At 42.5% G+C, this 140,441-nt stretch overlaps 3 protein-coding genes across 7 annotated transcripts in view; 1 reads left to right on the top strand and 2 right to left on the bottom strand.

Moving 5' to 3' along the window:
• PKP2 (plakophilin 2) overlaps nucleotides 1–17,176 on the top strand; it is a 74,523-nt gene extending 57,347 nt beyond the window's left edge. For all 3 annotated transcript variants that reach the window (XM_056553769.1, XM_056553768.1, XM_056553767.1), the window contains 7 exons: nucleotides 6,703–6,820; nucleotides 6,965–7,126; nucleotides 7,708–7,881; nucleotides 13,420–13,573; nucleotides 13,747–13,936; nucleotides 14,180–14,267; nucleotides 14,757–17,176. In XM_056553769.1, the coding sequence (XP_056409744.1) occupies nucleotides 6,703–6,820; nucleotides 6,965–7,126; nucleotides 7,708–7,881; nucleotides 13,420–13,573; nucleotides 13,747–13,936; nucleotides 14,180–14,267; nucleotides 14,757–14,819 (949 nt within the window). In that variant the 3' untranslated portion in view covers nucleotides 14,820–17,176. The remainder of the gene's footprint in view (nucleotides 1–6,702; nucleotides 6,821–6,964; nucleotides 7,127–7,707; nucleotides 7,882–13,419; nucleotides 13,574–13,746; nucleotides 13,937–14,179; nucleotides 14,268–14,756) is intronic.
• A 33,642-nt stretch (nucleotides 17,177–50,818) lies between these two features.
• On the bottom strand, nucleotides 50,819–96,446 carry BMAL2 (basic helix-loop-helix ARNT like 2). The gene is made up of 16 exons (XM_056553770.1): nucleotides 96,293–96,446; nucleotides 72,727–72,874; nucleotides 66,869–66,907; nucleotides 65,964–66,121; nucleotides 65,118–65,197; nucleotides 61,957–62,049; nucleotides 59,836–59,953; nucleotides 58,922–59,065; nucleotides 55,932–56,172; nucleotides 55,686–55,792; nucleotides 54,646–54,796; nucleotides 54,384–54,442; nucleotides 54,199–54,307; nucleotides 52,750–52,837; nucleotides 51,937–52,039; nucleotides 50,819–51,143 (listed from the first exon to the last, which is right to left on the bottom strand). The coding sequence occupies exons 1-16, from the start codon at nucleotides 96,327–96,329 to the stop codon at nucleotides 51,034–51,036; spliced, it is 1,785 nt and encodes a 594-aa protein (XP_056409745.1). The 5' UTR covers nucleotides 96,330–96,446; the 3' UTR covers nucleotides 50,819–51,033.
• A 10,206-nt stretch (nucleotides 96,447–106,652) lies between these two features.
• STK38L (serine/threonine kinase 38 like) lies at nucleotides 106,653–139,614 on the bottom strand. Of its 3 annotated transcripts, XM_056553771.1 has the most exons (14): nucleotides 139,433–139,614; nucleotides 137,002–137,075; nucleotides 120,484–120,628; nucleotides 118,007–118,058; nucleotides 117,783–117,905; nucleotides 117,486–117,693; nucleotides 116,073–116,227; nucleotides 115,690–115,792; nucleotides 115,292–115,353; nucleotides 115,026–115,143; nucleotides 114,680–114,803; nucleotides 112,344–112,439; nucleotides 111,911–112,002; nucleotides 106,653–107,969 (listed from the first exon to the last, which is right to left on the bottom strand). In XM_056553771.1, exons 2-14 carry the CDS (start codon nucleotides 137,012–137,014, stop codon nucleotides 107,842–107,844), a joined length of 1,419 nt encoding a protein of 472 aa, XP_056409746.1. In that variant the 5' UTR covers nucleotides 137,015–137,075; nucleotides 139,433–139,614; the 3' UTR covers nucleotides 106,653–107,841. The 3 variants fall into 3 exon arrangements, with proteins under 3 accessions (XP_056409746.1, XP_056409748.1, XP_056409747.1); XM_056553773.1 differs by lacking the exon at nucleotides 137,002–137,075 and having other exon boundaries at nucleotides 139,460–139,607; XM_056553772.1 differs by lacking the exon at nucleotides 137,002–137,075 and having other exon boundaries at nucleotides 106,655–107,969; nucleotides 139,433–139,606.
• Nucleotides 139,615–140,441: the final 827 nt, after the last annotated feature.

Raw genomic sequence — 140,441 nt, 5'->3', positions numbered from 1 at the left:
GCGTGCATATTGACGTAATAACGATGCCAGAAAGCGAGGCCCGACCCTGGAGAAGATGCGGAAAGACGCCGGAGGATCCCGAAGTGGACCCGGAGTAGGGTGGATAGGTAAGTGAACCTGTCCGGGATGCTTAAACTGCTATCCGACAGCAGCTTAAGCATTTTGCGCTGTCGGATAGCAGTTAATGCGATTAGAGATGAGCGAACTTACAGTAAATTTGATTCGTCACGAACTTCTCGGCTCGGCAGTTGATGACTTATCCTGCATAAATTAGTTCAGCTTTCAGGTGCTCCGGTGGGCTGGAAAAGGTGGATACAGTCCTAGGAGACTCTTTCCTAGGACTGTATCCATCTTTTCCAGCCCACGGGAGCACCTGAAAGCTGAACTAATTTATGCAGGATAAGTCATCAACTGCCGAGCCGAGAAGTTTGTGACGAATCGAATTTACTGTAAGTTCGCGCATCTCTAAATGCGATGGTCCCAACATATAAAAGCATCGTATGTCGATTTGATCATATGTCGGGGCCATCGCATGTCGGGGGGTTACTGTAGTACAATTCTGTAAGTCTGACACAACACTCCACACTAGTAAAAAAAAAAAGCAAATGCTCTTAGAAAACCAGGACCATTGTGTTCATCCTGACGCACAACTTCATATCCAATACAAAATGCTACCCTAAAGAGTTAAACTGGGCTCCGCTACAACTCTGGGTTTTAGTCTTGTTTCTACAACCCCGAAACAATTTTTTCCCCCCTGGCTACACTTGTTCACTTTAACAAAATAATGATATGCCCTCGGTCTTTCAGAGCTGCACAATAAAGTTTTAATAATTCAAAAGGAGCAGAGTGCGTAGGTGTCATATCACTGAGAGTGCGCGGTGGGAGTTCTGGAGGACCCAGAATGTCAATATATTAAATAAACTGACTATTGATGTCAATATATTAAATAAACTGACTATTGATGTCAATATATTAAATAAACTGACTATTGATGTCAATATATTAAATAAACTGACTATTGATGTCAATATATTAAATAAACTGACTATTGATGTCAATATATTAAATAAACTGACTATTGATTTCAGAGAGAACTGTGTAATATTTATTTTCCCCTGTGGTGGCGCTGCAGGATTCTTCCACAGCTGATCACTAGAAGATGTAGTAGTAGATAAAACCTGCTGTCAGGTTGTCATTGGGGGAAAAATAACAAAATATTCAAAGAAAATCTCTCTGATCTCTTTGTATGTAGAAAGGCGGTGATGTGTATTTCCTCTGTCATTAAGACACCTCCACCCATAACCAGAATAATGTTTGTGGCTTTGCTGGGTGAGGGCACTAAAGTGTTACTCCATAATTACCGCATTAGATGTAGTAAAGATGGAGATTTATTATTACACTTTGATCTGCCAGAGGAATGTAAGAGGAAACCTGTGAGGTCACAGGGCGTCTGTTCACACTTCCCATAGAGGCTAACAGGTTAATAAGTGAGCAACACCTGCCTCCGAGCTTACATACAGAGGATGAGACATCTGTCTGTGCACTCCACCATGGTTATTTCCTATGTCCGTGATTGATTTCATAAGAAGAATATAGCTACAAGATAACTACTATAAAAATGTATCCTTTTATACAAGAATATAACTACTATAATACTGCCCCCTATATACAAGAATATAACTACTATAATACTGCTCCTATATACAAGAATATAACTACTATAATACTGCTCCTATATACAAGAATATAACTACTATAATACTGCTCCTATATACAAGAATATAACTACTATAATACTGCTCCTATATACAAGAATATAACTACTATAATACTGCCTCCTATATACAAGAATATAACTACTATAATACTGCCTCCTATATACAAGAATATAACTACTATAATACTGCCTCCTATATACAAGAATATAACTACTATAATACTGCCTCCTATATACAAAAATATAACTACTATAATACTGCTCCTATATACAAGAATATAACTACTATAATACTGCCTCCTCTATACAAGAATATAACTACTATAATACTGCTCCTATATACAAGAATATAACTACTATAATACTGCTCCTATATACAAGAATATAACTACTATAATACTGCCTCCTATATACAAGAATATAAATACTATAATACTGCCTCCTATATACAAAAATATAACTACTATAATACTGCTCCTATATACAAGAATATAACTACTATAATATTGCCCCTATATACAAGAATATAACTACTATAATTCTGTCCCCTATATACAAGAATATAACTACTATAATATTCCCCCTATATACAAGAATATAGCTACTATAATACTGCTCCTATATACAAAAATATAACTACTATAATGCTGCTCCTATATACAAGAATATAACTACTATAATACTGCTCCTATATACAAGAATATAACTACTATAATACTGCTCCTATATACAAGAATATAACTACTATAATACTGCTCCTAGATACAAGAATATAACTACTATAATACTGCTCCTATATACAAGAATATAACTACTATAATACTGCTCCTAGATACAAGAATATAACTACTATAATACTGCTCCATTATACATGAATATACCTACTATAATACTGCTCCTATATACAAGAATATAACTACTATAATACTGCTCCTATATACAAGAATATAACTACTATAATACTGCTCCTATATACAAGAATATAACTACTATAATACTGCTCCTATATACAAGAATATAACTACTATAATACTGCCTCCTATATACAAGTATATAGAGGGAAGTATTATAGTAGTTATATTCTTGTATATAGGAGGCAATATTATAGTAGATATATTCTTGTATATAGGAGGCAGTATTAGGGTACATTCACATGGGCGGATTACCTGCGAAATTTCCGCAGCATATTTACTGCAGAAAATCTGCAGCAGATTTAGCTATAATTGACTACAATAGGTATGAAGGAAAATCTGCAAATCTTCCTCTATAACAGATTTTCTGCTGACACATTGAAGTCAATGGTAGCAAAATCAGCTGTGGATTTTCCGCAGGTAGTCCACCCGTGTAAACATACCCTTATAGTAGCTATATTCTTGTATGTAGGAGGCAGTATTATAGTAGTTATATTCTTGTATATAGGGGGGCAGTATTATAGTAGTTATATTCTTGTATATAGGAGGCAGTATTATAGTAGTTATATTCTTGTATATAGGATCAGTATTATAGTAGTTATATACTTGTATATAGGAGCAGTATTATAGTAGTTATATTCATGTATATAGAAGCAGTATTATAGTAGTTATATTCTTGTATATAGGAGCAGTATAATAGTGGTTATATTGTATATAGGAGCAGTATTATAGTAGTTCTATACTTGTATATAGGAGCAGTATTATAGTAGTTATATTCATGTATATAGAAGCAGTATTATAGTAGTTATATTCGTGTATATAGATGCAGTATTATAGTAGTTATATTCTTGTATATAGGAGGCAGTATTATAGTAGTTATATTCTTGTATATAGGAGGCAGTATTATAGTAGTTATATTCGTGTATATAGGAGCAGTATTAAAGTAGTTGCATTCTTGTATATAGAGGCAGTATTATAGTAGTTATATTTTTGTATATAGGAGCAGTATTATAGTAGTTATATTCTTGTATATAGGAGGCAGTATTATAGTAGTTATATTCTTGTATATAGGAGCAGTATTATACAGTAGTTATATTCTTGTATATAGGGGGCAGTATTATAGTAGTTATATTCTTGTATATAGAAGCAGTATTATAGTAGATATGTTCTTGTATATTGGAGCAGTATTATAGTAGTTATATTCTTGTATATAGGAGCAGTATTATAGTAGTTATATTTTTGTATATAGGAGGCAGTATTATAGTAGTTATATTCTTGTATATAGGAGCAGTATTATAGTAGTTATATTCTTGTACATAGGAGGCAGTATTATAGTAGTTATATTCTTGTATATAGGAGCAGTATTATAGTAGTTATATTCTTGTATATAGGAGCAGTATTATAGTAGTTATATTCTTGTATATAGGAGCAGTATTATAGTAGTTATATTCTTGTATATAGGAGCAGTATTATAGTAGATATATTCTTGTATATAGGAGCAGTATTATAGTAGTTATATTCAAGAATATCTACTATAGCATGATGTGATGCTTCTTTAGCCTATTTTCAGGTTGTATGTTTGTTCTCAGGGTATGAGATGTCCTTTCAGTCTTCCCCCGTCCCAAATGATATTCTTCTCCCTACCTGTAAGGGTTTTGCAGTTTGCCTGCAGCAGGTTTCTCATTTCTTGTGGAACCTGAACCCTCTATGGCCCTGTCCATACTATGCTATTATTTCTCCTGAGAATGACAGAAATTCCTAAACACTAATGTGCCCAACAAAAAATTCCCTAATGGATGTGAACGCCATAAATACCATAGTGATAGGAGGGCACTGGTTGACCCTTACCAAAGGTCATGCGGGAGAATATCTATCTAATGGACGGAAATTATCTCTACTCCAGAGGAATCTGCAAGTTCCAGCAAGACAAAACCGGAAGATATGTACATCCATGATTGGAAGTGACTGTCATATAGCCACTTAGGTCTTGTCTGAAAGAGATACTTGACTTACAGGAAAACAAAAAATGTATCTGTTATATTGGAAAAACTTAAGATATTATCAATGTAGAGTACGAGAAGTGTGGTCAAACATTAAGGGTTATATCAGGCATAGATATTCAGTTCTTTCCCCATCATTATAAAGGAGTATAGGGGGCAGAGTAAAAAAACAAAAACAAAAAAAAGGTATGCCATGTGTATTGCTATACTCCCCTTGCTACTATAATACTGCTCCTGTATACAAGGATATAACTACTATAATACTGCCTCCTATATACAAGAATATAACTACTATAATACTGCTCCTATATACAAGAATATAACTACTATAATACTGCTCCTATATACAAGAATATAACTACTATAATACTGCTTCTATATACAAGAATATAACTACTATAATACTGCTCCTATATACAAGAATATAACTACTATAATACTGCTCCTATATACAAGAATATAACTACTATAATATTGCTCCTATATACAAGAATATAACTAATATAATACTGCCTCCTATATACAAGAATATAACTACTATAATACTACTCCTATATACAAGAATATAAGTACTATAATACTGCTCCTATATACAAGAATATAACTACTATAATACTGCTCCTATATACAAGAATATAACTACTATAATACTGCCTCCTATATACAAGAATATAACTACTATAATACTGCCTCCTATATACAAGAATATAACTACTATAATACTGCCTCCTATATACAAGAATATAACTACTATAATACTGCTCCTATATACAAGAATATAACTACTATAATACTACTCCTATATACAAGAATATAACTACTATAATACTACTCCTATATACAAGAATATAACTACTATAATACTGCTCCTATATACAAGAATATAACTTCTATAATACTGCTCCTATATACAAGAATATAACTACTATAATACTGCTCCTATATACAAGAATATATCTACTAAAATACTGCCCCCCTATATACAATAATATAACTACTATAATACTGCCCCCTATATACAAGAATGTAACTACTATAATACTGCTCCTATAAACAAGAATATAACTACTATAATACTGCCTCCTATATACAAGAATATAACTACTATAATACTGCCTCCTATATACAAGAATATAACTACTATAATACTGCTCCTATATACAAGAATATAACTACTATAATACTGCTCCTATATACAAGAATATAACTACTATAATACTGCTCCTATATACAAGAATATAAGTACGATAATACTGCCCCTATATACAAGAATATAACTACTATAATACTGCTCCAATATACAAGAACATATCTACTATAATACTGCTTCTATATACAAGAATATAACTACTATAATACTGCCCCCTATATACAAGAATATAACTACTGTATAATACTGCTCCTATATACAAGAATATAACTACTATAATACTGCCTCCTATATACAAGAATATAACTACTATAATACTGCTCCTATATACATGAATATAACTACTATAATACTGCTCCTATATACAAGAATATAACTACTATAATACTGCTCCTATATACAAAAATATAACTACTATAATACTGCCTCTATATACAAGAATGCAACTACTTTAATACTGCTCCTATATACACGAATATAACTACTATAATACTACTCCCTATATACAAAAATATAACTACTATAATACTACTCCCTATATACAAGAATATAACTACTATAATACTGCTCCTATATATAGGAATATAACTGCCTCCTATATACAAGAATATAACTACTAGAATACTGCACCTATGTACAAGAATATAACTACTATAATACTGCTCCTATATACAAGAATATAACTACTATAATACTGCTTCTATATACAAGAATATAACTACTATAATACTGCCCCTATATACAAGAATATAACTACTATAATACTGCCCCTATATACAAGAATATAACTACTATAATACTGTCTCCTATGTAGAAGAATATAACTACTATAATACTGCTTCCTATATACAAGAATATATCTACTATAATACTGTCTCCTATGTAGAAGAATATTTCTTATGTCTGATTCTTCCTCTATGACAGGAACATGAGCTCTGCAGGGCCGGAGGGCAGGAAGGCTTTGCGGGAATGTGATGGACTTATTGATTCCCTGGTACATTATATCAGTAGGACTGTAGCTGATCACAAGCCTGATGACAGGGTGAGTTATAGTCTATTGTGAATAAAGATGGATCTGTACATAGGATTATGGGATGGTTGGGTGACAGCCTCTCTCTTCACACAACTTTCCCAGATGTGGACACAGCAGCAGTATATATCATGTGGTTATATGATTCCGTTTCAGGCTACAGAGAACTGTGTGTGTATATTACATAACCTGTCGTACCAGCTAGAGTCAGAGGTGCCCAGCAGGTACAGCCACAACTTCCAGTCACAGAACCGGAACCTGACCCGCAACGATACAAACGCCGGCTGCTTCGGCTCACGTAGCAGGAAGCTCAAGGAGGTAGGAACCACACGTGCCATAGAAAATCTTTTTTATGTTTTTGTGTTTTGTTTTTTTATTGCTTCAATGCCCCTTAAAGAACAACTAAAGCCACTTTGCTGATAGCATTGATTGAAAAAAAAAAGTTATTTATTTTTATATAATATTTATTATGTATTTTTATTTTTAGTTACCATAATTTATTTTTTTATTTTATGTATGTATTGAATTTATTTATTATTACATTTAGTTTATTTATTCATGTATTTTGTATTTATTTGTACGGTACTTTTATTTATTTTTACTTCAATTTTTTTTTTTTTTTTTTTTTTTTTTTTAAATCTTCAGTTTTATATATACAGGTCCTGTGTGTCTCTATAGTTTCTGGTTACAAACAATAAAAGCTGTGTAGTCTGATCCTGCAGGCATATGTTACTGTACATCCCCGGCCTCCTCTTGTATAGACTACAGTTTGTTTGTTATCCTAAAGACACATTGATTTGCAGAGGAGCTGTGTACAGAATACGGTGAACTCCTTTAGATTGCTGAGAAATGACATTGTGCACTGCAGTGACTTAAGGTAACTTTCATTCTGCCCCCAGGACTGGAGAGACGTCCCTATTGCGGAGGAGAGCAGTAACCCCCGAGGGGTGGAGTGTTTGTGGAGTTCCAAACTGGTTCGACTCTACCTGTCGCTCATCGCAAAAAGCAGCCGGAATTACACCCAGGAGGCGTCACTGGGCTCCCTCCAGAACCTTACAGCTGGGAACGGGCCGGTACGTATCTAAGCATTCAGAAGGTGGCAAACCGGGTACTGCTTGGTCTCTGTATCTAAGCCAGTCATATGTTACATAGTTGAAAAAAGTTAAGCGTCCGTCACGTTCAACCTTTAACAATACGGTGTTGATCCAGAGGAAGGCAAAAAAATAAATAAAAAAATAAAAAATCTAATGCCAATTGCCCCATAGCGGGGAATAAAATTCTGTCCCAGCCCGATGGTAATCACAATAAGTCCCTAGATATTTGCGATACTAGCTGCTAAACTGTGTATCTAAGTCTATAATCTGTGACCATGGTATCAATGCCTAAAATGTGTGGTGATGTCTGCTGGACCATGTAGCTAATCTTATCATGAGTAATACTGTCTTCTAGCTGTGTATCTAAGCCTACTATGTGTGATACTGTCGAGATATATATCTAAGCCAGTGTTTCCCAATCAGGGTGCCTCCAGCTGTTGCAAAACTACAATTCCCAGCATCTATGGACAGCCAAAAATTGTCCCAGGATTCTGGGAGTTGTAGTTTTGCATTATCTGGAGGCCCCCTAGTTGTGAAACACTGATATAAGCCTATCAGACTTAGATACATGGGTTAGTAGGCTGCATTACAGACATCTCCGCAGACTGGATCATGCATGAAAGACATAGATACATAAGTCAGCAAGCTATATCACCTATATTGTGTGATACTGTCCCCTGAACCATGTATATAATCCTGTTGTGTGGTACTGTTTACTCTGCAATGTATCTAAGCCTATTATATGTGATGGGTTCGGATACACGACTCAGCAGACTATCACATACTATATATGGCTCACTTTTAAATACATGGTTCAGCGTCACATACCCATGTATATAAGCCTGTTATGTGTGATGTGGTCTGCCTAAGCCGGTCATGTGTGATACAGTCTACTGAACCATGTATCTAAGCCTCTCCTGTGTGATCTTTCCCAGGCCTGTACACTCTGCCCCTTTGCTGCTTGGTTATAAATCCTGATGTAGTCCTCCATGTTGACGGTGATGTAAATATTCTGCTGTCACCACACACAAACCACACAAAGGAGAGCAGCATAAATCAGGGAAGACAGTGGGAGCACCGCTTTTCACTAACTTTTTTTTTAACAAGGGTCAGAGGGCAAATGTGTAAATTATCTGTAGTGTATGAGGTAAAAGGCTCAGCTTAGGCTCTGTTCATATGTGTGCAGTGAAAAAGCTCCATAGTCATGGACCATGCTTGCTGGTATAACCTGGGTATACACTGTATATAACTATATATGTACAGCCGGTATAAGTTATATATCTCCTGTATATAGTGATATGGACCATGCTGGTATAACCTGGTATATACTGTATATAATATATATGTACAGCTGGTATAAGTTATATATCTCCTGTATATAGTGATATGGACCATGCTGGTATAACCTGGGTATATACTGTATATAATATATATGTACAGCTGGTATAAGTTATATATCTCCTGTATATAGTGATATGGACCATGCTGGTATAACCTGGTATATACTGTATATAATATATATGTACAGCTGGTATAAGTTATATATCTCCTGTATATAGTGATATGGACCATGCTGGTATAACCTGGTATATACTGTATATAATATATATGTACAGCTGGTATAAGTTATATATCTCCTGTATATAGTGATATGGACCATGCTGGTATAACCTGGGTATATACTGTATATAATATATATGTACAGCTGGTATAAGTTATATATCTCCTGTATATAGTGATATGGACCATGCTGGTATAACCTGGGTATATACTGTATATAATATATATGTACAGCTGGTATAAGTTATATATCTCCTGTATATAGTGATATGGACCATGCTGGTATAACCTGGGTATATACTGTATATAATATATATGTACAGCTGGTATAAGTTATATATCTCCTGTATATAGTGAGATGGACCATGCTGGTATAACCTGGGTATATACTGTATATAATTATATATGTACAGCTGGTATAAGTTATATATCTCCTGTATATAGTGAGATGGACCATGCTGGTATAACCTGGGTATATACTGTATATAATTATATATGTACAGCTGGTATAAGTTATATATCTCCTGTATATAGTGAGATGGACCATGCTGGTATAACCTGGGTATATACTGTATATAATATATATGTACAGCTGGTATAAGTTATATATCTCCTGTATATAGTGAGATGGACCATGCTGGTATAACCTGGGTATATACTGTATATAATTATATATGTACAGCTGGTATAAGTTATATATCTCCTGTATATAGTGAGATGGACCATGCTGGTATAACCTGGGTATATACTGTATATAATTATATATGTACAGCTGGTATAAGTTATATATCTCCTGTATATAGTGAGATGGACCATGCTGGTATAACCTGGGTATAGAATGTATATAATATATATGTACAGCTGGTATAACCTGGGCATATACTGTACAGTCATGGCCGTAAATGTTGGCACCCCTGACATTTTTCTAGAAAATGAAGTATTTCTCACAGGAAAGGATTACAGTAACACAGGTTTTGCTATACACATGTTTATTCCCTTTGTGTGTATTGGAACTAATTCAAAAAAGGAGGAAAAAAAGAAAATTGGACATAATGTCACCAAACTCCAAAAATGGGCTGAACAAAATTATTGGCGCCTTTTGCAATTGTGGAAAAATAAGACTGTTTTAAGCATGTGATGCTCCTTTAAACTCGCCTGGGGCAAGTAACAGGTGTGGGCAATATAACAATCACACCTGAAAGCAGATAAAAAGGAGAGAAGTTCACTTAGTCTTTGCATTGTGTGTCTGTGTGTGCCCCACTAAGCATGGGCAACAGAAAGAGGAGAAGAGAACTGTCTGAGGACTTGAGAACCAAAATTGTAGAAAAATATCAACAATCTCAAGGTTACAAGTCCATATGCAGAGATCTAGATTTGCATTTGGCCACAGTGGGCAAAATTATTAAGAAGTTTTCAACCCGTGGCACTGTAGCTGATCTCCCTGGGCGTGGACGGAAGAGAAAATTTGATGAAAGGGGTCAACGCAGGATAATCCGGATGGTGGATAAGCAGCCCCAAACAAGTTCCAAAGATATTCAAGCTGTCCTGCAGGCTCAGGGAGCATCAGTGTCAGCACAAATTATCTGTGGACATTTAAATGAAATGAAATGCTATGGCAGGAGACTCAGGAGGACCCCACTATGGAGGAGACCCAGGAGGACCCCACTATGGAGGAGACCCAGGAGGACCCCACTATGGAGGAGACCCAGGAGGACGCCACTGCTGACACAGAGACATAAAAAAGCAAGACTACATTTTACCAAAATTAACTTGAGTAACCAAAATCCTTCTGGGAAAACGTCTTGTGGACAGATGAGACCAAGATAGAGCTTTTTGGTAAAGCACATCATTCTACTGTTTACCGAAAACGACATGAGGCCTACAAAGAAAAGGACACAGTACCTACAGTGACATATGGTGGAGGTCAGTGATGTTTTGGGTTGTTTTGCTGCCTCTGGCACTGGGGGCCTTTAATGTGTACAAGACATCATGAAATCTGAGGATTACCAATGGATTTTGGGTCGCACTGTACAGCCCAGCGTCAGAAAGCTGGGTTTGTGTCCGAGATCTTGGGTCTTCCAGCAGGACAATGACCCCAAACATACATCAAAAAGCCCCCAGAAATGGATGACAACAAAGCGCTGGAGAGTCCAGATCTAAATCCCATTGATCACCTGTGGAGAGATCTTATAATTACTGTACAATTTGCTTTTTTTCCTCCCTTTTTTGGTTTAGTTCCAATTCACACAAAGGGAATAAACATGTGTATAGCAAAACCTGTGTTACTGCAATCCTTTCCTGTGAGAAATACTTCATTTTCTTGAAAAATTTCAGGTGAGCTAACATTTACGGCCATGACTGTATATAATTATATATGTACAGCTGGTATAAGTTATATATCTCTATATAGTGATATGGACCATTCTGGTATAAGTTATATATCTCCTGTATATAGTGATATGGACCATGCTGGTATAACCTGGTATATACTGTATATAATTATATATGTACAGCTGGTATAAGTTATATATCTCCTGTATATAGTGATATGGACCATGCTGGTATAACCTGGGTATATACTGTATATAATTATATATGTACAGCTGGTATAAGTTATATATATCTCTCTATAGTGATATGGACCATTCTGGTATAACCTGGGTATATACTGTGTGTGTATGTATGTATATATGTATAATACACACACCCACAGCTGATATAGCCTGGGTATATACTGTATACACAGTGTTGTAGCTTGCTGCACAGAGGTGTCACTTGTTTTTCTCCTTAAATGTTTTCCTTTGTGGGGGATGGTATTTACCCCCTGTCACTCTGGTCTTGACTAGTGTTGAGCGGCATAGCCCATATTCGAATTCGCGAATATTCGCGAATATATGGACGAATATTCGTCATATTCGCGAATATTCGCATATTCGTAATGTTCTCGTTTTATTTTCGCATATGCGAATATTCGCGTGTACGAAAATTAACATATGCGAAAATTTACATATACAAAAATTTACATAAGCTGAAATTCGCATATGCGAACATTATCATATGTAATTTTACGTATATGCGAAAATTCGCACGCTAGTCTCACACACTAGTATTAGAGCCTTCTTACACCACATAAGCTGAAAGCAGTGAGGGATGATCACTGTGATGTGTACTGTGGGAAAAAAAATAAAAATAAATACGAATATTCGTAATTACGAATATATAGCGCTATATTCGTGAATATTCGCAAATATGCGATATTCGCGAATAAAATTCGAATTGCAAATATTCGCGAGCAACACTAGTCTTGACCTAGGCAGCTGATATTTGGACATTGCTTTGTGCTACATACCAGGGCAATGTTTACACTGGGTGGTACCGTCTGGTACATGGAGTCCTCTGTTAGTAACAGTAGGAATGCAGCTGCTAAGAAGACAAAAATAAGTTGTAAAAAAAAAATAAAACCTAAAAATAAAAACCCTTCCATCTTATCAGCCCGCCAAAGCTATCTGCAGACACATACATAGGGCCCTCCCTGAAATATTTTAACTTCCGCCCATGAAAATATTAACCCCTCCCACAAGGGCAGTCAGGTCTTTGCTACACGTATCAGGAGTTGTCTTTTGGTGGTGTTCTTGCATTTAGTTCAGGTTATTTAATTGTTTGTGCCATCAGGCCAGAAATATCTAGGTCCAAATGGTCAATAATACAAGAAATATATGGTTTACCCTAAATGGATGTTGGCTGTACAACAGGCTCCTGCCACTCCTAGAGATCAATGCCCTCATGGACATCAGCCTTTCTGCCTAGTGATTGCCCATCTCAGCCTAAAAAATATTAGAGCAAATTTGTCAACCTTTGCCATAGTCTTGACCCATGTGATCTCACAACCCATCCTTAAATCAAGAGTTTTTGAGGTTCTTTATATTAATTTATTTATTTTGTTCATTTTCCGGACAGATTCCATTCTCTGTGGCTCAGACAATTGTCCGGAAGGAAAATGGCCTTCAACACATCCGAAACATGTTGTTTGGCAGTGACCCTGGGGTGAAGAGAACCGCTGTCTCCCTCCTGAGGAACCTCTCCCGCAATCCATCCCTACAAAATGAGATTGGTTAGTACCCTTGAAGAATCTCTAGCACCAGTTATCTTAGAAGAAGCGAAGAAATGAACAGTGAAAAACCAACCTACCCCATCCTTTTCCCCTTGATGAAGACCATGACTATCATTGTGGATTCTGATAATTGTCTGTGGTTTATGAGCATTTATCTGTTCTCTATTTTTCAGCCAAGGAACTAATGGGCGACTTGGTGAGAGCGCTGCCAGACTGTGTACCAGACTCCAACCTTGCGATCGAGACTTCTGCATCAATTTGCTACATACTCAACAACCTTATCTGCAATAGCTCTAACAATGCCAAGATACTGCTTCAAAATGGGGGCATCAGGAAACTAGTTGATATCAGCAACAGTGACAGGTGAGAAATGGAATGCAAGATTAGGGCCCTTTGTTTGGGTTAGGCTCACCAGCACCCATTTGATAGACTTTTATGATCTCACATATTCGCGAATAAAATTTGCATTGCAAATATTCGCGAGCAACACTAGAGACCACATCACTTCTTATGAAAAAAACATTTTGTAACCTCAAACCCCCTTAATCTAAGGGTCTCTGGTTTTGAAACTGAAACAACTATACTTCCTTTTGTGTGTTCCTTTAGCACTATGACCACGAAGACTGGAAAAGCAGCTTCCCTTGTGCTCTACAACTTGTGGTCTCACCAGGATCTTCACAGTAGTTACAAGAAGGTAAGACCAGACTGGGTTAGTACTAGTATCAGTACCTCCCCAACCCATCAGAATTTCTCAAAAGTTTATTTCTATCTAAAGCCATCTCGGGGTGTAATACCCTGACTCATATCTTCACCCACACACTATATATATATATATATATATATATATATTCCCAATTACAATTTGAAAATTTTTTCACAAACACAAAGTTCCTTTTGACGATGGCCCTTTAACGTGCCAACCTCATGAAAAATGAATTGCCCCAATGCCCCCTCTTGTCTGTGAGCCCATTTGGTCAGCAGAACAAAGAGCAGTCACATGACACACTCTCCTAAGGCCCTCTGTGCTTATAGGGGGCACAGCTAATAGGTCACTGTGCCTTCTAATTCAGTATTCTACAGATACCATTGTTTAGCAGTTCTGGCTCTGCAGTTTAGTCACAGCTGTTGGGGCATGCTGGGAGTAATGCTCATAACCATTCTTCTATTCTTTTTGACCCACCAGGCAATGTATAAGAAGACAGATTTTGTCAACCCCAAGACTGCAAAGGCTCACCATTCCCTGTAAGAATACACTTTCTCCTGGAGGATCCTGATGCTTATACAGGAGTCTTTTTTTGTACCCCCCATTAATGGACTAAAAAAAAGACACCGGACTGCATTACCCACAATCCTGCTTACTGCCTTAACTATGCATTTAATGAACTTCTTGGGTTGTTGCATTGGAGAGTTGGCTCAATTGACTTATTGGACTGGGAAGCTCAGGACTTTATTGGGATTTCCTATTTTACCCCATTTATTTTTGGAATTTTAAGACAACCAAAGGATTTTATTAGTAACCAAATATAACAACGTTAAGGATCTAACACTGATTTCAGCATTTGCTGCAGCCAAAGACCAGTCATTGGTTGGTTACATGTATACTGATGACTGGGCCCTAATGTTTTTAACCCCTTTTTAACACCCACCACCTTCCATGCCCCATCCACTATCTACTCAACTTTGATTCCACATCTACAAAAATCAACATTGTTGTACACTAGTCAACTCCTTACCATGATGTCCTATTAATATACAAGAAAATTCCTTATCTAGGATTCTAATAATCTGGCAAGGCATGATAAGCTTGGTTTTTAGACAACTGACAGGAAGAACCAAGTAGGGAACTGTTACTTCTGAAAAGTTATCCAGCCAAATGGAGCTTTTCTATGGCTGAATTGACTTTTATAGTTTATACGACCATGACAGTCCAGTGATTTATGGATATTGTAGGTGACCAAGATGGAACTCCAAATGGTGTCTTTTCAAAATGTTCCAAACTGAATTCTAGGTATTAAGTGTAAGAGAGACTTGCCATGAGGATGTTTATCCATAGAAAATGGATTGTGGAACCGGATTGAGAACCTTTTTATGATGCTGGTATCATCTGGGTTGTGTATCATCTCTGGATTTTAAGGATTTGTTGTCCAGAAAACAGAATGTGAGAAGAAAGTATTAAGAGAAGGACATTTTCCGTAGAAGGTTAACTCAGCACTTAACACTGGCTTGCCCACACAGACTTTTGTAACCCAAGTATGAATGGTGTTCACTTGTTTTATACTAAGGCTTTGACGTTTTTGCAAATTCACTTACTTTGTGCATATGTACCATAGGGTAGGACCTGGAGTTGCAACAGGACCAATGGGGGGAGCAAGGGTCTTTAACTCGGGTTGGATGGTGTGAACCAATTCAGCTCTGTTGTCAACAGAACAGGACATTGGATACTAGACTGAGGGTCACAACACCCTGTTCTTTTACATGGTACAGGAATCAGAGGTGAGGGCATGACCCATCAAAGGAGAATTGGCTCAATCTTGCTTTGATTCTTCATCTTAGTCATGTAGCTATATGTAATACTGAGGTTAGTCACTATCTGGCCCCAGAAGACAAGACAAGGCTCAATAAATTTTAGAGGACTTGTGTTCACTTAATTTCTAACTAGTAAATAATAGAAGGATACAGTAGAAAAAAAAGGAGTAGCAAATCGTCAAAAAGATCACCCTTCCAATATTTGTCTGTTAAATCAAGAGGCTTGTAGGAAAGAGGAGCATGATGGCCTATTGGGAGTGAGCTAGATCCACCCTGAGATGAGATATCACATTTTTATGGGGCTATTTGCAGCTGCCCCTATATTACATATCTTGTTGATGCCAATGGAATGATGGTCACCACTGTGTTATTGATCACAAATTGGGGTTGGAGCAGTGTGTAGTCCCGTCTGCCATTGCTACCACAGTCTTGGATGACCTTACCGCCACCCATAGTAGTCCATATGTTGTCAATCTTAAACGTTTTGCCCTTCTAGTGCAGTTTTCTCAGCACGTTTGCATCATTGTTTTGTTATCACCTTCCACTTGTGCCTGCAGTTTTGGAGGACCTCGCCCCACATAAGAGTCATAGCTGACGCCAGGCGAGCTTCATGCATTGCAGAGCCTACATAATATTATGCTGCTTGTATTTTGCTTCTGCTCTCATGCTCATCATCTATATATCATTGCTTTTTTGGGATCACTTTCCATTTACTGCCTTTGTCTTGGACGCCTTGCCACATCTTGTAGGAGCCACATCTGGTGGCAGACGAGCTTCGTACATTGTAGATCTCTGATGTTTTACACTTCTTGTGCAGTTTTCTCAGCATTAGTTTATGAATACTTTATTGTGATCACCTTTCATTGCTGCCTTCATGTTTGGACAACCTGCTCACCCCTCATAGATCCCACAGTTTGCACCAGGAGAGCTATGTATGTCATAGATTTAAAATGTTTTACACTTTTTTGTGATTTCTAGCAGTTTTTCTCAGCATCATTGTATCACTGCTTTATTGGCATCACCTGCTCCATCCAGACCTTTTACCAATATATAAAGAAGTGTAAAAACCAAAGCTGAGCCCCATGTGTGTTTTGTTTTTTTTTTCTCATTCAAATTTTTATTATTTTGAAAAAGTATGCAATATCGGGGTACAGGAAATACAACAAAAGCAGAAAAATATGTCCACATACAGATGTATTAAACAAATGGACTAGGGGCTTTTTAAAAATAACCTCTACCAGAAATATTTACCGTATATAGAGGTCTATGTTGCAGCTTTGTACATACTTGTAATAATGTTGCGTCATTTACTCCATTCACATCCAGAGCTGCTTTCAAAATTTAACACGGGACCCCTTAACATGGGCCGATCATTGGTGGAATGAGAGTTTCTAGGACTTTGTGTAAGTAATATCCAGTAATCATTTGTGAGGCCGGCGTCCACTGGATTGAGCCATGTAAAGTCTAATAAGCACCAATAAAAGAGATTGGTTCCTTTATGGTGCAGCCCTCGGCCTGTGCAAAAAGGCATTAACACACAACATTCAGCAGAAGTCTCAATGCAGCTCTGGATGTAACTGGAGAATAAAACACAGTATGACGCAAAGGTAAGTTAAAGGAGTACTCTGGTGGAAAACAATTTTATTTTTCATATCAACTGGTGCCAGAAAGTTATACAGATTTGTAAATTACTTCTATATAAAAATATTAATCCTTCCAGTACTTATCAGCTGTTGTATGCTCCAGAGGAAGTTGTGTAGTTCTTTCTAGTCTGACCAAAATACCCTCTGCTGATACCTCTGGTATGGGGATTTGCTCCTGCTCTGGACACTTCCTGACATAGACAAACATTTCCTGCTCTGGACAGTTCCTGGTATGGACAGAGGTGTCAGCAGAGAGCACTGTGGTCAGACTGGAAAGAACTACACAATTTCCTCTGTAGTATACAGAAGCTGCTAAGTATTAAAAGGATTAGGATTTTTTAAAAGAAGTAATTTACAAATCTGTATAACATTCTGGCACCAGTTGCTTTGAGATTTATTTATCCCCCCCCACCGGAGTACCCCTTTTAAGGGGTTATCCAGTGTTTTTTATGAAAAAATTAAAAAAATAGGGTGCTGGGGCAGAAAAAAAATAAATAAATAAAACATACTTGCCTATTTCTGGTTCCCCACATTTCCCAACAAGTTTCCGATCTTTTTTCTCCCTGCTTCTGAGAAGAGACCAAGACCGCAAACTCAGCCAATGACTGACAGGACACGAACAACCGTTCGTCTTGGAAGAAGACAACTGCAATCGCTTGTCTTAGAAGAAGAAAAAAAATATATATTTTTTTCAGTATTATGAATAATAATAATACATTTATTTTTTATGAAACACTGGATAACCTATTTTTAGAATTAACAAGCACCCGGGATTTTCTCCTAATCAAAGGTTATCCCATGTCCGCAGGATAGTGTATAAATAGTAGATCAGTGGTGTCAACTGCTAGGACTCCCACCAATCTCAAGAACTGAAGAAAAATGTCCTCTGAATGAATTGAGCGGCCAGTACTTTATTCGTTCTCTGTAGGGCTTCCGAACATTGCTAATTCTGCACTTCATAGAGAATGAATGGCGATCAGACTCCCACTAGTTATACATTATACTGTGGCGATGGGATAACTTATAACTTTATGAAAACACCCCTTAAAGGGGTACTCAGGTTCTTAGACATCTTATCCCCTATCCAAAGGATAGGGGATAAGATGCCTGATAGTGGGGTTCCCGCCGATGGGGACCCCCGTGATCGTGCACGCCGCACTCCGTTTATAATCTGTCCCTGGAGCGCGTTCGCTCCGGGTCTGATTACTGTCGATCACGGGGCCGGAGCGTTGTGACGTCAAGGCTCCGCCCCATGTGGGGATAAGATGTCTAAGCGCCGGAGTACCCCTTTAAATCATTCTAATCAAAAGACAAAGTTGCAGAACCTTTAATTTAATTGTGTAACCTACTCTAAGTTCTTTGCTTGCACAGTTGAAGTGAGAGGATTTATTTTTTATTTCATTTTTCATTTTTTTTCTATACTCCTTCAGATGTAATGCTGCTCACACAGCTGCAGTTGTTTGCAATGTATTTGTATAGGTAACTACTGACCAGAGAACAGGGCCAGTGTGGCAGTTATAATGTATCAGTGCAGACAAGCGAGACATTTTTTATATATATTTTTTTTAAATTAAAGACCCTATTGAACATTCTCTGTAAAGTTTTCAGAGGTCATTCCAAGTGGAGCCTGATTTATTTTGTGAATGATGGTGGATCCAGTGTTATCAGTACATCTGTCATTTGTCACGGTGGCAAGAACATAAATTCTTAGTTTAAACATTGAGGCTTTTTTTTTATTAATATATATTTTTTTTAATGGCACACCCCCTTTGTCATATGGAGTGAGATAAGGTACATCTGTTCACTTCTGTCTGCAACAAGTTACTTCCTTTTTAATTACAACCTGTGCACATTGTCCAGGGTGGTGTTAGCAGAGTGTGTGCCAAACATTACTTTTGTCTTTTTTTTAATTGAAATTATAAAATTTAGATAGTCCCCTCATTTATGCCGCTCAGTGGCACCAATTACAAGTCACTATTTCCCAGCAGTGCCCCATACACCTATATGGATATATGTGATTGGGCGGGTTCTGTGCTGTCACACAATCCATCCACCGCGCCCTCTGTTTGTTTAATACTGAAGCTTCTGCTACACAATAAGGTGAGGAGAGAAAGTGAACAATGGCGCAGCTGGATAAACTGCCAGCAACAAGCACCGAGACGTCCCAGGAATGTGCCAGACAAAAGAGGTTTTCACAAGTGACTCATTGTTAATTCTCCCTCACAATACCAGGTATCAGCGGATTCACCCAGCAAAAACACTTAACTCTAAAAGTACTGAGATCTATAGATATGGGAAAGGGACCATGTCAGTGATCATTTATATTCTGTAATGGGGTAAATAGTCACAGAATGAGGGGATCTGAGCAATTCACCATTGTGGTCACTGCCATTGTTCCTTTCCTTCAATAAGAACAGTCCTGCTAATCCATTCACATTAGTAATATCAGTAACAGGGGGTGGTTAGTACTACTTAGAAACTACTACTATACTAAGATCAATGGGGGAGAGTTTTCAAAACTTGTCCAGCGGAAAAGTTGCTGAGTTGCCCATAGCAACCAATCAGATCTCTTTCATATTTGATTAGACCTCTGCAGTGATCAGTGATCTGATTGGTTGCTATGGGCAACTCAGCAACTTTTCCTCTGGACAGGTTTTGATAAATCTCCCCCAATGTTAAATGAATTTAGGGTTAGAGTTTATAAAATATTTTATAGTTTGTTCAATCATAACATTTATTTAATTCCAGTTCAGTAAATCCCCTGTACGAACGTCATTATGACGTAGGGGGGGAGGGGGGGTTTGGTTCACACTAAAGAATTTCCAAACGAGATCTGCTTGAAAATTCCATTGCAGCAGCCTCTCCTTCTTTACAATGGAATTCTGCTGCACCGCACACACTACAGAATTTTCTCCGCAGAAAATTCTGCTGCAGAAATTAAAGGGGTATTCCAGGCAAAAACTTTTTTTTTTATATATATATATATATATCAACTGGCTCCGGAAAGTTAAACAGATTTGTAAATTACTTCTATTAAAAAATCTTAATCCTTCCAATAGATATTAGCTTCCAAAGTTGAGTTGCTGTTTTCTGTCTAATATCTATTGGAAGAATTAAGATTTTTTTAATAGAAGTAATTTACAAATCTGTTTAACTTTCTGGAGCCAGTTGATATATAAAAAAAAGTTTTGCCTGGAATACCCCTTCAAAATACCCGACACCGCCGAAGCTTTCTTCGTTCTTTCAGTTTAATCTCCCCAAATGTGTATTGCCATCAATGGTGACTGCGTGTCTGAGCGGTGCTAGTATTAAAGGAGTGGTGCAGTGAAATAGAACTTATCCCCTACGGCCGTCTGGGCATGCTGGGAGTTGTAGTTTTGAAACAGGTGGAGGCCCCCTGATTGGGGAGCACTGGATTTAGTTAAAGGAGTTCTGTAGTGAAATATAATTTATCCCCAATCCAAAGGATAGGGGATAAGTTATAGATCGAGGGGAATAGGACCGCTGGGACCCCCCTGATGTCCCGAAGCGGCCATTTCGAGGAAGGATAGGGGATAAAGATGTCTGATTGCGGGGGAGTCCCATCGCTGGGACGCCAGCGATCTCTGTGCAGCACCCGGCGTTGGTTTAGAATGCTGGGTGTGGGTGGCGGGGGTCATGCTGTCACGGTTACGCCCCCTCGTGCCGTCACATCACACCCCCTCAATGCAAGGTGTAGCGGCATTGAGAGGGCATGGAATATTGAGGGGGCGTGGCCATGACATCATGATCACGGCCGTCTGCTTCAAGTGTTCGGAACAAAATGTTCTGAATGTTGGGGCAGCAGAGTACCCCTTTTAACTAGTCCTGTCCCCCGTAGCTCCCAATCGGCTCTGTCCTGTCCCCCCCCCCCCCCCCCCATTCTCTTTTTTTTTCTTCCTTTACAGGACCTACCTGCTCAATCAATCACAGACAATATTGGTGTCCCACCCTGGTAAGTGATTGGCTGAAGCAGCAGGTCTGTCCACAGATGCAGGAAGATGGAAATGGAGAGAATGGAGGCTGTGGGAAGACTAGGGCTAAAAACGTATTAGATTATTTTTCTCCTTGAAGAATATCAATTTTACCAACATGCTGGTTTCTCCTTTAAAGGGGTACTCCACTGCACACATCTTATCCACTGACCAAAGGGGACCCTCGCAATCTCCGGGCCGGCAGCTGCAGCATCCAGAACATGGAAGCTTGCAGCTTCCACGTTCATGACACCACGCCGTGCCCCCATTCAGGTCTATGGGAGGAGGCGTGACAGCTAGTACAGAGCTATCATGCCTTTTCCCATAGACTTGAATGGAGGGGGCATGAAGGCCTGTATCGCCAATCATCGGGCACAGAGTGATGTTTGCTCTGTGACCCAAATGACAGCGGGACCCCCGCAATCTAACATCTTATCCCCTATCCTTTGGATAGGGGATAAGATGTGTGCGGCCGAGTACCCCCTTAAACTTTAGGGTAGGGTCGCAAGTGCCATATTTTGCTGCTGCATCTTTTTCTACCCATTGAAGTCAATAGATGACAAAATCAGCTGTAGAAAATACGCAGCAAAGTAAGGCACATGTGACCGTACCTTTTAAAATGTTGTTTAAAAAGAATTGAACTTTAGATAAGTTTCAAATAATGCTATTATTTATAGTGGTTTCTCCTTTTACCTCCCATATTCACAGCCGGGGGTGGATTGTACTTTCTCCTTAAATTGCTGACAGGGCTTGGGGCAAATAGTTGACAAGATGAAAACCCTGGAAACATAAAAGCGCTCATTCCTTCAGCAGCACTTAACCATAAACGTTGGCTTTAAAGATTTTATTAGCAACACTTAATGTAAAAAAAAGTGAGTGACTGGTGGTCACCCAATGTGGTCACCATTACAACATAAAGGGATATTCAGCTTTGGGCCATTTCTCCTTATTATAAGGGTACTGTACATAGGTTGGGCCCTCTAGGAAGTCCCTGTGAGAGATTTCATGTTAATTTTCCCCCAATATGTTGCACTTTCTTAACCAGCCCTTAAAATGTACTTTTCCAGTTTGCAAAAGCTAGGTTTAAATGAGTATATTAAGGCATTGTTTAGGTTTAATTAAAAAAATAAAAAAAAATCTGAAATAGCGCTTCTCTTGTCTATGAGCTGGGTGGTGCATTGTAGCTTCATTTATTTGCATAGAGAGAAACTGCAGTACCATACACACCCTACAGACAGTGGTGGCACTGTTTTTTGGAGAGAGAAAAATGATTTTTTTTTTTCTTCGTATCAGCTTTATTGATCATAACAATTAACAGGATTTTTGTTAGTTTCTTGGCTGGGGATTGTGTGTGTGTGTGTGTGAGGGGGGGGGGGGGGGTTACATGTCTTTTAACAAGGGGGATAACCCTTCCCATCTGTGGCCTCACATAGGAGACATTGACATTATTCTCTGAGCTGTGGAAACTTGTGAACCTGCGAGAGAAAATAAATAGTGTTTGGGCCGAAGGACTGGAGGAACCTGTTCCTTACAAAAGAGTCCTATACTCAGCAGGCAGTCCGCTAATACCAGATTACTGCCATCGCCAATATACACAGGATACCTGCCGAGGCTATGATTACATAGAGACCATTCCAAAACCCATAATAATACATTTAAAAGGTTGTAAACAATCATCACAATCCTGTCTGAGTGTATTCATTGTGCACTGACCCACCGTTACAATACACAGGGCGAATCAAAAAGAATGGCGCTAAACCACAGCCTCGGGATTCAGGACGTAACATGAATGTATTAACTTGAAAAGACATAGACAATTTTATTTATACTATACATATGTTCTCAGGGATTTCCATTGGTGACACGACAGATGTCTCGACGGAAATTCAGATTACATCTTCTTCAGGGGACGAAACCAGATGACCAAAGGGCCCTGCAAGTCAATGTAAAAGTCACAGCGATTGCGATTTGAAATGGACAACTTTGCTGACAGGCCGGTGTCCAGCGATATGGTGACGGTTGCCATGTGCCACTATGGAGTACATGGGGGACTCGGGTAAAGGGGTTCTGTACAATGAGTGGTTTAAAGTCAATGGTCCCTTCTTTTTTTGTGGAGGATTCTGCCACTGGCCATTGTTACCGGGACATGTTATAGGCTCATGCCACACGTAGGGGGAGATGTATCAAAACCCGTGTAGAGGAAGAATGGTGCAGTTGTCCATAGCAACCAATCAGATTTTCTTTCATTTTTCACTGATCTGATTGGTTGCTATGGACAACTCAGCAACTTCTCCTCTGGACAGGTTTTGATGAATCTTCACCTTAGACTACATTTGGCAGGCCTTCCTCTATCAGCAGACTGGTCACTTTAAATGGGCACACTCATTAATGCTAATTTTTGCTATTGCACTCCTTATCGCAAATAAAAAAGTTTTTTTTATGTACTTTGTTAAAAAAAAAAAAAAAGTGATGTTTTACTTGTGTTTAACCCCTTAAGGACTGAGCCCCCATAAAAACTGCACCCCTCAAAGTATTCAAAATGACATTCAGAAAATTTGTTAACCCTTTAGGTGTTTCACAGGGATAGCAGGAAAATGAAGGAGAAAATTTAAAATCTTCATTTTTTACACTCGCATGTTTTTGTAGAGCCATTTTTGAATTTTTAGAAGGGGTAAAAGGAGAGAAATGCCCCCAAAATTTGTAACCCCATTTCTCTCAAGTAAGGAAATGTGGTGACTTGGGATGAGCGGTGAACAGGGGTGTTGCAGGATGGTGTTGTTGGGTATACATTTAACCCTTAATTGTTGTGGCGCCAGGGTGAGGGCTTCCTCTGTATCTATATGTCCTACCGCCACCCGTCCCAAGAGCGATAGGGAGGAATAAAGGATTGTCCACAGCTGGAATTGTATTGAACTTGAAATAACTTTACTGCAGCTTTTATGCAGGATGCAATTAACAAACATCTTTACAAGAGAACCGGAATTTAGGCTCCTCACAGGTTGGCTGAAACCTTGCTTTATGCTGTTCCACTGAATTTAGGGTTATGTTTTAGGTTCAGTAGTACCGTAGGATTTTAGGATGGAGTTGGATTAACTTACGGTTTAGCATGCAGATTTGGTAGGCTTCAAGCCTAAGTTCTCTTGCAGAATTGTACGGAGTAGTGCTTTCTCTAGAGATGATCAGGAAACAAGGAAGAAAGCGATCATTCGCCCTTATATGTCAAGGGGCAGGTTCAAAGTTTATTGGTTCCCCAAACCTGTCAGTCCTATTACAAAGGATTATGGATGTAACACATGACCTAGTCACATGACCCGGAGGTCCTTAACCTCTAACACAACACACATATCACTGATCACGTGACCTAAGGTCCTGTACATTACTTACACTATATTATAACATATTAAATATATACAATTTTAAGAATACTAGGAGGCGACTAGGGGTTATCCCACCAGGAGAGCCCTATCAGCATGAGGAACTCTGACTATGGGGACTTATTACCAAAGGTATGGGACCGAGTCGAGTACCGGGACACCACATAAATACATCCACACATGAGATAAAGTGCTCCGTGGGTGCACTAGAGGGCTCAGAAGGGAAGGAGCAACTATGGGATTTTGGAAAGTGAATTTTGCTGAAATGGTTTTTGGGGGCCATGTCGCATTTAGGAAGCCCCTATGGTGCCAGAACAGCAAAAAAATAAACACATGGCATACTATTTTGGAAACTACACCCCTCAAGGAACATAAAAAGGGGTACAGTGAGCTTTAACACCCCATAGGTGTTTGACGACTTTTCGTTAAAGTCGGATGTGTAAATTAAAGATTTTTATTTATTTTTTTACTAAAATGCAGTTTTTCCCCCCAAATTACACATTTTTACAAGGGGTTATAGGAGAAAATGCCCCCCAAAATTTGTAACTCAATTTCTTCTGAGTATGGAAATACCCCATGTGTGGACATCAAGTGCTCTGCGGGCAAACTACAATGCTCAGAAGGGAAGGAGCCACATTTGGCTTTTGGAAAGCAAATTTTGCTGAAATGGTTTTTGGGGGGCATGTTGCATTTATGAAGCCACTATGGTGAGAGAACAGAAAAAAAAAAAAACATGGCATACTATTTTGGAAACGACACCCCTCGAGGAACGTAACAAGGGGTACAGTGAGCCTTAACACCCCGCAGGTGTTTGACGACGTTTCGGATGTGTTAATGAAAAAAAAAAAAATCACTAAAATGATGTTTTTTCCCCTAATTTTAAATTTTTACATGGGGTAATAGAAGAAATGGAGTTACAAATTTTGGGGGGTAATTTTCTCCTGAGTATGAGAATACCCCATGTGTGGACGCCAAGTGCTCTGCTGCCGCACTACGATGCTCAGAAGAGGAGGAGCGCCATTGGGCTTTTGGAGAGAGAATTTGTTTGGAATGGAAGTTGGGGGCCATGAGCATTTACAAAGCCCCCCCTGGTGCCAGAACAGTGGACCCCCCCCCACATGTGACCCCATTTTGGAAACTACACCCCTCACAGGATTTAAAAAGGGGTGCAGTGAGCATTTACACCCACTGGCATATGACAGATCTTTGGAACAGTGGGCTGTGCACATTTTTTCCATTTTCCCATCCAACTTTAACATAAATTCGTCAAACACTTGTGGGGTGTTGAGGCTTACTATACCCTTTATTATGTTCCGTGAGGGGTGTTGTTTCCAAAATGGGGTCACACGTGTTTTTTTTTTTTTTTTGCATTTGTCAGGACCACTGTAAAATCAGCCACCCCTGTTCAAATAACCAATTTTTTGGGCCTCAAATGTACATGGCGCGCTCTCACTCCTGAGCCTTGTTGTGCGCCCACAGAGCATTTTATGCCCACATATGGGGTATTTCCGTACTCCGGAGAAATTGCATTACAAATTTTGGGGGCTTTTTTTTTCCTTTTACCTCTTGTGAAAATAATAAGTATGGGGCAACACCAGCATGTTAGTGTAAGTTTTTTTTTACACTAACAGGCTGGTGTAGACCCCAACTTTTCCTTTTCAAAAGGGGTAGAAGGAGAAAAAGCCCCCCAAAATTTGTAAGTGAAATACTCCCGAGTATGAAAATACCCCATATGTGGCCCTAAACTATTTCCTTGAAATACGACAGGGCTCCGAAGTGAGAGAGCACCATGCGCATTTGTGTGGTATTCTACGCCAGTAATTCCCAAACAGGGTGCCTCCAGTTGTTGCTAAACTCCCAGCATGCCTGGACAGTCAGTGGCTGTCCGGAAATGCTGGGACTTGTTGTTTTGCAACAGCTGGATGCTCAATTTTGGAAACACTACCGTACGATAAGTGTTTCATTTTTATTGGTGGGGGACAGTGTAAGGGGGTGTATATGTAGTGTTTTACCCTTTATTATGTGTTAGTGTAGTGTTTTTAGGATACATTCACACTGCGGGGGTTTACGGTGAGTTTCCCGCTTGGAGTTTGAGCTGCAGCGGAATATTTGCCGCAGCTCAAACTTGAAGCAGGAAACTCACTGTAAACCGGCCAGCGTGAATGTACCCTATACATTCACAATGAGGGGGCAAACCTCCAGCTGTTGCAAAACTACAACTCCCAGCATGCACTGACACAGCTGGAAGCATACTGGCGTGGAAACCTTCAGTTAGGTTCTGTTGCCTAACTCTGTATTTTCCAACCAGTGTGCCTCCAGCTGTTGCAAAACTACAACTCCCAGCATGTACTGATCGCCGAAGGGCATGCTGAGAGATGTAGTTATACAACAGCTGGAAGTATGCAACTACAACTCCCAGCATGGCAAGACAGCATTTGCTATTCGTGCATGCTGGGAGTTGTAGATTGCAAGATTTAGAGGGCCACAGTTTCGAGACCACTGCACAGTGATCTCCAAACTTTAGCCCTCCAGCTGTTGCAAAACTACAAATCCCAGCATGCCCAAACAGCAAACAGTTGTCTGGCCATGCTGGGTGTTGTAGTTTTGCAACATCTGTAGGGCTACAGTTTAGAGACCACTGTATAGTGGACTCCAAACTGTAGCCCTCCAGATGTTGCTAGGCAACTCACCAACTTCCGTAGTCTGCACCAGGGAGAGAGCAGCACGTCATCGCTCCCCATTACGGCCGCCGCCGATGGTAAGTGACTTCGGCTGTCGGTCATAGGACAGTCCCCCCCCCCCCCTTTCTGCCCGGACCACTGTGGGTGGGCAGAACGGGGGAACAAAACTCTAACCCCCCCCGCCCCAAATATGCTATTAGTCGGTCGCTTCTGACCGACCAATAGCAGGGATAGGAGGGGTGGCACCCCTTCTACCTCACCCCTATCCTTTCAAGGGGATCGTGGGTGTCTGAATTGACCGTCTCAGGACCCACCTCGGTGATGTGCCGGGATGCCTGCTGAATTATTTCAACAGTCATCGCAGTCCGGTCCCCGACCGGCTAGCGGAGGGGACCAGAATTCCCATGGGCGTACCCATACGCCCTCAGCCCTTAAGGGGTTAAGAAAGCTGCCACTAGGTGTCTCCCTACTTGTCCAGAGCACAATCCCTCCCCCATCTCTTGCACAGACTTTGGACTCCTGCTGGCCTGGCAGAAGTCCATAATTAGGAAATAAAGTCTGGAGTACAACTCCATGGCAGAGCCGGAAATTGCCGAAGGCAGCGCTCCAGCTCTGCCATAGAGTTGTATTGAGGGAACGTGTAAGCCTCCGCTTCGTGCGGTGGTCAACACTCCCCCTTCCCGCAGGCTGTCGGGCCCCGTACAGGATACTGTAACATTTTTCACCACTGGATATCTCCTTTAACATTTCCATTTTGATGTTTGCCAATGGCGAATGAACTCTACAGGAACAATCGATAAGCAGTTCTGGAAACAATGATTCACCAATTTGTTCTGGGCTCCAGGATTACCAGATCTAACACCCTGTGACTTTTTTTCTGTAGGGGAAATATCAAGGACTTGGTACATCTGCCCCCTCGGCCTCAGGACCTGACCTACCTGAGACAACACATCCCTGATACAGTGGAATCCATATCTGAGGAGATGCTGGAGGCGTCTGCACAGAACTGGACTTTGGCCTAGACCAGTGTGTCTAGGCAACCAGCAGAATTATAAAAGCAGCTTTAGGTGTGACTAGAGTATAAAGTATTTACAAGAAAAGAAAACCTCTTCACCTCAGGCAGAAAAGGTGCAAACATTCATATTCATACAATCTCACACATTTCAGCAGATTGACTGACATAAAGGTCACAAGAACTGAAAAGTACTTGAAAGTTTTTCTCCGATAAGCCTTGGCAACGTTCCATGAAGTCTAAAAGCTGTGGGAGGAGCTAATGCCTTAGGGGTAGAACTAAAAGTAGCAGTGCTGGTGTAGATCTGATTATTATTATTATTTTTTTTTTCCCTAAGCTTGCAGTTTGATATCTTTAAAGAGGTACGCCAGTGGAAAACAAGTTTGACTTTCTGGCCCCAGTTGATTTGAAAAAAAAAAAAAAAAAAAACAGATTTGTAAATTACTTCTATTTAACAATCCTAATCCTTCCAGTACTTATCAGATGGTGTATGCTCCAGAGGGAGTTGTGTAGTTCTTTCCAGTCTAGACAGTTTCCAACTTGAACAGAGGTTTCAGCAGAGAGCACTGTGGTCAAAGTAGAAGTAAATTCCCATAGCAAACCTATCCTGCTCTGGACAGTTCCTGACATGGACAGAGGTGTCAGCAGAGAGCACTGTGGTCAGAATGGAAAGAACTACACAACTTTAGTTAGTCTGTAGTTTACATCAACTGATAAGTACTGGAAGGATTAAGATTTTTATGTTGAAGTAACTTACAAATCTGTATAACTTTCTGGGATCAGATAATTTGAAAAATAAAAAATAAAAAATAAATTCCTTTAAGTTTTCATTAAGTTCTTTGTAAGCGCACCCTAATCTTATATTAAAGTGTACCTGTTATTCTCTACATTGTATAAAAAGTTTTTGTTAACACCATTATATGTATATTTGTAATATACATTGGTTAAAAAAATGTGTATATTTTTGTCCCTGCAGCTATTTCCTGTGTGTCTCTATGAGGAGACCAAATACAGGAAGTGAGGGTGGACAAGCAGGGCTCTGTGCACTGAGAAAAAGCAGGACAGTGTTACTGAGCTCTATGTGGTGGCGTTGGGGAATAAAGCCTTGTGGGGTGTAGGGTAGTTAGGGTGTTGCTGTTAAGAATAATAAAGGGCGCTGTTAACCCTTGTCACTCGTGACGCCAGGGTGAGGGTTAAATGCTGTGTTCTTGATAGGCCTATTGCCACCCTTCCCAAGAGCAATAGGTGATGCAGAAATAAAGGATTGTCCACAACCGCTGTTAACTGAAAACTTGCAGGAACTTTTACTGAAGAATTTCTGTACATGCAGCAAAAGTAACAGTCCAGATAACAGAGTTTCTATGGATATAGCTGAGCAGTGATTGACAGTTGGTTGGGATCAGAAAAGCTCAATTTAGCTTCTTAGGGATTGTATAGCAGAGATCCATTGGGTTTTAGGGTGCGTTTAGGTCCAGTGATCTTGCGGTGAGTAGCGGGGAATTGCTCAGTATATCCGCTATGTTATAGGCCGAGGCCGCAAGGCTTTGGCCTAGTAAATTGTCTTGTAAGCTGCAGAGGTCCTAGCAGGGTCCCTTATATGGGCAGGGGCCGGCCGTTTTGGATTGGTCCATAACAACTGTCACTCACTGTTACATTGCATTGTGGGTGAACACATCACAGGAACCTCCAAAGGTCCTGTAGCAAAACCATAGAGTTCTAACCTAATCACGTGACCCGCAGGTCCTGCTACGCTGAACAGGTAGGCAATTAAATATATACAGATTTATACTTATATTTATAAGAACTTCTATACAGTCATGGACTAACTGAGGGGTGACAAGGGGATAACTATAGGAGAGGGACCCAGACGTTCCTAGGGACTCTGACTATGGCGACCTCTACAAAGAGATAAAAATAAAAATTTATATATCTATCTATATATCTATTTTTTCCCCCACAAATATTTTATTGTTTCTGGTTTTGCCGTAGATTTTTGGGTGAAATTATTAATGGTATTACAAAGTAAAAATTGTTGGCACAAAGATTTGAAAGTGTTTGGTGATTTTTCATTTTTCCACTTTTGCTTTTTCCTCCTCACCTTCTAAAAATCATAAGAACTGTGGTATGAGGGCTAATTTTTTGCGCCGTGATCTGTACTTTTTATTAATACCATATTTGCTTATACAAAACTTTTATTACATTTTTTATAAAAAAAATTTGGAATCAAATTTTATAAAAAAAAGCAGCTATTTTGGACTTTTTTTTTTTTTACATTCACGCCGTTCACTGTACGGGATCATTTACATTTTATTTTAATAGTACGGATATTTACGCACGCGGAGATACCAAATATGTATATAAAATAGTTTTTTTACACTTTTTGGGGGTAAAATAGGGAGAATGGGACAATTGACCTTTTTTTTACTTTTATTTTTACACTCTTATAGTCCCCATAAGGGACTATTTATAGCAACCATTCGATTGCTAATCCTGTTCAGTGCTATGTATAGGACACAGCACTGATCAGGGTTATCAGTGATCTTCTGCTCTGGTCTGCGGGAAGGCAGATCAGAGCAGAAGACTCCCGTAAGACAGTGGAGCCAGGTGAGCGGACTTCCGTCTGCCGTACAGGATGATCGGATCACCGCGGCAGCGCTGCGGGCGATCCGATCATCCTGTTAAGTGATCGCGATGCTGCAGATGCCGTGATCTGTATTGATCACGGCATCTGTGGGGTTAATGGCGGACATCCGCGGGATCGCGGGTGTCCGCCATTACCGGCGGGTTCCTGGCTGCGATCCACAGCCGGGACCTGCCGCGCATGATGCCGGCATCGCTCCGATGCCCGCGGTTATGCTCAGGACGTAAATGTACGTCCTGGTGCGTTAAGTACCACGTCACCAGGACGTACATTTATGTCCTGCGTCGTTAAGGGGTTAAAGGGGTACTCCTGTGGAAAACTTTTTTTTCTTAAATCAACTTCTGCCAGAAAGTTAAACAGATTTGTAAGTCACTTCTATTAAAAAATCTTAATCCTTCCAGTACTTTTTAGGGGCTGTATACTAAAGAGAAATCCAAAAAAAGAAATGCATTTCCTCTGATGTCATGACCACAGTGCTCTCTGCTGACCTCTGCTGTCCATTTTAGGAACTGTCCAGAGCAGCATATATTTGCTATGGGGATTTTCTCCTGCTCTGGACAGTTCCTAAAATGGACAGCAGAGGTCAGCAGAGAGCACTGTGGTCATGACATCAGAGGAAATGCATTTCTTTTTTGGATTTCTCTTTAGTATACAGCTGGAAGGATTAAGATTTTTTAATAGAAGTGATTTACAAATCTGTTTAACTTTCTGGCAGCAGTTGATTTAAGAAAAAAAAAAAAACATTTCCACGGGAGTACCCCTTTAAGGTGAAAATTAGCTGAATCCTTAAGGGGTTAAAGGCTGGAATGAAGACAATGAAGAACTTCTTAAAGATGGCATGCAGATCAGCGATGGATGTTGTCTTGAAGCTGGGATTAAGACAATATTGGACCTCATCTTGAAGCTGCCATGTTGTTACTTTCTACTTCACTTAGGGGGAGATTTATCAAAACCTGTGCAGAGGAAAAGTTGTCCAGTTGCCCATAGCAACCAATCAGATCGCTTCTTTCATTTTTCACAGGCCTTCATGAAAATGAAAGAAGCGAGCTGATTGGTTGCTATGGGCAACTGGGCAAGTTTTCCTCTGCACAGGTTTTGATAAATCTCCCCCTTAGAGATTTGGAGACTGCTGCCCTAAACAGGATGGTGGCCTCAGTCTCACCCCTGACTATCACGACATATGAGTGAAGGTCCTGTCATTCTCCTACATTAATCACATGCCTGTCTAGGGCGGTGGTGACTTATGAAGTTTCTTTATAGACAAATATACAGTATATGGCCGTCTGGTGACTCATTGCCACTAATTCAATACAGAATGCAGTTTTATGACATTTCTATCCTCTGTACATATATTATTATTATCAGGTATTAAAGTAACGCCGCTGGTGATTTGTTATGACTCGCAGTTCTTCAATATGACTTATCAGGTTTCGTCCTTTTAGACATTGCACCTCCACCTCCAGCAATCTACATGCCTTTTCCCCTCCACTTTCAGTACAGTGGTCCCTCAAGTTACGATATGAATCGGTTCCAGGACGACCATTGTATGTTGAAACCATTGTATGTTGAGACCATGACTCTATGGAAACCTGGTAATTGATTCTAAAGGCACCAAAATGTCATCCAAAATTAGGAAAAAGTGAGGATTAAAGAAAAATAAGTAGATAACTAATATAGATAAAGCAAATCCTTACATATAAAAGTAAGAAAGATCTGCTGGGAGCTGTAATCACTGTCTATGTCAGTGTTTCCCAAGCAGGAAGCCTCCAGCTGTTGCAAAACTACAACTCCCAGCATGCCCGGACAGCCAAAGGCTGTCCGGGCATGCTGAGAGTTGTAGTTTTGCTACAGCTGAGGGTACCCTGCTTGGGAAAACATTGGTCTATGTAGAGGACAAGAGCTTCTTCGGGGTCCTGTACAGTACACAAGGTGTCCCAAAATGTAACATGGAGTCGCCCTTACCTGGTGTCAAAAGGAGCAGGTAACCATGGGACAGGTAACATGTAATACCTCCCTGTACTGTAGGGGGCGCTACCACACACCAGTCAGTGCATACACTTCAGTAATATAGGTAAAGAGTACAGAACATGTAATACCTCCCTGTACTGTAGGGGGCGCTACCACACACCAGTCAGTGCATACACTTCAGTAATACAGGTAAAGAGTACAGAACATGTAATATCTCCCTGTACTGTAGGGGGCACTACCAGACACCAGTCAGTGCATACACTTCAGTAATACAGGTAAAGAGTACAGAACATGTAATACCTCCCTGTATTGTAGGGGGCGCTACCACACACCAGTCAGTGCATACACTTCAGTAATACAGGTAAAGAGTACAGAACATGTAATACCTCCCTGTACTGTAGGGGGCGCTACCACACACCAGTCAGTGCATACACTTCAGTAATACAGGGGTTTTACCAGTGAATGCCCATTCTGATAGGTCAGTTCTTCCGGCCATTGACACATTTCACAGATCTGGATTGTCCGTACATTGTGGGGGAGATTTCTCAAAACCTGTCCAGAGGAAAAGTTGCCCAGTTGCCCATAGCAACCAATCAGATTGCGTCTTTCATTTTTAACAAGGCCTCTGCAAACTGAAAGAAGCGATGTGATTGGTTGCTATGGGCAACTGGGCAACTGGGCAAGTTTTCCTCTGTACAGGTTTTGATAAATCCCCCCCTGCATGTTGAGTCTGGTTTCAACTTACAATGGTCCAGAAAAGACCATTGTATGTTGAAACTATTGTATGTTGAGGCCATTGTAAGTTGAGGGATCACTGTACTAAGATAGATTAAAGTCTCTCACTAAACTGATTACTCAGAGAGACACCGCATCGACTAAATGACTTTATTTTGCATGTGCTTTGGAAGGGTATGCAATGTCTGACTCGCTGTTATCAGCCATTCCAGGCTGGGGAGAGGCCGGCTGTAGGACAGATGAATGCAATCTATTACTTCTTATCAGCAATTGTAGGCTGGGCAGAGACTGATAACATAGAACAATAGATTCGAATCACGTCTCCTGTATGTAGTCCCTCCATACACAACACGGTCACTACTTTACATCACATGTCTGTAGTGCTGAGAACCTTCCGTGACATTTCCACTAATAGGACTGACAGGACTCTTCCTATAACGCTCTCTGGCCCTTTAAACCACTATAGCATTGTGTCTGGTAATGGCCGTCTATATTCCTGTTAGCACAAGCTGCAGCAGACATGTCCTCACCATAACTCGGTGGGTGTTCCTCTTCCTTTAGGGCAGGATGGCGGAAGAAAATCTGTAATCAGTCCTGGAAATGCCTACGGTCATAACATCCAAAGTATTTCGCTTGCTGCTCAGGAATCACCCAAAGATGATGATGGATGTGCTCATTTTATTTATCCCATAATGTATGCAAGCGAGTTGGATGACAATGACCCCATGAAGATTTTAGATTAAGCGTAGTATTCCCAGTGGTCTGTTCTGGAGCCCCTGGTAGTTTGTGCACTACAGGACATTGTGTACATTAAAGGGGTATTCCAGGCAAAAACTTTTTTATATATATCAACTGGCTCCGGAAAGTTTAAGATTTTTTAATAGAAGTAAATTACAAATCTGTTTATCCTTCCAATAGTTATTAGCTTCTGAAGTTTTCTGTCTAACTGCTCATTGATGATGTCACGTCCCAGGAGCTGTGCATGATGGGAGAATATCCCCATAGGAACTGCACAGCCCCCAGTGACGTGAGTCATCAGAGAGCAGTTAGACAGAAAACAACAACTCAACTTACATAGTTACATAGTTAGTATGGTTGAAAAAAGACATACGTCCATCAAGTTCAACCAGGGAATTGAAGGGAAGGGTGTAAAGGGATAAGGGGAAGGATGTAGTTTTATAATTCTTCATAAGCATTAATGTTATTTTGTTCCAGGAATGTATCTAACCCTGTTTTAAAGCTGTTAATTGTTCCTGCTGTGACCAGTTCCTGAGGTAGACTGCTCCATAAATTCACAGTCCTCACAGTAAAGAAGGCGTGTCGACCCTTGAGACTAAACTTTTTCTTCTTCAGACGGAGGGAGTGCCCCCTCGTCCTTTGGGGGGGTTTAACCTGGAACAGTTTTTCTCCATATTTTTTGTATGGGCCATTTATATACTTATATACATTTATCATATCCCCCCCCCCCCCCCCCTTAAACGTCTCTTCTCAAGACTAAACAATTGTAACTCCTTTAAAGGGGTATTCCGCCCCTAGACATCTTAGGGGATAAGATGTCAGATCGCCGCGGTCCCGAGTTCGCTCTGTGCGTAATGACGGGCGATACGGGGGACGGAGCAGCGTGACGTCATGGCGCCGCCCCTCGTGACATCACGGCCCGTCCCCTTAATGCAAGTCTATGGACTTGTATTGAAAGGGGCGGGCCGTGACATCACGAGGGGCGGAGCCGTGACATAACGATGCTCTGGCCCCTGTACCGCCCATCATTACGTGCAGAGCGAACTCGCTCTGTGCTGTAATGATAGCGCGGTGCCGCAGCAGGGATCCCAGGGGTCCCCAGCAGCGGGACTGCGGCGATCTGACATCTTATCCCCTATCCTTTGGATAGGGGATAAGATGTCTAGGGGCGGAATACCCCTTTAATCGCTCCTCATAGCTTAGATGTTCCATGCCCCATATTAGTTTAGTCGCGTGTCTCTGCACCCTTTCCAGCTCCACAGTGTCCCTTTTATGGACAGGTGACCAAAACTGAACAGCATATTCCAGGTGAGGCCGTACCAATGCTTTATAAAAGGGGAGTATTATGTCCCTGTCCCTTGAGTCCATGCCTCTTTTGATACATGACAATATCCTGCTGGCTTTGGAAGCAGCAGCCTGACATTGTGCTATTCTGTAGTCTGTGATCTACAAGTATACAAGTACTTCAGAAGCTAATAACTATTGGAAGGATTAAGATTTTTTAATCAAGGTAATTTTCAAATCTGCTTAACTTTCCAGAGCCAGTTGATATATATATATATATATATATATATATATATGTAAAAAAAAAAAAAGGTTTTGGCCTGGAATACCCCTTTAATGTGCAGATAGGTTACTTTATGGGTGTTTGCAGGTTGGCTGAAGGACTACCAGTAGGCGAGACAGGCCTCTTTATTAAAGCCATGTTAGCCAAGTAGTATAAAAACTCTATATTCAAAAGTGGCTGCACTGGGGTAGGAGACACTGAATGGGTGCACTTTTCTTTCACACTTTTGAGAACACTCACCTCTCTTTGACCAAGGGTTCTGGCAAGGCAAGTAGAGGAATATGTATGGTAACTTCTATGAAATTAGCCCACAGTGCAGTTCCCAAATCTCTACTAAAGGAATATAGGAAGGGGTTGGGGTTAGATACCTACCCATCAAGATCTTCACCCCCTGCAACCCTGACTCATTCTGAGGAGCCAACATCAAGTTGCAGCCTTTTGGCGGACACTAGAGTGGCAGCTCAGATAGAAGCTAGGCACAATATAGTCTTTTTTATATGCTTTGGCAAAGGGAACCATCAATCCCAACTGAGTTACAACACGACCCCATTTATTTACCGTAACTGTGACGCAGGCCCCGTCATGATCAAAATTGCCATATAGCTATAGCCTCAGCCTGACCTTTTGGCTAGCTTCAAATAGCAAATGTGGTAGCCTTGGGGTGTTGTGTAGATGGGGTGTTGCTGGGTTGGTATATGAGGGGTTAATTTAACCCTTGTGACTCGTGATGCCAGGGTGAGGGTTAATACGCTGAGTTAAATCTTCGGCCTATCGCCACCCTTCCCAGAAACGATAGGTGCGTGAATAAATAACTGAATGTCCACAGCAAAGATGAACTTGAACTTGCGTGAATCTTTACTGAGGTATTTGCGGTACATCCAATAACAGCAACAGTCTTATTAACAAAGTCTCTATTCAGCACGGCAGTGATTGACAGATGCTGAGGACCATTGAGTTATCCAGAAATTATTAGAATTAGGGTTTCTTGCAGAGATCCGCTGGATTTAGGGGAGTATTTAGGTCCAGTGATCTTGCGGAGTTAACAGGGATTGAAGTAACTCACAGTTTTTGAGAGATGGCGGCGGCCGCAGGGCTTAGGCCTAGCAAGTGCTGATGACAGCTGCGCAGATCCGTCCTCATCAGCAGCGCAGGAACAAGAGAGAGATTAATGGCCGCCGCTCCCTTATATGGGCAGGGCCGTTTTGGATTGGTCCAATGTCAGCTGTCACTCACCGTTACAATGCACGGTGGGTGATCACCTGACTACCTCCAAAGGTCCTTAACTAGAAAACCATAGAGTTCTGGAACGCATCACGTGACCCGCAGGTCCTGTGACACCACAACAAGGTAAGCATACATTATATGCATATATACACTTAGAATTTGAATAATTTTAACTACTAAAGGGGTGAGTAGGGGCTAACTATAGATGAGGACCCCACCGGTACCTAGGGACTCTGGCTTTGGCGACCTCACCACAAGGTAATGGATACAATCCGGTACCGGGAAACCACAGGAAATGTTTATACTGCTAGGTATTAGCCTTGGCATGCTAAGCATGGAACTTTTTTTTTTTTATGTCACTTTACACATTCTTTATCCCAGGACTTTGCATGAATCAGTATCTTTATGGGGGTGTCTATCCTTAAAGTGTACCCGTCAGATACAACAAATCTTTTTTTTTTATATATCACTCAGTACCTAATCCTGACCACGTACATCTAATTTTATGTGTCTTTCACCGTTATTTATTTTTTTATTACACTTTTAATTTGGCTCATTAGTCTGAATTCCTCTCATTGGGAGGGGGTGTGGCCTCACTGTGCAGGTCTCCGCCCCCTCCCTCAGTATGCTGTTTGCTCATATCTCCCCTAGCATTAGCAAAACTACAACTCCCAGCTTATCCTCACTGACAGTAGCGGAACACAAGCTGACAGTGGGAGGATTTTAACTCCAGGTGTGAGCCCTGCACTCACAGCTGTCAATCAAGGAAGTGTGTCCATGACATAGGTGATGACGCATGGACTAGGAATAGTGTGTGTCCAAGCAGGCAGGGGGGCAGTTGTTTGACTGGCTTTTTCCATATGAAATACAGAAAGTTTTCTAATGATAGCAATTGCAAAACCTATTGGTTATACATGCTTTACAACATATCAAAACTTTTTTTTGTATCTGACAGTGCCTATTTAAGTTCACAGGGGGCATCTCATCTAGACTTTTGAGCACTGGCGAGTAGTATCTTTATGGGGGTGTCTATCCTTAAGTACCTTGGGGGCATCTCATCTAGACTTTTGAGATCTGGCGAGTGAGTAGAGAGTGTGACGTTTTACAATAGCTGAATGGTAGCTGATGGTTTTCAGCTATTTAATGTGTTTTCAGCAAGTTGAATCAGGAAGTACGTTGGGGCAATCTGCTTTGGCAAATAGGACAGAAAGCTGGACCTAAAAAAAAATACAGTATTATGATGTACAATATCAGATCACATCCAAAAATTATCCATCGCTTCCCACTTGCTTTGTTTTGGAACCTTCTAGTGGACAGGACATAACTTGGCTTGGGGACCTCGGTTCCTCTTCTGAGTAAGTTAGGGGACAACATAGGGTCTATCTGTACGGCGGAATTCCTGCCTCAAATGAAAGCCCATAGACTTCTATGGGATTCCGCACTCCCATTCACACTTCTGAAATTCCGCAAGCGGAATTTCAGAAGTGTGAATGGGAGTGTGGAATCCCATAGAAGTCTATGGGCTTTCATTTGAGCCAGAAATGCTGCCGTGTGAATAGACCCTTATTCCCAAAATGCAGTCTAAAACTTTTATCACCTTTATAGCTCAGCCATCCGTACATTAACCATAGGACAAACACTGCAGTTTTCCAATGGACTTTCTAGAACATTCACAATCTTCCACTAGAATTGTATAATTCTACAAACCAGTATTTCTCCTCATGAAACCTTTCATCGTGATGATGAAATTGCACGCAAAGTCACCCAGACAACACCACCGCAGTCTACAGTGTTCATGCACACGGGGTAAAGTCTATTTCCTCAGTCTAATAATATTTAACAGAGAACAACTGGAAACTTGTCTGATATTAGTCTACATAGGGATATGATACTGTAGAAAAACAACTTTTGAAATAATAGAGAAATATATGTTATATATTAAACTATTAAGAATCTAGCATCAGACTACCAAGAAAGGTCTGACAAGATCTTAGATGACCATGAACAAAGATGAGCAAAAAGATCCAGTACTAACAACTGGTCATAGATTTTAGATAGCTCATTGGGTGACCACTGTCTTTACCGAACCCCATATACACACTGGACAAAGCCAAGAGTACATGTGGTCTGACTGAGGAGAAAGCCACTGCCAGACACCTCTGCCAGTGCTTCATCCCAGATAGGGCATTTGGCAACTTACATTCCTGACCCTTCTCTACCCCAATATCCTCTGTCCGGGACAGTCAAGAAGCCCTCTATACACATTAGATAAATGTCAAGGGGGAGATTTATCAAAACCTGTGTAGAGAGAGAGTGCGGTGCAGTTGCCCATAGCAACCAATCAGATTGCTTCTTTAAATTTTCACAGGCCTTTTAAAAAATGAAAGAACAGATCTGATTGGTTGCTATGGAAAACTGCACCGCTTCCTCTACACAGGTTTTGTTAAATCTCCCCCTATGGTTACAGACCTAGGTATAAAAAGATCACTGAATAACCCAAAGCTTAATAACTTGTCTTGGTCCTGTAATCCCCCCATACCATTATTATCTTTGTCGCCCTCCTTCGCACCCTCTCCAGTTCAGCCATGTCCTTCTTATATATAGATGGATGGAATTGTACACAATTGACAGGAGAACCAGACACTAAAGAATGTCTGCGGTAGCAACTCCAACCCAGGTCCGCCATCAGGGGGGTACAACCCATACACTTGTATGGGGCCGAAGCTTCAGGAGGCCCGGACGTCCCTGGACCTTTTTTTTTTTTTTTTTTTTTTAAATGGCTTGTCACCCCCCTGATGGCAGCCCTGCTTGTCAGTGAGTGACTGCGACTGTCACTCACTGACCGCTGGGTGCCCGCAAGGACTATGACCGGGCCTCATAGTCCTTGCGGGCCCGCACATTTATTTCTAGGGCGCGGGCCCCTTAAGAATTATGGCAGAGTCGGACAGGCCAAGGGCTGATTGGAGTAGAGAGGTCACGTGCCCCCCGCGGGCAAGCACGTCTACTCCAATCACCTGACCGGTCCCTGCTCAATCTCCTTCATGCTCCCCGTCCAGCACCAGGAGCAGCAGAAGCCTCACATGGTTTCTCCAATCCAGGCAGGGTAAGTTAACTTGCGCGGTGGTGGGATTGGTGTTATGGGAGTGATAAGGGGTGATGAGTGGTGCGGGGGGGGGGGGTGTGATGAGTGGTGCAGGGGGGGGGGGGCTGATGAGTGGTGCAGGGGGGTTATGGGGCTGATGAGAGGTGCAGGGGGGGTTATGGGGGTGATGAGAGGTGCAGGGGGGGTTATGGGGGTGATGAGTGGTGCAGGGGGGGGGTGATGAGTGGTGCAGGGGGGTTATGGGGCTGATGAGAGGTGCAGGGGTGGTTATGGGGGTGATGAGAGGTACAGGGGGGTTATGGGGGTGATGAGTGGTGCAGGGGGGTGATAAGAGGTGAAGCAGGATAATGGGGGTGATTAGAGGTGCAGGGGGTTATGGGGGGATGAAAGGTGCAGGGGGGTTATGGGGGTGATAAGAGGTGCAGGGGGGGTTATGGGGGTGATAAGAGGTGCAGGGGGGTTATGGGGGTATGAGAGGTGCATGGGGGTGATGAGAGGTGCAGGGGGGTTATGGGGGGATGAGAGGTGCAGGGGGGTTATGGGGGTGATGAGAGGTGCAGAGGGGGTTAGGGGGTGATGAGGAGAGGTTTGGCAGGGGGTTTATGGGAGTGATGAGGACACAGAGGATAAGAGGGGGTGTATATGTATATATGATGTGTATGCATGTGTGGCAGTATTATATTCAGGGTACAGTGTGTGGCAGTATTATATTCAGGGTACAGTGTGTGGCAGCATTATATTCAGTGTACAGTGTATGGCAGTATTATATTCAGGGTACAGTGTGTGGCAGTATTATATTCAGGGTACAGTGTGTGCCAGTATTATATTCAGGGTGTACAGTGTGTGGCAGTATTATATTCAGGGTACAGTGTGTGGCAGTATTATATTTAGTGGGTACAATGTATGGCAGCATTATATTCAGGGGTACAGTGTGTGGCAGTATTATATTCAGGTTACAGTGTGTGGCAGTATTATAGTCAGAGGGTACAGTGTATGGCAGTATTGTATTCAGGGGTACAGTGTGTGGCAGTATTATATTCAGGGTACAGTGTATAGCAGGATTACATCCAGGTTACAGTGTGTGGCAGGATTATATTTAGTGGGTACAGTGTGTGGCAGTATTATATTCAGGGTACAGTGTGTGGTAGTATTTTATTTAGGGTACAATGTGTGCCAGTATTCTATTCAGGGTACAGTGTATGGCAGTATTATATTCAGGGTACAGTGTGGGGAAGTATTATATTCAGGGTACAGTGTGTGGTAGTATTATATTCAGTGGATACAGTGTGTGGCAGTATTATATTCAGGGTACAGTGTGTGGTAGTATTCTATTCAGGGTACAGTGTGTGGCAGTATTGTATTCAGGGTACAGTGTGTGGTAGTATTCTATTCAGGGTACAGTGTGTGGCAGTATTATATTCAGGTTACACTTTCTGGCAGGGTTATAATGATTACTGTCTTCATGCAGAGGATGAGGATCTGCTGACAAAGGGAGGAGCCAATGATGTCTGGATGTCAGACTCCGCAGATGGAGCTGGAGGAAGACCTGATCTCTGGACCAGATGAAGAAGAAAAGATAACAGAGAAGATATCACTCAAGGCAGAAGACGTCACTCAGGTCACTGATATCATTGTGTATTCTCCTGACTGTCCCATCAGAGCTGTAGTCACTTCTGCAGTGATGATGGGTAAAACTGTGTCCAATCTGTGTCTCTCCAGCTGTTACAAAATGACAACTCCCATTGCCAGAGGCTCTCCAGACTTGATGGGAGTTTTAGCTTTCCAACAGCTGGAGAACCACTTCAACCAAGGTGATCGGTGGGTCAGGGGGAGGGGTAGGGAGCCCCGAGGTAATTTTTCTAGCTACACCACTGCGCATGGCCGCTGCACATTGATACAGCATTGGGGGCAACGGTTAACAGCAGAAAGGGGCGTACAACAACTATATAGTGGCAAATTGTGCCCGGCCCATATAGTTGTTGTAGGCCCCTCTTTGCTAATAGTTTTCCCCCCATATAGTTGTAGGCCTCTCTGAGAGGGGCCCAGGCCTACCACAACTATGGGGGCAACTATTAACAGAGGGCCCTACCACAACTATAGGTGCAACTATTAACAGAGGGGCCTACCCAAATTATATGGAACCTCCCATATAGTTTGGGTAGGCCCCTCTGTTAATAGTTGCTTCCATATAGTTTGGGTAGGCCCCTCTGTTAAAGGAGTAGTCTGGTGAAAAATAACTTATAGATTGCAAGGGGGTCCAAGCGTGATCTCCCCCGTGATCTCCTGCACAGGCCCCGGCGGTTTGCTGGAAGCTGACGTCTATACCCCGCAGGAAGCTGCGGCCGGCACACCCCCTCCATGTATCTCTACATGCAACGGGGGGGGGGGGGGGGGGGCAGGCCTTGAGCTGTGCGAGGGGCTCCGAAATTTCTGATGGCAGCCCTGCTCCAACCAATTGGTTGGAAGTGGAATTCACAGAATCAGGAGGGGAGTCCGGAACAGCACTCCATAAATGCATAGGGAAATAAGTAAAGAAAGTACCTGGCCGACTCAAAGAAGGGCATAAGGAGGGGAGAAAAGAAACTGAAATAGCAACTCCAGGGGCGTGAGTAGGAGAGGAGAGAGGGAAAGGGAGGGGAAAAGGAAAGGAGAGCAACCCAGAGAGTACAACCATCAGAGAGTGGAGGCAACTGTCAGGGAATCACAATTGCAATGAGGCCCTCCTACATAAAAGAGAACATTGCTAATTTTGTTTTTGATATGCTATGCATACAAGGCAATCAGGTGGCCGAGGGGGTTCTATTCTGAGACCCTGAGGGGACAGATTCCCGGTTGATCAGCCATTGCCGGCGACCACTCTGAGGGGACTGGTTAGGGCAGGATAGCTTGTTGGGCTGTTGAGGGGACCTAATGACATGGTGCTTGGGGGCACCAGAAGTCAGTTGAAGCCAATCAGGCAGAGGGATGGAAGGTCAGTCCAGGTCTCGTGAGAATCCCGGCAGATCCTCAGGAGAGAGCACAGTGAAGGTCCTCCCGTTTTTGCGGACTGAGAGGGCAAATGGGAACCCCCACCAATAGGGGAGGTCACGCTTCCGTAAGGTTTTGACGATGGGTTTGAGAGCAGCTCTCTGGGCCAAAGTGTGACATAATAATTCCGGGAACAGCTGGACTTGAACATCTCTGTAGAAAATGCACCTGCGGGCCCGCGCTGCGCAAATGAATTCTTTGACGGCATAAAAGTATACCCAGCATATCACATCTCTGGGGTGTTGATCATCAGGACTAGGAGGTCTATGGGCCCTGTGCGTCCTATCCAGTTCAATGTGAGCGTCAGGTGCACGTTCAAGAAGATTGCTGAAGATGGACAACAGGGCAGGGTACAGCTCATCCGTGCATACTGCTTCAGGTAACCCAGGCAGGTGAATATTGTTTTGTCTGTTATGGTTCTCGACATCGTCGAGATGCTGTTGCAAGGTGAAGAGCTGGTCACTATGCTGCCTCACCACATCTTGCAAAGCCTGAATAGAAGAAGAGGAGGATTCTTGTGCGGCCTCCACAGTGCAGTGGACAGTGCAGAAAAGTCCTGACAGAGTTGATCGAATTCTGCACTACCACTTGTTTAGTCAAAGAAGAAAGGTCATCTTTCGTGGGGAGTGAAGCCACCAATGAGCGTAGATCAGCCAGAGTAACAGGAGAATCAATAAGAGATGGTTGAGAGTGCTCCGGAGAGAGGGGGCAGCCCCGCCAGGGCCTGTTTAGTATGGGTAGCAACACGTCCAGAAGCAGAAACCCCAAAGATGGAAGGGGTACCCCTCAGGGTGGGTGGAGGCCCCTGGGATGGAGTATGAGGGGTCAGCTCCTCAGAGTGTTTCACCCCTGGTGTAGCATCAGGCATGGGTAGCAAATGGTCTATGGGGGGGCGGGGGGGAGGTGCAGAGAGAGACGGGAGGGGGAATCCCATAGGGAGCCCGAGGACCATGAGGGAGAGGCAGAAGTCCCTTGGTACCGTGGTGGCAGGGGACTGGGCATGGTGTAGAAAGGAGGAGGGGTGCACTGGAAGATGGAGGGCCACTCCTCAGGGGTCAATTCAGGAACAAGCTCCACAGCATGATTGCTGCCATGAACAGCCTCCAGGAGGGCTGAGGGGTGTGTGGGAGCAGTGGGGATGTCAGGAGATGAGGGTTGACAGGCCTGCCCGCTGTCTAGTGGAGAGGAGCACGAGTGAGCAGGGGCCTGGTCCCACCGGCCGGAGGGCTCTGCATGTGCGGGCATTACATCTTGGGGGCCAGTGGAGGTAAGCACTGTGCAGGAGGGGGGCGGGCCTCCCCACCAGGAGAAGTGCAGGCTGACTGTCCGGCACCACCATCTTGAGAGGCTCCTGTCAGCAGGGTCTTCACAGGGGACAGCCAAGCAGCAGAGGAGGCCGATCCCACCGGCTTGGAGGAGACAGGTGCTGGAGCCTGCGGAGGAGCCAAGACCAGAGGGGCAGTGGGCAAAGATGCAGGGCCCAGGGACATGTAGGAGCCGGTGGCCATATTGCCGGGAGGTAAAGATGTGCTCTGGCGGGTCTGGGAGTGCATAAAATAGGCTCCTACATCCTTCTGAGTAGAGGGGGGGGGGGGGGGGGGGGTTGAGGACCCCTTTCTTGTGCTTCCTTTAAGTTTTCCCCATATATTAGGCCAGGTGCAGCAATAATGGCGAGTGCAGGACCGGACGTCCAGCTACATGCGTCCTCACTCAGCCATGGCAAGCCATGCCCCCATTTCCCATTTCTTCACCAAAGTCTCCAGTATCCACAAGTCCCCTCTTCTCCTGTGTGATATTATATTATCCTGCTCTGTATTATTACCTTACAAAGTTTAGTATTGTTTTATTGAGCAATCTGTGTCTAAAACATCATTACTTAATATATTAATTATAAAAAAAAAAAAAAGTACTCAATACTGACCCCTGTGGTACCCTAGAAGTAATTGTGACGACCCCTGCAGTACTCCGCTGTGACCCTTCAGATATCTACACCTGTAGTATCCAGCCAAAAACTGTAATCCCACCCAATACAAACCTCTATGGTACCCCCTCTGCCCTTTACACAGCCCAAGAGTTATCGGATAATATTCTGGCTCCCTGCACCCATCACTAGGGGGAGCTCATTTTGTAAAGATTTATAAGGCTCCATCTATGACAGTGCAGAATCCATAGTACAACTGATGAAAACATTGATAGACCCAAGTATAAATCTGTTGGGTGATGTTTAAATCATTTCTGCTTCCTTATTCTTAACACACAGTAAAAACAAGAAAAATAAATAAATTGCAGTTCGAACATAGCCATAATGCGTTCAATGGGTGCCATATAAGCTTGTGTGCTCCCCCTAATGGTGAATGTCTGTCACTGCAGGGGGTTTGGAGCTCTGCCCCAGAGTAGGAAGGAGGATAAATCTGTCTGGATATTGCCGACTGGGCAGAAATTCAAGCACAATATTGAGGATTTGTTTAGATTCTTAAATCTTTCTCTAAGTCCATTTCTGTTTCCATCACAGACTCCTCCAGAAGCTTCTTGGCTTTTATGAAGAGAAAACATGATTAATCCTTGAGATTATTGATATAAAGCTTTTAGACAATTGTTACAGTAACGGTAAATGATGTCCGCCACGGCGTGTTCTCACCTGATCCACCATTAATAATCCGTCATCTTGATGAAGAATCTGTGTGACTGAATAATATGGTGTCTGTTCCTATTGTGCGGGGGGGGGGGGGGGGGGGGTCAAAGGTCAATCACTCGCTGACAGACAGAAGTTCTAAGTGAGTAAAACTCCCCGGGGCGAGAGAGAGCGGCGAAGAGGGGGACCGCGCCCAGTTCATCCCAGAGACAAGCGATGCCATACTGAGAAGCTAATGCGCTACTATAAAAAGACACGACTGGAGGTTCTGTTCACCATGTTAACCCTGTATGTAAAAGATAGGACATATTTCATTAAAGTGTACCTGTCAGATCCCACAAAAAACTAACAAAAACAAACTGTTATATGTTACTCAGTATCACATCCTAATCATGTACATGTAATTTTTATGTCTCCATTACCGATATTTCACTACAAATAGCATATTACAGCTGCTCAATGTAGTTTCCATCTTATCAAAGGGAGGGAGTGTCCCTCTCTTGCCTGCGCTGTGATGACTCCTTCCCCTTCCTCACTCTGCCGACTCACTGCTCTGGGGGGAGGGAGACTGGCAGTCCTGCTCTGTAACCTCTCTGGTTTTATGCTGCACACACACAAATGATCATTGGAGATTGCCTGTCCTCTACCAAAGACAATATGGTGAGTGTATACTTAACTTCCATCTTCCTATGTAATTCATGTGTTTCATTCTTTGCAGTCCTGCAATGCCGGGAAGTACAGTGTTTGGATAACTCTTTTTACAGGAGTGTTGCCTTCAGCTTTTGCAAAACTACACCTCACAGCATGCCCAGATATCCTTTGATTGTCCAGGCATGCTTGGAGTTTTAGTTTTGCAACAGCTGGAGGCACATCATTGTGTTCCTCCTACAGACTTGTCAATCATCCATCTCATGTCCATGACCCGTGGACACCCTCATGCTGCTGTGGGACGCATTAGTGTCCCAGGAGGTATGGGGACCCCTAGTGGTGGGATTTTCAAAGACTTTTTTCTTTAATAAAATGTGATTTTTTTTTTTTTAAAGAAATATATTATAAAAACTTTTGTTTTGCCAAGATGTACAACATTTAACCCCTTTAGGACACAGCCCATTTGGACTGAGCCCTTTTTCGCAATTCTGACCACCGTCGCTTTACGAATTAATAACTCGAAAACACTTACCAAATATTCTGATTCTGAGATAGTTTTTTCGTGACATATTCTACTTTATTTTGGTGGTAAATTTTCAGCGTTACTTGCATCCTTTTTTGGTGAAAAATCCCAAAATTTCATGAAAATTTAGCATTTTTCTAACTTTGTGAATAAAAGTAAAATGTATTGGGAATATCCATTTTCCTTACAAGTAGAGAGCTTCAAATACAATATATCTACTTTATGTTGGCATCATAAAATGGACATATTTTTGCTTTTTGAAAAATTAGAGGGCTTCAAAGTAGAGCAGCAATTTTCAAACATTTCATGAAAATTGCAAAATCTGAAGGGACAGATGTTACAGAACTACAACTCCCAGCATGCCTGGGCAGTCTAGGCATGCTGAGAGTTGTAGTTTGGCAACATCTGGAGGGCTACCGTTTGGGCACCACTGTAACAGTGGTCTCCAAACTGTGACCCTTCAGATGTTGCAAAACTACAACTCCCAGCATGCCCAGACAGCCTTTGGCTGTCTGGCCTTCCTAGTGGTTGCCACAGTAAAGATCACTTTACTTTCACTTTCACCCCCCCCCCCCCCCCCCCACTGTCGTTTCCCTACGTTAGCCAAGATCCAGCAGTCTCCAGCGACGATCGGGGGTCCCCAGGCATCTTCTCCCCACGTTCCCCTTGACATCCAGGGGTGGGCAGAACGGGAGGTTGCCATGGCAACCCACTGTGCTACCCTGTCATTGGTCAGAATAAGTTCTGACCAATAGCAGGGGATTGGAGGAGATCGCAGCACTGCGACCTCGCTCCTATCACTCAGGATGATCAGGGATTGTCGGAGCTGTCAGGGACAGCCCTATTTTCCGGGTGATCGAGTCACCAGAGACCCGATCAGCCCGGAATAGCAGAAAATTGCATGTCTGAATTGACATGCAATTTTTTGCCATCGCCGACATGGGGGGGGGGGGGGGGGTCGATGTGCCGGGATGCCTGCTGAATGATTTCAGCAGGCATTCCGGTCCGGTCCCCAACCAGCTAGCGACGAATTCCCACGGGCATATGCATACGCCCCCCGTCCTTAAGGACTCGGGATGCAGGGTGTATGCATACGCCCGGCATCCTTAAAAGGTTAAATGAGCCCTGTCAGATATAAAAATCAGATATAAAAATATTGACTGGGTAATGACCAATATGAACACTCCAAAAGAATATTAGCTTTCCGAGAGTCCTGAAAAGTCAATGCCCCCATTATGTAATTATATATCCACCTACTCCCATATCTGTCTCTGGGAAAGCTGGGTGGCAGCTAATATGGCTGCCATCCTATTCAATACCAATAGCAAATCTACAACACTACTGAAGTAATATTATGGAATTACCCAGGCAGACTGGCCGTGCAGGAGTCTAGGAAAGCTAAGAATCTGAATGCATCATCAGAACAGCAAATTATTCCATTACACTATGGTATTTAAGAATAATTTGAAGTGAATCATACACATGTTCGGGCGCCGTGCAGACTCTCCACAGACACAATGGCTTGTTTTGTAGTCTGGGACCCCCGACAACCAACTTTGTGCACACAAGACAAGGACGCTTTGTATACAGCTTAAGATTTCTCTCCAATCACCTGGAGCACAATACAGAAAACAGGAAAATCTGCAGCGCTGGTTATTACAAGAATACCGACAGGCAGCACCATCTGCTGGCAGAAGCAAATATTTTATCTTATGGTTTCCAAGAGAGTTTAGTTGTAGAGTCTAATTTCTTCAACATCTTTTAAACATACATGCGCCTCACCTCAATGGAGATCTGGGGGCAGAGTCACCACCTTGATCTCTGTCCAGAAATGAGGAACATGACAAAATGTCTGCAGTGTGGTCAGGGGCACTATCCTGTTGAAAGAGGCCACTGCCATAAATGGGAGGCACTTGGTCTGTACAATGGTCAGGTAGGTGGTACGTGTTACAGGACATTCACATGATAGCAGGGTACAAGGTCTCCAGCAGAACACTGTCCATCACTCTGCCCCCGCCCACTTGGTATTCTGGGGCCATCTCTTCCCCAAGTGACATACATGCAGCCGGACATCCACATGATGGAGAACGTCATCAGACCAGGTGTCTTCTTCCATTGCTCCATGTTCCAGTCTTTATACCCATTGTAGACACTTTTTGTGATGGACAGACATCAACATGGGCTCTGACCAGTCTGCAAGCCCCATAAACAGCAAGTTGCAATGCAGACTTCTTTCCGACTGCTTTTTATCATAGTCGCTGGGAACATTTTTAGTAATTTGTTGTAATATAGGATTGGATCAGACAGGCTAGCCTTCTCCCCCACATACACACATCAATGACCCTGTCCCCGGTTGTCCTTCTTGGAGCACATTTGGTAGGTACTAAGGGTTCACATCCCGATTTGTGCCTCCGGGGCACAGATACATAGGGACACTGTCAAAACAATATGCCAGTGTATCTATGCTCTGATAAGTAAGAGGCTCATTCATTTCAATGGCTCGAGCATAATTGGTTAGTAAAGTTCAGGTCATTTTTTAAGGGTATCAAAGGTTTGTCTTGGACTAAGCCTGGATGTTATTTTGACATTTTCCTGACATATCTGTGCCACTGAGCACAATTTGAGGTATGAACAAAGCATAAAAACGACATACTGGAAACCCGAAAAGCCTAGCCATTGTGGAGATGCTCTGACCAAGTGTCTGTGCATATCTAGTTGGCCCATCATAGTCACTTAGATCTTTTCGCTTGCTCATTTTTTTTTTTTTTTTTTTGCTTCCAATATCAATTTCAAGAAAAGCGATCTTGAAATTGACCTCTACATGCAGTTCTTTCCCCCTCATAGCTTGGTGTTTGCTCTGATATGTCAGCTGTGAGACCTTCTATAGACAGGGCTGTGTGTTCCCAAATCCTGTCCAATCAGATGAATTTACCTCAGGTGACTCCAACCAAGGTGCTAAAATATATTGGATAAAAAAAGTTTTCCCTAAGGCCACAACATTCTGTTACAAAAGTGAGAGTGACTTTCTGAATACATTGTACATCTCCCTCCCCAGCCCAACAGGAGTCATTGTCACCATATAATCAGTGATTACTTTAGCTGTGGTTTTATTGTCATGGCTGATCGGTGGACACATGACCCTTCTGGCTGTAATATGACATCCCCCCTTCATCTGACTCACACACAATAACACATTTTATACAAGTTAGGATTTGTTTATTAACAAGTATGAAAATCTTTCGGTCTGGTTGCGCTCTCTCCCATTGCCACGCAACCAGGAGTCAGGTAAGAAATGCTTCAATGTGCAGGTAACAAAAAAAAAAAATATATAAAAAAAAATTATATAATATATATTATATATTTCTGTGAGCCCTGTAGTTACAGTACATGTGGTTGTGCGTCTTCGTGCTGGCCATGGTCGTCCCGCTACATTGTCCAGTGTATGTCATGTAAATCTTCTCCCACACCGCCGTCCGCTTCTAGAAGGTTCATGAGGACGGCTTCATCATTCTCAAAATCAAAAGCCGAGCTGTCACCTAGGAGACCAAATACGACATGGTTAACAACATGATCCAGTAACTATAAAGCCCTTTCGGTCGCCCCGTTGTGTGTAGTGATGGACTATTTCATAACCACATATAAAAGCTTTTTCAGAAGTGGATATGGAGAATTGCCCAGTTTTTCTAGAATCCTTTATGGCAAAATCTGCCTTAAAGGGGTACTCCGGAGCCAAGACATCTCATCCCCTATCCAAAGGACATGGGGTAAGATGCCTGATCGCAAGGGTCCCACCGCTGCGGACCCCCGTGATCTTGCACGCAGCACCCAGTTATCAGTCCCTGGAGCGTGCTTGCTCCGGGTCTGATTACTGGCGGTCACGGGGACGGAGCATAGTGACGTCACAGCTCTGCCCCCCGTGTGATGTCACGTTCCGCCCCCTCAATGCAAGCCTATGGGAGGGGGCGTGACAACTGTCACGCCCCCTCCCATAGGCTTGCATTGAGGGGGCGGAACGTGACGTCACACAGGGGGAGCCGTGACATCACAATGCTCCATCCCTGTGATCGCCAGTAATCAGACCCGGAGCAAGCACGCTCCAGGGACTGATAACGGGGTGCTGCGTGCAAGATCACGGGGGTCCGCAGCGGTGGGACCCCTGCGATTAGGCATCTTACCCCATATCCTTTGGATAGGGGATAAGATGTCTTAGCGCCGGAGTACCCCTTTAACCTGCACATGTGACAGGTACTTTTGGAAATAGTCACTCAGTTATTGATAATATGGGGGTTGGGGAGGTCCGGTCAGTGGTAGCCGCAGGTTTATTCTTACTTAGCAAGTTGTCAGGAATCAAAGGCAAAAGGTCGCCCTGAGAGGATGCAGCCACTTTCTCAATTTCTGAGGGCGACAACAGAACCAACTCACTCTTTTGTACCTGGAGGAAGCCAAAACCACCAAAAATAATTATACAGAAATGACATCACAATAATGTTATCGATAAAATAAAAATAATTGTCAGTAATTCATTTAAACCACTATCCTGTGATCAATGTGGAAAAATGTCTTACAGTGCATTGTAGAGACATGTCTTTTAGTCAACAATCTCTCACAAAAGATGTACACTACCCAAAAGTAACCCCTGAGAGCCTTTTTATAGTGCAAGGGAGAGAACTCTTGTTGCAAGACCCAGTGTCTAATTAGACTTCACCTGTAATCACTTATATAGCTTCCTGAGACATAAATGACTGCATGCTGAGGTTTGCAGCAATCTGACATTTCTATTTGAGTGCATTATATTTTTTGTCAATGAAAGTACCAGGACAGTTTCAGATGAGTGTAATACGGCTCCTCTTCTGTGCCCCTAATCCAGCTGCAAGTCCCAGCCTGACCGTGTGTGTAATGCAGTGTTTCCCAACCAGGCTGCCTCCAGCTGTTGCAAAACTACAGTTGTAGTTTTGCAACAGCCTCCCACACCCTGGTTGGGAAACACTGGTCTACGGACCCAAAATGACAGCATCATTGGGATCTATGTTACTTTCATTTCAGGTTGTCAGACCCCCCCACCCCACCAAGTTGGGCTGGGACATTTGAACACCGAATCTGGCCTTACTACACAGAAATAAAATAAAAAAATAAAACACACACCTCACAGGGTGGCAGGTCCAGGGCTGGAGGAGACTTCTTCAGGAGTTCGTTGGGGCTCATATCCCTATTAAACGGTGGAGAATGTAACCTGCGGATGATAAGAGTACAAGGCTCTATTACAATGGGGCTAATAATATCAGATTCACAGGTAATTATTGAATTCGGCAAGTGCCATTGAGCAGAACTTCTGGGGCTTGATTCAGACATCATGCAATACCTCAGTTTAAATATAGGGGGAGTTGTTTCCTGGCTATAACTGTTCCTTGGCAAACAGTAACTGAACTCCCCACCACATGGCCTCCTAATCCTACGGCCATCTTTTCCTGGAGAATCCAGCCCATCCATCCATTATATATGCTTCCCACTGAATTCAGTAAGAGCTATGCAATACTCAATTTATCCTATAGTGGCGCTGCAGGAAAATTAAACACCTGTTATCCAGGATTATAGTTGGTGCTAAAATTGGCATAGAGAGTTTTTGTGATCTCATTTATGAATTTCATGTATGTAAACTTTGTTAAATCTTTTGCACTTTTTATATTTTTCTGTAATCTGGTGCAATCACTTGTGGTAATATGATTTGTCATTTGTAGCATGATGTGCAGCTCTGGGCCTACTTGTGCTTTTCTTTTTTTTTCCTGATCCCTCATACACATTTTTTGGTGTTAACAAAATAATTTCATTTTCTTAGAGGTATATGGACAGATTTAAAGTCTTTTCACTCCAAGATTGCGTAGAAACTATGGATCGATCGATATTGATTTTTTAGGGCCGATACCGATAATCTGTGGACTTTAAGGCCGATAGCATAATTTATACCGATATTCGGGTATAAGTTACTGGCTATTTCAGCACTACCGCCCCCCCCCCCCCCCCCACTTCTCTCCCCCTGCTGGTCCTCAGTCCAACCACCGCCCCGACCAGAGACCGCCGCCGCTGCCCCATTGCCTCCCCCATCCCCAGTTTTATAATTACCTGTTCCTGGGGCCCGGGGTCCGCGCTACTTCTGGCTCCAGCGGCATCCTGAGCTGTCACTGTGCGCACTGACGGTGACGTCGCGTTGAGGACGTCACTCATCATTGCGCAGCTCACAGCAGGAGCCAGAAGTAGTGCGGACCCTGGGCCCCGGGAACAGGTAATTATAAAACCGGGGATGGGGGGAGGCAATGGGGCAGCGGCGGTCTCTGGTCGGGGCAGTGCGGTGGGGGGTGCAGGGCATTATGGGATTATTAGCAAGGTGATTGCCGATACTGATAACGTCCAAAATCGTGAATATTGGCCAAACCAATAATAGGTCGATCCCTAGTAGAAACTAGGACCTACTAACCAGGAGTTACTTGTTGCATTACATATAATTTATGGTCTACTGGAAATTTTTGGTATGACCCTTGTAACAAGTAAGGATTGTGAAAAGTGGTCACCTATCGATGAACAGAAAATCTGTCGTACCTCTGCAGCTCTAGAATTTGCTTTGCGATCTCCCTGCCGATGTTTGCCGCTCCGAGCAGCGTCCCGCTGGACATCCCAAACACGTTGAGGAAAGAACGCTTGGAACCATCTACCGGGGACAAAAAACTCAGTAACACAAAGCTGCCTCATGTGACAGTGCAGGTGACATTTGTGTGGTCATTTACCTTCCGAAGAATGGGAACTACCTGGGAGCGACACTGTCTCCATCGATGAACCTTGACCTCTGTAGAAGAGAAGAATATACAATTGGGCCGATATGAAGAAGCTGATAGCATTATAGAAGAAAGTTATATAGAACTCCAGCAATCAAGTAACTTCATATTGTGGACACCCTGGTAAAATAAGATGGGGCTTGAGAGTTGCTGAATAGTAATGTGTGGGTAAATATCAGATTTTATTTAGCTCCCATAATGCACCAGCACTTACGACACCACGGTGTTGATTGACACAATGTATTCAAACTCTTTGGTCCACGGGTTTATGAAGCTGAACCACTGGCTTTGTAAAATGATGAAGGACCCATCTTTGGCTTTGAATTTGTACGGATCTGTCAGGATCTTCTCTTTGCTCTTCAAAACTAGTAATGAAAAAGAAATGGGAGAGATAAGTGAGGGAGGGGTCAAAGTGTGGGAACGGCAGAATGGGTGATGTTCCTTGTGGGTGGGACAGAATGGGTGATGTTCCTTGTGGGTGGGGCAGAATGGATGAGCGCCACATGGGTGGTGCAGAATGGGTGATGTTCCTTGTGGGTGGGGCAGAATGGGTGAGCTCCGCGTGGGCAGAATCAGGAAGCACTAGTGAAAAAAGGATGGGTGGGATTATATTGGGTGAGCTCAGCATGGAAAGGAACGGTGTAGTTAGGAGGAATTAGCATAGACTTTGACAAATGAATAGGGCCAGGGCGAAGAGAAGCAGGATTCATATAATGCATATAAATGAATGAATTTGTATTTAAATTAAAAAAAATATATATAAAAAAAAAAAATAAAATACTACACAAAAACCAAATACCTTAAACATAGCTAGTTGTTAAAGGAAAACTGTATTTAAACATTTTTAAATTCCCCTGTGCCTCGGCTGCAGAAACATAAAAAAAAAAAAAATAAATATAGAAATCCAAACTCTCCTTCCTACGTTCTCCCGTTGCGCAGATATCTGCATCCCGGTCCACCGGTGCTGGTCTTCTTCCTGCTTCTTGAGTTCGGTGACTCATACTGCACCCAGCGTATTGCCGGTGGCATCGATGCCCCACCTCAGCTGGTGATACATGACAGTTCGCTCAGCCTAAGGAGCCCCGGCAGCAGGGAGAAGACGGAGCCCAGGCTCGTTACATGACAGTGCACTCAGCCTATCACCAGCCGAGGCGGGGCATCAATGTTTAACCACACAGTTTAATAACCACACTGGCTCAATTAATAAACAATATGTATTAATTAAATTAATAAATAGAAAATAGGCCAATGAACCTTCTTTATGTTGCTCTGTGAGATGGCTGTGATCATCCGGGTGGAAGTATTCGTAGCAGGAAGTGCCGAGGAGCTCCTGTGGAAGATAACCTAAAATGGCTGTAGCGCTGGAAGAAGAGAATATTGTATTTTTTTTTATCATTAAAAACAACAATTAATGGATAATCTCATGGATGAAATATATTTGTAATGATTTGGTTTCTTTTTTATCGCACAAGATTTAACCAGTTTCATCATCCTTCTTACCGTTGATCTACATAAACAAATTTACCATCCATGGTATAACGGGTGACAAACTCTGTGGGTTTCACTTTAATGTCGGCCGTGCTCTGCGGCATGATGTACGGATGTAGCCGGCCAATGGCTACGAGGCAGCTAAAGCTGTACGATTCTTTGTCAGTCTCACAGTCCTCTTTAACCCCTACTTCACTGGAAAGGCAGGTCCTCAAATACCCTGTGCAGTGGATGGTGCAGTATCGCCGGTGTTCTGTGCAAGTAAGAATATATACATTTTTGTCACAATATTCCTGTCTACCTCTAGAGGAGGTGTCTGATCATGTGAGACCCCCTGGTGGCAGACAATGGTAGTGCATGCAATAGATACAGGGTGGAAGGCCCACATTGTCTGCTCCTAGAGATACATGATCAACACAGTAAAAATTTATACCTGAAAACAATTCACCTCCACCCATTGACCAGCTACAATTTGTGTCTTTTTTTCCTTGGCATAACTTTCTATTTTTCTATCAACTGTGCAAGGGATTTTAATTTGCAAGGCTTCTCAGCCTGCTCCATACTCACTCCTGAACATTATGACATTCATGTATATCAAATGTCAAGAGGGTGTTAACCCCTCAGTCACAACACATACATTTTATCTCACCAAGTTAGAATTCTTAGAATCAGAGGTAGAAAATAATAAAAATGCAAAAATAGGAATTTCCTTGGTCACTATTGTTATTCTATCCAAAACAATGGGTACAAACCGAAATGAAGTGGAAATCCTTTCAACCCCTTAAAGGGGTACTCCGCCCCTAGACATCTTATCCCCTATCCAAAGGATAGGGGATAAGATGTCAGTACGCCACGGTCCCGCTGCGGCACCGTGCTCTCATTACAGCACAGAGCGAGATCGCTCTGCACGTAATGACGATCAATACAGGGGCCGGCGCATCGTTACGTCACGGCTCCGCCCTCGGGATGTCACGGCCCGCCCCTTTCAATACAAGTCTGTGGGAGGGGGCGTGGCGGTCGTCACGCCCCCTGCCATAGACTTGCATTAAGGGGATGGGCCGTGATGTCACAAGGGACGGAGCCATGACATCACGCGGCTCCGTCCCCTGTATCGCCCGTCATTACGCACAGAGCGAACTCGCTCTGTCCTGTAATGAGAGTTCGGTGCCGCAGCGGGGATCCCGGGGCTCCCCAGCAGCGGGACTGCGGCTTACTGACATCTTATCCCCTATCCTTTGGATAGGGGATAAGATGTCTAGGGGCGGAGTACCCCTTTAAGGACCAAGCCCATTTTGGCCTTAGGGACGAGGATAATTTTCATTTTTTGCACTTTCGTTTTTTTTCCTCCTCCCCTCATAAAAATCATAACACTTTAAATTTTACACCTACAGGCCACTATGAGGGCTTGTTTTTTTGTGTCACCGATTGTTATAAAATAAGTGATGTCATTACAAAGTACACTCTGCAGTGAAACAAAAAAATATATATTTGTGGGTAACATTAAAAAACAAAACACCATTTTGTAACTTTTGGGGGCTTCCGATTCTACGCAGTGCACTGTTCGGTAAAAATTACACTTATCTTTATCCTGTAGGTTCATACGGTTACAAGGATACCCAATGTATGAAGGTTTTATTTTATTTTACTACTTAAAAAAATGTATTAATAAATAAAAAATTATAACTACATGCACCAAAATTGGTATGTTTAAAATTGCCATCTTCTGACCCCTATAGTTTTTTTTATTTTTTTTTTTCTGTGTACTGGCTATATGAGGGCTCATATTTTGTGCTTTGATCTGTAGTTTTATCGGTATCACATTTTTGTTTTCATGAGACTTTTTGATCGCTTTTTATTAACTTTTTTTTATGGTATATGAAGTGACCATAAATGCACAATTTTGGACTTTGTGTACATGTATAAATATCCCAATCAAACGTGCGGTTTCACTAAACTTATATTTTAATAGTTCAGACATTTACGCACACAGCAATACCACATCTGATTTTTATTTTTTTAAATGGAAAAGGGTTACACTTAATAGTGAATTAACCCCTTCCTAATAACTTTTTTTTAAACACTTTTTTTTTTAGTCCCCATAGGGCTATAAAATGTAATCCTTTGAGATCTCTCCATGATCTATTCATACCCAGGACTGTGTCTATAACAAGGGGGCGTCCTCTACGTCTAGAGGAAAGAAGGTTTCTACACCAGCACAGACGAGGATTCTTTACTGTAAGAGCAGTAAGACTGGAATTCTCTCCCGGTGGAGGTGGTCATAGTGAACTCTATAAAAGAATTCTAAAAGGGGCCTGGATGTATTTTTGGAGAATAATGACATTACAGGTTATGTATACTAGATTTATAGGGACAGAACGTTGATCCAGGGATTTATTCTGATGCCATATTTGGAGTCAGGAAGGAATTTTTACCTCTAGTATGAGGGTTTTTTGCCTTCCTCTGGATCAACTAAACTCAGTAGGGACTTATTAGGGTTATAGATTGAACTTGATGGACTCTGTTTTTTTTCAACCTTATGGTTACTATGATTGCATACACTGTTCAATGCTGAGCTTTGGCTCAGCAGTGATCAGTATTATCGGTGCTGTGCTGCCCCAGCCTTCAGAGCCTGGCTGAAGCATCAGAGCACCGACTGGGTGGCAAGGAGGCAGGTAAGGGCCCTCCTGCCATCCTCTCAGCTGATTGGGACATCGCAGTTTCACCGCAATGGTCCCGATCAGCTCCGCTGAGCTGCCATGATAGTTTTACTTTAGATGCTGTGATTACAGTTGATCACAGCATCTAAAACTAAAGGGTTAACGTTGGGCATTGTCCGAGTAGCAGTCAGGACCAATCGGGTATGGAGCGTGCTAAGATCGTGAGCATGCTTCAAACCCCAGTAACGGGAACAGGTTGTACAGGTACGCCCTGCATCCTGAACAGGTTAAGCATTGAGCGGCCTCTTAGATTTACACCCTCAGTTGTAGGATAGAGTTAATCACCTTTTTTCTTTGGGCCGGATAAGAAGTCGTTGCCCTCCTTGCTCGATGCTCGGCCCACCTTCATCCGGCAGAAGAAAGAGCGTCTGGAGCCCCAATGCAGGCGTGAATGGCCGGTCTGGAAGTGAGTGTGCACCTGCAATCCAGCTTTCCAAACAGTATAAGAAGACTGTGTCAGACTTCATCTGGATTATAAGAAATACGTTAGATTTAAAACAGTAAGAAAGCGAAGAGAAAGATGGCGACCAAGTTCTTATAGGCAGACAACGGAAAGAATACATGGGATATTTCCCAGTTAAGTATAAAAGCAAGAGGATCATCACCAGGGAAGAGGAAGGAAAGCTGGATAACAAAAGTGACCTATAATATGAGCTGTTATAGCCCTAATATTGGTTATCAATCAAATACAGATAAAACTAAGAAATAAAAGATTCAGATTTTTTTTTACTACTTGACTAGTTCTGCAGCTTTCTAATACTCATGTTTCAATTCTTCACCATCTCTACGATCCCTCCCTGCAGTTGGTGAATAAAGACATTTATGTTTTTATTTGAAAGCGAGAAAGTCCTCCTGACTGAGGGTATGACCCAGCGGAGGGTGTGCAACAATGTATTAGGGCAGGCACCTCTGAGAACGGTGAAGAAGATAAAACAAGATTAGAAAAAAAAGGAACGTTTCACCATAAAATGATTAAAACCAATGTGGAAGAGGAGGACCAGTCTTAGTCTGAGTGAAAGCCCCCAAAACTATAATGTTCTTAAAACCAGCTGCTTTTTGGTGACATCCTCCATAGATACCAATGTTGAGAGATTGTCCAGTAGCCAGGTTCTCACTGGATAATCCATTGTGACATAATAAAGAGACCACTGCAAAAGGTGAAAGATAGAAGAACAGGGATTAGAGGACTTCGGTCTTACTTTTGGCATCAATGAGCTTCTCCCTTGGTGTGATGTCAGGGGAAGAAAGCTGCTCTTTGACTTTGGCAACATCTTTGGGATGGAGATAATCGAACAGACTCTGTCCTATAAGATCAGCCTGTAAGAGGAAACAGGAGGCAGATAAACAACCTGCATCACTGCAGCCATTCTAATACTACAACTGCCAGGTATATAGACTCGATGTATTCTTCTTTATTATACAGATTGTATGATACCCCAGAGCTGTACTCACTATTCTGCTGGGGAGGTCACTGTGTACATACATTACATTACTTATTGTGTACTGATCCTGAGTTATATCCTGTATAATACCCCAGAGCTGTACTCACTATTCTGCTGGTGAGGTCACTGTGTACATACATTACATTACTTATCCTGTACTGATCCTGAGTTATATCCTGTATTATACTCCAGAGCTGTACTCACTATTCTGCTGGTGAGGTCACTGTGTACATACATTACATTACTTATCCTGTACTGATCCTAAGTTATATCCTGTATTATACTCCAGAGCTGTACTCACTATTCTGCTGGTGAGGTCAGTATACATACATTACTTATCCTGTACTGATCCAGAGTAATATCCTCTATTTGACCCCATCAGCAGAATAGTGAGTACAGCTCTGGCGTATAATACAGAATATAACTCAGGATCAGTACAGGATAAGTAATGTAATGTATGTACACAGTGACCTCCCCAGCAGAATAGTGAGTACAGCTCTGGAGTATAATACAGGATATAACTCAGGATCAGTACAGGATAAGTAATGTAATGTATGTACACAGTGACCTCACCAGCAGAATAGTGAGTACAGCTCTGGAGTATAATACAGGATATAACTCAGGATCAGTACAGGATAAGTAATGTAATGTATGTACACAGTGACCTCACCAGCAGAATAGTGAGTACAGCTCTGGAGTATAATACAGGATATAACTCAGGATCAGTACAGGATAAGTAATGTAATGTATGTACACAGTGACCTCACCAGCAGAATAGTGAGTACAGCTCTGGAGTATAATACAGGATATAACTCAGGATCAGTACAGGATAAGTAATGTAATGTATGTACACAGTGATCTCACCAGCAGAATAGTGAGTACAGCTCTGGAGTATAATACAGGATATAACTGTGTATATACATTACATTACTTATCCTGTACTGATCCTGAGTTATATTCTGTATTATACGCCAGAGCTGTACTCACTATTCTGCTGATGGGGTCAAATAGAGGATATAACTCTGGATCAGTACAGGATAAGTAATGTATGTACACAGTGACCTCACCACCAGAATAGTGAGTACAGCTCTGGAGTATAATACAGGATATAACTCAGGATCAGTACAGGATAAGTAATGTAATGTATATACACAGAGACCTCACCAGCAGAATAGTGAGTACAGCTCCGGAGTATAATACAGGATATAACTCAGGATCAGTACAGGATAAGTAATGTAATGTATGTACACAGTGACATCACCAGCAGAATAGTGAGTACAGCTCTGGAGTATTATACAGGATATAACTCAGGATCAGTACAGGATAAGTAATGTAATGTATGTACACAGTGACATCACCAGCAGAATAGTGAGTACAGCTCTGGAGTATAATACAGGATATAACTCAGGATCAGTATAGGATAAGTAATGTATGTGCACAGTGACCCCACCAGCAGAATAGTGAGTACAGCTCTGGAGTATTATACAGGATATAACTCAGGATCAGTAATCTATGTACACAGTAACCACCAGTTCCATATCCTGTATTATACTCCAGAGCTGCACTTATTCTTGGGGAGTAAGAACAGTGTCACAATGTGAACTTCTAAGAGATATTTAACATGTCCTCTGGCAGCTTTTACCTTTCATCTCCCCTAATTTCTTTCTATTTGATTAAGTATTTTCCATGTTCCTCTGCAAAGAACAATGCCCCAACAAGAGCCTACAGGGTTTCCCACACAAAGCTGCAGGGGAGACAAGTAAAGTAGGCCAGCTATGCTTCTAGGTTATAGTTTTTTTGAAGAGCTGAATTGGTGCAGAGATTCTATAGGGGAAGAAATGGGTCATGGAAAGGCTTGGAGGACATTGTGTATTGTACCTGGTTGTATTTCAGGGTCTTTGAGACAGATTCAGACACAAACAGGATCTTCCCTCTGTCACAGCCGACCACAAATAGAAATCCATCCGCTGCCTGTAAAACAAAGTAAGAGGCTGTCCGGAGGGCTGAATGAGTAAAAACGCCCCCTTCCTTGTCTGGTGCCGACTACAAGATACTGGGCTGTCCTTCTCCATCACCTTCAAAAGCTAAATTTACATTCCCTGTGGTGTCCTGTTACCAAAGAGCAGTGCATTATGGGGGTTCAGACAGGTACATACAATGCAACAAACAAGTGAGTGATCCAGCTCACCTTCCCTGATGTACGGTGCTTGGACCGGTGCCCGGCAAGGCATCCAATATTGAAGAAAGAAGGTACGGAGGGTCCAGCACTTCGTTGCAAACAGCTTTATTGTAGATGCATCCCACCATAAAAACGACAGACAGCCAGACATGTTTCGAGCGCAAGTGCTCTTCCTCGGGGACCGAGGAAGAGTGCTTGTGCTCGAAACATGTCTGACTGACTATTGAAGATACATCACACCATAAAAACGACAGTCAGTCAGACATGTTTTGAGCGCAAGCGCTCTTCCTCGGTCCCCGAGGAAGAGCGCTTGCGCTCGAAACATGTCTGACTGACTGTTTTTATGGTGTGATGCATCTGCAATAAAGCTGCTTGCAACGAAGTGCTGGACCCTGCATACCTTCTTTTTTCAGGTACATGCAATGCATTTGGAAAGTTATTCAATCCTTCAACTTCTTTCTTATTTTGTTTTGTTGAGGCCCTGTCCACAATCATTCTGCACTCAATACCCCATAATGGAAACATGAAAACAAAATGTTAGAAGTGTTTTGAAAAAAATATTAAAATTAGAAAAACTAAAATTTGGCATGGACCCTGTACTATGTACGACACATGATATTTAGCTCTGGCTCCTCCCATTTCTCTTGATCATCCATGAGATGTGTTTCCACCTTGGTCTTCGTCACATGGGGTAAATTCAGGTGATTGGACAGTATTTGGAAAGACACAGCCCTTTCTATATAAGGTCTCACAGCTGACAATGTATGTCAGAGCAAACACCAAGACATGAGGTGGGGGAAACAACTGTCTGTAGAGCTCAGAGACAGGATTGTGGGGAGGAACAGATTCTGCTGCACTGAAAGATCCCAAGAACTCAGTGGTCTCCGTAATTCTCAAATGGAGGAAGGAACAACCAGATCTCTTCCTAGAGGTGCCGCCCACCAAATTAAGGAATTGGGGGACTGGATGAATCATTATTCTTTATTCTAATGAAACAAAACAAAAAAACAGGCACTGCCCATCACCTGCCCAATACCATCCCTACAGTGAAGTATGGTGGGGGCAGCATCATGCTGTGGGCACAGGGAGACTGATCAGGGTTGAAGGAAAGCTGAATGGACCAACACACAAGAGATATTCTCAATGAAAACCTGATCCAAAGAGCTCTCTATACCTCGGACTGGGGTGAAGGTTCACCCTCCAACAGGACAATGGGGGAGATGTATAAAAAGGTGTGCAGAGGAGAGGAAAAGTTTCTGAATTGCCATAGCAACCAATCAGATTACTTCTTTCATTATTAACAAGGCCTCTGCAAAATGAAAGCAGCGATCTGATTGGTTGCTATGGGCAACTCAGCAACTTTTCCTCTGCACACATTTTGATAAACCTCCATTTTCCCTAAGCAGACGGCCAAGACAACACAGGAGCGGCTTAGGGAAACTTCTGTAAATGTGCTTGAGTGCCCCAGCCAGAGCCCGAACCCAATGGAACATCTCTGGAGGGACTAGGGCTGGGTGGTATACCGGTTCATACCGAATACTAAAGTGTATTGTGCTGCATGATATGAATTTTAACCCATACCGCAATACTGTTTTGGCCCCTCCCCCTCGGGAATCAATAAATTATCAGCCCAGCGTTTGGCTGTCCCCACATCGGGGAACTACTCACATGTCACCCGCGAGCGCTGTTCTATACCCCCCCCCCCCCTCGATTAATTATCAGCCCAGCGCTGTCCCCATCGGGGTAAATATGTGTCACCAGCAAGCGCTGCCCTCCTCTTCCTCCTGTTTGTTGTGGCCACCGGCGCTGACACTATACCACTGGTCTTCAACCTGAGGACCTCCAGATGTTGCAAAACTACAACTCTCAGCCGTTGGCTGTCCGGGCATGCTGGGAGTTGTAGTTTTGCAACATCTGGAGGTCCGCAGGTTGAAGACCACTGCTCTATATTGTGCGGTATCCCTATGCCCGGGCTGCAAAACACAAACAAAATAAACTTGAACTCACCTACCGTTGGTCCGGTACCGGTCTTACTTGCTTCTTGGGGACGGGAGCGTCGTACAGCCGTCAGCCTATCACCGGCCGCAGCGATGTTCCACCTTGGTCGGTGAAAGGGTGAGCCCACTGTCATGTAAGAAGTCAGCCAGAGCTCCTTACATGACAGTGGGCTCAGCCTATCACCGGGCGAGGTGGAACATCGCTGCTGCCGGTGATAGGCTGACGGCTGTCCGAAGTTCCTGCCCCCAGCGTAAGGCCGACGTAGGAACATTCGTTCGTTTATTTTGTTTACCCTTTTCAGCCCGGGCATAGGGATACCGCACAGTATAGAGTGTGGGGGGGGGGGGATGGGGCGGGGAGGAGGAGGAAATACTGTTATATACCGTGGAACCGCCAAAAGTTACAAAAATACTGTGATACACACATTTGGTCATACTGCCCAGCTCTAGGAGGGACCTGAAAATGGATTCAACCGACTGTCCTCATCCAACCTGAGAGTGAAGAGGATCTGCAGAGAAGAATGGCAGAAATACCCAAATCCAGGTGTGTAAACCTTGAGGCCTCATCCCCAAGAAGACTGGGGGGGTAGAATGACTGCCAAAGGGGCTTCAACCAAGTCCTGAGTAAAGGGTATGAATACTTCTATCACTGTGAGATAACAGTATGTCCACCACCCCAGGATGCACTGTGGCTAAGGATTCATTCACATCTCAGGAGGCATCACTACCACCTAAGGAGCCAAATGGCAGAGTTTCCACCACCATCACACTTAGGGCCCTATAACAGGGCCCCTGTCCACCACCCACCCTCAGGGGCTCCAAACAACAAATCAAAAACATTCCAATAACAATGAGTCACAAACCTTTAGAATTAACCTCTTCAGCTCATCCTGCCGCAAGAACGAAGGCTTGTAGCTCTCCTCTGCAAATGAGGTGCCGGAACCTGAAAAGACAGGAGTCCAAAACTCTCAAGGCAAACCCTATGATTTAACATCGCTGCTTTCCAAGATTCCAGCTACATGGCTGCAGGGGGCGCTATTGTATTTGTGTTTTTGAAAAACTCTTGGTAAGGAACAGTAATACAAGTAACTAAAGTAATAGCATCCAGTGCCATTGGACTTTTTCATGTTCATTGCAAACTGTATCTGTACATCACCAGGAATAGCCGTGGTTAACCATAAGTAACCGAATATGGTTATAAGTCATTACATCATGCTAAAGCTTACAATTCCCACCACTCATAACTATATAATTCCTCCCATTAGGTCATCAGGATTAAAATACAAAACAAATTAACTGTGGTTAAGGGGAGAGGAAATGGGGATATCATCCAGCCACAGGAACCAAAAGCTGATACAACAGAATACGACTTCTATTAAAATAAAAAAGTTGACCTATTCCCTTAAAATTGTAATATATATATTTATATAATAATAATTTCGCCAATAATTTTGTCCAGACCATTTTTTGGAGTTTGGTGACATTATGTCCACTTTGCTTTTTTTATTTTTTCCTCCTTTTTGGTTTAGTTCCAATACACACAAAGGGAATAAACATGTGTGTATATATATTATATATATATATATATATTATATATATATATATATATATATATATATATATCTCTCTAAGGGTGTCTGTTTTTGGGTTACCGGGTGCAGTATTCACATACAGAGGTCATTGCCATGGCTCAGGCAGGACTCACATACCCTTCAGTGACTTCAGGTGCTGGACGGCCATCTTTAGCACTGTAAGCTTGTCCAGCTTGCGGGGTAAAGGGTCACACTGAGGAATCATGGCAGAAAGTTCCTCAATCAAGGTGTTCATTTTATCCCGCCGTCTCTTTTCCGTCTCGCTGTGAGCCTGTCTGCAAGGGACAGATAAAAAAGGAGATTTAACCCACCAGCAACTGAGATACACACAAACTATGGAAGAAAAAAGGTAAATAGAAAGAAGAAGAGATTGGACAGAATGGAAAATAAAAGAAAAGGATTGAGGAAAGTATGGAGGAGAAGAGAAAGGAGGGGGGGGGGGAAGGAGGACAAATTAATAAGAGGAAGAGAAGGAAGAAGGAAAAATGAAATGGATGGAAAGTAAGCAAGAGATCTCAAAAGTAAATGAGTGAGGAAAAGAAAGGAAGGAGGGGAAATGTGGATGAAAAGCAAAGAAGAGATCAGAAGAAAAAAAAAAAAAAAAAAAGAAAGTAAATATTAAAGAAAGGTTTTAAAGAAAATGAAAAAAAAAAAGGAACGGACGGAAAGGTGTAGGGAAAGAAGAAACCTTAAAGCGAGGCAAAGGAAGAAAAGGCAGGTAATGAAAAAAAAAAAGACTGGAAACAGGAAAAAATAATTGAGAAGCACAAAAGTAAAGCATTCTGTAAAGAGAAGGTGGAAAAAAAGAGAAGTAAGAGGAGGAGAGAGAGAGGGAGAGAAGGGCAGGAGGAAGGACGGATGAAATACAAACAATGCAAGAGATAAAGGTGAAGAAAGGAAAGAAACATACAATGTAATGAACAGAATGAAGGGGAAAAAGGATATTAAATTAAGGAAGAGAAGGAAACGGGAAGCATAAATGAAAGGTAAAGTGGGGGAGCAGCTAGTGCAGATTTTCTTACTTGCTTTGGGTATCACTGCCCTCATTTCCATCAGGGGTTCTACAGGAAACATGAGATAAAAAAAAGAAGACTGATCAAAAAGGACAGATCATATTTTATATATTTAAAAGGTCTGAAGAACTTCTTCACCTAAACACTAAGGGGGAGATTTATCAAAACCTGTGCAAAGGAACAAGTGTTGATAAATCTTCCCCCAACTCTCCAATGGGTTTCTACTACCCAGATAAACTGCAATAATAGTAATAGGGATCACAATATAGACTTCTTATGGTAAAGCCCATGACCGAATCTTCAAGCCTGATCATATGGCCATCAGGGTGTTTCTGTTGTACTACAATACCCATCAGCTCTTCCACTGTTACTATACACAACATCATTCATTGACCTTATTAATATCTGTATTATGCCTTTGGATGTGCTCAACACTTAAAGGGTGCGTATAAATTTGCAGCCTTTTTTGGAGGTAGATTACGCCTAAAGAATGGACAAAACGATTCGGAATATCTGACGCTTAAATTCCGTAGTGTGCACTGTCCAGTGTAATCCCATTTCTAGCAATGTAATTCTGCTGCACCAGAATTTCGAAGCGGAATTTTGAAACGGAATGCCGCTCGGAAATTCCATAGTGTGAACCTAGCCTTACTATTCACTCTGCTCCTTTAGTCTAACCAATAGGCAGTAGAAGAGCAAATAGGAGAGTAACAACTGTGGAATCAGACAACACAGGATTTGTTTGTAGTCTGGAGAAACATTGGTCTGCATAGGAGCTGTATACACAATACGGTAGGAGAGTTTTAATTAGGATCATTCACTAAAGTGCCTTATTACATTTTTTTTAAGATGCATTGGAGCAGTTAAAAAATAGAAATGTTGCAATAAAAATAAATTATAATAATACTAATATTATTAATAAATGAGATTATATATGTGGAATTCCTATCACCTGACCCCCAGGACATGCAGTTCCAGGCGTCGGGCAGGTGAATTTTTCCGGCCCTTAGCCAGGCTTCGGGCAAGCAGGGCCGGATCCGACAAGCACAGCGGGCCTCAGCAGTCTGTATGGAGCGGGCTCCAGACTCCTGCCCACTCCGTACTCTGCAGCCCCTGGCTGATTTCAGTAGCCGGGGGTCGCGGCTAATCGCCAACATGTGGCGATCGCCGCAGCTGGCTATTAATCCTTTAGATCGCCGCTGTCAAAGCTGACAGTGGCTATCTAAAGGGACATGCTTCCTGGTGGGCTAGTGCGGTGGATGAACAGGTAGCCGGAGGGCTTACCTCTGTTCCCTGGTGTCTGTGGATCTGTTATTGATAGAGCCTGGCTGGACTAGGCTCTATCAATGGATCGCAGAGCACACAGATCAATGGAGTTCAATAGGACTCTATTGATCTGTATGAGAAATCCAGTGATTCCTCCTTAACCTGTTGGGGACGAAGGGTGTATGCATATCTATCAGCAGGCATCCCGTGCAAATGCCCAGGGGGGGGTCATTAGATCCCCCCATGTCGGCGATCGACGCAAATCGCAAGTGAATTCACACTTGCGATTTGCGCCGATTCCGGGTCATTATGGGTCTATGGTGACCCGGTATATAAGGGGGATTGCGGTTGTCTAAGACACCCACGATCCCCCTGAAGCGATAGGAGTGAGGTGGCAGGGGGGCCTCCCCTCCTATCCCTGCTATTGGTGGTCTAGACGCGACCACCAATAGCAGATCGGGGGCGGGGGCTTTACTTTCGTTCTCCCCGTCCTGCCCACCTACAATAGGCGGGGCAGAACGGGGAAAACGAAGAGGACCGGGCGCCGACGTCCACTTACCCCTCCGGAGGCTGCGGGCGACGGGGATCGGCGGGCGGCGGGCGGCAGAAGAGGACGGCTCCCTGGATGCGACGGAAGCCGGTAAGTAGTTGCCTAGCAACATCTAGAGGGCTACAGTCTGAGACCACTACAGTGGTCTCTAGACTGTAGCCCTCCAGATGTTGCAAAACTACAACTCCCAGCATACCCAGACAGCAGTTTTCTGTGTGGCATGCTGAGATTTGTAGTTTTGCAACAGCTGGAGGTCTACAACTTAGAGACCACTGCACAGTGATCTCTATACTGCCCTCTAGATCTTGCAAAACTACAACTCCTAGCATGCCCACACAGCTGTTTGCTGTCTGGGCATGCTGGGAGTTGTAGTTTTGCAACATCTGGAGGTCGACAGTTTGGAGATCACTGTTCAGTGGTCTCTAAATTGTACCACTCCAGATGTTGCAAAACTGCAAATCGCAGCATGACCAAACAGCAAACAGCTGTCTCGGCATGCTGGGAGTTGTAGTTGCGTACCTCCAGCTGTTGCATAACTACATCTCCCAGCATGCACGGTCTGTCAGTACATGCTGGGAGTTGTAGTTTTGAAACAGCTGGAGGTTTGCCCCCCCCCCCCCCCCATGTGAACGTACAGGGTACATTCACATAGGCGGGTTTACAGTAAGTTTCGCTGCAGCGCAAATTCCTAGTGGGAAACTCACCATAACCCACCAGTGTGAATGTACCCTAAAAACACTACACTACCACATAATAAAGAGTAAAACACTACATATACACCCCTTTACACTGTCCCCCCCCCCCCCCCCCCCCCCCCCCAATAAAAATGAAAAACGTATTGTACGGCAGTGTTTCCAAAACGGAGCCTCCAGCTGTTGCAAAACAACAACTCCACGCATTTCTGGACAGCCACTGACTGTCCAGGCATGCTGGGAGTTTAGCAACAGCTGGAGGCACCCTGTTTGGGAATCACTGGCGTAGAATACCCCTATGTCCACCCCCATGAAATCCCTAATTTAGTCCTCAAATGCGTATGGCGCTCTCTCACTTCGGAGCCCTGTCGTATTTCAAGGAAACAGTTTAGGGCCACATATGGGGTATCTCCGTACTCGGGAGAAATTACACTACAAATTTTGTGGGGCTTTTTCTCCTTTTACCCCTTATGAAAAGGAAAAGTTGGGGTCTACACCAGCCTGTTAGTGTAAAAAACATGCTGGTGTTGCCCTTTACTTTATTTTCCCAAGAGGTAAAAGGAAAAAAAAGACCCCCAAAATTTCTAACACAATTTCTCCTGAGTACGGAGATACCCCATATGATACCCCCTATGTGGGGGGGCGTAAAATGCTCTGTGAGTGTACAACAAGGCTCAGGAGTGAGCGCACTATGTACATTTGAGACCTAAATTGGTGATTTGCACAGGGGTGGCCGATTTTACAGCGGTTCTGACATAAACCCCAAAAAATACCCACATGTGACCCCAATTTGGAAACTACACCCCTCACGTAATGTAATAAGGGGTACAGTGAGCATTTACGCCACACAGATGTCTGACAGATTTTTGGAACAGTGGTCCGTGAAAATGAAATTTTGTTTTTTGTTCGCACAGCCCACTGTTCCAAAGATCTGTCAAACACCAGTAGGGTGTAAATGCTCACTGCACCCCTTATTAAATTCTGTAAGGGATGTAGTTTCTAAAATGTGGTCAAATGTGGGGGGGTCCACTGTTCTGGCACCATGGCGGGGCTTTGTAAATGCACATGGCCCCCGACTTCCATTCCAAACAAATTATCTCTCTAAAACTTCAATGGCGCTCCTTCTCTTCTGAGCATTGTAGTTCGCTCGCAGTGCACTTGACGTCCAAACATGGGGTATTTCCATACTCAGAAGAAATGGGGTTACAAATTTTGGGGGGCATTTTCTCCTATTACCCCTTGTAAAAAAGTAAAATTTGGGGAAAAAACAGCATTTTAGTGAAACTTTTTTTTTTCATTTACACATCCAACTTTAACAAAAAGTTGTCAAACACCTGTGGGGTGTTAAGGCTCAAAGTACCCCTTGTTACGTTCCTTGAGGGGTGTCGTTTCCATAATAGTGTGTGATGTGGGGGCGGGGGTTGCTGTCCTGGCACCATAGGGGCTTCCTAAATGGGACATGCCCCCCCAAAAACCATTTCAGAAAAACTCACTCTCCAAAATCCGATTGTTGCTCCCTCCCTTCTGAGCCCTCTACTCCGCCCGCCGAACACTTGACATACACATATGAGGTATTTTCTTACTCGAGAGAAATTGGGTTACAAATTTTGAGTGGATTTTTTTTTCCTTTTACCCCTTGTAAAAATTCAAAAACTGGGTCTACAAGAACATGCGAGTGTAAAAAAATGAAGATTTTGAATTTTCTCCTTCACTTTGCTGCTATTCCTGTGAAACACCTAAAGGGTTAATACACTTACTGAATGTCATTTTGAATACTTTGATGGGTGCAGTTTTTATAATGGGGTCATTTATGGGGTATTTCTAACCAGAAGACCCTTCAAATCCACTTCAAACCTGAACTGGTCCCTGAAAAATTCCAATTTATAACATTTAGCAAAAAAGTGGAAAATTGCTGCTGAACTTTGAAGCCCTCTGGTGTCTTCCAAAAGTAAAAACACGTCAATTTTATGATGGAAACATAAAGTAGACATATTGTATATGTGAATCAAAATATTATTTATTTGGAATGTCTATTTTCCTTACAAGCAGAGAGCTTCAAAGTTAGAAAAATGCTAAATTTTCTAATTTTACATAACATTTTTGAATTTTTTCACCAAGAAATGATGCAAGTATCGACAAAAATTTACCACTAACATAAAGTAGAATATGTCACGAAAAAACAATCTCGGAATCAAATTTATAAGTAAAAGCATCCCAGAGTTATTAATGCTTAAAGTGACAGTGGTCAGATTTGCAAAAAATACTCCCGTCCTTGGGGTCATAATGGGCTCAGTCCCCAAGGGGTTAAAGTCTAATAAAGTGTAAAAAAAAAAAGTTATAATAAAAGTTTAAAAGACACACATTTACCCCTTCCATGTTAAAAGTTCAAATCACCCCCATTTCCTATATAAAAACATGTAAACATAATACTAAACAAATATTTAGTAACGCTGCGTGCATAATTGTATGAACTATTAAAATATAACATTATGTATCCCATACGGTAAATGAGGTAAATGTAAAAGAAATACCAAACCACAGAATTGCAATTTTTATAATATCCCAGAAAAAAAAAAAAAGGGATTAAAAAGTCACATCAATAGCAAAATGGTGCCAATACAAAAAACAGATTTACTGCGGCAAAAATTAGCCCTAATACAGTCAAGCCTGGTATGCGGAAAAAAAAAAAATAAGCTGCACGGGTCAAAATCCGGCAATTTTTTTTTTTTTTTAAAGTTATGATTTTTTTAAAAAAAAATTTAATTCGTAAAACATGACGGAAACTAGACAAATCTGGTATGTGTGGATGGTTTCGGTTATTTCACCATTTATACCCAACATATAAAAATGCCACAGCCAGAGGTTTTACAAAAGACAAAAACAATAATTCAGGTTTCTTGCAAACATTGGTCACATCTGGTTTAAATATGCATCAAATGTTTCCTAGTTTGGGTGAATTGTTTTGCAGAGCAGAATCTCACTAGAATGACTTGGCTCCAAATGTGAATATTTTTATAGCCCATTGTAGACAACTTTATTCTTCGGAATGTGTTTTTAAAGTGTCCTCCGTCTACACAGGAAACAAAAGCTGCAAGATCTAGACCAGATGCAACTCGAAACGCGACAACCGCTGCCCCGAGCATGAATTCCGGGCAGACTAGTGGTCACAGGACCATGATCTCTGATGGCTCGTGCCTTCTTGCGACATAAAACATCCGTTAAAATGAATGGGACATCCACTGTATGGCCCAGAAAAAAGGAGGAAGGGGAGTCTTGGATGAGGGACCCCCTTAACTGCAGCCATAATCAAACATGACAAACTGGCTTTACCAGTGTCTTAGAAGGGAAGAAGGACTTACGATTTATCAGATTCACTTAGTTTCCTTTTCCGAGTATATTCCACCATGCGGGAAGAAAAGGAACCGGAAGAATTACTTCCAGAGCCAGGTTTAGGACCCAGGATGCTTGAGACGACTAGGCCAAGACTTGGTTCCATTATCAGGGTATCTATGAAAAAAAAAAGACAAAAAACATTATAGACTCAATAGATGCCATAAAACCCATTAATCATACTGTGAAGGTCTTCGCTCATTCTATGGGGTCAGGTAGCACGTTGTTTCTACTCCAAGACAAGGTCCACACTACAATTGTGCCTTCTAACGTGTACATAGGGAACCTATCATAATGGGATGCTGACATATACAAGCATGGACAAGCATGGGACCATTGACTTCAATAGCCCAAAAGTCGTCAGGTGGTAACTACGTTCTGGTTATTATAGGAGTGTAATCACACACTGTGGGATACGGAAAACAATTACTACCTAACTGGGTTCAATATATGATGGATATTCCTCAAGTGTTTTCCGTATCCCACAGTGTGTGATTACATTGTAGCTTGAAGGGGAGAGGTGGAACGCCCTAGTAGGACTATACACTTAACTGTGTGAACTTGGGCAGGCTTAATTAACTGTTGATACAAGTGTATATTATGAGTGTTTAAGTGTTTTGTCTCAGATTTAAAAGTCAGCAATCTGTGCCACTGAGTGCGAGAACATATACACTTGGGAAATTACCTGATCGTGGTCGGTAACTGACTGCATTTGCCCAATTGAAGATTCAATGGGGCCCATGCTTATCTGTCTTGAAAGGTACAATTGTGGTGTGAACATGAGCTAATACAAAAGTCATCAATATTTTTGACCAGAGTCACAAGACAGCCCCTATTTTAATAGAATATTTGGGTGTATAGGGAGATGTATTAGTAGTAAAAAGAGGGAAGTGCTCATGGGTGTATAGGGAGAGGTCTTAGGCGTAGAGGGAGGTGCTCATGCCACGGCACAGAACACTGGTGAGACCTCAGTTGGAGTCTTGTGCGCAGTACTGGAAACCGTATCTCCAGAAGGATATATACATATTTTGGAGAGAGTTCAGAGATGATACAAAACTAGTACATGGATTGCAGGATAAAACTTACCAGGAAAGGTTAAAGGACCTTAATATGTATATAAGAAAGAAGAGACAGAGGAAGATGATACTTTAATATACACTGCTCAAAAACATAAAGGGAACACTTAAACAACACAATGTAACTCCAATCAATGACACTTCTGTGAAATCACACTGTCCACTCAGGAAGAACACTGATTGACAATCAATTTCACATGCTAGTGTGCAAATGGAACAGACAACAGGTGGAAATTATGGGCAATTGGCAATGCATCCCAAATAAAGGAGTGGTTCTGCAGGTGGTGACCACAGACCACTTCTCAGTTCCTATGCTTCCGGGCTGATGTTTTGGTCACTTTTGAATGCTGACGGTGCTTTCACTCTAGTGGTAGCATGAGACGGAGTCTACAACCCACACAAGTGGCTCAGGTAGTGCAGCTCATCCAGGATGGCACATCAATGCGAGCTGTGGCAAGAAGGTTTGCTGTGTCTGTCAGCGTAGTGTCCAAAGCATGGAGGCGCTACCAGGAGACAGGCCAGTACATCAGGAGACGTGGAGGAGGCCGTAGGAGGGCAACAACCCAGCAGCAGGACCGCTACCTCTGCCTTTGTGCAAGGAGGAGCACTGCCAGAGCCCTGCAAAATTACCTCCAGCAGTCCACAAACGTGTATGTGTCCACTCAATGAGGGTGGTATGAGGGCCCAACATCCACAGGTGGGGGTTGTGGTTACAGCCCAACACCGTGCAGGAAGTTTGGCATTTGCCAGAGAACACCAAGATTGGCAAATTCACCACTGGCCCCCTGTGCTCTTCACAGATGAAAGCAGGTTCACACTGAGCACATGTCACAGACATGACAGAATCTGGAGATGCCGTGGAGAATGTTCTGTTGCCTGCAACATCTTCCAGCATGACCGGTTTGGCGGTGGGTCAGTAATGGTGTTGGGAGGTATTTCTTTGGGGGGCCGCACAGCCCTCCATGTCCTTGCCAGAGGTAGCCTGACTGCCATTAGGTACCGAGAGGAGATCTTCAGAACCCTTGTGAGACCTAATGCTGGTGTGGTTGGCCCTGGGTTCCTCCTAATGCAAGACAATGCAAGACAATATCTCAGGAGACCATCCACCACCTCATCAGGATCATGCCCAGGTGTTGTAGGGAGGTCATACGGGCACGTGGAGGCCACACACTACTGAGCCTCATTGGGACTTGTTTTAAGGACATTACATAAAGTTGGATCAGCCTGTACTGTGGTTTTCCACTGTGATTTTGAGTGTGACTCCATATCCAGACCTCCATGGGTTGATAAATTTGATTTCCAGTGATAATTTTTGTGTGATTTTGTTGTCAGCGCATTCAACTATGTAAAGACGAAAGTATTTCATACAATTAGTTCATTCATTCACATCTAGGATGTGTTATCTTAGTGTTACCTTTATGTTTTTAAAGCAGTGTATATAAAGGGAATCAACATGGTAAAGGAGGGGAGGAGACATATAGGAGAAAAACTACCACAAGAGGATATAGAGGGAGATTTATTAAGACCTGTAAAGAGGAAAATATGACCAGATTGCTTCTTTTATTTTCACAGGTCTTGATATATTTCCCCCATAGTGTTATATTAGTGGGGGAGGTGCCTGCAGTAATATCAGAAAGTATTACTTTACTGAGAGAGTAGTGGATGCATGAAATAGCCTTCCTGCAGAAGTAGTAGCTGCCAATACAGTGAAGAAGTTTAAGTATGCATGGGATAAGCATAAGGCTATCCTTCATATAAGATAGAGATAGGCATAAGACTATCTTTCATATAAGAAAGGGCCAGGGACTATTGATATAATTCAGAATATTGGGCAGACTAGATGAGTTTAATAGTTCTTATCTGCTGATAAATTCTATGTAATAATGTCATGATCATTGCCAAGGCTCTGGCTTCTCTAACCCCCCCCCCCCCCCCCCCAAGATCAGCTGTGATCGCTCGATAAAAGAGGTGAGTGGACACACATTTTCCCTACAGTGGCCCCTACTGGGGAAGTGCAGTACTACAGGGCAGATATTCCAAACAAGAGAGACATGAAAGCAATGCAAAATTTCAGCCAGTCCATGAGGACAAGAGTTGTAAAAGAGAAGAGGGAATTTAGACCTTGTTACAAGGATGACTTGCGACAAAATTGCAGGGGGGGGGTTGAGGACATGAAAGATTTTACCACAAGATGCCACGTAGCCCAGGGCTGCATAGTATTGTACTGGAATTTCCAGTAGATGTCAGAGCTGAAATGATACTGTGCCTACTCCAACTCCAATTCCATATGATCTTGGTGTGAACTGTCCTCAAAAGACCTCATTGTTTCACAGCCGCTTCAGGACAACATGTAATTTATGGTGGCACCGTGATATGACAGGCAGCATGTTATCTCATTCGGAGAGTGGTGGAGCTGGTTTATAATAAACATTAAAAATGTATTTATATGGGGGGGGAAAACTGGGGACGTATAACAGATTGGGGGGGGGGGTGAAACCCCAATTATATAAATGTCTGCCCCTAATAATGTGCTGGAGCTTCTACCTATCATTCCTAGAGCCCTAAACGACAAACACTCCCTATTATGCACAGATATGGGAATCATGGCCTGGAAAAGTTGGATAACAATCTACAAGGCAGTGTTTCCCATGTAGGGGGCCTCCAGCTGTTGCAAAACTACAACTCCCAGAACCTTGGTTGGGGGAACACTGCTTTAAAGGCATATTATATATATATATATATATTATATATTATATTAATATATATATATATATATATATATATATTTTCACCCGTTACTGGACTATGGCATAGCAGAGCTGTAAATCCCACTAGACCCACCCAACGAGAGTATATATGTGTGTGTATATATATGTATTCACCCTACTATACACTAGACCCACCCAACGAGAGTATATATGTGTGTGTATATATATATGTATATATACATGCACACAATATATATTACACACACACACAAACCATATTATATTTTATTTACTTGCCAAATTTGCTGTCAACCAGTTTACATATAATATATATATCTATATATTTTGTATTTTTTTTACATGAGCAAGTGTCAACATCACGAGGCACTACAGGTGAATCAGAGCTCACATGGAGCGCCCTCCAATTCTTCATGACCTGACAGACTATCATTACAGGAGGAAGCAAAGCTTTGTGGGAAGATTAAAGGGGTACTACACTGGAAAACATTTTTTTAATCAACTGGTGGCAGAAAGTTAAACATATTTGTAAATTGCTTTTTTTTTTCATTTTTAAATCTTAATCTTCCAGTACTTCGCTGCTGTATGCTCCACAGGAAGTGCTTTTCTTTTTTAAATTTTCCTTTCTGTCTGACCACAGTGCTCTCTGCTGACACCTCTGCCCATGTCAGGAACTGTCCAGAGCAGGAGAGATTTGCTATGGGGATTTGCTCCTACTCTGGACAGTTCATAAAATGGACAGAGAGCACTGTGGTCAGACAAAGAATTCAAGAAGAAAAGAACCTCCTGTGGAGCATACAGCAGCTGATAAGTACTAGAAGGATTAATAATTTTTAATAGAAGTAATTTAAAAATCTGTTTAACTTTCTGGCATCAGTTGATTTAAAAAATAATGTTTTCCAGTGGTGTACCCCTTTAAAGCATTCTTAGAAATGCAATCTGACCTGACACTACCAGCCCCAGCGCAGAACATAATACACTAAAGCTAATAGATAAGAGGCCTCCCTGCCGCGCTCCTGGTTACATAAAGCTTATAATGTGCCGCCATACAACTAAAGCTCAGCACAGGCGCTGAAAATGTGGCACTTCACTGGGAAATATTTTTTAAATCAACTGGTGCCAGAAAGTTAAAGATTTGTAAATTACTTCTTTAAAAAAAATCTTTAAAAAAAAAAAAAATCTTAATCCTTCCAGTACTTATCTGCTGTATGTTTCAGAAGAAGTTGTTTTTTTCTTGCATTTCCTTTCTGCCTCACCGCAGTGCTCTCTGCTGACACCCCTGTCCATGTCAGGAACTGTCCAGAGTAGGAGAAAATCCCCATAGCAAACCTCTCCTGCTCTGGACAGTTCCTGATATGGACAGAGGTGTCAGCAGAGAGCACTGTGGTCAGACAGAAAGGAAATTCAAAAAAGAAAAATAACTTCCTGTGGAGCATACAGCAGCTAAGTACTGGAAGGATAAAAAAATTTTAATGAAAGTAATTTACAAATCTGTTTAACTTTCTGCCACCAGTTGATAAAAAAAAAAAAAAAAAAAATAATGAAAATTTTTTTTTCCAGTGGAGTACCCCTTTAACTATATGCTATGAAGAAGAGAACTTAAAAAGGAGGAGCCTGTCGGGGGGAGTTGGGGGAGGGGTCATCTGATATTTTAACTCCTGCCTGAGCAAAGTGCAACAAAAAGTACCACAAAAAGTGTGGCAACCTTAGGATGGCAGATAAAATGTCACCCTCCCCATGCAGGTCTTTTCTAATGGCAGAATTAGACAGTAGGGTCTAATGCCGCCATATATTATTGTGTGCGAATATGCAGCATTATTATTATTAGACAGAGGCTGGCGGTATTGTGTGGGAGAAGTGGTGGCATTATTTAGACAGTCAATGTAGGTATAGAGTGGGAAATATGCAACATTATTTAGACAGTATTTGCCGTACTGGCAAATATATGGCACTTTATTTAAACAGTCAATGGAGTTATTTTGTGGGAAAGATGTAGCAGCATTAGTCAGTGGTGCCATTTAATTTTTAAATAATCTTAGGTGTCCCCCACAATACCACTGTTTATTGTTTCAAATAAATACAAATAAACACACACACACACACACATATATATGTGTGTGTATGTGTGTTTATTTGTATTTTAAGCCCCACCCATTTTATTATTCTCTACCCATTTTATGCATCGGTCTGGCTTGCAAATTATGCCCAGTCCCCTTTTATTTACAGCTTACAATTTATATTCAGGTAGTAAATTTATAGACAGATTTTATTTGGAAGCCTTATAGTGGAATTAGTTTATTATATATGAAATGGGAATTAGGGAGCTCCACCATGACTATTTCTCAGGGCCTTGGAAACAGTTATATAGTTCATAAGGTTGAAATGTGTCCATCAAATTCAACATATATGCTTACTGTGTGGATCCAGAGGAAGGCAAAATAAATACATACCGTAAATAAATAGATAAATAAAAACTCTTATAAGGCTGATGACAATTGCCCCATACAAGGGGGTGGTCTGACCAGTACTGTACACAGTATTCCATGTGTGGTCTGACCAGTACTGTACACAGTATTTCATGGGAGGTCTGGCCAGTACTGTACACAGCATTCTATGGGTGGTCTGGCCAGTACTGTGCACAGCATTCCATGGGTGGTCTGGCCAGTACTGTGCACAGCATTCCATGGGTGGTCTGACCATTAATGTGCACAGTATTCCATGTGAGGTCTGACCAGTACTGTGCACAGTATTCCATGTGAGGTCTGACCAGTAATGTGCACAGTATTCCATGTGTGGTCTGACCAGTATTCCGTGTGAGGTCTGACCAGTACTGTGCACAGTATTCCATGTGAGGTCTGACCCGTACTGTGCACAGTATTCCATGTGAGGTCTGGCCAGTATTGTGCACAGCATTCCATGGGTGGTCTGGCCAGTACTGTGCACAGCATTCCATGGGTGGTCTGGCCAGTACTGTGCACAGCATTCCATGGGTGGTCTGACCATTACTGTGCACAGCATTCCATGGGTGGTCTGACCATTACTGTGCACAGCATTCCATGGGTGGTCTGACCATTACTGTGCACAGTATTCCATGTGTGGTCTGACCAGTATTCCATGTGAGGTCTGACCAGTACTGTGCACAGTATTCCATGTGAGGTCTGGCCAGTACTGTGCACAGTATTCCATGTGAGGTCTGGCCAGTACTGTGCACAGTATTCCATGTGAGGTCTGACCAGTACTGTGCACAGTATTCCATGTGAGGTCTGACCAGTACTGTGCACAGTATTCCATGTGAGGTCTGACCAGTACTGTGCACAGTATTCCATGTGAGGTCTGACCAGTACTGTGCACAGTATTCCATGTGAGGTCTGACCAGTACTGTGCACAGTATTCCATGTGAGGTCTGACCAGTACTGTGCACAGTATTCCATGTGAGGTCTGACCAGTACTGTGCACAGTATTCCATGTGAGGTCTGACCAGTACTGTGCACAGTATTCCATGTGAGGTCTGACCAGTACTGTGCACAGTATTCCATGTATGGTCTGACCAGTACTATACACTGAACAGAACATTTCACAGCTTAAGAAAGTTTCACAGTCCGGACCTGGCTATATATCCCAGTAACATCTATATTTGTGCCTAGAAGTAGCAATACATTTGAGAAACTGAGTGTGGCTCTTGTTTCCTCGTGTCAGTCAGGGAAGCAGCTTGCAGTAGCAGAAAGCTTCCCCTTATCTCTCTATTTGCAAACCAATCATATCTGTCCCAAATGAAGACAAATCTACCTACTGTGCTGTAAACACCATCTACATCAAGATGGCAACTTTACCAATGACTTTGAGGCCATGGATGAATTCCTCTTTATGTCGCGGGACCTGTGAACACGAGATATTAGCTGTGTACAGACACGTGCTTTAGACATATGCTTCTATTTCCTATGCACGGGGAGGATAATAATAACACTATCATTTCACAAGGTTTTAATCTCATGATAATTATACAGCAGGGAATTCTGGAAAGTCCACCCCGCCAATGCCACATTGATTGAGATGACGCAGGTTCAGGCAGCCAGGAGCTAGAAGGTTTAAAAAAAAAAAAATAAGCAATAAAATTGTCCTCCCAGTGCCAGGCCGGCAGGAACGCTGAAAAAAAAGGCAATTCTTAAAATACTCCATCCTTTCGGCCGTTACAGGTTAAATCACGTGTAGATCTGGCAAGACCCAGTAACCTAAATACTTATAAATACCCAGACAGACGGCCGGCTGCATCCATTTAAAGGAGCTAGAGCAGGGATTAGTGGAAGGATCAGAGGAAACTTATAACCTGAGCTCTTGCGGAAATCAGAAATCTAATAGAAAAAAAAAATAAAAATACACGAGCGATGACCGTGCTGACAGCGGGGACCTGAAATGACAGGAAGGCAGCTGGAGCCACTACACCCATTAAACACCCCACCACTGACCCGAGACCCCAAAGTGTGATCTATGGAGCACTATGGTTCTGTATAGGTTCTATGTACTGCTACATGATGTTCTGTACATATAATGTATGAGCTCTGTGTATTCCTATGTGATGTATAGTTCATGTAGCATATAAGTTCTGTGCACTGTTGTACAGGTCCTGTATTAGTTATGAATACTTTGATATAGAGTTCTGTACAATAAGACCATATGTGTTCCATGTACTTCTATATGTTGTGTGCAGGTACTGAATGAGACTATTAGCAACATGGACATGTACAGTGTGGTTCCATGTTCTTCCCTATGATGTTCTGTACAGGGCATTAGTTCTATCCACCTTAAAATATGGTGTTCTGTATAGGTACCACATGAGTTCAATGTACATGTACAATATAGATTCCATATACTTCTCTATGATGTTCTGTTACCATACAGTCATGGCCGTAAATGTTGGCACCCCTGAAATTTTTCAAGAAAATTAAGTATTTCTCACAGGAAAGGATTGCAGTAACACATGTTTATTTCCTGTGAGTGTATTGGAACAAAAAAAAAAAAAAAAAAAAAAAAAGCAAATTGGATGTAATGTCAAACCAAACTCCAAAAATGGGCTGGACACAATTATTGGCACCTTTAACTTAAAGGGGTATTCCAGAAAAAAAAAAAAAAAAAAAAAAAAAAATTATATATATATATCTCAACTGGCTCCGGAAAGTTAAACAGATTTGTAAATTACTTCTATAAAAAAAATCTTAATCCTTTCAGTACTTATGAGCTTCTGAAGTTAAGGTTGTTCTTTTCTGTCTAAATCCTCTCTGATGACACCAGTCTCGGGAAACGCCCAGTTTAGAAGAGGTTTGCTATGGGGATTTTGTAAGGGGGCCAATAATTTAGTCCAATCCATTTTTGGAGTTTTTTTCCTTTTTTTTGGTTTAGTTCCAATACACACAAAGGGGATAAACATGTGAGAAATACTTAATTTTCTTGAAAAAAATTCAGGGGTGCCAACATTTACAGCCATGACTTTATATTTTAATTTTTTAAATAATAAATATTATATATATATATATTAATTTTTTTTTTTTTTTTTTTTTTTCCTCCCTTTACTACATTTTACATATAGATCCTTCTCAGCATATATAGCAGAGAAGGATCTCAGCTGGGAACGACCCCATGGCAGAGCAGTCCCAGTGCTCCCCTACCTAGTTGCAGGCTCTGGAAGATTTATCAAAAACTGCAGAGGAAAAGTTGCCCATAGCAACCAATCAGGTCGCTTCGTTCATCTTTCAAAAGGCCTTGTCAAAAATGAAAGTAGTGATCTGATTGGTTGCTATGGGCAAATGGTCAACTTTTACTCTGCGCAGGTTTTGATAAATCTTCCCCCATGTGCCCCCAGAGCCTGAGGCTACCTTAGAGCAGTTTTTCCCAACTAGTGTGCCTCCAGGGGTTACAAAACTAGAACTCTCAGCTGTATGCTGGGAATTGTAACAACACCCGGATGCACTGCGATTTGGGGAAAAAAATAAAAAATCTTCAAAGCTACAACTTTTTTTTCTTCTCCTTTTCTGTGCGGGCCAATTTTGCTTTTTAATGGTGCCCTTCATTGTACATATATGGAGAAATATCCACACTTGTCATTTTTGTACAGATTTTGTGAGTTCTCTGTGTAGTAAAAAATAGACATGTTAACTTTGCTCTGAAGTCAGTACAATTACAGTGATACCAAATTTAGAGATGGTTTTGTTTTATAATCTCAACTTACAATGGCCTCAACATGCAATGGTCTTTTCTGGACCATTGTAACTTGAAACCAGACTCAACATACAATGCTATGGAATCTGCGAAACATGTCAATTGGCTGGAAGAACCGAGCAATCAGAATGGACATTTTCACTGGTAAAACCCCTGTATTCCTGAAGTGTATGCACTGACTGGTGTCTGGTAGCGTCCCTTACAGTACAGGGTGGTATTACATGTTCTGTACTCTTTACCGGTGCCAGGGTTAGCTGCTCATTTGGACGTCAGGTGAGGGCGACTCCATTTTCAAATTTTTTTTTTGTGAGCACATTGCGTGTTCTGTACAGGACCCTGAAGAAGCTCCCGTCCCTCCTGTCCTCTACATAGACCAGTGTTTCCCAAAGAGGGTGCCTCCAGCTGTTGCTAAACTACAACTCCCAGCATGCCCGGACAGCCAAAGGCTGTCCGGGCATGCTGGGAGTTGTAGTTTTGCAACAGCTGGAGGCACCCTCTTTGGGAAACACTGACATAGACAGTGATTTACAGCTCCCAGCAGATCTTTCTTACTTTTATATGTAAGGAATTGCTTTATCTATATTAGTTATCTACTTTTTTTATTTTTTTTTATTCTCACTTTTTTCCTATTTTTGGATGACATTGTGGAGGCTTCAGAACCAATTAGCAGGTTTCCATAGAGTTCTGGTCTCAACATACGATGGTTTCAACTTACAATGGTCGCCCTGGAACAAATTAATATTGTAACTTGAGGGACCACTGTATGTATGCATGTATGTGTTAGTTAGTAAGGGATTATATCTCAGTAAACAAACCAAATATTTAGTTTTAGCAGTTTGGATGATGATGATGATAATAATAATGATGATAATAATAATGATAATAATAATGATAATAATGATGATAATAATGATGATAATAATGATGATAATAATGATGATAATAATGATGATAATAATGATATTATTATTATTAATATTATCATCATCATCATCAATAATAATAATAATAATAATAATAATAATAATAATAATAATAATAATAATAATAATGATGATGAAATACATAGTATTACTCGGAAATATGTTCTCTCAATAGACAGCAATGCATTTCCGTGCAGAATCTGCGTAAACAATTAGCCTGTTCACTGCTTCTGCAGACACCAAAATTGAGATTTCCGCCGTGTGCACAGTGAAGACAAATTACATTGAATCAATAGAACTCTGCTGCAGCACTGAATATTTTGTGTGTATTTATTAGCTTCCAATAACGCGTTTTGGAGGGTATCTCCTCCTTCATCAGATACCCTCCGAAACACGTTATTAGAAGCTAATAAATACAGTGCCTCTTGGCACTTTTTCTTCTACACCTTTGTGCTGTATACTTTGGTCGTGAGCAGCGCCTCCATAGGGTCCATCTTTTCTCTGTTTTCCTGTCTACATGCTTATGGGAGAAGACTTTATCCTCTCCCATCTGGACCTTGGGCTTCCAGCTTGCCACCACCTTTCCCCTGAGTAACCCTAAGGGGTTGATATGCCTTTTTTCTTCGCTTTCTGGTGAGCGACCACTCTATTGAGTCTATGTCATTATAGTCCTGCCTTGGACTTTTTTTGGTGCTAAGGGTAATACACGAGGCGCTGTCCTTTGTCTCCCTGTTTTTTTTTTTTTCTCCCTCTGCATATACAGTGATCCCTCAAGTTACAATATTAATTGGTTCCGGGACAACCATTGTATGTTGAAACCATTGTATGTTGAAACCATTGAAACTCTATGGAAACCTGATAATTGGTTCTGAAGCCACCAAAAGGTCATCCAGAAATAGGAAAAAGTGAGAATTAAAGAAAAATAAGTAGATAACTAATACAGATAAAGCAAATCCTTACATATAAAAGTAATAAAGATCTGCTGGAAGCTGTAATCACTGTCTATGTCAGTGTTTCCCAAGCAGGGAGCCTCCAGCTGTTGCAAAACTACAACTCCCAGCATGCCCGGACAGCCTTCGGCTGTCCGGGCATGCTGGGAGTTGTTTTGCAACAGCTGGAGGCACCCTGCTTGGGAAACACTGGTCTATGAAGAGGACAGGAGCTTCTTCGGGGTTCTGTACAGTATACAGTGTCCTAAAAAAGTAACGTGGAGTCGACCCAACCTGGTGTCCAAAGGAGCAGGTAACCCTGGTACAGGTAAAGAGTACAGAACATGTAATACCTCCCTGTACTGTAGGGGGCGCTACCAGACATCAGTCAGTGCATACGCTTCAGTAATACAGGTGTTTAACCAGTAAATTGCCCATTCTGATTGGTCAGTTCCTCCAGTTGTGACACATTTCACAGATCTGGACTGTCCGTAATATTGTATGTGGAGTCTGGTTTCAAGTTACAATGGTCCAGAAAAGATAATTGTATGTTGAAACTAGAGATGAGCGAACTTACAGTAATTTCGATTCGTCACGAACTTCTCCGCTCGGCAGTTGTTGACTTTTCCTGCATAAATTAGTTCAGATTTCCGGTGCTCCGGTGGGCTGGAAAAGGTGGATACAGTCCTAGGAGACTCTTTCCTAGGACTGTATCCACCTTTTCCAGCCCACCGGAGCACCTGAAGGCTGAACTAATTTACGCAGGAAAAGTCATCAACTGCCGAGCCGAGAAGTTTGTGACGAATCAAATTTACTGTAAGTTCGCTCATCTCTAGTTGAAACTATTGCATGTTGAGGCCATTGTAAGTTGAGGGATCACTGTAGTACTTTACTTACACAGCGATAAGCGCTCTAGCCTCCGCTTCCCGTTGGCTCTGCGCCACTACGTAAACATTAAGTATAACAAATAATACATTAAAAACCATGATCAGCGTCATCTATGCTCGCTTTGTTAAATGGCAGAGGCAGCAGGGGCCTGGGCACTGTCAGGAAATCAGGCAGAAGAGAATAATTAATAATAATAATAATAATAATAATAATAATAATAATAATAATAATAATAATAATAATAATAATAGTTATTTTTTTCTTCTATAGGCACTGAACCCCTTTAAAAAAAAAAAAAAAAAAAAAAAAAAAACATTAATTCTCTTTCTCCGGACAAACTCTTCCATCAGCGTATTTATTTCTTTTTATATTTATTATTTTTCAAAAGGGAGAAACATTTGTCGATAACAATAAACCGCAACTTCTAGCAGCAAATGTCGAACACTCCAAGACAATCGATAAAACACAAAACCCATCCTTGTGAGGGCCACACCCTGACCTACTTCTCCCTCCACGTGAGGAAATATTAATTCAGCCCGAGAAGACGACATTACATGTTTTGTTTCCCTGACATGCCCGTGGTTCCTTGTCGTTGCTGGCAGCGTTACAATGGAGCAATGTTACCTGCATAATATTGTTTGCTGAAACAAGGAAAAAAGTCACTCCTTGGCGAGAGGAGGTCAGGAGACAAATATTGTAGAGATGTAATCCAGACATAGAACAAGGGGATGTGAACGATTAGAAGAAGAAAAAAAAAAAAAAAAGTGTGTCATCTTTCCGAAACACCGCCACACCTGTCCACAGGCTGCATGTGGTATTGCAGATGAGAGTCATTCACTTTAAATGTAGCTGCAGTACCAGACAACTCAGACAGTTGTGGCCCTGCGTCTGGAAGATAGTAGTCACATTACTTTTCAAATTTTTGGACAATGCCTTTAAGAAAGTCAGGAAGAATAGAGTAAAATTGCCATTTACTGTTCATGAATCAGGCAGCTCTGGATGAACAGAAAACCCAAAGAGGAGACAGGGAGGATTTATATGCTAGGGAGCCTGCAGAAACCTGAAAGAAAACTAGAAGAGATAGTAGGACCGGCACTGCTTAAATCTGTATATGTAAGATCTCTGTGTGATGGGTAGAGGTTGCAACTTGAGCTGCGGAGGTGCTCTGACTAAGCACAGTAATCGATAAAGTACACAGAACAAAAGTAGTCGGCAACTCACCGCTTCTTCTCAATCTTCTTTATTGCAGAAAATACTCACATAAACACAGATAGTGGAGAGGGACACAAGTGTGGTGGGGGGGGGGGGTTATGTGGAAGGCGACAGCAGCCGTTGTTTCTCACAAATTACGTGCTTTGTCTGGCCTTCCACATACACCCCCCCCCCCCCCATTCGTGTCCCTCTCCACCATCTGTGTTTATGTGAGTATTTTCTGCAATAAAGATTGAGAAGAAGCGGTGAGTTGCCGACTACTTTTGTTCTTTGTATTAGAAACCTGAAAGACCCCAATATAAAACCTGTCATGGCTGCCACTGGTGGCTTTCTAGATACTCTTCCCCTTTAAGGATTTGCTCATCACCTGGATCTGCAGAGGGTGACTAGTGATGGCGTACAATGGTGTACAATGGCGTACAATGGCGTACAATGCTCTTCACACATCCCCAAGGGGAAAGTAAAGATGAAACAGCAGGTCTGTGAGTGACGACTCCATGATTCATCTGGTTAGTCCCGACACTGACTGATCACGTCACTATTCCTGCAGGATCAGCAACCATCCTGTACCAGCAACTGATGAAGACCCAGAGGTATCTCCCATATCACCCATTACTGAGCCCCCAAGAGATCAGAAGCACCAGCACTGCAGAGTATTTCAGGAGAAGAGGGGTGCCCACCTAGTGGACATGGAGAGGGATCCCTCAGTCTGTCCCCTCAGAAATACCCATAGCACCCAATCATATTCCCCAATTAATTTCTTAAAGGCCTTTTTAAGAAGCAATCTGATTGGCTGCTATGAGCAACTGCTCCACTCCTCCTCTACACAGGTTTTGATAAATCTCTCCCTTAAACTACAGGCTCCCACAGGAGCAGCACACCCCTCCCGGAAATACTCCGTCCACTATATAACCCTATGGATATGGAGGGGGGAAGATTTATCAAAACCTGTGCAGAGGAAAAGTTGCCCAGTTGCCCATAGCAACCAATCAGATCACTGCTTTCATTTTTAACAAGGCCTCTGCAAATGAAAGTAGTGATCTGATTGGTTGCTATGGGCAACTCAGCAACTTTTCCTCTGCACTGGTATTGATAAATCCCCCCCATGATCTCCAGAAGATCAGCACATTTATCTTCTGAAACACTCTGTGCTGCTGAGGTCCTCTGCTAACTTCCTTATTAAAGGGGTACTCCACCGAAAAACACCTTATCCCCTATCCAAAAAGGACAGGGGATAAGATGTCTGATTGCGGGGTCCGTGATGGATGACTGGCGACTACAGCTGCCACGCCCCCTCCATTCATGTCTATGGGAGGAGGCGTGATGGCTACGGAGTAGCCGTCACGCCCCCTCCCATAGACATGAATGGAGGGGGGCGTGGCGTGACATCACGAACACTGAAGCTCCAAGCTTCCATGTTCCGGACACCGCCGCTGCCGGCCCGGACATCAGGGGCAGGACCCCCGCAATCAGACATCTTATCCAAAGGATAGGGGATAAGATATATTTTGACGGAGTTCCCCTTTAAACTCTCAGTTTACGACTTTCCCTAAGCTCAGCAAACTTTTTTTTTTTTTTTTTTTAAATACTCTGCACTGCTGAGGGACCCCTCTCCTCTTTCTATCCTTCCGAAAGTCAGCATACTCCCCTCCTGAATTACTCTGTGCTGCTGGGAGATCCTGCGCCTTTATTTAAGTAGCTCTTATCCTCGGACCTCCAAGGACGGGGAGAAGCACACTCCTTTCCGGAAATACTTTGTGCTGATGCATACTGGGCTCCTTCCCCTATATACCTCTCCTTCCCCTATATACCTCTTAGCCTATAATTTTTCCCTACAATTTTATTATGAATAGAATCCCAGACTGAAAGAAGCATCTCCCGACACGAAACGGCTGTAGCCCCTGTCGTCACAATCCTCCTGTCCTGCTATGCGTAGAATAAGGCAGAAGCTATAGGTGAGTGCCACGACTTTCCCCCTTCTATCAACTCCGGCACTACAGTGAAGACTGACAACTCAATTGTATTCACACCTCTGGGGCAAAATGAGGACAGAAGAGCTTTGTACCCTTCAGCATGGCGTGGCGCACCTACTTCTACAGCTGGCACACACTACATGCTTACAGCCATGAAACTTATTAACCGTTTCATTACACAAGTGCAGCAGGAAAGGCCGATTTCTGGAAATTCCAGGAAAGGCCGATTTCTGCTTGCAGTCAGTGAATGGGAACAGTCTTTATATCTAATCCAATTATGTCTGACAGTCCAGTCTATATACCAATCTACATGCTGGCTGTCAGGGCACAATGGGAGTTGGAATAGCCATCAAGCCGCAGGTTGGGGGAAGGTTGGTCTATACCAGTGGTCTGCAAAATGTGGACCTCCAGATGTCGGTGTGTGAAAACACTACAACTCTCAGAATGCCTGGACAAACTATGCTGCGGCTCTCTAGCTGTTGCAAAACTACAACTCCCAGCATGCTCAGACAGCCTTTGGCTGTCTGGGCATGCTGGGAGTTGTAGTTTTGCAACACCTGGGAATCCACAGGTCTATACAATCCACTGGCCCAATACTTTTTGCTACAATTGTATCCAGTCTATCCAATCCTGGAACCTGGACTCCAGACTGATACATTGTAGTGCTGGGCGGTATACCGTTTCATACCGAATACCGAAATTTTTGTGCTGCACGATATTCGTTTTTCCGCAATACCGGTTGGGCCCCTCCCCCTCAGGAATGAATTATCAACCCAGCGCTGCGCTGTCCCAACATCGGGGAACTAATATGCGACCCCCGTCTGTCCGGACCTGCTTTCTGGGGATGGGAACGTCGGACAGCCGTCAGCCTATCACCGGCCGCAGCAATGTTCCGCCGGCCGGCTTCTTACATGACAGGGGGCTCAACCCATCACCGGCCGAGGCGGAACATTGCTGCGACCGGTGATAGGCTGACGGCTCTCCGACGTTCCCGTCCCCCAGGAAGAGTGTGAGGCCTATGTAGGAAGGTGCGTTAAAGTTTATTTTGTTTATCTTTTGCATAGGGATACAGCGTACAGTATAGAGTTCCAGCGCCGGCGGCTCGCAACAAACAGGAGGACGAGGAGGGCAGCGCTTGCGGGTGACACGTGAGTAGTAGTCCGATGGGGACAGTGCAGCACTGGGCTGATAATTGGGGGGGGGGGGGGGATGAGAAGCAGAACTGTGCTCGCGGGTCACATTTTTTTTTTTTTTTTGGGGGGGGGGGGGGGGAAGAGGAGAAATATCGTTCTATACTGTGGAACCACCATAAGTTACAAAAATACCGTCATACACATATTTGGTCATACCGCCCAGCTCGAATACATTGTAACAAACACTACAAGGACCTGAGAGAGATCTGCACGGCTGATGTGTTTACATCACAAAGGTTACATTGTAACTATGCGAAATCTGTGCCAAAACAAATGATCAACACACGTTTCCCCAATATGGTAGTGGAATAGAATTACAGAACTGCGGTAAATAAAGACACCAACACAGAGTGAGGTAGAATGATCGAGAACAAGGGCAATGGAATCCTTAGGGCTCATGCACACGTCGAAATATCCATCCGGCATGCGCCAATTGGATGGACAGGTACCTTTGTTTTTCAACTGTGTAACCATATCAGTCGGAGCTAGGACCGCACGTCTGCACCGTCCCCATGTCCGAGAGGATTGCGCTTTCAGAGGACTCCAAAAATTTTAATTTCTGCAGCCACATTTTCCACTGGATTCCACTTGGAAATTCTGTTGTGTGATTGGGCCCTTATCCTAAAATTTTAAGTTATCCAGTTATCCTCTATAGCTCATCACAGGGGCGGGGGGAGGGGGGCATCGCCTGATAGACTGTCCAGTTTACAGTAATGGCGGCCGTGTGCAGCAGTCACCCAGCCTCTCTTCACTTCACACGTGAGGGATTTACATAACTAGCATCAACGTGATCAGCGCGGCGCCCAATAACCAGTTAATCCGGAAAACCTGCATAAATATATATGACGGCTTCATTAATTATTGCTTCATCGGTTTCCTGATGATCATGTGACTCACGTGCTCCATAGTTATATACACACACCGCAGACATTCCTCAGGAGGGTCACCCTGATATACCTGGTCACCCCGTCAAAGATCTAATGGATTTGGAGCGTGTCAGGTGTGATCTTCAATGTATTAGGCTGTGTTCACATCAGAGTGGAGCGTCCACTGCAGATTCCATCACATACGATGGCGCCAATTTTTCTGCTAAAATGGTTAAAACTTTTGTGTCTGTCATGTAATGAATCCTGCACTTTGTTTCCAGTTTCCTCTTCTGTCACAGAATGGAAAGTCGTAGCTTGCTGTCAGTGAACAAGAACACTCTATTCAGGGACAGTAAACCAGGACATGGCTAGCTGATAAGTGATACAAATGGATCCAGTCTAGACAATGCTCTGTGAGCTAAGGCCTCATTCACACTGTAGTCTGGCTCTGTTAAGTGGAGCTCCATCGGCAGTTCCGTCAAGTTTAGCAGAGAAAAAAAAAAAAAAAAATCTCCACAAAATTTCTGTAAAATTACCAAATCAAAACAGGTCCCATGTAAGTGAATGGGGGGCTTCAGGAACTAGCAGAAGCCGTTTGCATCCAACCTGTTTCAGGGTCCAGTCTGCTCAAGAAAAAAAAAAAAAAAAAAAAAGCTGATCGGACCCTTAAAGGGGTACATCTTGACAGCTGCCACGCCCCTTCCCATAGGCTTGCATTGAGGGGGTGGAGCGTGACATCACACAGGGGTGGGGCCGTGATGTCACTATGCTCCGGCCCCGTGATCGCCAGTAATCAGACCCGGAGTGAACATGCTCCGGGGATTGCTGGCAACGGGGTGCTGCGTGAAAGATCATGGGGGGTCCCCAGCGGCGTGTCCCCCGCAATCAAGCATCTTATCCCCTATCCTTTGGATAGGGGATACCGTATATACTCGAGTATAAGCCGACCCGAGAATAAGCCGAGACCCCTAATTTCAACCCAAAATCCCAGGAAAAGTTATTGACTCGAGTATAAGCCTAGGGTGGGAAATACCTCATCCCCCCCTGTCATCATCCAGACCCGTCATTAACATCCTCATCATCATCCCCTTGTCATCATCCCACACATCCCCCCTTCATCATCCCTTTATCATCCCACACATCCCCCCTTCATCATCCCCTTATCATCCCACCCCCCCCCCTTCATCATCCCCTTATCATCCCACACATCCCCCCTTCATCATCCCCTTATCATCCCACACATCCCCCCTTCATCATCCCCTTATCATCCCACACATCCCCCCTTCATCATCCCCTTATCATCCCACACATCCCCCCTTCATCATCCCCTTGTAATCATCCCACACCCCCCCTTCATCATCCCCACCCCCCTTCATCATCCCCACACCCCCCCTTCATCATCCTCTTCTCATCATTCGCCCTCAGTGGTCTTCAACCTGCGGACCTCCAGAGGTTTCAAAACTACAACTCCCAGCAAGCCCGGGCAGCCATCGGCTGTCCGGGCTTGCTGGGAGTTGTAGTTTTGAAACCTCCGGAGGTCCGCAGGTTGAAGACCACTGCGGCCTTCAACATCATCCAGCCCCCTCTCACCCCCTTTAGTTCTGAGTACTCACCTCCGCTCGGCGCTGGTCCGGTCCTGCAGGGCTGTCCGGAGAGGAGGTGGTCCGGTGAGGAGGTGGTCCGGGCTGCTATCTTCACCGGGGGCGCCTCTTCTCCGCGCTTCCGGCCCGGAATAGAGGCGTTGCCTTGACAACGACGCAGAAGTACGTTGGCAATGAACGCACCTCTGCGTCGTTGTCACGGCAACGTGACTATTCTGAGGCCGGGCCCGAAGCGCTTAGAAGAGGCCTCCCCGGTGAAGATAGCAGCCCGGAACCACTATCCCACCGGACGACCTCCTCACCGTACAGTCCTGCAGGACCGGACCAGCGCCGAGCGGAGGTGAGTACTCAGAACTAAAGGGGGTGAGAGGGGCTGGATGATGTTGAAGGCCGCAGTGGTCTTCAACCTGCGGACCTCCGGAGGTTTCAAAACTTCAACTCCCAGCAAGCCCGGACAGCCGATGGCTGCCCGGGCTTGCTGGGAGATGTAGTTTTGAAACCTCTGGAGGTCCGCAGGTTGAAGACCACTGCGGGTGGGGGAGTTCACTCGAGTATAAGCCGAGGGGGGTGTTTTCAGCACGAAAAATCGTGCTGAAAAACTCGGCTTATACTCGAGTATATACGGTAACATGTCTTAGCACCAGAGTACCCCTTTAACAGGTTGGGTGCAAATGGCAATGTGAACCGAGCCTAAACCCCAGACTGATACATTGTACATAGCTAGTCCTGGGAAAGTCATTAAGAATGCCATTTCTTAAAAGAGGTAGTCCAGTGGATTTTTTTATTTATTTTTTTTTAAACTGGTGCCAGAAAGTTAAACAGATTTGTAAATTACTTCTATAAAAAAAAAAAAATATAATAATAATAATAATAATAATAATAATAATAAATAAATCTTTATCCTTCCAGTACTTATTAGAAGCTGTATGTGACAGAGGAAATTATTTGCTTTTTGAATTTCTCTTTTTTGTCTTGTCCACAGTGCTCTCTGCTGACATCTATGTCCGTGTCAGGAACTGTCCAGAGCAGCATAGGTTTGCTATGGGGATTTTCTCCTGCTCTGGACAGTTCCTGATATGGGCATCAGGTGTCAGCAGAGAGCACTGTGGACAAGACACAAAATAAATTCTAAAAGAAAAATAATTTCCTCTGTAGCATACAGCTGCTAAAAAGTACTGTAAGGATAAAGATTTTTTTAATATTTAATAATATACAAATCTGTTTAAGTTTCTGGCACCAGTTGATTTATAAAAATATATATGATATATATTAAATGTGAGTAGCCGTATTAGTCCAGTGATGCAGATGCAAATAAAAAATAAAAAAAAAAATTCAGTATCTTGTAATATCTATTTTATTGGACTAACAGAATTTTGTAGAGAAAAGCTTTCGGGATTCCTCCCTTTATCAAGATTTGCTTTGGACGTGATAAAGGGATGAATCCTAAAAGCTTGTCTCTACAAAATTATGTTAGTCCAATAAAAAAGGTATTACAAGATACTACAACATTTCGATTCGTCACAAACTTCTCGGCTCAGCAGTTGATGACTTATCCTGCATAAATTAGTTCAGCTTTCAGGTGTTCCGGTGGGTTGGAAAAGGCGGAAAGGTGGACACAGTCCTAGGAAAGAGTCTCATTTATGCAGGATAAGTCATCAACTGCCGAGAAGTTCGTGACAAATCAAATTTACTGTAAGTTCGCTCATCTCAATATATATATATATATATATATATATATATATATATATATATATATATATATATATATATATATATATATATATATATATATATATATATATTCCCCCAGGAGTACCTCTTTAATGAAAAGAACACTGGTTTAAGATTAGCCAAATCCATTAAGAGGTGCAAGTCTCTTCATAAATGTAACATCTATCACTATCTGTGCACCAGAAGTAAAAAAAAAAAAAATATATATATATATATATATATATATATATATATATGCAATAAATAAATAAATCCTACCTAATTCAGTATAAATTGCAATACCACACTGATTTGTTTTTCTAAAATCTTACTTTTTATACCTGTGTACACTACACATTCCCATCCACAATCCGTTGCTAATATCACCCAAACATAATTATTTAACCCTCCTCTATTGTAGAATGTGGAAAAATACATAAAATTAAATATCTAATATGGAATTATATAAAAAAAAAAAAAAAATGACAGTACAATGTAATTTCATGTGTTCTATACAGTCCCTGCATATTATTCACTTCTATTCTATAATCAATAGCTCTCACAATAAGATAAATAACATTAATTAAAAGCTATAAATTTGCGCCACTTTGATATCACCCAAATAGTGTTTTGTTTTTGATGATTTTGATAGGTTTATCGACCCAATGTATAGATTAAATACTCTCCTATATATACAAGGGAATAGTAATAGAATACAATAGAGTCCTATATAAAAGAATATGTAACACTGATCCATACCGGAAAATGTTCCACAGTCAGCGGCAAAACTACAACTCTCAACATGCCCAGACAGTCAAGAGTTGTAGTTTGGCCACAGTTTAGGAGTCCAGGTTGGGGATCAATACATTATATTATGCATCATAGCAAACGCGGCCAATGTAGCGGAGCTCAATATGGAAAGATCACAGAAAAGATATCAGCGGGAGATGTAGCAGAGCTCAATATGTTGTGTTACTATTTGTTTCCTTATACCCCAGGAGGCTTTCCTGTAGAACAGCGGTCTTCAAACTGTGGCCCTCCAGATGTTGCAAAACTACAATTCCCAGCATGAATGGACAGGCGTTGGCTGTCCGGGCATGCTGGGAATTGTAGTTTAGCAACATCTGGAGGGCTACAGTTTGAAGACCACTGCTGTAGAACTGTGCAAAACCACAAATAAACACATTGGTAAATGTAGCAGAGCTCAAATGTCATTTATTTGTATTGTTTTCCAGCATTCCTATAGAAAGACCACAGCCAAGACGTCACCGGGCGATGTAGCAGAGCTCAATATGCCACATACCTCTAGAAAACACTGAACTAGAACATTATAAACAGTGTGCCCCCAGCTGTTGTAAAACTACAACTCCCAGCATGCCTGGAAAGCCAACTCCAAATGCTGGGAGTTGTGTTTTTTTTTTTTTTTTTTTTTTTTGGGAGACACCCTGTTTGAAGGGGGGGGGGGGGGGGGAATCAAAAAGTCCCTGTTCTGGGTTTTCCTGCAGAATTGTGCAAAACTGAGATGTAGCAGAGCTGAGTGAAGTCACTTTGTCCTATCTAGGGGGGGGGGGGGGAGATGTAGCAGAGCTGAGTGAAGTCACTTTGTCTTATCTAGTGGGGGGGGGGGGATGTAGCAGAGCTGAGTGAAGTCACTTTGTCCTATCTAGTGGGGGGGGATGTAGCAGAGCTGAGTGAAGTCACTTTGTCCTATCTAGTGGGGGGGGGGGATGTAGCAGAGCTGAGTGAAGTCACTTTGTCCTATCTAGTGGGGGGGGGGGATGTAGCAGAGCTGAGTGAAGTCACTTTGTCCTATCTAGTGGGGGGGGGATGTAGCAGAGCTGAGTGAAGTCACTTTGTCCTATCTAGTGGGGGGGGGGATGTAGCAGAGCTGAGTGAAGTCACTTTGTCCTATCTAGTGGGGGGGGGATGTAGCAGAGCTGAGTGAAGTCACTTTGTCCTATCTAGTGGTGGGATGTAGCAGAGCTGAGTGAAGTCACTTTGTAGTAATAATATGCGACATTCTTTATTAATAAATGTAGTTTGGGTCATATTTGTCCCATTTTCTATGCGATTATAAAGTTACTTCAGTGATCCGCCTACACTATAGACTGACATCTTAGTACACTCTAGTACAGAGCTGTAGACTTCACTATAACTACAGAAATCCTATAGGAAATACTAGAGAAGGGAATGAAGGAGCGCAGGACGTGTAACCCCGTCAGACTTACCCGGCAGCTCCTCCCCGTCCCCCCCGGCAGCGGACATGATGATCCCGGGCAGCCAGCATCTAGGATCCCGCACTCCTGCTGGCCGGAGCCGGCTCCGACTGTAGAGCCCAATCACAGACCACGCCCTTTCCTGTCAACTGCGCCCCGCCCATAATACCACGTAGGCATCTCATTGGTCGAAGTAAATAACGCGAGAGTTGTAAGGGGCGGGGCCTTGGGTCTCCTAGGTAACGGCGATGCTTAGTAATGAGAGCGGACAGCGGAGAGTCTGCGGAGCGAAAGGTGCTGCTATTCACGGTAAACACGTGACTAAGAGGGCTCAGCCAATCAGAAGACAGCTAGAGGGAAACATTTCCCATAACAACTAATCAGACTGTTGTTTTCGCTTTTTCTAAAGGCCTCACACAAAAGAGCTGACATCTGGTTGCTATGGGCAACTCCTTCATTAGTTATGGTAAAAGGGGTGAAAAAAGGGCAGGGTATAGCTAGCTGATCAGTCCGACTGCTGGGACCCCCAGAGCTGAAAACAAACACTAGTTTTGGGTCAAGTCCCCAGGTATGAAGTTGCCAGGAATTATAAACAGACAATATACAATATAGAATTTAGAATATTTATAAATTGTATAAAAAATAAATAAGACAAGCAAAATAGTGCATTATTTTCATAGACATTTCAGAACTGTATACATCTAATTTTAAAGGGGTTGTCTTATTTATTTATTTTTTTTATACTCCCTTAGAATTCTCCCCAAGACTAATGGACATGCTTACCAAGGATCTGTGCTTGTGTTGGTGGTAAATGGCCGTGTCCTGTGTCCCCATCACACTGCTGGCTTGTTTGTGTGAACTAGTTATTTTCTGTTTCTGTGTCCTCCTTCCAACTACAATCCCCAGGATCCCTTGTTTCTAGGTGGGAAGTTACTTATCTCCCTCCCACACATAAATCACCCCACCCATTGCAGCACAGCTAGGCTCCCTTTCATGCTCTGTGTTATGCATCAAAACTACACCCTGTGGTGAATGATCTTCCACCCAGCAATCGCTTAACCCATTAAAGCACAGACAGGCTCTCTTTTAACACCTGACTAATGATGCATTGTCTCGGGACCCACAGCAACCTGGGAAAAGCCAACTGAGAGACAATAGTCATTTTGTATGCTGCTAAAATGAACATCCGGGGCAAAGACCACAAAAGAATTTTGAGAACAGCCATAAAACACAGGTACAGACACTAAATTATGGATTACGCTAATTTTACTGCCCCTGTAGCACAGTTAAATATATTAAAAAAAAAAAAAAAAAAAAAAACAGGGAACTACACTTATCCCCCTGCAAGCTCCACAACGGGGCCTGGCTACCCAAATCTGCCCTGGTAGATGCGGGAAGTGACGGCACACTCAGCCAATTACCGGCTGTAACTCCCACACATTTCCAAGAGTGGGGGCCACTCTGTACCGTGGACAGGTGAGCAGCTGCATCCCTTTCCAGATATTGCAGGGGGTCCAATCGCTGGGGATCCCCGCAATCTGTGAATAAGTGTAATTCCCCGGACTACTCCTTTAATGTACCCTGCTGTCGCGCCAAGATCAGGGTTTGGCTTTAACCTTCAACTAACCTGAGGAAGGCATCTCAATGTAGCTCAGTCTAAGGGCAGTTTCACACCACATAAATTCAAAATTCTGGGTGGATTCTGCTTGCAGCAGTCTCATCTGGAATCCATGTGCACATGAAGCACCTTCCCATTCACTACAGCACAGTGCTGGGACGTGGCTGATTCCTCTGGAAGGTGGAACATGTTCAAATAATCAGTGTTGAAGGGCATAGGCCATATTCGAATTTGCAATATTTTGCGAATATATGGACGAATATTCGTCATATATTTGCTAAATTTGTATATTCGTAATATTTGCGGTTTATTTTCGCATATGCAAAAATTAGCATATGCAAATTTCCACATATGCGAAAATTCGCATGCCAGTCTCACACAGTAGTATTAGAGCCTTCTATACACCACACAAGCTGGAAGCAGAGAGGGATGATCACTGTGATGTGTACTGTGGAAAAAAAAAATTACAATATTCATAATTACAAATATATAGCGCTATATTCGCGAATATGCGATATTCACAAACAAAATTTGCATTGCGAATATTCGCGAGCAACACTACAAATAATGGAAAATCTGCTGTAGAACTTCTGAAGTGTTAACTAAGCAGCAGAATCCCATTAAAATTAACATCTGCCAAGAGAGAAATAGAACAAGGTCCTTTTATACTAGGGCCCATATGGAGGCCTCTGATCAGGCTAACTGCTCCTCGTAATCTGCATAGTAGAACCACATTACCGTAAGTAAGAACCCCTAGGAGCTATCAACCGTGATCAGATTTACCTTTACAAGATGGAAAAACCCTTTTTAAAGCACAGAAACTTTGTGAGTCCTAGTACAGGGCTGGAAGGGATGGAGCACGACCCAGCGGTTTATAGAATGCCAAGAAGAGAATCCTTGTAGGTAACAGAGTACATGGGACCTTGTTCTGGCCATAGATAAGGTCCCATTGATTGGACATTCTCTCACAATCAGCATAGACGGGATGCTTCATGGCTTTACTTGCTCTACTGTTTGACATAAAAAAAAAAAAAAATGGTTGCTGCCTGTAGTCACCTTTATTTTTTTCATTTCTGGAGCTGATTCCCCTGCAGGAAGCGTCAACAACAGATCAGAGGATGTTTCAGGATACGTCACCTTATGAATCATCAGGGTAATTGCAGCTCAGGCAACATTTTCCAGGAAGAGAAATGAGTGATTTAATGGTTGGATCCTGAGAAGGGCGCTTGTGTGAGGTCACTGGATACAAACTCACGTGAATCCGGATGACATCATACATCACAATAAATCAATGAGATCTGCAATCACCATCACGACACTCCCCCCATATACAACTCTCTCCTCACATAAGTGAACACGCCATGGCCTCCATGGAAGATCAGGGCTCTTCTATTGTGAAATATTCAGGTACCTTTCTAAGTGAAAGACAGGAGAGTCATCCAAAAACAAGGCAGACATCAGGCTGAGGGTCAATCATGAATCTTATAAGGAACAATACTAAAGGGAACAACTGCCCGGACAAGCTATGAACCTCATTCAACAGGAATAGGACGCCAGGACTGATGCCATCTTTGGACACTGTTGATGTAGAAACCTGATGCCATGTAGGAGAGTCATGGCCCAATCCAGGGTCATAGTGAAGAATTTAGGTGGGAGCGGAGAACAGCTCAAACCAGTGATACAGGTGATTGGAGATTTTCTAGATTTTTGTGGTCATTGAGGTAAAAAAAATCCAGATCCAGAAGGTGAAGTTGGATGAGAAAACTCCTAAACTGTAGAAATGTACCAATCTTGGATACATTTCCGATCCCTTCGGGTGCGAAGGACAATATAAGATGAGATCAGTTCTGGATCACCTGATTATAATAGTTTGAAAATTTGGGGCCAGATTAGAACTGCAAACATTATCCACATTCATACAAAGACCCTGATAATAGATGTTGAAGCTCAGAAAACTCTTGTTTCTAAGAGACACTTCTGTAGCTTGGTGTACCGAGAATATTCTCACAACCATAGCAAACCAGAGTGAACTTACTGGCATTGGGTCAATAGATCTTTAGATAAACTCAGAATCCAAATAAAATACAATATATAGAGGCATCCCTGAATAGGTCATTTATGAATTGCTGAAAGTCTGCAGCATCACTCTTGGCATATATCCCGAGAAAGCAGTCTCCTATTCATCTCCTTCCTTAATTTATATCAGATCAAACTTGGACCCCTTTAAAGGGGTTGTATGGGGAGCAAAAAAAGGTCCTGTCTGTTCTGCTCCTCGTGCTCCACTTTCGCTCCCTGGTAGTCTCGGAAGAAGAGAAGGAGAAAAGTATTTACCCCAATTATCGTGTGCAGTCGAAACTGCACTCACACACAATGCCCAATAGCTGCATGATATCGATACAACATCATGCAGTTATTAGACATGGCATGTGGATGTGGTTGCCATACAGGAACAAATACTTCTGGGACAACCAGGAAAAACAAGTGGAACACTGTGAAGCAGAACAAACAGGACTTTATTCGGTCCCTGGACAACCCTTTTAATGCAGACAACTTTGTTATCAGCATGAGTGGACACCAATTTTTCACATTGATCTTATACAGTTCACAGAAGGCAATGCAAGTCCTGATATAACTGTCCCTTCTTGGTCAATAAGATGCTAAGATGAAGCCTCTTTTCAATAATATATATATATATATATATATTATAGCATAATATAATGAAGGGAAGTTCACCTCGGTCTCTGGTCGAGAGCCAGGATATACTCTACCCTGAGTGCAAAACTGTATCCACAATGCACAGGCTGAGCAAGTCTACCTACCCTCAACTAGACCTGGAAGCTTTCTATTGGGCACAAAAATTGTGGGATGATCTCTATTTTACGGAGATAAGGCCATGTAACCTAATTGGGTGGGCTCTCCCAGTACAGTGGTTGGGATCAAGCAAGGATACCAACGGATATGCTCTTTCTTGAGGTTGTCTCCCCTGAAGACACAATCTAATTGTTAGTGAAATTAGGTCAACAAGGCTGCAAGATCACAACTGGTTAATTCACCCTTCATGTGGCCATACAGTACTTCATAGAAAGCCACCATCAATGCCATATTGTTTAACACCAGTTCTTATGTCATTGGGCAGAACTTGATAGCTTAAAACGTACCTCTAGTAGAGTTGCCCACAACCCCAAACTGTACAGATTGTGTGCCAAAGCAATACTGAAGGTACACCTTAATGACTGACCTTTGAAGTGTCTTGTTTTAGGTTGAGAAGCCAAATAAGTAAATTCAGAAAATAGATCAGGGGAAAGAGTATCTGGTCACCTTACTCCCAAGGAGATTGGGGTTTCTCTTGTGAGAGGTGGTATTGGCTACCTAAAGTCAATTAAAGTAAAACTGATGTGGATGAGTGTGAAGTCTACAGTACACTAGTGATCCCTCAACAGACCTTGTGATTTTCATCAAATTGTGGAGATGTTGGGCGATAAAGGATGTGGAAGTCTCTGGTTGCGTGGTCACAATGGAAGCAGTAGTTGGCGCCACAGATGGTTGCATGGTTTTTCAGATGACTGGAGGTTCCCTGGAGAACATGGCCAGGACCCCGGCTGCACCACTAGTTTAGTCCGGTTGTAGAAGCGCTTATGGCATCCATAATCTGTTTATAGTTACCAGGATGTAGAGAAGTGATCTCTTGGTCTTTACACTTTACCCCTGTAAGAAGTTATGGACTTTTCTGAAGGAAAATCACTAGAATAATCATAGTTTGGTGACAGTAGCGCTAACACTGTAGTATAATCAGGAATGGAACCAATGGTCAAAGCCAGGAGTATTCCAAAAGTTGCCAAATGACGACATAAAAGGCAATGCAAAATCCAAGGTCAGTCAGAATCAGAAAGGAGAAAAAGGACAGGGTATGAATCCGAATATACAAGCCACTGCAGGGCAGGGAAATCCCCCTCTATAAGAGACCACTAGGCTTGTCATTATGTTCGGGGGCTGGTTACCTGATGCTGTTGAGCAGCCAGCAGAAATGCAAGTGCAGCTTGGATATAATACAGATTAAGTAATGTAATGTATGTACACACTGACCTCACCAGCAGAATAGTGAGTACAGCTCTGGAGTATAATACAGGATATAACTCAGGATCAGTAATGTAATGTATGTACACAGTGATCTCACCAGCAGAATAGTGAGTACAGCTCTGGAGTGTAATACAGGATATAACTCATGACCAGTACAGGATAAGTAATGTAATGTATGTACACAGTGACCCCACCAGCAGAATAGAGAGTACAGCTCTGGAGTATAATACAGGATATAACTCAGGATCAGTACAGGATAAGTAATGTATGTACACAGTGACCTCACCAGCAGAATAGTGAGTACAGCTCTGGAGTATTATACAGGATATAACTCAGGATCAGTACAGGATAAGTAATGTAATGTATGTACACAGTGATCTCCCCAGCAGAATAGTGAGTACAGCTCTGGAGTATAATACAGGATATAACTCAGGATCAGTACAGGATAAGTAATGTAATGTACACAGTGACCCCACCTGCAGAATAGTGAGTACAGCTCTGGAGTATAATACAGGATATAACTCAGGATCAGTACAGGATAAGTAATGTATGTACACAGTGACCTCACCAGCAGAATAGTTGATTCCACTTAACTTCACAATAATTCTTTTTTTCACCACTGGTGTAGGTTGCTGCTGGTAATGTTAGGTGGGTACTTACATTGTTGGGAGGCAACAGGCAATGTTAATGGGGCACAAGTTTAGGCTGGCAATAATGAGGTGAGGAGTGAAGAAGGTCGGCAAGTTATGGGGAAACTAGATGCCTTGCAAATTGTTAGAACTGCACTAGGTATCTGGAAAATGGGCACAAGTCCTTCTATTCCAGTCACAATGATTCTGTAACCAACTATATTTCTCTTCCTCTGGCCTCCACCGTCTGTTACAGCTATTACATGCTGATGCCAGGCAGTGGGTTGATGCGTGCCTGGGCAAAGCATTAGGGTTTGGTTTTAACATCTTAATGCCAAATATCTCCCTACCATATATGTAACAGTGTCTCCAGCGGAGGATAGAGGAGACTCCACCTGCAGAATACAGCAATAGGGCATGATCTCGTGACTGGCACCATGACTGGCAAACATGAGCTATACATATAAAATCCTATCCAGGCAGCCTGAGGTCATGTAGGCAGAGGTGAGCATGGACAATGATGGCTGGTAACTTATAGATTACAAGGCATTTCATCTAGACACAGGTAGCAGTGCCAAAAGTGCATGAGAACTTTATTGCCATACTAGGTGACTGATTAATAGAACATGGCATGTGCCCAGTGTTATACCATTCACATTAGTCATTAAGAAAGCGTAAGAATAAGTAATTGTACCTCCTCAAGAGGAAAAAGGAGAAAAAAAAATCCTAAATACCTGGTTAAGAAAATGGTCACTACCAGTGCGCCCTCTAGTGGAGGAAACATATTTTTCCCTAAACTGCAAACAGCATGTATGTAAAGCTTGTGAAGATTGATTCACTTAATATCATGACACAAGGTCAACAGAGATCTAGCTTAGAGGAAAAATAGTTTTATTAGTATCAGCTTAGTTTATTGCATGAAGACTTATATATCAAACAGTTAAAATGTTTTTTTTATATGGTTAAACTGGATGCCCGCTGACTGGGTATATAGTAACACACGTCTAGCAGAGTGTGCAAAATGCAATTTTAGAGGTCAATGTCATATTTGCCATAGAGACCGGGTACACAGATACTATAAAGTCAGTGGTGAGAACAGGGGCATAGATAAGGGTGATAGATTATGTACATAAAATCTTCCCCTTGGCCCCTCACTCATTCCCTGGCTCATCCACATGGCTTTCCTCTCGCTGCCTGTATAGTCTGACATTAATTCTGTTATCTGATGGTGAAAGAAGATTACATGATGGGAGTTCACTTATCACCAGCATATGGCGGATAGCATTAAACACACTAGTCCATTAGGAGCAAATAGATGTGTATGGAAGTGTGGGAATGTGTGTCTGTATATTTTCCACAGTATGGTTACATGTTTGAATGTATGTGCCGCACTGTCTACACATGAGAATGTATGTGCCGCACTGTCTACACATGAGAATGTATGTGCCGCACTGTCTACACATGAGAATGTATGTGCCACAGTATTTATTAGGGCTGCAACATTTAGTGAAAATCATTGATAATGGAAATTATCAACTATTTCAATTATTGATTAATTCAATGTTGGGCGACAAGGCCTAGTAGCATAGTATACCTACTATTGTTACTACTTTCTTTGCCTTTTAGCCCCTCAGTCTTCCCCCACATGTCCCCTCACCCTCCGGTGCCTTTTTAAAGTACTACTGTTAGTAAGAAAATAAAAATAAATATTTAAATAAAAAAATGCTTAAAATCAGTGTAGTAATGTGCCCTAAGGCCTGTGTGCATAATATACATGTGTTAATATGTAAAATAATTTTTAATCTATGTATTACTGTGATGAGTCTTTCTGAATTTCTCTCAGGCTGGGGGAGTTTCCCCTGGAGTATGATGAGCTCCTCTCCTCCCCCCCCCCAGGAGCTCTGCACTAGGGATCGACTGATTATCGGTATGGCCGATATTATCGGCCGATAATCACGATTTTGGGCATTATCGGTATCAGCAATTATCTTGCCGATAATGCCCCGCACCGCCACCGCCTCGACCCGCCGCACCGCACCGCGTCACACCCCCCACCGTGATGCTAGGCGGTATACCGGTATGGATTTTTTCCCATACCGCTATACCGGTCGGGCCCCTCCCCCACCCTCCGAGTCAATAAAACAAACTTACCCGTAATGGGGGTGGTCCAGGCCATCCATCGTTCCTGTAGTGTCCGGGGGCGTTCCGGGTGGAGGGTGGTCCGGGCTGTCCTTCTCCCACGGTCTTCTTCTCCACTACGGGCAGGCTCCGGCCTAGTACGCTGCATAGACGCTGCTACGCAGTGAGTGCAGGTGCTTCGCTGCGCACGGGCGGCACTGCGCAGCGGCGTCTATGCAGCGTACTAGGCCGGAGCCTGCCCGGAGTGGAGAAGATGACCGCCGGAGAAGAAGGACAGCCCGGACCGGACCACCCTTCACCCGGAACGCCCCCGGACACTACAGGAACGATGGCTGGATGGCCCGGACCACCCTGACAGGTAAGGGGAGAGAAGCGGGTGGTGGTGGTGGTGGTGGTGGCGGCGGCGGCCTATGGCCCCGCAAAAGCCACTGCAGATCATTGATTTAAAGCGCCCGCTTTAAATCAATGATCTGCAGCAGTGTCGCAGGGGGTTAAATAGCCGATAACTTATACCGGAATATCGGTATAAGTTATCGGCTATCGGCCCTAACCTGCACCGATTATCGGCATCGGCCCTAAAAAAACGATATCGGTCGATCCCTAGTCTGCACCAACATTTTTTTTTACAACTTTCTGCCTAAATGCATTTAGTAACATAGTAACATAGTTCATAAGGTTGAAAAAAGACCAAAGTCCATCAAGTTCAACCTATATCCCTAATGAGTCCCTACTGAGTTGATCCAGGGGAAGGCAAAAAAACCCTCATACTAGAGGTAAAAATTCCTTCCTGACTCCAATATGGCATCAGAATAAATCCCTGGATCAACGTTCTGTCCCTATAAATCTAAAATCCATAACCAGCAATTTTATTATTCTCCAAAAATGCATCCAAACCTCTTTTGAACTCTTTCACAGAGTTCACCATGACCACCTCCTCAGGCAGATAATTCCACAGTCTCACTGCTCTTACAGTAAAGAACCCCCATCTGTGCAGGTGTAGAAACCTTCTTTCCTGTAGATGTAGAGGATGTCCCCTTGTTATAGATACAGTCCTGGGTATAAATAGATCATGGAGAGATCTCTGTACGCCCCCCTGATATAGTTATACATAGTTATTAGGTCTCCCCTTAGCCTTCATTTTTCTAAACTAAATAACTCTAATTCTGATAATCTTTCTGGGTACTGTAGTCCTCCCATTCCTCATATGAACCCTCTCCAGCTCCACTATATCTTTCTTGTACACTGGTGCCCAGTACTGTACACAGTATTCTGCCTAAATGCATGCTCTATATCAGGATATACAGGATAGAGGATAAGTGTTTGATCACAGGGGGTAAGTTTTAGTTACTAATAAAACCATCTCCTTCATACAGATATATTGTGAAGTAATCGGGACACAATTTTGGGCTTTACCTGTCATGATCTCCTATTCATCAATATTTAAAGGGGGTTTCTGATCATAAAACTTTACCCATAATGAAAAGTTTTGCAACTTACCAAAAGTCCTTGTGTTTCAATTGCAATACCTAAAACCTTTGAGTAGGCTGGCCATAACAATTGTATGCAGTCTATTTAACTCACAGATTGTTACAATTGGATCAGAACTGACGTGATGTGAATAAGAAGTTTCCATACACTGACAGCACAGTGACTCCGGTCGGCTCATTTTCGACCCATATCCGGTTATGTGTATACTACGGTTTTAGGTCCGGTCACAAAACCGGATACGGGGCAAAAATGAGCAAACTGGAGTCAAACTGTGACTCCGGTCGGCTCATTAAAGTCAATGGATTTCAGCGCTGGTGTGGCTGGGGTACGGGAGCGCACGGTTTCCCCTCCGCCAGTCGTAGGCTGAAAACGCGGTGTGAAAGCACCCTTAGGGAAAAGAAAAATAGAGGAGCAGACACACCTTCCCACACAGCAGCTGCAAGATAACATCAATCAGTGAGCTCAATTCTGGGCCTGAAGAAACGCCCAGGGGGCGTGAAACGGCGCCGTCGCTTCGGACGGGGCTCCGTTACACCTCTTGCCCTGCCGTTCCATCTGACCGTATGTTGCCCATGTAACTACTTTATTGAATAAAGAGCACAGCAATGGATTGGTGAGTGAACCACTTCTTTCTTTCGTCTTCTTTGGATTTATCAATCAGTGAGCTTTTACACTTACTTCACCGAGGGGAGAGATACACTGACAGCAAGCAGAGATCATTAATGCAAAATGAAAGTTACAGAAAAGCCAATAGCTACTCAGTGTCACACTTAAATGTAAAGTGTAAAATATAATTAATTATTTTATTTTTTTATTGATTTTTCACGCACTTTTCATCCACTACCAAACACTGCGTCCTCTATCTCTCTTACATACAAGATCAGTAAATGGAGTGTATATTAACAAACAGACAGCAGTATAGAGGGGGAGGAGGGATGTAGTTTCCACTATCCAGACCCAGATAGTAAAAAGAAATTAAAAGGTTAAAAAACACAAACCAGACACCCAGAATAAATAACAATACAAATTAAAAATGTAAAAAAGTAACAATGAAATTCATGACTTTCCCTCTTCGGTGGGCAGCTGCCTCTTTAAAACAAAACACAGCCCCTACAATCCCGTCATGGAACGGTCGTCGTCAGATCCCACTGGCCGGTGTGACAGTGATTGGCAGCAGAGTGCAGCTATGGGGGTCTCACAGTGCAGAGAATGGTGCATTTATAATATATAAAACATTTTTAAATGAAATAAAAAATAAAATAAAAAGACCCCCACTCCAGTGCACAGCGATGGGGTTGGGGTTCCCGAGCACCCCTTCCAGTACCCTCAAAACATAACTTATGACCCTTCCTCTTTCCTTAATACAAAAGGAAAATTAAAAATAAAATAAAAAAAAAGGACAAATTAAATCTCCCAAGCTGGCTCTGCCAACGTGCTGCTGTAGTAGGCAAGAAATCCTAGACCCGCAGAATTTCCTTGGCATCTACACCAGTCCTGTGTGGATTTTTCCTTGTGCTGGTCACCTCTGTATCAATTTTGCAGATACCTGAGAATTGTTTGTGTTTCTTTTAGTTTAGTTTTCATTTTCCCCTGGAGCTGCCAATACAAATTCATAACTTCCCGGACTTCATGTAGGATGGGATAGAGCCGCGCTGTGTCAGACCCTCGAATCGTTTGTAAGTGTAGTTGAGGAAGACCCAGTCCTTGGATTTGTAGTCTGGTTCTGTGGTGTTTGGCACTAAAAAAAGGTAAAACAGAAAAAAAAAAAAAAAAATAATAATAGTTTATATATATATATATATATATATATATATATATATATATATATATATATATATATATTATTTAAAAAAAATTATATTATTATATATATATATATATGAATTCGGGTAGAAAAAACAGACATGGTGCACATCTACAATCTTGTATAATGATCTGATTGCTTCTCAGCATAATATCAAAAACTAACAGGTTGTTAGTATACATTTTTGATCAAAAAGTACAAGCCCACTCGCCACGTCAAGGCCACCTATTTAGAGTGGGTCCCTAACGTCCCTAGCATAAAATGGCGCAGCACCGAGCGGCGACCACCACCGCCGCGACACTATATAAGTAGTAGTTAGCTACACATGGGTCATTTCTTTCCTAGCAGCCTCCCAGTCTGACTGGGAGAGCATGGTAAGTGAGCCATTACATCTTGTTCACACTGGTGTGGTGCTGTGCGGTGTCCGTTACTGCCGTGGCGCCGTGTCTGCGGGGAGGTGCGGCACATAGACTGGTTTGAGTGGCATTGGGGCCGCTCTGCCGGTGGGTCGTTCCCCCCTGTGGGCATTGGTGTCGCGGCGGTGGTGGTCGCCGCTCGGTGCTGCGCCATTTTATGCTAGGGACGTTAGGGACCCACTCTAAATAGGTGGCCTTGACGTGGCGAGTGGGCTTGTACTTTTTGATCAAAAATGTATACTAACTACCTGTTAGTTTTTGATATTATGCTGAGAAGCAATCAGATCATTATACAAGATTGTAGATGTGCACCATGTCTGTTTTTCTACCCGAATTCATAATATATATAAATATATATATATATATATATATATATATATATATATATATATATATATATATCTCTATCTATCTATCTATCTATCTATATCTATATATATATCTATCTATATATCAACAGAAGAATGCAGCAGCACACTGCCAGCACAAGGATATAGGTGCAACATGAATATGCAGTTAAAACATGGAGACTATACAGCTATGGTGTAATAGATGCAAATGTGAAACTATGAAATAGTGAGGCACTTAGCTCGCAAATTTGTCTCCGCCGGCGGTCAAATAGCTTGGACCGTCCCACCGCGATAATACACACACACACACACACACAGTAAATGACATCTTATAGCATCACAAAAAGTGGGAATTACAACACGCAACTTGTGGTACATGCAAGTCTTGCTCCTAAAATAAACACAAAAGAAGAAAACAGCTATACTAATCATGATATATGGCATACATGATGTGTCAACTGATACATCTCACAATATGGAATTCCTATTGATGAATATTCAAGTTATTCTCTGCTGGACCCAGGAAAAAAAATAATACAATACATTATACACGAACGGTCTCAATTAAGATTCCGAAATTTCACAATGCTTATAATATTCTGATATTGTATTTATTTTTTCCCCCAGGTCCAGCAGAGAATGACGAATATTCATCATTAGGAATTCCATATTGTGAGATGTATCAGTTGAAACACATCATGTATGCCATATATCGTGATTAGTTTAGCTGTTTTCTTCTTTTGTGTTTATTTTAGGAGCAAGTCTTGAATATACTATAAGTTGCGTGTTGAAACGCCCATTTTTTGTAATGTTATAAGAGGTTATTTCCGTTGTGTGTAATCAGCTGTTGAGAAAGGCTCAGGTGAGCCGCAACGCGTGCAGTAACCAAGCTGAAAGCTCAATAAAATAGTGTTAAGCTATTTACCGTGTGCCGGGACCTTCTTCATATACCATTGTGATATTTCCTTGTGCACCGGACACTAGCCACAGTGCAGACTGCCTTCTTTCATTCATATACAGTGGTCCCTCAACATGGTAATCCGTTCCAAACAGACCATGGTTTGTTGAAACCATCGTATGTTGAGGGATCCGTGCAATGTAAAGTATAGGACAGTGGTCTACAACCTGCGGACCTCCAGATGTTGCAAAACTACAACACCTAGCATGCCCGGACAGCCGTTGGCTGTCCGGGCATGCTGGGAGTTGTAGTTTTGCAATATCTGGAGGTCCGCAGGTTGAAGACCACTGGTATAGGAAGTTGTACTCGCGTGTCCCCGCCGCTCTGGACTGTCACCACTGCCCTGGATGTTGCCCCGTCCCCGAGGTGTCCCCAACGCTCTGGTAAGGCCTCTGCTTCCCCGACATCCTCGCTCTCAGTCGCCACCATCACGTCGATACACACACCGATGACGGGACGGCGTGCGCAGCGACGTGATGACGACGATGGAGAGCGCCGACGATGGAGGGGATCCCGAAGAGGATGCGCCGGAACCCCGAGGACAGGTAAGTGATCGTCAGCGGACCACACGGGGCACCGTAAACGGCTATCCGGTGGCAGCTGAAGCAGTCTGCGCTGTCGGATAGCCGTTTACGCGATGGCCCCGACATACAAAAGCATCGTATGTTGATGCTGCCTTCAACATGCGATTGCCACTGAGAGACCATTGTATGCTGAAATTATCGTATGTTGGGGCCATCGTAGGTCGGGGGGTCACTATGGAAGAGAGTAAGATTGGGTTCAGAGGATAGAGTGGGGGCAAGAGGACAGAAAGAGCACAGAGGCTCATGGTGGAGGAGAAAGTATACAAAGATCAGTATCAGGTGCAGAGGGGTGACAGACAACCGGGAGAGGACAGAGAGAATGCAGGTGAACAAGAAAAGACGAAAAATAGGATCAGGCGGTCGAGTAGAGAAAGTATGTGAGCAAAATACAGGGTGTACAGACGGGCAAGTAGGGAAGAGAACGAGCAAAGAAAGAGACAGCAAACAGGGTACTGAAAGAGCGAGCAGAGGAGGTAAAGGGAGTGCAAAGGAGAAGTATAGAGAGGGAAAAAAAAGAGAGCAAGAACGAGTAAGGCTAGCAGAGGAAATAAAAAGGAGTGCAAAGCAGAAAAAGAGTAAAAGGAGAGAAAGCATGTGGATGAGCAGAGCATAGAAAGAAGGGGAGCAGGTAAGAGAGATCAATCAGGCAAAGAAAGAAGAGCAAAGAACATGCAAGAGATGTGAGTAATGCCAATCTCTGTACAGTACCATAGAATGTGTTTAATAATAAAACATTTATTCCACAGTATTGTACAGAGATTGGCATTACTCACATCTCTTGCATATTGTTTTTTGCTCTCATTCTTCGTTAGCACCATGGAGTGTTAATGGCCTTTTTTGAATCTCCATACACCGGAAGCGGTGCTTCTCCTTAAGAAGAATACTTATCACCTTTTCCTAGTCTACAATCCTCTCACCAGCCAAGCCAGAACAACCTGCTCTGTACTGACAAGGGGCAAGTACCCCAAAACAGCTGTCTGCAGATGGGTCCCGTACCCTTCTGGGGAGAAGTCTGGCTTGGCATAAATCTCAATCAGTTTAGGAGACTCCGTAACTGGAGATAAAGCTGATTTTAGGGAAAGCTATCTGTGAAGGTGGTGTGATGAGCCGCTTTGTATATTCCTTTTCCCATTAAGCCTGTGGAGTGCTAATGACTTTTTCTTGAAATTCCATACACCGGAAGTGGTTTTCTTCCCTAAGGAGAATATTTATCCCCATATATTTATTTATTTATGAAAGAGCCTGAGAGATATAGATATATTGAGATTTACAGGTACACGATGCCAGTAAGAGCAGTTCTCTGATGGGCCACAGCCACCCATGTATGACACTCATGCCATGCTTCACACAGTGGTTCACCTCAGCCAGTCACCTTGGGGAGCTGCCCATGGAGGACAACCCCAATAACGCTCTAATATTATTTGCAGGGCTGACCACTTATCACAGGGTTTGGTTTGGTTTACAGGGCAAGACAAGGTTACTGGATAAACTGGAAAGAAAATGGGTAGAACCTCTCAGAAAATATGCATCTCTATGTGGATAGGGCCTTGTGTAAACTGACACTTACCTGGCTGTAAAATATCAGATTCTGGGAAATCATCAAAGTTAGACGTGTCATCGATGCTCTTTATCTCAATGGTGATGGCTGCAGGTCTCTCCCTGAATGAGTAAAACATGACAGACCGAACATTACACAGCAGGGACTTGTAGGGGAAGTTATGATGTTGGTTTGTGACCCTGCAAGCACAGGAATTCACCAATATACATTTATCATAAGGCAGCTCCCTGTGAATGGCAGGTATGTTCCTTTAAGGATCTCACATTGATGCTGTTTTTAGATATCAAGCAACTAATCTGGACCACAAAATCCTATATTTATCCCTTCTTTATACTGCAGCATTTGCAGCCCATATAGGATCTGTAGGATTTATGCCATAAACATGGGAAGGAAAACCTTCCTGGCTGTGTCCCCAAGTATCTGCTGCTCTCATCTTCCATACCTGATGTGTCCCCAGTCAACACACTCAAAGAACGGGTGACTTTTTATTTCCTCCACTCCATTGGCACCGATTCTGTTGTCAGCGTCCGTGCAAAACCTGTTTTTTGGGAACATAACCAATATATTATGGAATATATACTGTATATGACAAATGGGTTGGTACACTTTCAATATATATCTGTATCTCCGTATCACTATCTATATTTAATATATCTATTTAACACATCTAGATCTACCTACCTACTGTCCCAAGAAACACAATGTTCACACAATTTAATTTCTGTGTGGTATTCTGCACAGACATTCCGCTGATTGATTTCAATGGCACATGACTGAATAACCGCGGCAGATGTCTATGCTTTCTGCTGATTCTGCACGGTAATGCATTGCCATCTAGGAGTGAGTAATGTTCTGCAAGCGCTCTGCCGAGTGGACATTCCACTATGTGAACAAAGACTTAAAAGGAAAACTGTCAGCTTGCTCCCCCCGCACTAACCAGCGGTACTGGCTGGTAGTGCGGGGGACGTTGATCAGTTTGATTCTTAGCATGCTCGATTTTTGGTATATGCTAGTTAGGTGCTAACTGGCACAGGCCGGGATAACTGGCACTCTGAAGTCAACACCGCTGGCCGCAAAGCCGCCCAGGTCATCAATATTCCTCCCCATCCCTCTGCCTCTTCCTCACAGAGAAGGGAGAAGAAGGAGAGGCAGATGGAGGGGAGGAATATTGAGGAGCTGGGCGGCGTTGACGTCAGAGTGCCAGTTATCGCGGCCTGTGGCAGTTAGCACCTAATTAGCATATACCAAAAATCGAAGATAACGGGCGAATGGCGCAGCAGATCCGGGCATGGTAAGAATCAAACTGATCAGCGTCCCCCGCACTACCAGCCAGGGAGGGGAGCAAGCTGACAGTTTTCCTTTAATACTAACAGCATTCATACTTGTCAGGAATTTCAGGTTAATCCAGAAAAAAATATTTTGGAGAGGGAAAAAAAAAAAAATAATATCTTGAAAAACCTGATAATCCAGTGTGCTACAAATTGGTCCAATATCAGATCAAGTAGGAATCTACCTGTTAGTCTAGTACTTCAAGTCCTCATGTCCTGGGGCTTCTGCCCTGATGCTGAGAGGCACCGAGTGACATACTGCCCAGACTGAAGACATGTGCAGCCAACACTACTGTGGAGCTCCCATGTGTATATACATTGTTTCAGACACTTCTACATGCTGGGAGTTGTAGTTTTGCAACAGCTGGAGGCACACTGATTGGGAAACACTGCTTTAAGGGGTTGAGCAGTTATTCACAGGAATGTGGCACTAGCAGCTCAATTCCATCTGGAGGGGAGTTACTTTGCATACTTCTTTTCCCCAGGAAACATTACCTGGCCAATAAGTCTTCTTTAACCAGCTTGGATTTTCACCAAGGAGACACATCCTCTATATATAGATTGAATACCTTCTACCCATGTGTACAAATTCTGGCTGCATAGATCAGGGGAGAAAATTGAATACTAGAGGAGCAATGTGACTAATGGGTACTCTAATAGAAATCAAATGTTTTCAAATCAACCAGTGCCAGAAAGATCTACAGATTTGTAAGTTACTTCTAAATAAAAATATTAATCCTCTCAGCTGCTGTATGCTCCAGTGGAAGTTGTGTAGTTCTTTCCAGTCTAACCACAGTGCTCTCTGCTGACACCTCTGTCCACATAAGGAACTGTCCAGAGTAGGAGCAAATCCCCACAGCAAACCTATCCTGCTCTGGTCAGGGGGGTCAGCAGAGAGCACGGTGGTCAGACAGGAAAAAAAACTACACAAGTTCCTGTGGAGCATACAGCAGCCAATAAGTACTGAGATTTTTAATAGGAATATGATTTTTAAATAGAAGTAATTTACAGACCTGTATAACTTTTTGTCACCAATTATTTGAAAACTTTTTTTTTTTCTCCTTTGCGGATTACCCCTTTAAGTATTCGAGCTCTCATACAAACAGTAAATATATGCAATAAAGTAATGAAAGTTTTTGTTTTTTTAAATAGCTCATCACTTTAGCTTTCAAGCATAGTGGATTATTGCTATAAATCACTCACATGGTTGTCTCAGGATAGACATTTGTGACAATATACCATCAATAATGTCCAACTGGTAGGAAGCCAACAGGACACCAGACATGGCACTTTCAACTTATAATCAGAGGGGTCATAGAGGTTAGATATCGATGGTACATTCCACCAACCTATCCAGAGACAACACCTTTAAGCGGCGGCAACAATCACAGGACGTCTACGGCCTTGGCCCGTGTGTGTACAGGATCACATGAGCCGCCATCACACAGACCTGAGAATTAAGTCTTTGGCCTTTTCAGATATTGGCACCTCGGGAGGAAACACGAGCGTCTCTTTCCAGGTCATCACTTTCCTATAGGTCTCCTGGGGGGTTTCTGAGCAGAACGGAGGATATCCTGCGAGAGGCAAAACAAAGCAATAAGTGCACAGCTTATTATGTCCTGATTAATTATAAAGTCATGTGATGTGGGGGAGGAATGATTCATAATACAGAATAAATCATTATCAAAGCTGGGTGGATGACATTACAATGAAATCTCCCGGCTGTGTCAGAAGCAGGAAGGGCCCGAGGGGCTACAAGCTTGTCATATATCTGCAGCGTATAACGGCAGCCATACCTATCAGCATCTCATACATAATGACTCCCAGAGACCACCAGTCACACAGCTTGTTGTATCCCGTCTGCATGAAAACCTCAGGGGCGATGTAGTCTGGGGTCCCAACAGTAGAATATGCCTACACAAAAATAAGTTCAAAAACAGATTATTAATGCAAGATGCAGCAAAGACTTAAAAGAGTATCATTCCAATCATTGCAGAAATGGTGCAGTGTGTGGCCCTTTAAGAACTAGTGCCTCCACAGTCAGAAGCAAACAATGGCTTACCAGCTGCCTCCGATTTTTCTTCCAGGTTTCCGCCTTCCTCTTTGAGTTCATATTCTGAAATGCTATTATAAGATACAATAAATATGTTAGGAGGAATACTAATGTCAATCTCCACCTTTTAACTCTACTGTGCTAAGGTCTTAATATATCTTTATAATGGTTAGTATTTCTGATACAGAGCTCCAAAACCTCTGCACAGGGACGCCTAATAAAATTATGTCTGCCTGCAGCCACCACAAGGAGGTGTATGAGTCTGCATGCAGTGCGCTCCTCCTATAATATCAATGCAGGGGATCTGGAACTCTGTATCTGAAAAAAGCTCTAATGACTATAAAGATACAATGTGACAATAATCAACCTTTAAACTATAAGATCTGACAAAACCCCCTTGTACTCACTGAAGTCACTGGGTGGATTGTGGCTCAGGTTCCTGTAGAATTCGGTCCGATGAGCTTTTTTCAGGCCTGTGCAAAGTCCAAAATCTGAGAGCTTGACGTGACCCTGCAGATATATATGAAAGGTTAATATCAACCTCTCCTATCTCACCATCAACCTCTAAAACATTTCTCCTCCTCATTATTCACAACAATCTCTGTTTTATTATCAACAACAAACTACTCCTCATTATCATACTTAACACCACCGAAAACTACTTCCTCCTCGCCGATACCAAACCCCCTCCTCCTCGCCGATACCAAACTACCTCCTCCTCGCAGTTAATAAAGAGAAGATAGAGCTTAGGTGCTAAAGCATAACCAGTCTACATAGACATTGGACACACCTTAGCATCCAGCAGTAGGTTGTCTGGTTTGATGTCTCGGTGGATAAAGCCCAGCTGGTGAATGGCATCGATGGCTAAGACAGTTTCTGCAATATAAAACTGAGTCTCCTCCTCAGACAGTGTGTCCTTCTTCATGAGCAGCGTCATCATGTCACCTACAGAAGAGACCACAAGAGTGATCAAATAGTTAGTACAGCTCTGGAGTATAATACAGGATATAACTCAGGATCAGTACAGGATCAGTAATGTAATGTATGTACACAGTGACCCCACCAGCAGAATAGTGAGTACCGCTCTGGAGTATAATACAGGATATAACTCAGGATCAGTACAGGATCAGTAATGTAATGTATGTACACAGTGACCCCACCAGCAGAATAGTGAGTACCGCTCTGGAGTATAATACAGGATATAACTCAGGATCAGTACAGGATAAGTAATGTAATGTATGTACACTGTGACCTCACCAGCAGAATAGTGAGTGCAGCTCTGGAGTATAATACAGAATATAACTCAGGATCAGTACAGGATAAGTAATGTAATGTATGTACACAGTGACCTCACCAGCAGAATAGTGAGTGCAGCTCTGGAGTATAATACAGGATATAACTCAGGATCAGTACAGGATAAGTAATGTAATGTATGTACACAGTGACCTCACCAGCAGAATAGTGAGTACGGCTCTGGAGTATAATACAGGATATAACTCAGGATCAGTACAGGATAAGTAATGTAATGTATGTACACAGTGACCTCACCAGCAGAATAGTGAGTACGGCTGTGGGGTATAATACAGAATATAACTCAGGATCAGTACAGGATAAGTAATGTAATGTATGTACACAGTGACCTCACCAGCAGAATAGTGAGTACAGCTCTGGAGTATAATACAGGATATAACTCAGGATCAGTACAGGATAAGTAATGTAATGTATGTACACAGTGACCTCACCAGCAGAATAGTGAGTACGGCTGTGGGGTATAATACAGAATATAACTCAGGATCAGTACAGGATAAGTAATGTAATGTATGTACACAGTGACCTCACCAGCAGAATAGTGAGTACAGCTCTGGAGTATAATACAGGATATAACTCAGGATCAGTACAGGATAAGTAATGTAATGTATGTACACAGTGACCTCACCAGCAGAATAGTGAGTACGGCTGTGGGGTATAATACAGGATATAACTCAGGATCAGTACAGGATAGGTAATGTATATAACACAGTGACCTCACCAGCAGAATAGTGAGGTGAGTATAGCTCTGGAGTATAATACAGGATATAATCAGGATTAGTACAGGATAAGTAATGTAATGTATGTACACAGTGACCTCACCAGCAGAATAGTGAGTACAGCTCTGCAGCATACGACACTGGGGGACTTTTTTTTTTTTTATGACATTAATTACCTCCAGGTAAAAACTCCATTATAAGATACAAGTTCCTTTTGTCCTGAAAGCTGTAGAACATTTTCACCACCCAGGCCCCATCCGCTTCCACCAATATATCTCGCTCGGCTCGGATGTGTGCCACCTGCTCCTTTTCCAACATGTCTGCTTTCCTGAGAATCTTCATTGCATAGATGTGCCCTGTGTCCTTCTTCTGAACAAGACGCACCTATAACCGAAAATAATAATTTCCCCAATTTGTCACATTTCTTGTCTTAGTGTACGTATTAGCAATCTCTACTATTCGCATAGACATACCTCTCCAAAGGCTCCCCTGCCAATGACCTTCAGCGACTCAAAATCATCCAAGCCCAGCCGGGTCCTCTTTAGACGCAGGAATTCCGTCTCCTTTCTTGCATGCTGTGACCGCCGCAGTCTCTTCTATAGAGATTGAATATAATGCATTAGTGAATGATGCAGTTCTCAGTTTGTACACTAGAGGTAGACATGTTTTCCTATTACTATACAGAGACGTAATTCACCTCGTCGTCTCCCAGTCCTTCCTCATTCATGGCGATCTCTAACTTCTTTTGCCTGTTGGGAAGAAAATAGCAATTTCCATCAAGACAGGACAGAGCAGTAGAGTAAATGATAATGTTATGTGAATGCATGGTCGGCTGACCCCATAACTACAGCAGATTGACGATTACACCCACAGTCCTTTAATACAGCTTCATTAACAATAGAAGGATAAGGCAGGACTGAACATTAGGGCTTTCTATGCTATTTCCTAACAATGCAGTTTATCAGGGTCAGTGGTCCACAAATCTGTGGTAAAACTTTATCCTGTCATGCTGCCACACTTGCCCCTAAACTGTGGTTCCCTTGCTGTTGCATGCTCTGACAGCTGATGGCGCTCCAACTGTTTCAAAACTACAACTCCCTTCATGTTCACATCCCGATTTTGCCACACTGTTTTGAAAGTAGCAAGTTCTAGTTCTTTTCAGAAGAGTCAACACTTCTACTGAGCATGTGCAAGACAAAACCGTATACAGTGATCCCTCAACTTACAATGGCCTCAACATACAATAGTTTCAACATGCAATGGTCTTTTCTGGACCATTGTAAGTTGAAACCAGACTCAACATACAATGTACGACAGTCCAGATCTGTGAAACATGTCAATACCCCGAAGAACTGACCAATCAGAATGGGCAATTTACTGGTAAAACACCTGTATTACTGAAGTGCATGCACTGACTGATGTCTGGTTGCGCCCCCTAAAGTAAAGAGAGGTATTACAGGGTTACCTGCTCCTTTGGACACCAGCTAAGGGCGACTCAATGGAATTTTTTTTTTTTAGGACATTGCATGTATTGTGCAGGACCCTGAAGAAGCTCCTGTCCTCTACATAGACCAGTGTTTCCCAAGCAGAGTGCCCGCAGCTGTTGCAAAACTACAACTCCCAGCATGCCCGGACAGCCTTTGGCTGTCCGGGCATCCTGGGAGTTGTAGTTTTACAACAGCTGTAGGCTCCCTGCTTGGGAAACACTGACATAGACAGTGATTACAGCTCCCAGCAGATCTTTATTACTTTTATATGTAAGGATTTGCTTTATCTAGATTAGTTATCTACTTATTTTTCTTTACTTCTCACTTTTTCCTATTTTTGGATGACATTTTGGGGGCTTCGGAACCAATTACTAGGTTTCCATAGAGTTCTGGTCTCAACATACAATGGATTCAACATACAATGGTCGTCCTGGAACCAATTAATATTGTAACTTGAGGGACCACTGTACAAAAAAAACCTATGCCGCTGCTGACACATATGGTTGGAATTGACTTCAATGTTAACAAAAAATGGATGTGGTGTGTATACAGTTTTGAAACAGGACAAAAAAAAACGTAGTAGACAAAAGTTTGCTTTCCAGGAAAAAACAAACAAAAGCGTACAAGCACAAAACTGGATGCATCGTGGGGTGTACGGTTTTGTATGGAAAGTGGAAATGTTCATATACAAAACCGTATATGGGAACTATAGGACGAAATTGTGATGTGAATGCACCCTGAGGGTAAGTGCACACATGCTTATTTTCTGCTGCAGATTTTTTCTACATATTAAATTCACAGGCAGTAAAAGTATGCAGCAGAAAATACGCACGTGTGAACGCAACCTTAGGGTAGGTTCAAACAGAACGGATCCGCAGCGTAAAATACGCAGCAGATCCACTGATGACAGACTCTACAGTGTGCCCCCAGCTGTGCCTGCTCTTTGCAGCAATCCGTCGCTATGAGCAGACACACAGTGTTTAGCGAGTTGCCGCGTGCATGCGTGGTGTTCCCGCACACATTGCAGCTGCTCTCAGTCAAGCTCAGGGAGCAGGGGGAGCGGCCGCGATGTCTGCGCATACACAGGCATATTGCTGTGTGTTTGCTCATAGCGGCGGATTGCTGCTATCAGCATCGGTCTGTCATCAGTGGATCCGCAGCGTAAAATATGCTGTGGATCCGTTCCGTGTGACCCTACCCTCACTATGAATTTTATCCTCCCATCACAAAGTGACAGTTGGCTCAACCTGTAGCTTAGGAGCTTCTGCAAAACTACAACTCCCAGCATGCCCTGAAAGCCTGTGTGTCCCCAAATGTTGCAGAACAAAAAGTCCCATCATGCTGTGACAGTAACCCTCACCCTTTGGCTCCCTTGATGTTGTAAAACTACAACTCCGAGCATTCTGTGACAGTCACTGCAAAACTACAACTCCCAGCATGTCCTGACAGCCATTGACTCTTCAGCTGTTGCAAAACTACAAGTCCCATCAAGCTGTGATGGTGGCCCCAATGCTGTGAAAGTGGGCCACAATCTTTGGTTCTCTAGCTGTTGCAAAACTACACATCCCAGCATGTCTTGATGATAAAAGGCTGCCATGGCATGCTGGGACTTATAGTTTAGCATCAGTTACTAGGTTGGGCATGGCTGCACCAGTCGGACCCTTCCACTTTGACCCAGTCCTGGTACCTGGTTTCCCGCTCCTCATGCTGAAGGATCAGGTTACTGTAGAAGGTTTCCAGCGTCAGCTTGGCCACAGTCACCCTCTCCCGGGTGTGGTTACTCATGGGGAAGGCGGTGGCGTTCCCGGCCGTCACTGCCATAGTAACTTGCACTGGAAAAAAAACACATTAAAGCCGGGTCAGACAAAACCAGAATTCATAGAATTGGGAAATAACAGGGCAGATCACACCCATATACCCCAGAGAGGGGGCACCGCCTGGCATCACCCCACACACACCTATATTACAGAAACCCTACACCGCTGCTGTCACCTCCCTCGGAAGGAGGGGGACTAAGAACCATAAACAAAATTTACTAAATACTAAATTCTTATGTAGTGTGAATCAACAACAAGAAAAGGAGCCGTATGAAAAAACAAACAAGACATAAGTTGTACAAGAGGAAAATTCCTTTATTCCAGCATCAATGATCTGATACAGGACTATAATATGGAAAAATGAAGAGAAAGTCCAGCGTGGCAAATCAAGCAATACTTGGTACTTTATTTAGCAATCAGCCAACATGGAAGACAGGTGACGCGTTTCGGCCACAATACGTAGCCACAATACGTATAGGACTATAATATGGGATATTAAAGCAGATAACTGAACTGAGGGGACAGAGTGTATGACGCAGAATTAAACAAGTTTGAGTATCCGCTAGGACAGTGTTTTCCAGCCAGGGTGTCTCCAGCTTTTGCAAAACTAATTCCCAGCATACCAAGACAACAGCTGACATGTCATAAATGTATTACATGGAAACACTACATGGATTTACCCTCGAGCCAATGAGACATGGATTAGGATTGCAGCCACCTACCCCCTGCTAATACAATAGAATGGAGATTTTGACACATGCTTGGCCTTCCTTTCCTCCTCCTTGCAATGAGGACTACCCCCCCCCCCCCCTTAATTATTATGATCAATGGGGATCAGACATTTGTTTTTCTATGTACAGATTGGTCAATTCATGAAAAATATGGTGATACATATCCTGGTCATTTATTGTGCAGTTGAATGTAAGCGATTGTTCTGTGTGACAGCCACTCCTAGGCTGAGGGACATCTAGAGGTTTGGGGATTTTGGGGTGTAAAGTAAGCAGTCTTGGCTTTGTACTGTAGGACTGTACTGGGGTGTAAGAGAGTACTGGCTTTATACTGTAGGACTGCGCTGAGGTGTAAGAGTACTGGCTTTATACTGTAGGACTGCGCTGGGGTGTAAGAGAGTACTGGCTTTATACTGTAGGACTGTACAGAGGTGTAAGAGAGTACTGGCTTTATACTGTAGGACTGTACTGAGGTGTAAGAGAGTACTGGCTTTATACTGTAGGACTGCGCTGAGGTGTAAGAGAGTACTGGCTTTATACTGTAGGACTGTACTGAGGTGTAAGAGAGTACTGGCTTTATACTGTAGGACTGTGCTGAGGTGTAAGAGTACTGGCTTTATACTGTAGGACTGTACAGAGGTGTAAGAGAGTACTGGCTTTATAATGGAGGACTGTACTGAGGTGTAAGAGAGTACTGGCTTTGTACTGTAGGACTGTACTGGGGTGTAAGAGAGTACTGGCTTTATACTGTACTGAGGTGTAAGAGAGTACTGGCTTTATACTGTAGGACTGCGCTGAGGTGTAAGAGAGTACTGGCTTTATACTGTACTGAGGTGTAAGAGAGTACTGGCTTTATACTGTAGGACTGCGCTGAGGTGTAAGAGTACTGGCTTTATACTGTAGGACTGCGCTGAGGTGTAAGAGTACTGGCTTTATACTGTAGGACTGCGCTGGGGTGTAAGAGAGTACTGGCTTTATACTGTAGGACTGTGCTGAGGTGTAAGAGAGTACTGGCTTTATACTGTAGGACTGTGCTGAGGTGTAAGAGAGTACTGGCTTTATACTGTAGGACTGTACAGAGGTGTAAGAGAGTACTGGCTTTATACTGTAGGACTGTGCTGAGGTGTAAGAGAGTACTGGCTTTATACTGTAGGACTGTACGGAGGTGTAAGAGAGTACTGGCTTTATACTGTACTGAGGCTGTAAGAGAGTACTGGCTTTATACTGTAGGACTGTACGGAGGTGTAAGAGAGTACTGGCTTTATACTGGAGGACTGTACTGAGGTGTAAGAGAGTACTGGCTTTATACTGTAGGGCTGTACTGAGGTGTAAGAGAGTACTGGCTTTATACTGTAGGACTGTACTGAGGTGTAAGAGAGTACTGGCTTTATACTGTAGGACTGCGCTGAGGTGTAAGAGAGTACTGGCTTTATACTGTAGGGCTGTACTGAGGTGTAAGAGAGTACAGGCTTTATACTGTAGGACTGCGCTGGGGTGTAAGAGTACTGGCTTTATACTGTAGGACTGTACTGAGGTGTAAGAAAGTACTGGCTTTATACTGTACGGAGGTGTAAGAGTACTGGCTTTATACTGTAGGACTGTGCTGAGGTGTAAGAGAGTACTGGCTTCATACTGGAGGACTGTACTCAGGTGTAAGAGAGTACTGGCTTTATACTGTAGGACTGTACTGAGGTATAAGAGAGTACTGGCTTTATACCGTAGGACTGTACTGAGGTGTAAGAGAGTACTGGCTTTATACTGTAGGACTGTACTGAGGTGTAAGAGTACTGGCTTTATACTGTAGGACTGTACTGAGGTGTAAGAGAGTACTGGCTTTATACTGTAGGACTGTATGGAGGTATAAGAGAGTACTGGCTTTATACTGTAGTACTGTACTGAGGTGTAAGAGAGTACTGGCTTTATACTGTAGGACTGTACTGAGGTGTAAGAGTACTGGCTTTTTACTGTAGCACTGTACTGAGGTGTAAGAGAGTACTGGCTTTATACTGTAGGACTGTACGGAGGTGTAAGAGAGTACTGGCTTTATACTGTAGGACTGTACTGAGGTGTAAGAGAGTACTGGCTTTATAATGTAGGACTGTACTGAGGTGTAAGAGAGTACTGGCTTTATACTGTAGCACTGTACTGAGGTGTAAGAGTACTGGCTTTATACTGTAGGACTGCACTGAGGTGTAAGAGAGTACTGGCTTTATACTGGAGGACTGTACTGAGGTGTAATAGAGTACTGGCTTTGTACTGTACGGAGGTGTAAGAGAGTACTGGCTTTATACTGGAGGACTGTGCTGAGGTGTAAGAGAGTACTGGCTTTGTACTGTAGGACTGTATTGAGGTGTAAGAGTTCTGGCTTTATAATGTAGGACTGTACTGAGGTGTAAGAGAGTACTGGCTTTATACTGTAGCACTGTACTGAGGTGTAAGAGTACTGGCTTTATACTGTAGGACTGCGCTGAGGTGTAAGAGAGTACTGGCTTTGTACTGGAGGACTGTACGGAGGTGTAAGAGAGTACTGGCTTTATACTGTAGGACTGCACTGAGGTGTAAGAGAGTACTGGCTTTATACTGGAGGACTGTACTGAGGTGTAAGAGAGTACTGGCTTTGTACTGTAGGACTGTACGGAGGTGTAAGAGAGTACTGGCTTTATACTGTAGGACTGTACTGAGGTGTAAGAGTTCTGGCTTTATAATGTAGGACTGTACTGAGGTGTAAGAGAGTACTGGCTTTATACTGTAGCACTGTACTGAGGTGTAAGAGTACTGGCTTTATACTGTAGGACTGCGCTGAGGTGTAAGAGAGTACTGGCTTTGTACTGGAGGACTGTACGGAGGTGTAAGAGAGTACTGGCTTTATACTGTAGGACTGCACTGAGGTGTAAGAGAGTACTGGCTTTATACTGGAGGACTGTACTGAGGTGTAAAAGAGTACTGGCTTTGTACTGTACGGAGGTGTAAGAGAGTACTGGCTTTATACTGTAGGACTGCACTGAGGTGTAAGAGAGTACTGGCTTTATACTGTAGGACTGTACTGAGGTGTAAGAGAGTACTGGCTTTGTACTGTAGGACTGTACTGAGGTGTAAGAGAGTACTGGCTTTATACTGTAGGACTGTGCTGAGGTGTAAGAGAGTACTGGCTTTATACTGTAGTACTGTACTGAGGTGTAAGAGAGTACTGGCTTTATACTGGAGGACTGTACTGAGGTGTAAGAGAGTACTGGCTTTATACTGTAGTACTGTGCTGAGGTGTAAGAGAGTACTGGCTTTATACTGTAGTACTGTACTGAGGTGTAAGAGTACTGGCTTTATACTGTAGGACTGTACTGAGGTGTAAGAGAGTACTGGCTTTATACTGTAGGACTGTGCTGAGGTGTAAGAGAGTACTGGCTTTATACTGTAGTACTGTACTGAGGTGTAAGAGAGTACTGGCTTTATACTGTAGGACTGTACTGAGGTGTAAGAGTACTGGCTTTATACTGTAGGGCTGTACTGAGGTGTAAGAGAGTACTGGCTTTATACTGTAGGACTGTACGGAGGTGTAAGAGAGTACTGGCTTTATACTGTAGGACTGTACGGAGGTGTAAGAGTACTGGCTTTATACTGTAGGACTGTACTGAGGTGTAAGAGAGTACTGGCTTTATACTGTAGGACTGTACTGAGGTGTAAGAGAGTACTGGCTTTATACTGTAGGACTGTACTGAGGTGTAAGAGAGTGCTGGCTTTATACTGTAGGACTGTGCTGAGGTGTAAGAGAGTACTGGCTTTGTACTGATGAACTGCACTGGGTGTAAGAGAGTACTGGCTTTGTACTGGAGGACTGTACTGAGGTGTAAGAGAGTACTGGCTTTGTACTGTAGGGCTGTACTGAGGTGTAAGAGAGTACTGGCTTTATACTGTAGGACTGTACTGAGGTGTAAGAGAGTACTGGCTTTGTACTGTAGGGCTGTACTGAGGTGTAAGAGAGTACAGGCTTTGTACTGGAGGACTGTACTGAGGTGTAAGAGAGTACTGGCTTTATACTGGAGGACTGTGCTGAGGTGTAAGAGAGTACTGGCTTTATACTGGAGGACTGTACTGAGGTGTAAGAGAGTACTGGCTTTATACTGTAGGACTGTATGGAGGTATAAGAGAATACTGGCTTTGTACTGGAGGACTGTACGGAGGTGTAAGAGAGTACTGGCTTTATACTGGAGGACTGTACTGGGTGTAAGAGAGTACTGGCTTTATACTGTACTGAGGTGTAAGAGAGTACTGGCTTTGTACTGTACTGAGGTGTAAGAGAGTACTGGCTTTATACTGTAGGACTGTACTGAGGTGTAAGAGAGTACTGGCTTTATACTGTACTGAGGTGTAAGAGAGTACTGGCTTTGTACTGTACTGAGGTGTAAGAGAGTACTGGCTTTATACTGTAGGACTGTACTGAGGTGTAAGAGAGTACTGGCTTTATACTGTAGGACTGTACTGAGGTGTAAGAGAGTACTGGCTTTATACTGTAGTACTGTGCTGAGGTGTAAGAGAGTACTGGCTTTATACTGTAGTACTGTACTGAGGTGTAAGAGTACTGGCTTTATACTGTAGGACTGTGCTGAGGTGTAAGAGAGTACTGGCTTTATACTGTAGTACTGTACTAAGGTGTAAGAGAGTACTGGCTTTATACTGTAGGACTGTACTGAGGTGTAAGAGTACTGGCTTTATACTGTAGGGCTGTACTGAGGTGTAAGAGAGTACTGGCTTTATACTGTAGGACTGTACGGAGGTGTAAGAGAGTACTGGCTTTATACTGTAGGACTGTACGGAGGTGTAAGAGTACTGGCTTTATACTGTAGGACTGTACTGAGGTGTAAGAGAGTACTGGCTTTATACTGTAGGACTGTGCTGAGGTGTAAGAGAGTACTGGCTTTATACTGTAGTACTGTACTGAGGTGTAAGAGAGTACTGGCTTTATACTGTAGGACTGTACTGAGGTGTAAGAGTACTGGCTTTATACTGTAGGGCTGTACTGAGGTGTAAGAGAGTACTGGCTTTATACTGTAGGACTGTACGGAGGTGTAAGAGAGTACTGGCTTTATACTGTAGGACTGTACGGAGGTGTAAGAGTACTGGCTTTATACTGTAGGACTGTACTGAGGTGTAAGAGAGTACTGGCTTTATACTGTAGGACTGTGCTGAGGTGTAAGAGAGTACTGGCTTTGTACTGGAGGACTGTACTGAGGTGTAAGAGAGTACTGGCTTTATACTGTAGGACTGTACGGAGGTGTAAGAGAGTACTGGCTTTATACTGTAGGACTGTACGGAGGTGTAAGAGTACTGGCTTTATACTGTAGGACTGTACTGAGGTGTAAGAGAGTACTGGCTTTATACTGTAGGACTGTGCTGAGGTGTAAGAGAGTACTGGCTTTGTACTGGAGGACTGTACTGAGGTGTAAGAGAGTACTGGCTTTATACTGTAGGACTGTGCTGAGGTGTAAGAGAGTACTGGCTTTGTACTGATGAACTGCACTGGGTGTAAGAGAGTACTGGCTTTGTACTGTAGGGCTGTACTGAGGTGTAAGAGAGTACTGGCTTTATACTGTAGGACTGTACTGAGGTGTAAGAGAGTACTGGCTTTGTACTGTAGGGCTGTACTGAGGTGTAAGAGAGTACTGGCTTTGTACTGGAGGACTGTACTGAGGTGTAAGAGAGTACTGGCTTTATACTGGAGGACTGTGCTGAGGTGTAAGAGAGTACTGGCTTTATACTGGAGGACTGTACTGAGGTGTAAGAGAGTACTGGCTTTATACTGTAGGACTGTATGGAGGTATAAGAGAATACTGGCTTTGTACTGGAGGACTGTACGGAGGTGTAAGAGAGTACTGGCTTTATACTGGAGGACTGTACTGAGGTGTAAGAGAGTACTGGCTTTATACTGTACTGAGGTGTAAGAGAGTACTGGCTTTGCACTGTACTGAGGTGTAAGAGAGTACTGGCTTTATACTGTAGGACTGTATTGAGGTGTAAGAGAGTACTGGCTTTATACTGTAGGACTGTACTGAGGTGTAAGAGAGTACTGGCTTTATACTGTAGGACTGTACTGAGGTGTAAGAGAGTACTGGCTTTATACTGTACTGAGGTGTAAGAGAGTACTGGCTTTATACTGTAGGACTGTACTGAGGTGTAAGAGAGTACTGGCTTTATACTGTAGGACTGTACTGAGGTGTAAGAGAGTACTGGCTTTATACTGGAGGACTGTACTGAGGTGTAAGAGAGTACTGGCTTTATACTGGAGGACTGTACTGAGGTGTAAGAGAGTACTGGCTTTATACTGTAGGACTGTACTGAGGTGTAAGAGAGTACTGGCTTTATACTGGAGGACTGTACTGAGGTGTAAGAGAGTACTGGCTTTATACTGGAGGACTGTACTGAGGTGTAAGAGAGTACTGGCTTTATACTGTACTGAGGTGTAAGAGAGTACTGGCTTTATACTGTACTGAGGTGTAAGAGAGTACTGGCTTTGTACTGATGAACTGGTGGTGCCCGTCTCTGGGTGAAACCCAAGAACAAACCCTGGGAAGTAAAATATGGTTAGGACAGGAAGGAAGCACCTGTCACCACTCAGAGATCAGGGCAAGATCCTACCACCAAGCAGCGGAGGGTGAAATGTTCGTGTACCCTGTATGTGCCAAACAAGGGAGTCCGCTGTGCAACAAGGGCTTCAGGGGGTCCTCACTGCGCAATGTGGGCTTCAGCAGAAGGTCCGTCAAATTTCCCAGTAAATAGAGGTCACAGGTTCAGACATTTCTACTCACATCTGTGTCTAGGAAAGATGGGTCACAACCAATTCGGTCACCAGTCCTGTGGTTCTCCGGCAGCTTTTTAAGACTCTAATAATCACTTATGTATCATGGCTGTGGCTGCATTACAGACAGGCCAAATGTAAACAGTTCAAGGATTTGGAGGCAGATAGGTGGGCATCACTGAAGGAGAGTTATAGGGGTAAAAAATAGAGGAGGTTGCTAACAGGGTGGTCTTCCAAATATGGCTCTCCAGCAGCTGCAGGACTACAACTCCCAGCACGCCCTGAAAGACTCCATGCAAACCAACATCTTGAATGTCCACATTTCTTAACTTTTTTTTTGCAACAGCTGGAAAGCCTCAAGTTGAGAAGTGCAGCCATACAAGATGTTGGTTTGCATGGACTCTCGCAGGGCATGCTGGGAGTTGTAGTTTTGCAACAGCTGGAAAGCTTCAACTCCCAGCATGCCCAGACAGCTGCAGGTTTGGAGGGATCTCCCTTCTCTGACTCTTTATCCTCCTCCTCCTTTTTCTTTATAACTTCTCGGTTTCAATCACAATCGTACTCTCAGATTCAGGGTTGACAACAACCATCCCCCCGGATAAGAGACAAGCAAAACATAAAACACCGCAGAACAAAGTAGGGTTTAAAAGGGTATCTTTCATCAAAAAAACTTTTGATATATTATAGATTAATGTATGCATTATAACTTTCCAATTGCATGTTATTAAAAAATATGCTTCTTTCTATTTAATTTTCCACTTTGAAAAAATGACCACTAGGGGTCTCCCTACCAGTCCCTTTTTTTTTTTTATAGATTTCAGACTCATGCAGGAGTCCTATATCTCAGACTGCAGCCGGGACACAGAAAAAATCTCTGGCAGTGAGCAGTGGTGAGTTTATCTGTGTTCCGGCTGCAGTCTGAGATATAGGACTCCTGCATGAGTCTGAAATCTATAAAAAAAAAAAAAAAGGACTGGTAGGGAGACCCCTAGTGCACATTTTTTTCAAAGTGGAAAATTAAATAGAAAGAAGCATATTTTTTTAATAACATGCAATTGGAAAGTTATTCTGCATACATTAATCTATAATATATCAAAATATTTTTTTGATGAAAGGTACCCTTTAAAGCAGTGGTCTTCAACCTGCGGACCTCCAGATGTTGCAAAACTACAACTCCCAGCATGCAAGGACAGCCAATGGCTGGGAGTTGTAGTTTTGCAACATCTGGAGGTCCGCAGGTTGAAGACCACTGGTTTAAAGTAAGTGACAGATCAGTAACTGATCAGTGGAGAATTGACCAGAAGGGTTGATCACTCTCTTCCCATCTAACCTTTAGCTATCTGGACAACAAAAGGGGTGGAGCTATGCAAATTAGCACTAAAAGAGTGTTTCCTATACGTTTGGGGGCTTCCCTTGCAAAAATGGGATGGAGCTTAAAGGGGTAATCCATGAAAAACCTTTTTTTTTTTTTTTTTTTTTTTTTAATATCAACTGGCTCCAGAAAGTTAAACAGATTTGTAAATTACTTCTATTAAAAAATCTTAATCCAACCTTCCAATAATTATCAGCTGCTGAAGTTGAGTTGTTGTTTTCTGTCTGGCTACAGTACTCTCTGCTGACATCTCTGCTTGTCTCAGTAATTACACAGAGTAGAAGAGGTTTGCTATGGGGATTTGCTTCTACTCTGGACAGTTCCCGAGACACATGTCATCAGAGAGCACTCAACTTCAGCAGCTCATAAGTACTGAAAGGATTAAGATTTTTTAATAGAAGTAATTTACAAATCTGTTTAACTTTCTGGAGCCAGTTGATATATGTATGTATGTATGTATGTATGTATGTATGTATGTATATATATATACATATATATATATACATATATATATATATATATATACACATATATATATATATATATATATATATATATATATATATATATGTTTTTTTTCCTGGATAATTAAAGGGATGATCTAGTCAAAAGCAAAAATTGTGATCCACCGGATTGGGAGGATCCCACCAATTGCAAGAATGGCTGCAATTTGGTGTCTTGGAGGATTCAGAATGGAGCAGCAGTCCAGCATGTCAAGGAGGAACAGGGGATTGGGGAGCCCAGTTCGGACGATTGGTGGGGAGATCATCACAGTGGCCAATATATCTGGACAACACCTCCCTCTCTGTATGTAGGACAAAGAGGTGGAAACCATGTAATACTACACCTGACCAGCAGGGAGCATCAGACACCTCTCTATTAAACAACATCCATTGATCTTGTTCATCCCGAGCTTCCAGGTTCATAAATAGAAAATCAGGACTACAATTAAGACTGACAACTACAGGCACTGAAAAAAGGGAAAAATACAGAGAACTGTCAACCTCTAAGTGTTGCAAAACTACAACTTCGGGCATGCTGGGAATTGTAGTTTTGCAATAACTGGACATTTACAGTTTGTAGATCTCAGCTATGGAAAGTTGGGTGACATGCTATTTAAGCAATTTATTACTCTATACTACAAAAGAGGTGGTAGGGTGGGGCTGGGGTGTGTTTCAGGGGGGGCGCTCGTTCACAGGAGATCTCTCGGCTGCACTTTTCATCCGTCTGCTGCTATTTATAGGCATTTGATGAAAGATGAGGCGCGTGGAAAGAAACAGAGACAGACACTTCAATGGAGAAAACATCAGATTTAACAAAAAGGAAATCTGAGGAGCAGGAAAGTAGTATCACAATCTGGATGATAAGAGTAGTACTCCCCACAGAACAGCACCTGGTGATACCCAGCTTTCCTTGAATTCAGAGTGGAAGAGCTGCCCACAGATGTATCACCACATATTAGACTTCACCCCAGCTCGATCTGGTAGCCATACTGCCATCACATAGTCACAGGGTCCCCCAGGCTTCACAGGCCCTGCAGACCCCTCTTTCATTTTTGCACTAAATTCTATACAGCGCCAGAGCCAACCTGGAAACCACAGAGATCAAAGAGAAGCTGCATCAAGTTCTATCAACCCTGACTTATTGTTCTTAGAAACAGCAGCAGCCGCCTGGGCCCCTAGGGGACCTCTACAGAGAACCCAGAGGGACTGCGGCCTTACATGAGCCTTGTTATGTTGCACATTCTATTCTGTGTAAACAGGAAATCTAGGAGGCAGTGCCCGGAAATCACAGAGTTGGTGCCCAAGAGCGGAACATTTCCCCTTCTCATCTTATACCCCACACCAGTGTTTCCCAAACTTGGTTGCCTCCAGCTGTTGCAAAGCTACAACTCCCAGAATGCCCTGATAGTTTCTATACAGAAGGTGATGAGTAACGCTCTTACAGGTGGCAAGATGTCCCCCTCTAAGGTAGTGTTTCTCATTATTGAAACTGCTGCAAAACCGGTAGCATGCCCTGTCAATCTCTATTTAGGTGATCTTAAAAAGGGGTAGTCCACAGGATAGGGGATGAGTCCAACCGCTGGGGCCCCAGGCGATCTCCCATATGGAGGCGTTTCAACCCCCACACAAAGCTGTGGCCGACACCCCCCCTCCATGTATCTCTATAGGAGAGCTGGAGATACCCAGAGCTAATTTCTTCCATAATCAGCAACACACCTGTCCCCAGGTTGTGTGCGATATTACAACTTGGCTCCATTCACTTCAATGGAACTGAGCTGCAAAGCCACATACAACCTGAGGACAAGTGTGGCACTGTTTTTTTATGTTTTTTTTTTTAATTTTTTTAAGAAATCAGGTGTTTTGCTAACACTGGATAACTCCATTAAAAAAGGTCCATGCAAATTATCTATCACTCCCATCATCCCCGTAAGACGCTACAAGGGAAGCCCACAGAGCCAGGGAGCTGTACTTCTGTAACCGATAAGGATGGGGCGGAGGGGGGAATCCACTGTTAGGGTACGTTCAGACGAGCGGATTTACAGCGGATTTTACGATACGGATCCGCCGCTGAAGGACCTCTGTAAGGTGCTTTTATATGTGCCTGATCTGAGCGGCAATACACAGCTACGTGCAGACACACTGAAGCGATGTGCGCTGGTCCAGCAGCTGTTTACTAATATTGGGTGATGCAGCTGAACGATGTTAGTGTAGCACAGTGGTTCCCAACCTGGGGTACAAGCACCCCAAGGGGTACTTAGCAGTTCTCCAGAGGGTACTTGAAAAAAAATCAGTAATTGAAGCCACAGCCACTGGTTACTGGTTTGGACCACTTTGAAAAAAAAGGTCGGCTGAAGTCACTGCACAGAGGAGCAGAGCAGGAGGACAGCAAAGGGGAAACGTGGACACTGGGCTGCTGTGGGCAGTAACTACCATCAGTTTTGTTGTTCCACTGCCCCTGCAGACCGGGGTCCTACTGCTATGAGACCAGAGGAGCAACAAAGCGGGACAGTATGGTGGCCTGCAACTATATATGGGGGCAGTTTGGGGGGCGCTATCAACTTTATGGGGACGCAAAGAGGGTACTATTATTGTGTGTGACAATAAACATGAGGGGTTTGTAAATAGTTGGGTATTATACTGCAGAAAGGAGCCTAAAATGTTTGTTTGGCTGGTTCTGTGGAGAAGTCTTGTATGGGAGAAATCTTAATGGCAGTCTAGGCCAGATAGAGAATAAAAGAAAAGTAAATCACTCCGGTTAGAGAGAAGACGTCACCTGTAAATCGGGGGACTGGGGAGATAGGGAGAGGAACATGGGCCTGTTATAGAGGAAAGGAAAGCATATGAATCATACTATAATCACTACAAAATGTCTCTAATCTGGGGGGACAATTTTTTGGCAATGGGCTGTCAAGGGGTACTCAGGCAAAAAAGGTTGAGAACCACTTGTGTAACAGCAGATGGGAAGCTGCATGCTAAGAGCGGGTGCTTGGACCATGATTCTCTGCAGTCTGCAAATTATATCATAACAGAGAGGAGGGGAGAGAGGCTGCAGGAGTAACCAGGCTTACCACAGAAATATCCCCAGTGACCCCCAGGTATACCGGGGAGGAGTGGGTCCAATCCTATTCCCCTGACGGCACGTCACTGCCTTATAGGTGTCTCAGCTATACACAAGAAAAAAATAAAATAAATATACATCATGCGCTGTCAGATTCGCAATAATGACTACAATTACAATATGCTTTTTTTATTAGTAATTTTACTGTCAGAGCCCCGAGATCCTCTAGGAGGAGTATTGGCTATAAAACTAACATAAAAGGCGCCACATCACTGTCAACCAGGAGACTCCCAAAGTAGTCACCTAGCTTTCCAAGAAAAAATGTCAGATTAGAGTTGAGAAAAGCTGGGTGACAGTCTACCTAGTAGGTTGTGGTGGAGCTAGTGACTGGAGAACCTCTACTTACTATGAGCTTTCATCTTATAAAGGAGTCCAATGTACAGCAGAGAACAGTCTGGCAATCACTATCAGCCGGAGTGTAACAACAATATAACGTGTAACTGTTTTGTTAGTGAACATCTAAAGTCAACAGTTATGACAGCAAAGTGACGCCCACATAATCCACCGCCTCCTGTAACCTGCCGCCACTTCCTCCTGGGAGCAGGATCTAATGTGAATGCGGGGGCAGACTACCTGGTGGTCGGCAATAGACTGAATATCACCTACTGAACCGAGGGGAAGGGATGACTAATCCGAAGCAAGAATATTCAGACACTACCTTGGCAGACAGAAATGAAAATAGAATATAACTACTATAATACTGCCCCCTATATACAAGAATATATCTACTATAATACTGCTCCTATATACAAGAATATAACTACTATAATACTGCTCCTATATATACAAGAATATAACTACTATAATACTGCTCCTATATACAAGAATATAACTACTATAATACTGCCCCCTATATACAAGAATATATCTACTATAATACTGCTCCTATGTACAAGAATATAACTACTATAATACTGCTCCTATATACAAGAATATAACTACTATAATACTGCCCCCTATATACAAGAATATATCTACTATAATACTGCCTCCTATATACAAGAATATAACTACTATAATACTGCTCCTATATACAAGAATATAACTACTATAATACTGCTTCTATATACAAGAATATAACTACTATAATACTGCTTCTTTATACAAGAATATAACTACTATAATACTGCCCCCTATATACAAGAATATAACTACTATAATACTGCCTCCTATATACAAGAATATAACTACTATAATACTGCCTCCTATATATAAGAATATAACTACTATAATACTGCCCCCTATATACAAGAATACAACTACTATAATACTGCTCCTATATACAAGAATATAACTACTATAATACCGCCTCCTATATACAAGAATATAACTACTATAATACTGCCCCCTATAGACAGTCCATAGGAGTTGTATTATATGTTACCCTCCTCGTATAGTGATAGGTTTGCTCTGTTATACACTGTTACACCCCTTCTCCTCCTCCCTGAGAACCTTCTACATTTCACACTCTAGTGCACAATGATACGTGACTCCTGTGTACACTGGACAAGGATGTGTCTGCTGCATGTTAAAAGTCACAAAAATAAGCCGCAAGAAGAACCTGCAGACAGGAGCTACAGAAGTGAACCCCCATGAACCCAAGTGACCTGTGTATAAAGGAGGGTCTATGGAGTATATACTATATCAATGTTTTAAGGGGAGGGGTCTATGGAGTATATATACTATATCAATGTTAAGGGGGGGGGTCCATGGAGTATATACTATATCAATATTAACTCAGGGGGGGTGTCTGTGGAGTATATACTATATCAATGTTAAGGGGGGGTCTATACTATATCAATATTAACTCGGGGGGGGGGGAAGTCTATAGAGTATATACTATATCAATGTTAAGGGGGGGTCTATTGATTATATACTATATCAATGTTAAGGGGGGTCTATGGATTATATACTATATCAATGTTAAGGGAGGGGTCTATGGATTATATACTATATCAATGTTAAGGGGGGGGTCCATGGAGTATATACTATATCAATATTAACTCAGGGGGGGGTGTCTATGGAGTATATACTATATCAATGTTAAGGGGGGGTCTATACTATATCAATATTAACTCGGGGGGGGGGGTCTATAGAGTATATACTATATCAATGTTAAGGAGGGGTCTATTGATTATATACTATATCAATGTTAAGGGGGGTCTATGGATTATATACTATATCAATGTTAAGGGGGGGTCTATGGATTATATACTATATCAATGTTAAGGGGGGGTCCATGGAGTATATACTATATCAATATTAACTCTGGGGGGGTGTCTATGGAGTATATACTATATCAATGTTAAGGGGGGGTCTATACTATATCAATATTAACTCGGGGGGGGGGGGTCTATAGAGTATATACTATATCAATGTTAAGGGGGGGTCTATTGATTATATACTATATCAATGTTAAGGGGGGGTCTATGGATTATATACTATATCAATGTTAAGGGGGGGTCTATGGATTATATACTATATCAATGTTAAGGGGGGGTCTATGGATTATATACTATATCAATGTTAAGGGAGGGGGCTATGGATTATATACTATATCAATGTTAAGGGAGGGGGCTATGGAGTATATACTATATCAATGTTAAGGGAGGGGGCTATGGAGTATATACTATATCAATGTTAAGGGAGGGGGCTATGGAGTATATACTATATCAATGTTAAGGGGGGGGGGTCTATGGAGTATATACTATATCAATGTTAAGGGGGGGGGGTCTATGGATTATATATTACATCAATGTTAAGGGAGGGGGCTATGGAGTATATACTATATCAATGTTAAGGGAGGAGGCTATGGAGTATATACTATATCAATGTTAAGGGAGGGGGCTATGGAGTATATACTATATCAATGTTAAGGGAGGGGGCTATGGAGTATATACTATATCAATGTTAAGGGAGGGGGCTATGGAGTATATACTATATCAATGCCTAATACAAAGTATTAGCCCCCTGGTCACCAGCTCAGACTACAGTCAGTACATTAGACTGACCCCCCCCAGCGCCCCCCATAGGTCTACATATAGAGGTGGACGCCACGGTTCTCTTCATCTCCACTTTTCTATCTTATGAATATAATTCTGGAATTGCAGTAAAGACTGACACAGGCAGAACAGACAAAATGTATCTACAAAACAAGAGCAATAATTAATATCCTGCATGATATGATCATAGGAGCAATTATACAGATCGATAAGACAGATTGTAGGTGAGGCGTGCCGGAGCCACGTGCCTCACACGTGTGGGATAAACGCGTCATGGTTGTTGTATGTCAACTGGGATGACCTAAGGCAGTGCTTCCCAATCTGTGGCTCTCTGCCTATTGCAAAACTACAACTCCCAGCATGCCCAGACAGCCTTTGGCTGTCTGGGCATGCTGGGAGTTGTAGTTTTGCAACAGCTAGGGAATAAATGAGACATCCCCCACTTATAGAAGATCCTCAGGAACCCACACATTATTCAGACCAATTCTGTCACTTCAAACACCAACGTGTAATACTGCAAAACACCAGTAGTGGCCGCTGCAAGGAAACACTATGGTCCTGTTGGGCAATCAATGTGTCGATCAGGGGGATTATTAGAGGCAAAGTATGTTCAGTTTTGGAGGATTACGTCAACTCCTAAGAAATGATTAATGGACACTTCCTCTAAAGGTCACCACAAGCAAGCGAGAACAAGAGCAAGCGTCACCAAGCAGACCCCCTAATGCCAGGGTCTCAGGCCTATATCGGTGCTGCTAAACTACTACTCCCAGCATGCCCTGAACTGGAGAAATATAGCTAGCTGAGAGATACATGATGACATCACTAATAGTACTACTTTGGATACGGCGTTATGGTATGGAAAGATTATATATACATACAATGCAACAACATCACAGCACACCAGTGCAATGCAGCAAGACAGTCCAGTTGTTGTCACAACTCCCAGGATAGCCTGATACAAGACAAATAGAACATGCATTCAGTAATACACACACACATATACATATATATATATATATATATATATATGACATCACCTGTAGTACTGCTGTTTATACTGTATGATATAATGTTACCAACATAAAATAAAGTAACATCACTATATATATATATATATATATATATATATATATATATATATATATATATATATGACATCATCTCCTATAGTACTGTTGTGGATACTGTATAAAGGAATGTTAATGTAAGATTACAACACAAACACAAAAACTCAGCCCCAGCTGTCATCACACTACAGCTCCCAGCATGCCCTGTCTATAACAAAGATAGATAGACATGAGATAGACATAAGATAGACGAGAGATAGATAGATAGATAGATATGAGAGAGAGAGAGAGAGAGATAGAGAGATATGAGAGAGAGAGATAGATATGAGAGAGAGAGAGATAGATAGATATGAGATAGATAGATAGATATGAGAGAGAGAGATAGATATGAGAGAGAGAGATAGATATGAGAGAGAGAGATAGATATGAGAGAGATAGATAGATATGAGAGAGATAGATAGATATGAGAGAGATAGATAGATATGAGAGAGAGATAGATAGATAGATATGAGAGAGAGAGATAGATAGATAGATATGAGAGAGAGAGATAGATATGAGAGAGAGAGAGATAGATATGAGAGAGAGAGAGAGAGATAGATAGATATGAGAGAGAGATAGATATGAGATAGAGAGAGAGAGAGATAGATATGAGAGAGATAGATAGATATGAGATAGATATGAAAGATATATATGAAAGATATAGATAGATATGAGATATATAGATATGAGATATATAGATATGAGATATATAGATATGAGATATATAGATATGAGATATATAGATATGAAAGAGATAGATATGAAAGAGATAGATATGAAAGAGATAGATATGAAAGAGATAGATATGAAAGAGATAGATATGAAAGAGATAGATATGAAAGAGATAGATATGAAAGAGATAGATATGAAAGAGATAGATATGAAAGAGATAGATATGAAATAGAAAGATATGAAATAGAAAGATATGAGATAGAAAGATATGAGATAGATAGATAGATAGATATGAGAGAGATATGAGAGAGAGAGAGATAGATATGAGAGAGATATGAGAGAGAGAGATAGATATGAGAGAGATGAGAGAGAGAGAGATAGAGAGAGAGAGAGAGAGAGGAGAGAGAAAGAGATATATAGATATGAGATAGATAGATAGAGATAGATATGAGATAGATAGATATGAGAGAGAGAGATAGATAGATAGATATGAGATAGAGAGATATATATGAGATAGATAGATAGATATGAGATAGATAGATATGAAAGAGATAGATAGATATGAAAGAGATAGATAGATAGATATGAGATAGACATACAGTATATTTGTATAGAAACAATGTTATACACTGTAACAACATTACAGCTATTAGTGAGCATCCAGCTGCAGTCACAATACAACACCCATCATGCCCCAAGATATAAATACATATATATATATATATATATATATATATATATATATATATATATATATATATATATGATGTCACCGACAGTACAGACATCTATATACTGTGTATTGGAATGGACACACATACCATGGGAAAACATCAAAACAATGCAATGCAGCCCACCCACTAGCTGTCATCACACTACAACTCCCAGCATTCCCTGACAGCCTATGATTGTAAATGGGATATATACACAGTATATATGATGACATCACCTAAAGTACTGCTGTGTATACAAAGTGACAAGATGGAAATAATTATATACATAATGTATTAACTCATTAAAACAATACAGCAGAAAGCAATGCTCAAGTTGTTGCCACACTACAACTCCCAGCATGTCCTGAAGAGAACCCCCCCCCCCCCCCCCCTTTTAGTACAGCTGTGTTTACTTTGTTATGGGATGGACATGTCAACAGCACGGGCTACAAAGGCTGTCCAGCATGCTGGGAGTTGTAGTTTGGCAACAGCTGGAGGCCCCCTTGTCAGTAAATAGGAACATGCTCGATTTTCCACTCTGGCTTGATCCTTCTCACAGCTGAGGGTTTGTCACAAATAGATCCAGCCTGACACACTGGAGAAGTATTTGTTCTGCTGATGTCTTTATGATGTCTGCAGAGTATTGTAGACTGGATATTACTGGAGCAAACCCTCAGCTGTGAGAAATATCAGGTCAGTGCAGGTTATCAGTCCATGGATATAAACAAAGGCATGCACATTCACTGACAGCAAGCAAAGGTCTTGAGACAATGAAATATAATAGCGAATGCAGTAATCCTATAGGAGTATATACATACCCGTTGTGTATCTGTAGGTGACCTCACCTCCTCTCTGACCCTTTCTCCGGGTAGCTGCCCTCACTGCAGTCACCTCTGCCCCCGGTAATCACGTCCTCTCCTACCGGTAACCAGACTCCAAACTGAGCTCAGCCCCGTCCTCCGGTCCCTCCAGCAGACACTTCTCGCGAGATCTGCGCACCTGTCCCGGCAGACCCCGCCCATTGTCACACCCTCAGCCTGAGCGCAGGGACACGCCCCCTCCGCAGTTTGTGATTCAGCCCAGCCACCTGAGGACAAACAGAGCAGTCATAGCATCGCGCACGACTCCATTTTGAAGTAGTCCTGATCTCGTTAAAATACAACGGTAGTCGTTCGCAGTGCGGACACTTACATAAGGACAGTTATTTTCATTTCTTTATTTCTACTGTTCCGAGATTTTATTTATAAAAAGCGGAAATTACGCAATTTCAATCATTTTGAATTCTTTGGTGTAATTGACCGGTGAGTTCTCACAATGGAGATTTTAAAAGATCTATTTTATTATTATTATTTATTATTATTAATGGGGCTAACAATGCCTAGAAATTACAGGTACCAAGCGCCTCATGTCAGTGATATTATCAGTATTTTTTTCTTTTTGTATATATAAAGTAACGTACATTTTTTTTTTCTCTTTCATTTACTTTATTTATTTTCGAGGCACGAAAAGTGACCAATTGCATTTCAAGGAGGGAGCTGATCATTTGACACCATGAAATAAAAACCTCCAGTGCAAAGAAAAAGTGCAAATAAATTGGAAAACTGATCATAATTTCGGAATCAGCGAAAAAAGTTATGCAAAATGCTTTGAAAATACATTTTCATTTGGCCTACATAGAAAAAAATGTGCAAAACAGAGAGATTAATATTTATGAGATAGATAGATAGATATGAGATAGATAAATAGATAGATATGAGATAGATAAATAGATAGATATGAGATAGATAGATAGATAGATACATATGAGATAGATATGAGAGAGAGAGA

Source organism: Hyla sarda, unplaced genomic scaffold, assembly GCF_029499605.1.
Source record: "Hyla sarda isolate aHylSar1 unplaced genomic scaffold, aHylSar1.hap1 scaffold_38, whole genome shotgun sequence".
Classification (NCBI taxonomy): Eukaryota; Metazoa; Chordata; class Amphibia; order Anura; family Hylidae; genus Hyla; species Hyla sarda.
Note: the sequence above shows the minus strand (reverse complement) of the source record. Positions and strands in the feature narration are given on the sequence as shown.

What these genes read in the sequence shown, in the direction of transcription:
- BMAL2 (XM_056553770.1), bottom strand. Translation starts at nt 96,329, where the DNA reads ATGTCCGCTGCCGGGGGGGACGGGGAGGAGCTGCCGG. An exon ending in ATCCGGCCCAAAGAAAAAAG is followed by an intron (nt 56,173 to 58,921) that starts GTGATTAACTCT and finishes TTACTTGCACAG; the next exon opens with AACACCGGCGATACTGCACC. An exon ending in TCAATCAACACCGTGGTGTC is followed by an intron (nt 54,443 to 54,645) that starts GTAAGTGCTGGT and finishes TCTCTTCTACAG; the next exon opens with AGGTCAAGGTTCATCGATGG.
- STK38L (XM_056553771.1), bottom strand. An exon ending in ACCTACTGCTGGATGCTAAG is followed by an intron (nt 115,793 to 116,072) that starts GTGTGTCCAATG and finishes ATATATCTGCAG; the next exon opens with GGTCACGTCAAGCTCTCAGA. An exon ending in GCCAAAGACTTAATTCTCAG is followed by an intron (nt 112,440 to 114,679) that starts GTCTGTGTGATG and finishes CCCAAAAAACAG; the next exon opens with GTTTTGCACGGACGCTGACA.